Source organism: Scatophagus argus, chromosome 7 (genome assembly GCF_020382885.2).
Source record: "Scatophagus argus isolate fScaArg1 chromosome 7, fScaArg1.pri, whole genome shotgun sequence".
Classification (NCBI taxonomy): domain Eukaryota; kingdom Metazoa; phylum Chordata; class Actinopteri; family Scatophagidae; genus Scatophagus; species Scatophagus argus.
The window spans coordinates 21505889-21628265 of NC_058499.1; the positions used below are offsets into that span (position 1 = coordinate 21505889).

The following is a 122377-nucleotide window of genomic DNA, read 5'->3' on the forward strand; positions in this document are numbered from 1 at the left end:
GTTGCGTTAAAGTAAGCTACTAGTTAAGTAATTCACCTACTTGACACCTGTCACCTGGTTTTATTCACAGATAGGCCTACTTTATCGAGCACCGTACCTCAAGTTATTAATTAAAAAAAAAAAGGATCCAATAAGAATCTAATGACCGCCACTTGAGAGCGCGAGATGTAACGAGGGGAGGGGCTCGTGAAGGCATCGTGCCTATCACATGGCAGGTGATAGTTGAGGTTCGCGCTTCAGTGCAACGCAGACGATAGACGAGGGACAGCGCAACAGTTCAGAGCACTTTGCATGTGTGTGTGTGTGTGAGTGTGTGAGTGTGAGGGGCGTGTGCGTGTGTATGTGTGTGTGTTTGTGTGCTCACTTCAAGTGTGTCCCGAAAAGAAAATTAAAGGACTTAGTTGGATAAAGCCTCGGAGGAGTCACATTTCGTAAGTAATGTAACGTTAACTGCGTGATGGTGTTTACAGTAGTTAGTTGTCTGCTTCCGCTCTACACCGTGAGAATAGCCTAGTGTTCTCGGAAAGTGTCACACAGGATAATTCATTCATATGAATATCCTATTATAGTGATAATATGAGAGATATGTTTGCTATAAACTTTGCAACTTTGCGTACCAAACAACAGATAAGTTGTGTTAAGGGGCTGTCTTTAGTGTTGTTCGGTTGTCCACCTTGCAAATTGCCCGATTTTAACATGAGCAGTTTAAGCAGTTTTTAACTATTTCTTTTTTAAAACGCAGTGAAAGTGGTCCGATTTTTCAAGGACTATTTGTGAAAACAGTAATTCAGCGTTAATAATTATTATCTGGACTGCGTGTCCTAGTGAGTTTGAAGTGCACAATATCAGCACAGCTTTCACCCCCTGTAGTTAGATTAACTAGAACACACTATTGCTAAGACTAGAATGTTCCTGTGATAATACTGCAGAGATTCATCTGTATGCTCACGCTACAAGCATTTCAAATTAGTCATGTTGTCATCCCTGTAACACTCATTCACTGCAGTATATATGTGTACTGAGGATTAATTAATATGCACTTTCACTGAATAAGCTCCACTTTTTTCCTCACATAACAGCACGGCTATGAGCGACATGCTTCAGGGTGGGAAACCTGGTACTTTTGTGAGGCTGGTGCCTCTCCGCTTGCTCAGTCATGTGCTGTCAGCTTGGAGCTATTAAATGATGTTTAGTTGCACTGACACATGCTGTGTAATTGCAGATCATCAATTTCTGACAGCGTGAGTAAAGGAGGGAGGGAGGGTGAAAAAGAGGGGGTGCTGATATGCTAATGGAATAATATCAAGGCTGGTGCGTGTCTCCCCTCTGCTGAAGCATCTGCTGCATCTAACACTGGAGAAAGTGTACACACACACATACACACCGATGAGCACGCGCACATACACATACATCACAGGCAGGCGACTTGAGAGAGCTGAAGGCGCCTACTGTCACTGAATACAGCAGGCCGGTGCCTCTTTTCTATTGCAAATCTCATTTAAAAGGGAGACACTTGAAAGGCATCATTGCCGACAGTGAATTGATTAAAGCTGCTTTGGTTAGCACTTGGGTGGCATTAGCACTTAAAAACAACAGACGGAATCAAAACAGAAGCTAAAGTGAAGTGGTGACAGACAAACGCCCTAAATGTATAGCTTTATTATTGATAACACTTTTGACAGTGTTATTAGCCTACTTTGGAGTTGGTTTTAGAGCTCTGTGCACATATGCATGCATCGTGCACACACTGCATCAGTAGATGATGGCACTCATCCCTGTGATCAAAGCCTCTTGTGTAATACCCAGTGTGGTGGTTTTTCTCTGCAGCGGTATAGGTTCAGATGATTGTTCTGTCATCTTAACCACTGCTCCTAATCACAACACCACTGTTGTTCACTGGAGGTAATCTACTGTTCCCGGAAAGGCAAGGAGAGACAGAAAAAGAGCGATGAATAAAAGAAGAAGGAGAGATATAAGGAAGAGGAACAGTGACAGAAGAGAGAGGAAGAAGGGAAGAGCAAAAAGAGAGCAGGAAGACAAAGTCAGGCTGTTAATCTACAAGGAATAATCCTGTGCTTGCTGCGGGAGTGGAAGAAAAGATAGTGGCAGAGAGGGCAAGAAAAAATGAAATGACTGTAGTTTATTAGGAGTTATCTTTGGTTTGCTGTCAAGGGAAAGAAAAGTGGAGGGAAGGGACTGAGAAAGGGAGGGAGCAGAGGAGACGTTAGATTCTTCTCAGGCTATAGTCATGTTCCTGTCTGAGGGAAAAGGAAGTGAAAAGAGCTCATCTTGGCACTCGTTTGAATTTGGAAAAGAGAGAAGAAGAGAGAGGATGTAAAAGAATGGATTAGGATTTTTAATCTTATTTTTTCAGACATTTCTTTACCTGTTTGACAGTCCACACTACCAGCAACACAGCACACAAGCTTGTGAGAGATGAGCCAACCGTTTAACGTGTGAAAAAGGAAAGTGTTGGAGGAAAAGCTCGCTATTCCATATTGAAAATATGCAAATATACTGCATCACCGTGGAGTGTCATGGAGCTTGACACCAACTTTAATCCCCTCGCTGCGTGCTGTGTAGCCTGTGCTGTATATGTGTTTTGGCATGTTCACTTAAAAGCACAACCTCTTGTTCTTGGAAGGAAGAAGCAAGTACAGTAATAAAAGTTGACTCTACTTTAGGTGTTTGATTTTGATGTGGTGTTTAGAAAACCAAACAGGAAGTTTTTATTAGGGACATTATCATCATAGCAATAAGGGAACTTCTAATCTGTGGGCGCCCAAGTAATGTTATATTGTCTGCTGGAAGATCCAGAGATGTAAGTTTTCAGCTGTGGGGAGGCCATAGGCAAAAAAACAAACGAAAAAACAAACAAACTAAAAAAAACTCCAGCGCTCTTTATGGACAAGAATCCGGTGATACCACAACAGTGATAATAACAGTGAGGTCACCCATATTACAGGACCATTCTGAACTCCACGTCGCCCATTAGTCCTGACAATGGACACCTCAAAAGGCATTATCATCATTATCATGCTTGGTCACTTAACAAAGGAAAAAGGAAAAGAAAAACATTAAGCCCATTAATTTATATTTTCATGTGGTTTGATATCAAAATTGAAAGTTTTTCAAAAGCCAAGTAACTCTACTTTCCTGGTAACACCTGAAGGTGTAACTCATACCTGGAACAATCATTCCCATCCCATAAGGTTTCTATGCAATGAAAACGTTGTTACAGTTTAAATAAGACAAACCTTAGCTACAGCTTGACAACAGGAGATATTTCTAGTCAGCCTACCAGTTCAGCTTTATTAATTTAGACTAATGTTACATTGTTAAAACATAAGGTTATATTTTATAAACAGTAACATACATTACATAATTTTCTTTTGAGTAGAGAATTGTGAGTAAATCTAGTGCAGCACTTGCAGGCCTTCCTGTCAGGAGATTCAGTGAGGAGGACAATATTTTCCTCTGTTCCCTGTAACAATTACACCCTCGGTAAGATCAGTCATTAGACCTGAAGACCCCCATCAGGTCAGTTTGAATGTTAAACACGTGGGCTTGGCTACAGGCAGTTTTCAGCTGATGTCTGGGCCATAAACAACAGCTTTGTGAAACTCAAGATCGCAGTTTAAATTCATCAAATATGAATACACATGTCTTCATGGAGCAACGTGAAGTAAAGTTGTGTTAGCGTAGTTAAAGTCTTTGAGGAGTGCGAGTTGAGTGGAGGCAAAGAACAGAGGGATGGATGAAGGGCAGGTGGAAATGTAGAAAGGCCTTATCAACATTACCGAACCGACCTACAGCCACACCTTTTACTCACACCTCTTTTCTGCTCTGGTTTTCATAAACTTGAATATATTTTCAGAATTCACTTCATTAAGACGGCAGCTTTGATTGACTGAACTGGGAAACATTTGAAACAAAAAAAAGTGACACTCATCTTAGTCCAGCAGCGTTGAAAGGGATGGACGGCACAGGAAGCCCAAAGGGAGATAAAGATAAAGATGTTTAGAAAGGAAATTAGCTGTTAACAAACAAATGGAGGATAAAAGCTCGCATTATTTGATTTTATTTCCATTAGCTCTTACTCTTCTGTCTGAGATCAGAGGGTGTGAGACTGATGAGATGATGTAGTTCTTTAGGAGCAGAGCCAGTTTTATTAACACACACACAGAGTTGTTAAACATTTCCACTTTTCAATCATTTTTGTACTGAAGCTGACAATATCATTTTGCACCAGTGTTCAAGATGTGGTATGCATAGTAAATTTGTCCATGACCTTTCTCTAAAAAACCGCTTTAGTCAAATGTATCTTTGTTTGACTGGTCAGAAACGAAATCAAACAGAGCAGCTGACAGGCAGAGGAGAGAGGAGGTGAGGGAGAGAGGGCAGGAGAGCAGCAGCACAGGAAGGCATGCAGGGACACTTTGAGAAAAGAGCTGACAGGAATGAGGACAGAATGGGGACAGCTTCCCTCCAAGTTAGTGAAGAAAATGAACCTATTAAAAGAATTTTTAAAATTAGAGCGTCAACATTTTGAGTAAAATCTGCAAAGACAAAAATTTAAGAAAATTTGTGTGCTACTTTTTTATTCTATGCTGAAAATGCTAATGCAAATGTGTGTAACAGAGAGTTAAACTATTTGGGAAGTGGCTTCAGTTTAATGATTCTCCATGCAAAAGTCCTGCAGCAGCTTTGTGCAGACTTCCCACTGCCAAACCTGTTGTTCCTTCACACAGTGCCAAAGTCTTAAAAAGTCTGGAAGAACCTGCTGCAAACGGTGCTATAGAGAGCAACACTTTGCACACGTTTAAAAGTTTGCCAGGCTTCTTACGCTATTGCAACATGAAGTTTGTTAGCCGGAGCAGTGGAAGGTGTTGTAGGAGCGGATGAGAACTAAGATACCGAACATTTTCTACTTTCAGATTATAAAGTGGGAGGATTTTCTGTTTTTCCCTGTCTCATGTGACATGATGTCACCTTTGGTTTTAAAAGTCCTGAAGACCCATCAGACATTTCTCAGGACTGTGTGGTCTGCGTTTGAATGACATCTCCATCATCCATCCATAATTCTCATATTATTGCCCACCTTCCACCAATGTGAGCAGAGGACTGATTAGCCCCAAAACTGGAAACATCTGACTGCGTGTGGCCGCATCTGACAGGGCATTTAACATGTTGTGACAGACTTTTCTATTAAAAAGAGTACCGTATTTTCACGACGAAAAGGCGCACCGTACGAAAAGGCGCAGTCTCAGTTATGTGTGCAATTATTGTATTTAACACACAGATATGGCGCACCTGAAGATAGGGCGCGGGTTTTATATACACGTTTTATATACCGTACACGTCCGCCCCTGTGTGTATTCATATACTACGTACGCCCGCCTGACAACACACACGTGCATATTTAAAAATAGATCGGGAGCAAAACTGAGTTTGGTTGTGCTTTATTTAAGTATTAATTACAACAACACTAAAACAAGCACATTACCGGTAACAGTCACTCAAACCCATTGAAGTCCTCATCCTCTGTGTCGGAATTGAACAGCTGCGCTAAATCACACATGGCAGGTTCACGTTCCTCACTGTCAGAGTCAGAGTCCGTGCCGTGCGGCTCCCCAGAAATGATGCCGGCTTTAGCAAAAGCTCGAACAACAGTGCCAGCAGACACGTTAGCCCAAGCAGCTACAATCCAGTCACAAACTGTGGCGTAACTCGCCCGGCGCTGCCTTCCAGTCTTTGTGAAACTGTGGTCTCCTTCGGTCATCCACCGCTCCCACGCCGCTCGCAGCCTCACTTTGAACGGCCGGTTCACGCCGATGTCCAGCGGTTGGAGTTCCTTCGTCAGACCTCCCGGAATCACAGCAAGCGTAGCGTTCATCTGCTTCACTTGCTTTTTGACGTCGGCGGTGAGATGGGCACGCATGGAATCACAAACCAGCAGCGATTGTGATGTGTGGAAAAAACCACCCGGTCTCCGTACGTACACCTGCCTCAGCCAATCCTTCATCATTTCCTCGTCCATCCAGCCCTTTTCGTTTGCCTTAATAATGACGCCTGCTGGAAACGTCTCTTTAGGCAAAGTCTTTCTCTTAAAAATCACCATCGGCGGCAGTTTCTGTCCGTTGGCATGGCAGCCGAGCACAACGGTAAACGAAGCCTTTTCGTACCCCGTTGTGCGTATCGCTACCGTGCTGGTTCCCTTCCTTTCCACCGTGTGACTCACCGGGATGTCGAACGTCAGCGGCACCTCGTCCATGTTGGTGATGTGGCTCGGCTGGATGTTTTTGTCGGCGATGTGTCTGCTGCAGAAAGAGCGGAAGTTCGCCAGCTTCTCACAATAATCCGCCGGACGCTGCTGCGCTACCGTCGTCCTGCTCCGGATGGAGAAATGGCACCGCTTCATGAACCGGAAGCACCAAGACGGACCTCCGTGGAAATGTTGAATTTTCATTTCCTCCGCTAACTTTACTGCTCTAAGCCGAATGGTGACCGTCGAAACGCTCCTCCCACCCGCTCTTTGCTCGACGATCCATTGCTCCAGTCTTTCCTCCAGCTCTGGCCACCTTGCCTTGTGTCCGCGGAAACTCAGCTGCGTTTTTTTCACCTGTCGCAGCTCGTTCTCCAGCTTCCTCCACTTGCGAACCATTGATTCGTTAATTTTATATTCTCTGGCGGCGGCTCGATTCCCGTGTTCCTCGGCGTAGCTGATAGCCTTCAGCTTAAACTGAGCTTCGTAAGCGTGTCTCTTTGCCATTTTCAGGGTTGTTAAGACAGCAATGTTCTGCATAAAGCACATACCTGTTCTTTTATACACAAATCACGCACCCATGTTCTCTATCACGTCCGCAGCATCATGGTTCTCACCTACGTCCGCACACAGATAGGGCGCTCTGGACGATAGGGCGCGCTGCACATTTTGAAAAAAATCTAAGACGTTTATATGCGCCTTATAGTCGTGAAAATACGGTAACTGTCAGATTAGAGCTGGATGCAAAACAATGTAGCGATGTATTTATTTACATGGAACTGAAGTAGCAGTCTACATTCACTCCTCTCTTCTTTTGTTACATTCAAGAATCCACTTTGTTTCACCCAGCAAGTGGGAAATTTGCTCAGAATTTGGTTGGTTGTTGTAAAATACATGAAGCCCCTTTGTTATGAACATCAGTATTTGATGTGGATTTGATTTCAGTTTGTTATTTGTCTTAACTCTACCCTCTGTTGGAACCATTCAGTATACATACAGTGCTGACTGGTCTCAGTTTGGGTGTCTGAAAGTCCCACATCTTTATTTTATTGAATCAGGAGGGGATAGTTAAGAGAATTCAGCAGCACTAAATAAATGATGCAGACACACACATGCATACAGAGGGGGGTGAACAGAAACTCCTGAGCGAGTATATTACCAATCATTTTATACAAGGACTTGGATCTCATTTTTATATGAAATTGTTCAATTTCCCTAAGAAGATTTCTGTGAACAGATATAAATGTGTGAATTAGGAGGAGGAGAATGTGATGCAAATGGTATCAGAGCTTTAAATATTTATCTCAGTCACTCGCATTTCTGGTTTAGCTGAAGCCTGTAGCTCTGAGGAGACATGAATTCACATTATCCTCCCTCAAATCAAAATGGAATTTGAAAGCGAACTATAATTTGCATGAGTATTAGTCCTCCCTAAACAGATGGAGTATTAGATTGTTGTGTCTGTATCCTGCAGGAGCACAGCAGAAGTTCCTCTTTGCTACGGAGCAGCAGGACGACACTGATGAAGTGCTTGAGATTTGGATCGGTTCAGCTGAAATGAAGCGTGTTAGTGTGCACGTGCGTGTGTGCGCTCGCTTCTTGATGACGTTTAAGACGAGCAGACGCAGCCTGTGCTTATGTGACTGTAACATTATCCTGTAATGTGATCCGTCCCTGTCCTTGTCTCGTTAACAGGTCGTGACTCTGACTCTGTGTAACTCTAGTCCGCTGTAGCCAAGGTGCCGGCCTCTGAGGTGTAGCGCTCTTTTGACCTGCTTTACAGGCTGTCATCGTGAAGACAGAAAGTTTGATCTCCCTGCCAGCTTGTGCTTAGCATTTTTTCTCTTCATCTGGAAGCGGAAAGTCATTCTCTTTAGACAGATTTGGATGGAGGTTAAAGAGGATGCCGGTTCACTGCACTCACAAGGCTGGTGGCCAGAATCTTTGAGCTCCATGTGAATCATCTGGCAGAGCACAAACGGTTCGTGGCCTCAGTTGGTTTGCTCTGCTGGGGCTCCAGCAGGAGGTGGCTCTGGCATTTACCATTATTGTTACTTTTGCATGCAGTTTGTGATCTTATTTCTTTTGTTGAATGTTTGAAAGGGAATGTTTTTAGATTTTTTAGCCTGATGGTGACAAAGAAAACGCTACAGGCTGAAATGCTGTGTTTTGGCTTAAAGTAGCATTTCACCCAATTTTACACACAAAGGTTAGTTTAATTGTCATGAAGAGTACCTTTCAGGCTGCTAAAATAGTCAGCTAAAATGCTAGAGAAATAAATAACCCATGTGGTGCCATGAGCATGAACTCTGCTTGAAGCTGGAGAAAACTGATTTATAGTTAAATGCTGTGGGCATGCAGTTGGAAAGATGTGGGCATTTATGGTCAAGGACATGGGTGTATTATAAGATGGTGATCCCAGACCAGAGATGGCTCCTATTCAGCTGCTCACTTTTTGACTCACTGAGATGACGAAGCGAACCCATGCATATTTTTTTCCAGACAAAATGTATGCATATTGGGTATGACTTTAGAACAACCAGTGATATTTTACCTCTAAAGTTTAAGTTTTTGTTTCATACTATATATGCCAATATGTGAATGCTCACACGCCTCAGTAGCCTTGGCGCCTGCTGTTCCTCCCATGATGCTTTGTTTTGTCATCTCATCAGCTTTAACACATGGCAGAATGAGTCAACTATCCAGCAATCCAGTTCATTACTCTCAGTGGCTCCCATTGGCTTTGTCCATTCCCAGCTAACTGCTGATTGGTTAGTCCCAGCTGTCACATGAGCTTGTGGCTGTCTTTAATGTGTATGTATTAAGTGGTGTTGACATGTTGTTTTTACAGCACTGGCTCGCTGACACTGGTCTTTGAGCTCTCCGCTGGTTTCTACGCCCCAGGCTATGTCAGGGCTTCAGAATGCACTGGAAAATAAAATCTGCTGCGGAAAGACAAAACTGTCTGCCACAGCTGTACCTCCTATTCCAGGTGTTGCTAAGAATGTGATTTTAAGGTTTCTTTTTGTTGGAAAGCAAAAAGGAGAAAAAAATTGAAATGGCCCACATGAGAGAGAGAGAGAGAGATTTAAAAAGGCAATTTTAGTTTCAGTATGAGGCTAATAATATACTGTTTCTTCAGGCAAGGAATTTATGTGAGTCTGCTCTCCTGTGACTACTGTCCTGTAGTTGTAAAAAGAAAAAAAAACTTGGAACACTTTTGGTCTTTGAAAACTTCAGCTTTATATCCTTTTTATTTTTTATCTTGAGGCCTTAAGGCAGAGATAAGATGATGCGTCGCTTGTGTCAGTACACCTCTGCGCCACCTCCTCCCTAAAAAGAGGTCTTACACCTGTATGATGGTGATTGGTTTTATTGCTGCTTGTATTGTTTATGTGTTCCTGCACGGTGTGTTCCGGAGGCCCTTTCTGTTCTTTATTGCATTTACTGTAGATTCATTCGAAATGAGAACAGAAATAATGATGTCATGTGCCTGAGCCTCGTACTTGTGTTTGTTAGTGGTTTAAGAGCCTCCAAGGAAGGGAAGCTGTTTACAAGAGCTTTAGAGTATTGGGTGTGGATATGTATTGATGTTCAGTCAATAGTACAGTTTTGTCTCTTTTTCGGGCGTAACAATCCTGAAATGATCTTACAGAGCCTTGGCTTCTGCCTGTCGACTCATGGTATTCCAATTGTAGTTGAGCCACTTTCTGGTGTGACTGGACCATAAATGTTTTTAGAGTGTAACCTTAAACTGTCAACATACCTTTGTGTTCTGCAGGAAATCTACTCTTGAAAAGTCTTCACTCAGTATCACGAAAAGTGGCTGCATCCTACTGCACCCTTTAGCAAAAATACTTTCAAACCTTGACGCTGAAATAAAAACTGTCATATGTATAACATTACATCTTTTCAGTGTTGTGTGAAGCATCACACATCTGCCATGTTTTTGAAGATAAACACGATCTGTGTGTTTAGCTGCTGGTTTCACGTTACAGAAATTCTCCGTTGCTGACACAGCAGTTGTTGACCACACGGTTTAAAATATCAAAAGGAAGAGGAACAGTGCAAGAATTGAAAACCAGAGAACCTGAGAACCAGTACTGTATGTATGCGAGGCTGCTATGGTGCCCTACCTGACAAACTGGCTCTCACTGCTGCTGCACAGTACTCTGCATCTGTGTGTGAATGTGTGTGTGACAAAGCCTTGTAACCTCTCTTGTCAAAGTGATTTCACTCTGGTCATCACACACACACACACACACAGAGGCACACACTTCCATGTATGAGACCTAACCAATGATCATTTGTTAGTGAACTAGTGTGGTGAGGTGAAAAGCTACATATGACCCTGTAGATTTTGTTTGTGTGACAATCAACCATGTCTGGGTCTTTCTTTTCCCTTTTTATGTAGAAACCAACCTGTGCTGTACTGATTTTGCTCATTCAAGACAAGACAATGACAATGAACTTGTATGTTGTATGACGAGCTAGATTTCTAAGAAAGTAAAAACGGCTCCAAATAGACTACTGACACACTGTGCATATATTGTTCAGTTGCCACAATAAAGATAAACAAAACTACAGCATATTCATCATATTTGAAGTGAATAACAATGACTGGAACATAACTGCTTCTAAAGAAAAAGTCCTAAATGATCAAAAATACACAATATAAACAAAAGTATTGGAACACCTGATCATCACGCCAACAGGGACTTTAATGACATCACATTTTAAACGCACAGACAGCTTTGCAGCTTTAACAGCTTCCACTCTTCTGGGAAGACTTTCCATAAGATTCTAGAGTGTTTCTGTGGGATTTTTTGCCCATTCATGCAGTAGAACATTTGTGAGGTCAGACACTGATGTTGGACCAAAAGGCCTGAATCACAATCTCTGTTCCAGTTCGTCCCAAAGGTGTTGGATGGGGTTGAGGTCAGGACTCTGTGTGGGCCAGTCAAGTTCTTCCACACCAAACTCATCCAGCCATGTCTTTATGGACTTTGCTTTGTGCACTGGGACACAGTCATGCTGGAATAGAAAAGGGTCTTCACCAAACTGTTGCCACAAAGTTGGAAGCATAGCATTGTCCAAAATGTGTTGGTATGCTGAAGCATTAAGATTTCCCTTCACTGGAAGTAAAGAGCTGAGCCCAACTACTGAAAAGCAGCCCCATGCCACACCTGAGCTCAACAAAAAAGAGGTATGACTGCATACTTTTGTATATAGTGTAGGTGAATCTGTAGTAAACAAGCTGTCTTTACTTCTGTGTTCACCTCAGTTGTAAACTAGATTTCATTGTTCTTTTGCTAAGAAATAAGCCCAGGAGATCCTGTTACATGTGTTAATACAGAATTATATATATATAATCAAACAAACTGGTAGCTATGTCCTTTCTTTCATTCATCTCCCTTAAATCTCATGCTCTACAAGCAAGTCATTGCTCATTCTGTAGCACTTTCACCACACTGTAGAGGTTGGACAGATGCGGTGAATTTCTGCAAATCTGTATCATAAACCAAAGTCACGCACGTGAACAGACAGGCACTAGATACTGCTTTACCTCCGTATTACATAGACTGCCTTCATCTCTGCTTTAATTGCAAGCAGTAATGGCAATGGTGCCCCATAGTCCCATACAGCTGGTTGATTTGTTTGTATTACCAAAACCGATACAGTACTTGTCCGAAGTTTTAGGACACCCCAATTTTTCCAGTTTTTATTAGAAATTATACAGTTTAATGCCTCATTGTACTCTTAAATGAAAGCATAGAACAAATAAACAATTGAAGTTAAAAAAGAAATCATGGAATCAATTTATCAACCAAAAATGTATTGCAAACTTTTGACTCATCAAAATAGCCACCTGTGGCAGATATAACAGCTGAACACACTCGTGGCATTCTTTCTACAATGGAAATAAAATATTCTTCAGAAAGTAGCAGAAGTTCCCATAAATGTGTGGCACTTGTAGGTTGCTTTGCTTTCACTCTTCTGTCCAGTTCATCCCAAACCACCTCGATGGCATCTTTAGTCTTTAGACTTTGCTGGCCATTCCATGTTTTCAAGCTTACCATCTTCTTCTTTTTTCCTAAGGTAGTTCGGGCATAGCTTGGACTTATGTTTTGGGTCATTATCTTGCTGTAGGATGAACCCCTGGGTGCATACCAGAGGGTACTGCATGGCGCTGCAGAATGATGTGGTAGCCATTTTGGTTCAAGGTGCCTCTCACTCTGTACAAGTCACCGATCCTGGATCCAGCAAAACAGCCGCAGACCATCACACTTCCTCCTCCATGTTTGACAGTTGATGTCACACACACACACACACACATCCTTTCGCCTACTCGACAGCATACAAAAATCCTTAGTGATGAACTTTGAAGGCTTGATCAACCTCCCTGCAGTAGAGCTTTAAGTTGTTAACCCATTTCTTGTTCCCTGAAATAGGCCTTTTTGCATAATTCTGAAATGTACATTGTTTTTCAGTTTTAGGTAACCTTACCTTTATTGATCTAACTCTAATTTTATCATTAAAGCTAACACCAGTCATTTGACTACTATGATGTGGTGAAGAAAATGACAACACTACCAGGAAAGAGAGAGAGAGAAAGGAAGATTTTCAGGCTGAACTTAAGGACAGGACAAGGAACATCCTCATCTTAAATGTCAGTGGTCCCGTCACATTGATGTTAATTGGTGAAGAATCTGGTGTTTCTTGTTGGCTTGGCTCCCGTCGTACACACACACACACACACACACACACACAGTTGTATTTACCCTGTGTGACAGGAGGGCCTGGGGGGCTTAGGTCTGGCCTCTAGCTGGTGACACTAATCCAAACAGGCTAAGCCAAATGAGGAGGAACAGTAAACTCAAACACACACACACACTCTTGTGATGTGTTTCTCTGTGTTAATGTTTAACCCTTCTTCTCAGCCGTACAGGTTCACATGCATTCTGGCATTTCCTGTCCTATTGATCGAACCTGAAGGTTTCGGTCATGCTGGAGTTTCAGATATGCAGGTTTCCCACTTCACAAAACAATGGCATCTTTCTGTAGATGTTTGACAAGTATGTTAACTTAAAATTTCACACGCTGAAACACCTGTCTTTCTGCTCAGGTGTTAGTGATTAATTCTGAAGAAATGTTTGCATCCTGAGCTTTCCCCAGTGAGTTTTGGTCACTGCGGAGGTAGTATTATTTTAACGTGATACTCTTATGTAACCATGAATACTCTTTTGAGAAGATTTCATTATTTGCATATGTAATGTATGCACATCCAAATGTCTTGGCCAGACTGTGTATATATGTGAACACACTGGAATAATGTTCCCAACCTTCTGTTCCTGTCAGGAAAGTTAGAAAACAAACTGCAGATGGAACATTTTCTTCTCATAGATCTCAACTGTTACCGGTTCACTGCCTCACTTCCCAAATAATTTCCCTTTGTGTTACAATCAGGAATGCAATGAAGGGTGAATCCTCCTTTATATCCTCCTTTATATCTGCTAGAATGAAAAGTAAAAAATAAATCTTACACATGCAAATTCATACTGTGTCATATATTTTATTCAGCAGTATCAAACATCAGTCAGACAAGAATATATTTACATGGTTCTTTGGAAAAGCTATAGTATTTAGAGTTTACACTGCAGTGCATTTATATTATCATTTCATGTATAATATGCCACATTCTCAGTGAAACAATGAAAACACAGACTGATAATGGTGTAGTTAAGTGTCGGTGCCATCACTGTTGAGAATATTGTCTGAGAATTAATAGTAATACTTTCACTTTTGAATTCGGATTTCACTTAGAAAAACAGGTTGTAAGAGTAAAGTTGTCTATCAAATAGTAATGGGAAAAGAATTCCCGCTTACACATTTTGCTTTTTCACATAACAGTTAGTGTTGCAGGGATTCATCCATTAGCTGGTCAGCAGAAAATCAATTGGCCATAATTTTAATGGATTAGTTGTTCAAAATCATTAATCAAATGTGGGGATTTGCTGCTTTTCTCTGTTTCCTATCATTGTAAATTGAATGTCTTTGAGATTTGGCCTCTTTGTCAGACAAAGTGAGCTGTTAGACAGATTAACAGATTAAATGATTAGTGCTGTGATCAGAATCCTTCCTCATAATGTTATAAGCAGTTTTGCATCATTTTGTGTCCCATAAACTTCAAACTCTTGGGTTGAGTCTGTTACTCAGTCTTTACTTCCCGCATCATATTTCATAGTTGCACTATATCCCATATTGTTGTCTTTGAATCATTGTTTTATTTTTGCCCTCAGAGCAGCTCTGCCTCTGAGATCAAAAAGTGCACTGAATTATCTGTCACAATGTTATCATTATGAGAGCTTCTCTGGAGCTTTTCCGCTGACTGAATGACTGAATGAATGATGGACTGACTTTGGGGAAATTAACATGAAAATGGAAAATGAGTATGTTTCACCGACTTACAGCCCAGTTGTGGGTGCCTGTGTGTCTCCATCCTCTTCTGATTACACTAAGTCAGTTTGGTGATAAGTAATAAGCCCTGCTTGTGATGATAGTCCAGAGGCTAAGTGTCATACATCAGTCCGCTCAGCGTCAGCTCATATCAGCTCCGCTCTTTGCCTTTGTTGAAGGAGCTCTGCCTTGGGTAAAATCTCTTTACCGCTGTCGCTTTACAGTTTATCTTTGCCTTATTATCTTTTTGTTTCCGTCACCATGTATCTCTTTGTCTCTTATAGTGCATTTAGTTGCATCATGTCTTAATACTTGAATGCTGGTAGTCACTACATCCCAAACCCAAAGCTGGCAAAGAACATAAAGCTTATTTCACATATAGTTTCCAGTTCCAGTTCCCCAGTTTCCAGGGCCCAGACCAGGATTCGAACCTGGAACCCTCTTGCTATGAGGCAACAGTGCTAACCACTGAGCCACCGTGCCGCCCACATACAAGAAATGTTACTGAAAATTCCAGGGATAGACTTGCATTTGTGAAAGGAGCCTTGCAGGTTTGCTTGAAGTCATTTGTCACGCTGGCATTTGTTCATTCAAATTGTCAGGGAAACCTATAGACACAGTTCATTTACAGGTTTTATCTATTTATCTTAGCTGTTGGTGCCCTTAGGCAAGTGGTTACTCTGATGATTACTATAGTTAAAGCTGCTCCACAGCAGGAATGTGGCAGTACTGGACACCTTCCAAGTGGGAATTTGTGTAACAACTGTAGCCCTGCTAACTCTCCTTCAGGCTGTTGCTACAAGATAAAAGCTGTGCAGGGAAGTTGTGTGTTTACAGACCCCAATTTGTTTCGTAAGTCTGCAACTCCCTCACTGAAATTAATAACCGTGTGAAATGACTAATCGGCCTTGTGACAATCTTCTCATTAAATGAGAAATGAAAGCCCAGGCAATCATTACAGTTTAAGGTTTCGCACAGGCTGTTATCTCCTCATGCAAAGTATTGACACTTCCTCTTTCTTAGACAAAATCATAACAGAAAGTGGTGCTTTGCTGCAATATCTGCTTGAAGGTCAGAGCATTGTAAGTGTTTGAAAGCACGTGGTGAAGAGCACAGGGCCGTGTTGTGATGTGATTATAGCTGCTCTGACTTGTTTGTTGTTCCTCTACCCTTCGTGTGACTCTTGTCAACAGCACACTAGTTCAGACATGGAAAGACCGACTCACTGTGTGCTCAGTGTGCAACAGTCTGTACTGTAGTGTATTATTATGATCACACCAGCCTTAGATCAGTTTACCCAACTTTTAATTTCACAATTTTTCCAGTCCCACACTCCTTATGACTTAAATTTATTGCACACATTAAATAAAAATGAGCTCATCATGGTCTTTTAAAGGAGAAGGATTTGAAGTAATGTTTGAATGTTCGTGTTGCTGTTTGTTAGCCTCATGATGATCATTGACTGGAAGTCATGTGTTGTTTTGTGTTATGGTTCATTACCCTCACTCTGAGGGCAAAATAGATTACAGCAGAAATGAGAGCAGAAGTCAACCGGGCTGACCAGAGGATAGCACAGAGCACAATCAAGGGAAAACGAATCAGATAATGTATGGAGACAGCAGAAAACAGAGCCATGTTTCCTTGAGAGGACTGAGCAGAGTTGAATCAGATGCACTTTTGCAGGACTAAATAGGACAATAAAGAGCAGAGCAGTTCAACACAGAGCAGTACAGATGAGCGCAGCGCTGGGAGTCACATGAAAATATATATTCCTACTCCCCCAGCAGTCATGCATCAGCCACGGTTCACGGATCACAAACTACCCACAGCCATACACTAGAAAAGATAATCTAAGCAGTGTTCAAGCCCACAGACTTAGCTCTGAGATGATACTTCTTATGGCTTTCCTCTCTCGTCTTTGTCTGTGTTTTGGGCTAGTAGAAATCCTGAGGAGAAAGTAGCCCATTTATAGAAAAATAATCTTACAATATAAAAAAAAAAAAAAATGTTATGCTTCTTATTGTCACTTCACAACACAGATGGTGCAGTGCATGGTCATGCCAATAGAAGCCGGAGCATTCAAGAGCAATGAGCTGTGAGAAATGGTGATCTTAATTCCATATTTTGTCCAAAGCACTTTGTTTAACCAAGTTGTGTTAAAGTCAAGTGCAGCATGTTTGACCTCAGTGAAAATCAACACAAACTGTGGGAGTGTTGATCCATTGCTGTAACTCCTATATAGAGCTGTTTGCAAAATTACTATCACGTGGGCAACAGTTTAATTCTCAGTTTCCACACTACTATAATTGGCCACCTCATCTTCTCACACAACATGGCTTCCTGCTGTCACACTCATTAGGAACATGTCCCAAAAGCTGACAAAAGAAAGCTGTTTTGGATCCAGAGAATTACTACACTTCAGCAAATAGCTACCTGCATGACAAATGGTCAACGTGCACACAGTGCTGACACATCCGGTTCACTAGTTCATGAACACAGTGGAGCATTTAGCAATCCTTCTGAGGAGCTGGTGGACACCAAACCAGAGCACAAAGGAGAGAAATATCGGACGTGTAAATAGTGGAAACGTTTGCTAAGTCATTAGTTGTAACAACTCAGAGTCAGTGTTGAATGTCACTTTAAGTGTCTTTGTTGATGTGCAGCACACACACACGCACACACACACACACACTCGTTCTTTCCTGTCCGCTCACCTGTTTGTCTTCCTCTTCTTTCCCGCCTGTCTCTGTCTCTTCTCTCTTGTATAGGGATCTGTGTGTGGTTAAGTTTTACCGAGGAGAGGAGTGAGGCTGGAGTAAAGCAGAACACACACTGCTTTGTTTCCTGCTCTCTCACACAGGTGCAGTACATGGGAAAGATCTGCTGATATGATTGTTTGCATTCAGGGCCCTAGCAGCACATTCATGGATAAGAACTGGAAAAAGCCCACGTTGTGTTGAGACTTTGGCTGGCTGATTGAACATTACAACACCTGAGCTTAAGTTCATCATTGTTTTGGTGTTTGAAAGTTGACACAATATTAGTGTTTTTTTCAGTTTATCTTCAGAGTGGAACATATTGTTCTGAAACCAGCGGGTGGTGTGTGTATGGGGGGGTATATGACCTAAATTGTATGTCATGAACGTCTTTTTTCTTATTAGTATTAAAAAACAAAAACAACACTCTGCTCAAATATGAGCTTTCCCTTATATACTTTCACTCCATTGGCATTGTGAGGGAACATATCTTAAGGAATAAAAAAATGATGAAAAATTCTATGTTTATTGGTTTCAAATAGGAACACAAATGAGGCCTGCATATGTTTTGGAAAGAAGAGACTGCCCCACAATGTAGGAGGTTAATTAGTAAATGTGATTCATTCTCAGAGTTAGACAAGGATTAACATTGGATCAAAGTGCCCACACATGATCAGCAGTAAAATCTCTCCACACTGGCTGTTCCGTTGCTTTTCTGTTCCAGTGCTTAGCTGAATGACAGATTTGTAATTGCATGACACTTTTGATAAAGGTAGGTGCCACCTGCCATAAACATTCATCAAAGCAGTTCTTGCCACTATTCAGAGCAGAGTTTGGCACTAGTCCACAAATCCTGGAAGATTTCAGTGTCCCAGACAAAACGGGAGAAATTACAGTCAAATATTATCATTAGCACGAAGTGTCTGAGACTCAACATGCAGCTATCTTTCTCTTTTAATGCAATTTAAACTGTGCTTATATCCACACAGAAAGTAAAGCAAGTGTTTATGTTATTTGTCATTGCTGGGATTCTTAGTGTTTAATCATTCCAAACAGAACCAACACCAACTTTACTGACCACTAGCCATAAGCTAGAAAGCAACGGCAGGCACCAAGAGTGTGTGAGCTCCACACTACATGAGTAGCAGATATGCTTTGCATTGATTATAACTGGGCTTAACATTTGGTGTGAATACAAGGGAGTTATTTTCACCAGGCATTATGAGAGATTTGAATATGTCTGACTTTACCATATTTTTCATAAGTTTTCAGCTGTAGGAATGACAGAATTTAATATGTCCTATCAGCACCTGATAACGCTTTTTTCACTCTTCCTGAAGTTGTTCAGATTGTGGTTGTGCAGAGAGCCAGCTTGCCTTGTGACTCAGAAGAGAAAGCTGTCAACATTGAGGCGGGTGCAGTTGTGAGAAACAGGTTGTCCTGTTTGACAAACTAGTTTTTCTGGAGTGGATCTTTCTTCATAGGAAAAGGCATGTCTGTTCATCTACCAAGACATGAATGTGAAATCAAGGAGCTCAGACAAAGTGATTTTGTTTCACAAGGATTCCTGATGAATACCTGCTGGCACTGTCAGATTGTTGTTGCTCTATCGATCATTTGACTCTACAATAACTATTTACAAAACCCTCCTCTTCATGTATTTACCTTACTTATTCTTTTACACAATTCTGAAAAATGCAGAATACATTGGACGATAGGTTGCAGATCTATGGTGGCCCCGATTGCTCAGTCCTTACCAGTTTGACAACACGTGAACAGCATTTAGAAACAAAATCATTCCCTTCACAGCTAAAATATGTGGTTAAAATCGAGACTCAAGATATCAAATATTTATTTCTGAAACAGTTCCATTCTTTAGACATTTCTTCGCCGAGATTCAAAGATCACGAGGAGATCCAGAGAGCATCACACACACAGACACACCCTCATTATTCACTGTGTTCTGTCTCCCACTGTCTTTCCCTCAAGCACGCACGCACGCACGCACACACAAACCCATCAAACTCATTTCCACACACGTAGCTGCTGTACAGATTGTGCAATCTGGGAGACAGTGCACAGGGTTGTTTCAGTTTGCCTTGCCAGGACAGTAATCTCTATTTCAGCACCTTTACATTCACACAGTCACAAAGGAGCACACAGTTGTGAAAACCCCACCATTTCCTTGCTTACGCACACTTTCCCATCTCACACACACATAGGCAACACAAAGGCGTTATTGTCCTGTTGAGGTCAACCGTTGTCTCAGTGCTGTTGAACAGAGTCAGTCTGTCATAGTGTCTGAATGGTGCTGTCACCCCCTGCCTCAATTAAACTAATATAGATTCATTTTAAAAATAAATTAGCCAGCCTTTTTCTCCAAGTACACACATCTGCATGTATACACACACACACACACTTTTACTGCACACACACGGCGCCACAGTGTTACTGTAAGTCCATTGACTGTGTTTTATACAGCATGAGTTGTGGCTGTGAATGTTAGCGCTAATGTAGATGAGCATTAGGCTGCTCTGTGGGGGGGGGGGGGGGGGGGGTTGTACTCCCAGGGCATCAGTACATTACATCACTGTCCTTCCCCCTTCATTTCTGCATGTTGATGTCAGTTTGTCTATAAGTCATCATGACAGCGAGACAGAGGGATGAGGGCCTTGAAGGAGAGATGACAGAGAGGGGATGAGTGCCAGGCAAAGAAGGGATGACAGGAAGGAGGATGGGTGCGGTGAAAAGCAGGAAAAAGGGATGGCAGGAGATGGAAGGGAAGCCGGAGGCAACGATGACGGATGAGGAGTCTATCCTTCTTCGAGGAATTAAAAATGTGTTAGTGTGCATGTGTAATCATTCCTGGTGGTTTTCAAAGACAAGAGTACATATATGGCTTACATGGATATGTAGAAAATAAAAAATAAACACTGTGATATAACGTCAGTGTGGAAATCCACAAAGCTTAACCTAAGTTGTGCTAACCTAACCTAAATAATGTGAAAATCTTGGAACTTTTTGGACCTCTGTTGGTGAGCAGTAGAAATGCAGCAACATCAGTAGAATTTAACTGCAAGTAATGTTTTATTATCTATTAATCGGCTGATTATTTTATTGATTAATCTATTGAGCATTTAGTCAATAAAATGTCAAAAAAAGTGAAAAATTCTCATCACAGTTTTCTAGAGCCCAAAGTGACATCTTCAAATAGCTTATTTGATCCAATCAACAGACCAAAACCCCAAGACACTTCATTTACCATCATGAATGACAAATAAGCAGCAAATGTCAGACATTTTTGCTTGAGAAACTGAAACAATCAGTTGATTATCAAAATCTTTTGGTCAACAATTTCATTATTCAACTTCTTGCTGCAGCTCTAATTAAATTCTTACTCATCCTTTTAAATAATCAATCTCTCAATATTTTATGGCCACTTATTATCTGGAAAACTACTTATTGCTGCACATAAGTAAGTGTTAATGGGGGTTTCATAGCCATAGTATATCACTGTATACTGAAAATCTTGAAGTATGAAGTATGCATGCAAAGCAATGCAGAGGTCTCCTTGTTGAAATTCTTCTATTTGTGACACTTATTCATACATTTGTGTCTTTGCGTTGGAATATTGGATTCTTGAAATTCATAGAAAGTTCAGATCTATTATCCTTACTTGGTTAGAGCTGGTTTTGACCGTCCACATCTCCACTCCTGATTTCTTGTGTTTCCATGCATTACATCAGCTTAGTCTCAAATTGCATTAATACAAACTATGCTTATGTTTCACAGATTTCACAGATGTTTGCAGAACCTCTCTAGTAAACCCTATCATTTCTGTTTTTGAAGTGTCAGCATTCTTTACATAATACACTATATATAAAGCCAGTGCACAGTAAGTTGCTAATAAACCCAGTCTCTTCCTTGTCCACAGAGCATCACCTGAGATCTGATGCTTCCTGCCATCACCATGGAAACGGAGGCCAGTCAGATGTTGGAGGCGGCGCTGGAGCAGATGGATGACATCATCGCAGGTAAGAGCTATGAAGCAGCGGTGTTGTCTTTGGGAGAAGTGCACTGTCCGACTCATCCCTGCATCAGAGTGACCCTGCTACACATAGCCGATAACAGATCTGTCAGCGAGTCAAACTGTTCAACAGGCTGCTTTGGTCTGGTGTACTGTCAAGAGCAGGAAAGCCTCTAGGCACCATTCAGTTACAGTACATCCAATTACTTACTACATTCTAATTCTGTTTAGACAGAATTAGTTAATATCAATAACATCAGCAGCTTGTCTTGTACCAGTGTGTGCATCAATTAATGTGTTTTTTTGATAGAAATTACCATATCACAGTTTTGTCTTAGTAGGTTTTCTTTTACTTCATTGATATAGAGGTGCCATAGGTGTCGGGGCACATGTGTTGTGGTGTTGATGTTGGCGTTGTTAGAGACAACATGGACCAAAAACTTGCCAACCTTAACAAAGCTTAAGTGGGCAAGTGGTCTTCCATAGAACAGAAATGAAACAATAAAAATTCCCAGCTTACATTATGAGGCTTTGACGTTCACTCAAACTGCAGTTAGCACCTTCCTTGTGCACACTTTCATCTGATCAGCCAACTGTGGGTTCTCTTTTGCATGCAGACCCAATTTTACCAAGGAGTTATTACTTGCTAACATTATTGAGTTGCAGTAAGTTAGTTTACAGGAAGCTGTAACTGCCTCACAATAAAAGCATAGTGGAAAGGATTTCATATGCTATCTATCTGAATAATCTGGTATAGAGAGAGCTGTAATGAGATGTCATGTGTCGTTTGAATAGTGCATAATTAACAATATGCATGTGGCTGTTTATCTCACTATTGAGACCACTGAGAGTGAGATAATTTCACACCCTCAACTCTATGTGATGAAGGCCCTTTGTGGTCAAAATGTCAAGTCTATGCTTAATTAAAGAAAAACTGGAATCAAGACAGCAGCGTGCAGGTGCATTTTGTTTGTAACATTTTCTACCAAAATAAATAAATGAAAAGAGCTAATATATGGATGGATGCCACATAAATTGCGACTTCAGCAAATTTCAAAATTTAAAAACTTTGCACAAAAATCTAGTGTACTGTGACACTGCCTCATTTTCTGTGTTAATATGTGTTTTACATGTATGTGTGTTATTTGTGTGTGCTTTTCTGTCTATAACTGGGGTCATGTTTGCTGCAGTCAGTTCAACCTTGGCTAAGAACATTTAACAAGCCTGGTAAATGTTTAATGTGGTGCAGTGACAGTATGTGGGGAAACCAAGGTTGAGCAGAGCACAGGGTCTCTTCACAGAGGAAATGAGACAGAGACAAACGGACTTTGGCTTGTTTTAAGTTCCTCAAAATTAGAATGTTTTCTGTGACTAATAATTATCAGCTATGTGAAAAAACACATTTTTGATTAGGTTCCCTGCACTCCTGCATCAGGGTTTGCGCAATCTCACCCTCAGAATCAGCATGCTGGTTGACCACAGACTGTACAGCACAAGTGGACAAAAGTGAGTTTACAGGTACCACTGCTGCATCTGAAGCTCACAGAGTCACTGGCTGTTTTCCCAAAACATCCATCGAGTGCTCACTGAGTTTGCCATTTCAGCTCTCTGTGACCACAAATAGAAATACATTATAAATCCCATTAGCGATAACATCAGCCAGTCACAAACAAGGAAATTAGAGACACTTATCAACAAAACTTAGATATGTCGGTCATATTGCGTTCCATGATCAGCAGTTCTTTTCTCCCTGGTTAAGCATCGTGTCAGAAAGCGCCCCTCTGGTTAATGATTTTGATAATCGTATTGATGCTGATGTGACAGAGAGCAGGAAAAGTATGACACACACTGGCTCCACGAGCATCGCTCTTTTATTGTGAGGGTGTTTCAACCCTAACTTGTTCTGACCTTCTTTGAGAGAAATAATTACAGGCCACAGGCCAGACTACAATGTTGCTAATTTTACTTTTAAAAAGAAATGATTAAACTTTACAATTTCCTCTCAAAATAAAGTGCTCTGCAACTCGAGAGCTACAAACAACAGTTAACTGAAAATGAGCTGTACACCCAGCTTTATCTGACATATTTTACTTCACCAAACAAAAGCAGATAAAACCGATTTATATAATAAAACAAATGTCAGTTGCTTATATCATTTTACAGCATGCTTATAAATTCACCAGGACTGAGGTAATTTATCAGATCGCTGAAGCCACCATTCTCAGCTATGGAGAACAGCTGATCAATCAGGGTCATGGAGGCCATCATTTTCCTCATAGTTGCTTTGGTCTTTTCACTCCTCAGACCAATGAGAGAAACTGCTGGCTTGTGTCTGGCACTGAGCTCTGGATAGCTTTAGCTTTAGCTGCTTTTCCTTTGCTAGCTTCTTCAAGCATGCAAGTTCAGCTGGCTGATGGCGTTTTTAAGTGTCTGATTTGTTTTCATGGTAGTCACCCACGGTTTACTTTGGCCTTACATGTATTACAAATTCCGAGCTTTGTGTCCTCTTCACTCACAGTGAAGAACGTCCACGCTAAACACATGTTTGTGTGCGTTTGTGATATTATTGCCTGCACTGCTCAGCGTATGTACATGCTTAAAATGGACCGGCTTGGCAACAGAAATACGAGAGGCTGACTGGCTGGTCCAAGAATGCTGAAAACCGACTGATTCTGGTGCCTGGGCGGTCCATTGTTGCATCTCTATGTAAAAGTTACCTCCTTCTCCTACCATCTCAGTTCCAATAAATAAAATTAAAACATTCATCTTAATCAACCCTGAGAAATGGCAATTATCAAGTATTGCATGAACTGAAAAAAATCACCTCCCTGTTGAACAAGTAAGTATTATTTCATAAATAAGTGCCACTGAGCTCTAAAGCTGAGACACTAAGAAAAATGTGCTACAGTGTTTCTCATACCTGTGCTGGAGGTGGTGCTGTAGTTCATATCTGGACTGAGCAGTGCATAAATGATATTTTCCTCTGCGTGATGTCTGCGTGGATGGATGGATGAGGGAGGATGAGTAGGAGGATGGGTTGATGTTGTTTGTTTCTGTATTTGTATTGAAAATGCTCATGTTCACTTCTCCTCAACCAGCCTTGAGTTATCTGTTCATACAAGGTGCCTACAAGACTCACTTTGTACTCTCTGACACTAGAATTTTCTAAATATTCTATCATAAAGGTCATAAAAGGTCAAGGTCTTGCCTGGCTAGTGTGTAGTATTTCTTTGGACTACAGTGATATCCCCTTGGATTAAATACAATCTTTTCCCTTATTTTTTTTCTTTCGCCCAAAAATGTTTGTTATTCACATACTTTCAGGCTCTGTTGTACAGAGACTTTCAAACAAATTTTATTTTCATCATGTGCTGTTCATTAATTTTGGACTCCATATACTGTATGGAGACACTGTAATGCGTGGCTGTTTTCCGAGTCACAATTATGTGAGTGCATCCAGATGTGTGTGTGTGTGTGTACCAGGGAAATGATCCAGGTGACACATGGACATTTTGGAAACATAGCAGAGGATGTATGGCTCTGATTAAATTCTGTTTTCTTAGTGTTCAAAGCTCCATTCTTGATCTTCTTGCAAACATGCTGGTAGTACACCTGATAGATTAGCTTTGCATCACACTCACATCTCACTTTTAAATAATGGAATGAATAATTTTTCTGTGATAAGTGCAGTAATAGTCTCTCCTCTCCACTCCTCCTCCATGCACTCTCCAGGTTCGAAATCGGTGGCCGTGGAGTTTTCTAACAGCATATATGACCTGGGTTCTCCCGTCAGCACCGGTCCGCTGCAGGTCGTTCAGTTAGCTGAAGACCTCAAACTTGCTTTGGAGCTCCAGCCCACCCAGGAGGGAAGAGACAGCCTCAGAGCACAGCTACCAACAGAAACAGCACAAGCTCTCATAGACTGGCTACAGACTGGAGCTGTAAGTACACTGTGTGCTGTGCTTCAAATCAACTTCCATCTTAACATGGCATTTTGTCCTATCTGTAGTCTCAAGATGATATTTGCTGTCTGCTGTGCAGTGTTGTAGTGTGTAATGTAATTGCGTCGCTTAAATGATCTGTTTCTTATCAAGCTGCATCAGAATGCATCTGTGTAGTGATTCAGGAGTCTTTTAATGAGCAGTCAAAAAGACTTTGATTATGTAACATGATTTCAGCATGGTGCATTCTCTGTGCTTTTTGTTCCCTTTAACCTTCTCTTGTGTTAAAACAAAATAAAGTAGCTGAAGATGAGCATCAGTCCAGAGTGTACATTCTGCTTGGTTTATTTTGTTATGCTAGCCATTTTAAGCATTAGAAACTGTTTTCTTATTCCCATAAAGCTTGTGTTTTGCTGTTGGTTTAATCAGCCTCCAAAGTTTGAATGGAAGTCCTAACACACCTGATCTCATCTCATTATCAATTAAGATATTAGATGACAAATGAAAAATTATTCAGGCGAGGCAAAGATACTTCAGCTGTTTAAAGCATGCTTGAAAACCCAGTTATGAACTCAGGTGGCGGTTTAATCCCTGAGCCCTGCGGTTTACATGTCCTTGGGCAAGACACTGAACCCCAAATTGCTCCCAATGGCTGTTCCAACTGTGGTGTGAATGTTTATCTCAATGGTTATTGCTCCTGATGAGGTGGCACCTTGTACGTTATCCTCTGCCACCTGTGTATGAAAGACCCACCATCTTATCAGAAAGAATGCGATTACATTTTGAGTGCTCATTTGTAATATATATAAGTGTGGCTACAGCATGTCTTTCTGTACTGGCCAAGACAAAGAAGATAAATAGTCCTAAAAGTAAATATTTGGATGCTCGAGTTCCTAAGCGTCCACAGTGTTAACCTGGTAGGTAGTTATGAACCAGATGGGAGAAAATAGACTTGTAAAATAGACTTGTAAAATATGCTTTTGGTTACCTAAAATGTGTATAAAACACAGCCCGTGTAGACAGCTGGATTGATAAGAATCTGCTTTACCCAGCATGCATGAGATGGCCAACTGAAATATGTGGCTGAACGCCTCCTGTATAGACGTCCCATAAGAGTTTACAGCCGTGCTAGTGGCTCTGTGAAGTTGTGTGTAGGCACAGTGGTGCTTTGAGCTAAACGTCAGCCTGCGACGTGCTGCCACATCAATGCTACATAAATTAGTAAATGAAACCCTAATGTACCGCTGAGGCCAAAGGGGCCATTTTAGGTTTTGTCTTTAGAAACCAAATTATCAGACAGTTTTAAATTTTGACCTGATGATGGTGCTAGATTACAATTCTGAAAGTCCCCAAAGTTATTACAATCCTTACTGAGGGGAGCATAAACATCCGCTCCAAATTCAATGGCAGTGTGTCCAATAGATGTGAAGACATGTCACTCAACGCCACAAATCTGAACTGAATATTTGCACTGGAGAAAAAAAAATCAGGGGATTAGGAAAGTCAGTAGGATTCATCCTCTGGGAACCGTGAAGGTCTGCTCAACATTTCATTGGGAATCAGTGCAGTAGATGTTGACGTATTTCAGTCCGGAGCAAAGTTGGAGTTCAGACTGGCCTTCTGTCATTGCCATCCACAGGGGCTCCCCCATAGCAAGGCTAAAATTACAACTTTGTCTCTGTCAATAGTCAGAGAGTTTATAGAGCTGCTCATGTTAAATTTGTGGTGAAACTGTCTCACTGTCCTCAGAGATTACACAGCTGGGTTGGAAATTGCGCTGTGTGCTCAGTGTGCATGTCTCTGTGAATTTAAGTTGTGTTCACTCGCTCTCAGAGCAGGATGCACTGTCTGCTGATGCACAAGTTATTTAAGTATATTCACTGTGATGTTTGGAAGCTGACTGTTTTATGTTGGAATCTATGTTGAAGGCACTAATCTATCTTCCTATTTTTACATCTTTTTCTCTTCTTTTTGATAAGATAAGATGAACCTTATTGATCCTGCAGTGGGGCAGCTCACAAGAACAGAAAAAGAGTGCAAAAAAGTGTGCAAAAACAGTTACAAAATAATATGGAGGTAGGATAAATTAACAATTTACAAAGTACAGTAAGCACAGTACAATATACAACTATATACAAGTCCTCATAAGGGAAGAAAAGAGGACTAGACCGTTGAATTATATAGTCTAACAGTCTTGATACAACTGTAGGAGCACGAACATCTTATGATCTTATAATTTCATTACCAACAGCAGTTTGAGTGTAACTTTAGGTCGTGTCAGAATTATTCCTCACACTTTCACCAGTGATTAGAGGAGTTTTCAGAGAAGTGCTGGTCCAGGAATACAATCAAAAAACAGCTTTCTTTGCTGTTTTTTTCAGGATCTGAAGGTCACAGACATTCAGTTATAACGCTGTGATGTTCTAGATGATAGTACTCTATCATCTAGTGTTTTCACATTAGAGGGACAGTTACAGCGCGGTCTCGCAGGGTCAGCTGAAAGGTGGGAGGGAGGAGGAGAGGAATTTAGCTGCTGTGCTACAGAGCAGCTATTCTCTGCTGCAGTAGGTTGGCATGTCTGTGAAGATGAAGTCAGGGCTCATTTGGTCTCCTTCCCAGTCTTACACCAGCCTCTTCATCTGCTTGGCTGTTTCATCTCCTTCTTTCTTTCTTTCACAGTATGTAGTTTTCAGTTTCAGTCTGAAAACGGTCTGAGGCAGATTCTACTCTAGATTCTATTATAAACCAATACTGTAGCATCTGTAAATATTAACTGTAAATTTGTTGCTGACCCAAACTTCCCACATTTACAGTCTACATAATGTGTGTATTTAAAACAATTTTACAACATGCCTTAAAAAAGAAAAGCAAAATTAGATCCACACCAACATTAGATATACTTTATAATACCCAAAATGCAATTAAATAAGAAAGAAAAATAAAACAAACAAGCAAAGCAACAAAACATGTTAGACCTGCATTGCCTTGTTGGTAACCCAGGCGTAGCTGCAAGGTAAATGGGATAGTTCTTATTGTAAGCTTTTATGCGTTACTGTAAGCTCAGCTTTGATGACTTTTTATGTACATGATCTCATCAAGTGGGGACTGAGCTCAATATACATAATACTGTGCAGAGGCTGATTGACCTCAACCTCGTCATTAGTCTGACTGTAGTGCCGTTTGAAACTACTGTTTTCATAGTGAGGGAAGCTGAACAAGGGCAGAGGTTTGGGACGAGTTGTCTCCCGAGACACTATTACAACTTGGCCGGTATCAACTTCCTGCGCTGAGCTCCCTCCCTCACAACCTCTATCCTGCACGGCCTTTCAGTCATCCTAACTTCTCTGTTTACATCAACCCTCACTATTTTACATTTACTCTCTCCCTCTCTCTCGCCCCTTGTTTTCTTCAATCTTTTCCTTTTTCACTACTTCCTGTTCTCTCCCCTCTTCCACTCTCATTGCTGCTCTGTCGTCGTCACCCCCCCCCCCCCCCCCCCCCCCCCCCCCCCCCCCCCAACTTTCTGACATGAGTCTGTTTGGAAATGAGGTAGTAGTCAGTCACTAAAGGCTGTAACTGGAGGACTGGATTGCCCAGGGTTGTTAAGGTACGTTCAAACCGCCAAACATGAGGAAAGACATTTGAGGATTTTAGCAGTTTTGTACCATAAGAGCTGAATTTGATGTACTACTTTAAGACCGAAGGAGTTGTTTCTATTCTTGCAGGATGTTTTGAATTTCTAAATGGTCTCTGCTGAGTTCCCTGACACTGACACTGTAACATTTGCGAGAGTCAGTGCTGTGTTTGTTGCTGTTGCTGAGCGTCGTCCTGCAGAGGCTGCTGTTTTCTGCTCAGACACCAGTGTAGAGTTTTACACACAGATGGTACGGGCTGAAAAGGAAAAGTCCATCTTGGGTCCAGTTCAGCAGCTTTTTAAGCTCCTACATTGTTTCGACAGCAGATGTCTCACATGTTGCACACACTCGCTGGCCAAGTCTCCCTCCCTGCTTTTCATTTCCTTCTTTGTTTCCTACTTTAATTCCTCCAACTCCTCCTCCATATCTGCACCAGACTGACCCACTCTATTCCTCTTTTTTCAGTTGTTCTATACTGTGGTATACATGCAGTGTAACGTGATGGGGTCATCTTGATTAAGCTATTAATTTACTGTATTTGTGTTAAGCTCATATAGAGAAGAGAGGTTCAGTTGATGAAATTTTATAGAGGAAAACAGTTCCTGAACTTCAGCTTAAGTTAAATGTTTGATTTTTACAATTTTAACCTTAAAATATGAACCTGCATGTTTGGTAAACATTTACAGTAAATATTCAACCTAATTCTGTGTCCCTGCACATGCTTTGTTTATGTTTCCTGTTGACACTTGTTCACCACAGTTTATTGTAAACAAGTTGTTCTGGTTGTGAGCACACCTCATGCGCCTCCAGAAATATCCAGACAGTAAAGAGAAAACTGGAGGGTAGTTTACTACCGTGTTTGCAAATTGTGTGACAGTAGTGTGTTGACAGTAGTGAGATGAGATTGAGAAAGCAAGAAAGGTGTCCAGCCTGACTCAAACTGAGGATGCTGTGGGTCATGAGTTGTCCACCAGTCCACCCTGTCCTCTTTTAAACTTTCAGTTACAGAATCCAGACTCAACACTGTCACCAGACCAAAGTGTCCAGAGTTACATTATAATTCCAGTGTTTGTTTTGGCCGAATTGTTTTCTAAAATATCTGTGCGGGGCTACTACAGTATGATTAGGTTTTGGGAAAGGTTGTGTTTATGGTTTATAGTTAATAAACCTGTAAAATAATATTGGCAGCATTGAAAAACTTCGTCAGCAACATTTCTTTCCACGTCCCTGTTTCCAGGGACTGTTTCTTCAGTGGAAAGTAGTCCCCGTATAAACTGATCAAATGGCCTGTGAATTTCAATAGCAGACGAATGAACAAAAGCCTGGCAGATTATCAAGGCAGCCAACATGTAAGGTTGGCTGCTCCCTCCTGTCCTCGTCCTGTCCACCTTCTTCTCCCCCCTCCTCCTCCTCCTTCTCCCTGTCGACCAAGAGGAACAGGATCAAAGACACTCGTGCTCTGCAATTAGTCTGCACCCTGTGGGCATCTCTCCAGGGGTGACACACACAAACACACACACATACTCATGTAAACACAGGAAGCATCATAAGTGTATTATTGACAGGAAGTTGTGATACCCTGTGACTGCTGCTTGTTACTGCTGACCCACAGACGTTTGCATGTCTTCAGATGATTTTCCTTGCAAGAGTTCTCTTAAACAGTCAAAGAGAATGTGTTTGCCCATTTGTTCAGCATCTTTATAAACAAACTCGCTAGTTGACGTGTTTCTTTGTTTGTTTGTTTCATATTAGCACTGAGGGTCAGTAAAGTGGGACAAACTGAAATGTTACTCATGATGGCATCTATCAATATTTTTATATCTCATGCTACACACTTCGTTTTCTGGTTACTTAAAAGCTCTCAAAACTGCATTATCATCTTATAAAGCAGATATTGCAATCATGTTAGCATACAGTTGCTTGATTATACCTTGAGCAGATAAGAGTGCAACATTAGCATTCATCTGGAGTTAAGATTTAGCCACTTGTCAAATGAATGAGGGATGATGGCTAAGACAGTGGCCTAAGGCACAAGGAGGCGAGTTATACAGCTCTCATGCCATGCATATGCAGTTCAGCTCTTTGAATGATTGTGGGGAAAGTTTGAAGTTAATAATGTTTGTGATATTCCTGTTATACGTGGTTGAAAATTGTACGTGAGCACTGTCTGAAAAAATGAACAACATGATATTTTGTGCAAGGGCTACGGCAAATTCTTTTTGTGCCGTCTTGTAAATTGGGCATTAAATTTATTACAATAAGTTGTTTCTTCTCTTGTAAAAAGTGTCAGTTTGTCTGATTGTGCGACTGCAGCGTTTCAGCTCTGTGTCCACAGTGTGTCTTGCCTTTAAACACTGACCAGCTGTTTAAACGCACTGATTCAACTGATTTCACCATTTACACCGAAATTAAGAAAGAAGACAACATTTTATTGACAGTAAATTTGTCATATTTTACAAATTCAATAAAGTGTATCCAATGTAGGCTACTTTGCTGTCATTAAAATAATCTCTCAGTCTTGCAAGTTGTTGAATTTGCAAAAACAGCATGAACAATATGATCTTTTTTCAAAATAAATTCATTAATTTTAAATTAATAGATTAATTATTTGGGCCTTCTTGTAAATTGTTATACATTAGGTTATTTCTGTCTTTGTGTAAATGTTGTTCATCGCATTGCTGTATGTGTTACTGCATACACAGAGAGGAAGCGAGATCTGAGCAGTGTCACTCTGGAGATGCTTTCTAATGCCAGGTGTGAACTTATGAACTTAGAGCTGTCCACTTGTGATTGGATCAGCAGGAGTTCATGTTCACAGCAGGTCTGAACAGGCTCAGTGAGATGTAGCTATAGCAGAGTGAAAGTAGCCAATTTAAAAGGAATTCAACTTTAACTTTCTTTTCATGTTTGATCAGTAAAATGATCCAATCCCTGACACAAAACCGTCATACGATCCTAACTCTTTAGTTTTGTGATCTATTGCGTCATCATCAATCATTTTATATCACGTGACATCATTACCATGCTATTTGACACATCTAAAGTCCATGTGTGGGAAACCCATGACGTGTTTGTGAGAGTGATAGCGAGGGGAGATTTCTGGGACACAGCACTAGAAATAGAAAATTAATATGCAGTGAGCAACGATGATATTGTGGTGGGCCACAATTAAATTAATGTGTGGGAAACCCTGAGTCTACACAGTAGTTACAGTATTCATCAAGTGTGTGTGTGTGTGTGTGTGTGTGTGTGTGTGTGTGTGTGTGTGTGTGTGTGTGTGTGTGTGTGTGTGTAAGTGAACATGTCACTCAGACAAATGGCTGACATTGTTATTGTGAACAGTTTTATAAAATACACAGGAAATGGAAACCTGAGCTAATGGGTTTAAACATGAAGATGATAAGCCACAGAAAGAGACACATACAGAGGAGCAGAGACAGAGAAAGAGAGTCTCACCTGTGCAGACAGTGTTTTGAAGTCTCCCGGTGCTCTGACTGTAACTTAATTAAAAGAGAGCACAAATGGGTGAGGGGGTGGGGGTCTGGCATGGTTTGTGTTTGCGCTGACATTACAGCCTGTTGCTGCTTTGTTCGCGTGTCTGACATCAGCTGCTGGTTTATTGTGTGTATGTGTGTGTGTGTGTGTGCGAGACAGAGAGAGAGAGAGAGAGAGAGGAAGAGAGAGGGAGGGAGGGAGGGAGAACATCGGCCAAGAATCAGATACAAACAGATGACAGAGAAAGAAGAAAACGGCAAATCCTCCCACCACCCCCCCTTTCTGGGCTGAGCCATTTGGCTGTCGGACAGACCTCAGCAGGGAGAAGGAGAGAAGAAGAAGAAGAAGAAAGAGGGGGAAGCGACTGAGAAGGAAAGAAAGGAAGAGAAAAGAGAGGGAGAACTGGAGAAAGACAGGAGTGACTGGACACAGAAGTGAAGAAGAGAAGAAGAAAACATGCAACAACTCCCGCCAGAACAGGGAAAGAGAGGAGGCAACGAGGGTCTGTTGAAAAGAGAGATAAGTGGGAAAAGGAGGGAAGATACGGTGGGGAGAAAGTAGGGAAAAACTGGAAGGAGAGAAACACTGTAGGAGGAGGGAGTCCCAACAGGGGGGAGTTGTCCCACTGAGAAGACAGATCGTAAAACGCCCTCCTCCACAGCTGTGAACATTGCAGTCACACACGCACACACGCTCACACACACTTACATGAAAGTGCTCACATGCTGCAGCAGCCTGCAAACTCAAGAATCCACTCTTACTGTGTTCAGTGTCTGTGGGCCGTGCTTACACACACACACGCACGCACGCACAAGCACAGGCACACACGCATAGTCTGAAAGACCTGGACAAACACACAGTAGAAACAGGCAGGGCAGCGATGGGCTGGAAGCATGGAGACTCCCATTGACTTCTACAGGCACTTCTCCTGGCTCAAAAAGGTGAGCGCTGAGCTTTCACTTCACTCTTTCATGTCTCTTCTTTTCTTTTTCTCATCTTTCCATCCATCACATTTCTTCTGTTTAACTGAAGCCTCCAAGGAGTTTCCAGTATTTTCTTTGGAGCAGAGAGAAGAGCTGTGTTTATAGGAAAAGGGGGGAAGTTCATCCGTCCCTGTGAGACGATTATCGTCCCAGCTCAGATGCATTGTTATTGTCCTGTTCTTATTGTCTTATTTCCCGGTGACGGGCTGTTCTCTGATGTAATTTCCTTCAGCTCAAGAGCTGAGCTGCATCGCAACTTGTTGCAGTGTTGTAAGGGTGTGTGTGTGTGTGTGTGGAGGCACGCATCACAAGGACTGTGTTATCAAATTAGGAGCATTATCCATCAGCTGATTGTTGTTGACAAAGCAGCGTCTGATAGTGGTGGATTCAATCAGTGAGAGACTTTGCCACAGGAGAGCTGAGATTCAGAGATAGGAGTGTTTAGTTTGGGCTGTGTTTTTGCCTTGTCTTGTCCTGGAATCATATAAGCCTATTATTGTAGATAAAGATCCATGTCTTGTCTTGTCAAGGGCGTGTAATGCTTGCATTATTCCCTGACCTTTAAATTGACCTTCACAGGTCATTCAAATGGATACTATACTTCATACTAAACAACTATTCACTCTGTAAGCATAGTGATAAGTGTGCAAGACAATTTATCATGTGGTGACTTAGTGCAAGAACTTGGTCAGATATTGTGCAAATCTGTTACAGTTACTGCAAGTGTTACTTTTTGTCCCTTTAATTGATTTTTAAGCCAGCAACACAGAATAACAAAACAGACATTCACATGCAAAGCAAACGTCCTGCACATTCTGCTCTGACTCTGTTTCGGTATAGTAACACAGACAGACAGACCAAGAACAAGCTGAGGTTGACTGAGATGTGTTTGAGCCTTCAGAGGAATGGATCTGCTTTCAGTGAATGGAGACAACTTCTCTCGTTTCAAATATATCTATGAAAGAGGCGGCATGTTGCTTTGTGGTTGATTCCTTCAAACAGTGACGCTGACTGCCTCATGCTCGATACGTCTGTGTTTTCTGTTCATCCTCAATCTATAAGATATATTTTGCCATGTGACTTTACAGCTGTGTGTGTGTGTGTATAAGTGAAGCCAGTGTTGCTAAGGGCCTTCAACCTGCATTCTTTCTGACGGCCAGCAGGGGGCAACTCCACTGGTTTCAAAAAGAAGTGAAATTGTATTTAAGCTTATGAGAAAATGACCCTACTTCTTGTTTGATATATTACCTCAGTGAACAGTTTCCTAATAAGTCTGTGGTTTTTATTTTTTAATTTATTTTGTAAACTACAGTCCCATTTTCAGTAAAATAGCCCTACCATATAGCATCCTCAGATTCTCAATCTGATCCAAACAGCATAGAGTCATAGTAATGAGTATCCTCCCAGCTCCACTGTCAAACCTTTACTGATTTGAATACCAAATTCAATCTGCCCCACATATAAATCAAATCCAGACACACCAAATCTGTTCTTTATCTCTTCAAGGAAATGCTACAGTTACAGCTGGTTAGTTGTAAAAACAGTGTGTGAGTGGCTACACCTTAATGATAAAGAGAGGGCTCAATTATTGCAGTAACCGGCACACCAAGAACCAGTCACTGCGCCAGGCTACCGTGTTTTTACAATGCTTTAGTGCAACTCTGTAACAGCATTTTTATCTGTTCAGACCGTGCTTAATATTATCAAGAAAAAAATATTTATTAATCTAAACTGAGAGAGAAAGAAAATTCGTCCTGAATGCCACCAACTCACTTTCAAATTCACTTTCCACATTCACTGTTGATTGTCAAGCTGTGCAGACATAAAATTGAATTGGACCAGCTTTTAAATTAGATTTAGAGACACAGTGGTGTGACTAGAGGAACTGCCTAAGCTAATGTGTTACACACGCCCCAGGAGCAAATCAAATAAGCACTCAACACTGAATTTAAGAACAGCAAGGAATTTATGGAGTTGTTGTTTCCATCCACAGCATCAATTTGACCAGTGTTTATACTCAGAATAGGAAAATTAGTGAAGACGGCTTGCATGGCTGTAGAATAGAGCTGTCCTAACAAAACAACCACACTTTAAAATGAGTTTGTGGGTACAAACAGAAGTCAAGATAGGCTTGGAGGTCACTCAGGTTACTGTATATATTGCAAGTGCTGTACTTTTACGTACGAGACTGTAAAGTCATATCAAGTTTTTTCCGTGAATTATTTAAAAGTAGGTGCAGCATGTCGTCATGCATTCATAGACTGTGGGATCACATGCATGTATGTCATCAGGAGTCCCACCCACTTCACTGGAACAGTTTTCAAGAGACATACACATTTTAGAGTTAGACGCCCTCAGCTCCTGCCACATCTGCACTGCAATTTCCCAGCCTGGGATCAATAAAGTATATCTATCTATCTATCTGTTACATGCAACCTCTGCTGCAAGAAAGCGTATGTTTGGTTAAAGTTTGATTAAAAGTGATAATGTGAGGAACCTAACTCAGCCCACGGTCCACCAGGCGATGACAGACAGATAAAAGCAGACTGGCCTGGTTACCTTCATCACCCCCTTCAAGTGCTGTGCCACCACTTTGAAATGAGCCTGCTACTCTGCAGTCTGCTGGGAATATCTGTGATTATGGCATACTTCACATACTTCCTGACTTCTCCCACTGGACTGACAAACCAAAAGTCCCTGCTGTAACAGTATCAAGCTCTGCTCTTTTTGGTACATTTGGTGACAGTTAATCCAAACATGGTTTGAGTCAAGTCTTTTGATCTCAGACTTTTTTCTCTCTCTTTCCCCCCTCCGTTTCCTTGTCTCTGTTTAATTTACAATATGTTAATAGGTTTAATGTGTCCATATGGTCAGTGTCAGGTGGCCCAGTGTGAACCCACAGACCTCAGCTACAGACAGATCACCATGGATTACACACTGATTGTATGCTCTTTTGTTTGTACTCCTAGACAGAGATAGATGCAAACTAAGAGCTAAGGTTGTGTCTTCTCATGTGTGTCTTTTCTTTTCAATCTGTTACAGCAGTGGAAATGTTGCTGGGGTGGGAACCATTACACTTTTTATTTTTGGTTGGCACTGTTGGTGGTCTAGTACATCAAGCTTATTCTACAGCTTGATGTTCTGTACGTAGCATCAGATAAGAGTTTCAGCTAAAAGCCTAAAATGCAGACGTTTACATTCTTCTCCTTAAAACTGGGTCATCATCATGATAGCAAGAAGAGCCTCTTGTAATCTACACTGAGGACATATTTTAGGTTAAGCAGTACATTTTGGCCACAGCTGTGCTGTGGATGCGAAGTCATTTCACAGGAGCTTTATTGTTAATAGTATTTTTTTAATCCTTACACCAATGCTTTTGGCCACTTCACATGAGGAACAACCTGTAAACATAACAATGACATTATCACCTTATCAAGGTGTTATGGCTGACTTGTTAGCAAATAGTTGCTTAATTATACCCTGCAGACAAAGAGCAACATTAGCACTCATCGGGAGTTGTGTTTATGACCACCTGATCAACATAAGCTCAATACCCAGTCCTTTGTTTTTGTCTCCACCAACTCCCAAGAGAAATATTCAGCTTTTTAGCTTCAAAATGCTCTGCTGTGTTCACCACCAGCTAATCTCTAACTTTGCCTGCTGTTTGGTGCTGCACAGGTAGTGCATAGTGGCTTTATCAGAGGTGTCTCGCTGAAAACAGCTGCCTGCTGCTGGAAAACAAGGTTGATGGGAGTGAAAAAGGGAACCACAACGGTAAAGCTGTGGGCTGTAAAACCAATGAGCGAAAACGCTTTATAGAACTGAAAGAAAGTGCAGAGTTGGGTGTCGATTCTCAGTTTATTCTCCACAACTTACCACTTACACTATATACAAGTCTTTCAATGCATTATAAAGAGGGAAATACTGATTAAAATTTAAGCTTTAAATTTCAGTTTTCCATGACATTATTCATTAATAGTATGAGAATCTGCTTCTGCTTCTTCTTCTTCTGGAAATACAGTAAGTCAGAAATGTACCACCTGTGTTTTGCCCAAGTTGTGCACCCTTGTAAAGCCAATAGTAATAACTGATGATAACATTTGGTTTTGTTTTGTGCCATAAGACAAAATGGCAGTTTTCTCGGCCAATGAACTCGGCCAGTGAATTACTGAAAAAATAACTTATGTGTGGACGCAGTGAGTAAATAAATACATGGGGTAAATAACAGGTGTGATTTCCCTGAGTGGAAGGCTATAAGGTTCATCATACTATATGATGAACCTTATAGCCTACGCTTTAAACAGATGTAGATTGAATTAAAAGCCATCCTCTTACCATCACACAGACAAAATAGGCCGAAGTGGTCTATTTCAGCAGGCTCTGGTCATGCTTCTGGAATCCATGATGGCGATATCCGACATCCAGTGTCGGCAGCAGTGGCCTTTTATTCGATAACGTGGTAGCCAGTAGTCTAACTTATTAATTCTTTGTCTTGAAAACCAGTGAACGAAACCAAGGTGAGTGTATGGTTCTTCTGAAAGGATTAACGTTCGTGAGCTCTCAAAAGGATAGTTTGCGGAACATTGTCCTGTGCTGAATAGTAGCGTGGTGGTGAGGTGCAGCCAGGCTGTATTCAGGAGATTATGTACTTAGCAGTAATGTGCAGTTCTTTTGGAAAACATTTGGAAAACATAGCTATTTGTCTATCCGTAATATAAATATTATTCAGTGTATTGCATGGAAAAGAGCTTTATTTGTGATTACAATATCATGACGCTGCATTTTTAGTGACCCCCACAAATGTATGGTTTTACTGCTTTCATGGGAGCCAGTCCTCTCTCCATGGGAGCTCAGCTCCCACTGACTCATAGGTAATTTGAACCATGTGCATCCAGCATTTAACAGGGACTTATCAGTTCTCTATGATACTGTTTGATGTGACAGCTGTAGCATAGAACTTTCTTAAAGCAGATTCCACCAGCCTTAAATGTTAGTGTGTAGTTTAGTAGAGTTACAACATCATATTTGTTTGAAGTCTTTTAATGTCAACAGATATTTTTATGTCAGTCTTTATTAATGTATTTGTAATGAAAGTGAGGATTTATGAGCACAGTGTACATCAGGGACCTTTCTTCTGCACTGGAATTGAGAGGAGCAGAAACCATCATCTTATCATGTCCAGGCTGGTAATGTTGTCCTCATTCTCAGTTTCCCTGTTGACAGCAGCAGGCTGAGGAGTCAAGGAGTCAGCAGCCTCGGACACATACGCTCAAAGAACGGATAATCTTACTCTTTAGAGAGAAATGGATACATCGTTTAAGCCTAACATCATTCAAAATAGTTCTGTTTGATTTTCATTTTTACTTCCTGAGTGCTGGAACACATAATTCTGCCATAACCTTAATAGCAAGGGATCACAAAACTGGCATAAGAGCTTCCGACCAAAGGCACAGATCTAACGCAGGGATTGACTAAATACACATTACAAAGCATTTCTATTTCAAGGCCATGTCTGACACAGCCTTTTCTCTCACTGTTTATTTCAGACATGTTTGTTAGCTTGTGAGTGGTTAGTGATGGGAATGGTTTGGTCCTGTGAAAATCATGACACGAGCTTCAGAAAAAAATGTTATTCCTGTGCTAAATCTGGATGAATGGGAATCACATAAGTCAGATGATCTTCCATCATGTGCTTTCTGAAAAGTCTGCATTTGAACAGCAACTGCTCTGTCAGCTCTTTGTGCAGGAGTCAGTCAGCAGTTTAAATTGAGTGGTTCTGTACATGAAGCTGGCATCAGCAGATCAACATACCGTTAATGTAATACACACATATATAATACACTCACAGCTGTAGCCGCAGGCCAGGAAAGTTTATCAGAACAAGAAGATTAAGATTTCATTCAGTCGGAAGCTCCAGACAGCAAATGTCTGGATTCCCTATAGAAAATGATTTCCTCCCCTTTGGAAGTTTTCATCTTTTAAAGTTTTACAACCTAGAATCAATATTTAATTTTTAAGATGTCCTGTAATTAAATCAGATTTATTTATAGAGAAATGGCCTTTAATTATTTTATCAGAACAGATCTCTACAAAGTGAACTAAATGAATTCCAATAATATTAAAATACTTAAAATTTCATCACACTTCACATTCACATCACTTCGTTAGATGAGATGTGTGTGTCGACTGTCACTATGGCTTCCAGAAAGAGAGTCAGACAGTGAGGAAGGGAGCTGGCAAAAGTGGCGCAATGTAATGTGGATAAAACCTTGGAACGTTACCTCGTCTTTGTGCCTGAGTCACATCAGATCATTTGCAATGCTAGCTGTCAAACAGTGAGGACAGCAACTCCCATGATCCCACACTACTTTCCAACATCATCAGACTACGTCTTTCTGTTTTCATTGTTTTCATTCAGAGGCCTCTGGTGGCAGAAATTACATGTGTGTTTAAGCCTCATTTAGAGTAGTTTTTCTTGATTTTCATTTTTACTTCAAACTGTGAATAATAAGGTTTTGGCTAAATGATTTGTTGCTTTGACAAAAGTTAGTCTGGACTAGAAGTGTTTCAGATCAAACAAACTCAGCCATAATTGTATGGAGAACACAGCTAAATGGTGATGATCCTCATTTTTGTCTTCTGTGTCTTCGTGCAGGCGAACCTGTGCTCTCCAGCCAACAATGAAACCTATCAGGAACGACTGCTCCGCCTAGAGGGAGATAAAGAATCTCTGGTGCTACAGGTCAGTGTGTGTGTGTGTGTGTGTGTGTGTTCTGTTTATGTTCACAGTTAGTTTTACTGAGCTTTAAAGGTCATCAATTGCTATAAGCTGATTTTTTGTAAGAACAAAAAAGTTTTCATGAACAAATTATCCTTGTGGCCATGTAGTCTTAATAACACCCACTAATGTCTGACTTTTGTTGTACGTGGGTATAAGGGGTATAATCAACCATTCATTCCCATATCAAATGACTGTGCAGTAGTCACGGGATTCATCAGCTCAGGCTCCGTTCGGCATTGATGTAAACATGACTCCCGGGTGGACGCGCAAGTTTTTGTCCTTGTTCTAGCACCATTATATGGCATGCATTGAAGTTCAGGACTTGGGTTCGCAATAGCTTTTTATCCACCTCTATTCAAGCAGTACTGGAATATCATTCAGTCTGCGTTGAGCTTGAAAGAAAAACTGAAGTAAAAGATATAAATAAGACCAGTTTAACATTGTTACTGACCTCCGTGTCAGCCCCCATGTACAACTCTCAACAGAGATGGGAATAAAGCTGACTCACTCTTTAGTTACTTCTGTCATCACATCTGGAAAAACCAATGTGTTTAAGTCACAGTGTTACTGAAACATGTTTTAACCTCCTCTCAATACAGTCTGATGAGATGTATGATCTGCTGCTTTTAATGGTTCCCTGTTTTCCTGACATGTTCTTGATATTGAATGTGATACCAGGAAGAAAAAAAAGCAAACACATCAATCACTAGTTTTTAGCGTGTTTACCCTTACTTAACTGAAAACTGTACACGTGCAGATTTTGGTGTGAAAATGGTACAAAATGAACAAAATCCCAAAAAGTCTCTGTTATAATTCCAGCAAAGAACCCACATTTCCTGCCGATCTTTAGGCTGCTGTTATTTTTCAAAATAAAAACATAAAATCCCAAATCGTAACTTTCTGCATCTGCGGTAGATTCAGTTGGACTTTTGTGATTAGAACTGCAATTGTGTGTATTTTGACAGAATTATCTGAATCCCTAATACGAGTGAATGAGCCAGGGATTTATCTGGAAGGACTGGTGCCACACTGGATAAACAGCTTAATTTCTAGTCTGTAATGCCAGTGCTTTGGATAGTTCATGTAATTTCATAACAAAACATGCCCGGACACTTTCAAACCGTCTGTGTTTACTGACGAATTTTACAGCAACCTGCAACTATCTGCATCTGTGTTACAGTGGCAGAGCTGAAGATTACATATTTATGTGTCCTATGATGTCAACAGGCTCCCTCTGCTCTTAGGTGTCTTTAATAGCTGGTTCATACAGCTGTGATCTTCTCAGTCTTCACATTCCTCCCACTTACAGCACGGTTTTCAAACTGCTCCTCAGGCTCGCTTCACCTGTTATGTGTGTGTTTGTTTTCTACTAATGTTATCTGACTGGATCTTTTTTTTTTTTAAATGTTGAGTAAAAGTGCACCACCCACCTAGATGATTCTAGTTCATAAGGTTGCTGTATCTCATTTCTCTCCACCAGCACTGCAACACACACACACACACACACACACACACACCTACTTGTTACACATTCCTCATCTGAGGCCCACTGTGATTGGTTGATAGCACAAGGTGACTGAGGCTTGTTTTTCCTGACAGGAGTTTTAACTGGCTGTTGACAGGTCGCCCCTTTTTCAGGTTCTTTGCTTTACTTTCTCTTCACCTGCCGGTCTCTTAGGTGTTGTCTTGCTTCAGTGTGTCTGCGTTAGCGTATACACACTCTGTGCTCAGTAGCTAACTTCCAGGTGAGGAACTTTCACCTGCATTTGTGTGTATGTGTGAGTGTGTGTGTGTGTGTGTGTGTGTAGCTTAGCAGCAGAGTACAGAGGAGGTAAGTCATGTCAAAGTCTTGTTTTGCCTTTTTTAAGCACGTAGATACGTTACTTTTGTCAGGAATTAGTCACTAGTCAGTACATGTTTTAGGTGCTAAACACGCACAGGATTTTAAATAACCTATTCACGCACTTGTTCATTCATTTACTCAGCTGTTCGCGGTGGTCCTAGTCATGGTTTGGAAACACAGGCTATCAGATCATTTGCTTGTATCCTCACGTCTGGTTGCTTTTGCTGTAATCTGGATTTTAATACACATTGAACCAGAAACTTGGCAGGAGATTTCTATATTGCCAGAGATCTGTGAGACAGGACGTGGCTGCAGGGATATAAATCTGGGAATCTGAGGTGGCAGAGAATCAGCGGCTGTCAGAGAGATTTGCCATAGTTTAGGAGAGCAGTAGAATTTGTGTGTGTGTGATATTTGGCAGGAGGTGAGTATGTTGTCAGGGAGATTATTGTAAATGTGCAACACACTCCTGAGTGACAGACTGCTGAGTAAATGTGTGTTGTTTTGGGGTTGAAGTATGCCAGGAAGAGTGTTTGTGCTTTGCGGAGTGAAGGAAGAGAAAGAGATATGGTGATATGGGTATGAAGATAAATTTATGTTTGTGCCTGTGTGTACGTGAAAGTTGGTGCCAACAAAGAATTCATCACCACAGCATGATTGTGTGTGTGTTTTGTGTGTATGATATGAATGAATGTATTTATGCACCATTGTCTGTGTGTTTCCATGTAAATGCCCGAGTTCACATCTGCCACGACACCAGTGTGTGTCTTCTCTGTCTCAGGTCAGCTCAGCTCTGTGTCTCAGCCTGTGTACTCATAGACAACGAATGTGTCGCCCATTAGGTGAGCGTTCTGACTGATCAGGTGGAGGCGCAGGGAGAGAAGATCAGAGATCTGGAAAGTTCTCTGGAGGAGCATCGGCAGAAACTGGCATCCACAGAGGAGATGCTGCAACAGGTAGTGCGCGCACACACACACACACACACACACACACACATTCATGTACAAAAAAATGGAGCTAAGCTATTTCTGTGAGACAAGTAGACATGTAACGATTTGTCCGTTTATTGATTAGTGGATAGAAAGAAAATTACTTGCCAACTGTTTTGTGATCGATTAACTGTTTTTCAAGCAAAAATAGCAAACATTTGTTATTTCTTTTTGGACTGTTAGTTGGACAGAAGAAGCATTCACTTTCTGTATTAAATGAAATTATGGGCAGATGAATCGATGATGAAAATAATCATATCATATACATATATATATTATATACTGTATATTATATTGTGAGTTCAGTTAAGTTTTATATCACAGCACAGTCTCAGTCATAATTCCACTCATCAAATCCAACTTCAGTAATGTTAAGCTCACTACAGTTTAAAATGGATCTTTTGCCAGCAGTCATGCGGGAAATCAGACTGAGAGACAGCTGAAACTGAGAGACAGTCAATGAAAGTTTCTGTCTGATCATTGCTGAATGATCAGTGATCTAACAGTCAGATCATTGATCATTCAGGCAATTAAACAACCCTTCTCAGTCTGCACATCCAATGGAATCTGATTTGTCTAACATTAGTCAGGACCAACCAGTTCTGGATTAAAATCAGGCTTTATCTTTGCAGTGTGTGCCCAGTTTTAAAAGAAATCAGATTCCAGCAATGTGGCTGTTCTGCCAATCTTCACTTTAATTCAGTTTCACTGATTGAGTCAGTATTTCAACAACTAAACTACATTCATGCGCACATGTTTAAAACTTTACATCTGTTTTCAAATGTTCACAAGTCCTGTACTGTACTGTAATTGTCAACAAGATTTTAACAACAATATTGTCCGATTTGAATAAGCATCATGCCACTGGTCTCAAGTAATGGCATTAGGGTGGTCGTTTTAGCAAGCTGTCAAACAAGATGAACACAAGGACGGTCTCAATAATTGTGTGATTCACTTGTCATGCATATCTTCACCTACTGCCCTGTCGATTCATTTACATGATGCAACGAAATGGAGCAAAAAGTGGATTGTCAGTGTATTGCCTGTTAAGGAATGCATGACTGTAGCCTGCAGTTAAACACAGTAGTTGCTAACAGAGCCCAAGAGTCCATTTATATATTGTATTTATTTATATATTTGCTTGTGTGATTTTTTTTTATTTGTTAGAAGGTCATGTGAAAGGTTGTACTCACATTATGCTGTTACATTATCATTATATCAGTGATATAAAATCATCTTAAAATGACAATAATATTGTTTATTGCAGTTATTTGTGGGACAGTGTATTGTCCAACAAGACTGTTATTGCAACCTAATGTATACAGAGAGGAGCAGGGGAGTATTAGTAGAAGTAAAATGCTACTGTAAGTCAATAAATGAAGGAGTGGCGCAGTGTTTCATTCAGAGAATTCGAGCCTGACTTCCTCTGACTCACCACCTGCTCAGTTACAACAAGAACAAGTGGGTTTTATTGGTCAAAGTTCAGCATTACATTGTGTTTCTTTAGTCGTTACCGGATTAGACAAAGTTTACCCTTCAAACAAGCTGAGTCTGAAGGTGACCTTTTAGATAAAAGGCTGTGGGTCGTTCTGCTGCCACTTTTGTTTCATACATTGTCAGTCTGCTATGATGGGATTTAAATCACAGTACCACGAGGTGTAATATGTATTTTTAGATCTGCAATTCAGCAATTTGTGACTAGAAAAATGAGTCCACTTGAAATAATAAAGGACAAAGATTTACTAAAATCAAAGCAAAGAAATAAACCATTCCTTATTAGGATACAGCAGCTTGATATATGATACAAACTGGAATGTGTAAGAATAACATTTGGCCAGAGTTTCCCTGTAAAAACAACAAGGGGAACATTTCGCTGTTGGTCTGTAGCCTTCATGTTGAACATATGTGAGGATTTTCTGGAGAATGAGTCTGTTTGCTCACCTGCCTGAACTAATTACATCTGATGAAGCCGCAAGTTCTATCATAGCACATAACTTTGAACACTGGAAGAATTCTGAAGTCTTGAAAATACAACATACAGCTTGATGATCGAATTTCACAGAACTTTCTGAGCGTACAGAAGAATGTTGAATCATTAAATTCAAATGTTTAACGTAGATCATCATCACCACTTTGGTCCAGACTGAAATGAAAAGTGGGACGCACATTCCTGTCAGGCTCAGCTGCACTTTGTGGTAACAACCAATTAGAAAGTGCTAACCTGAGATGGGGAACATAGAAAACATTGTATGTTGACATATTCGCTGTGAGCATATTAGCTCAAACTTCTGTTGTACCTAAGTACAGCTTCACAGAGCCACTATCGTGTCTGTAGACTCTTGTTTTCCGGATCTTCAGTGACTGAGTGCCGCCGTCTTCGTCAGTGGTAGGTGAACACCATCCTCGAGCTGCAGAGCAACCCTGCTGTAGTCTACAGGTCACTTGTTTTTACTTAACTGCCCGTATAAAGTCGCGTTAACACTGAACATTCTCAAGTCATTCCAGTATTTTTTTTTTTTTTTTCTTTTTTTGCTTGACGTCACTGATGCTGTAAACTTGTGAGCTCTGCCAGGCTGGATACAATAAGACCAGGGCTCTGTGTATCACAGAATCAGCCCTCTGTCTGGGCTCCTCAGCAGGCTCTTTGTCCTCCTTGTTGTCAAGACTGAGGGAAGACAGGCAACGGCCCCAAAATCAAAACTCCACTAGGGCTGTGACGTCCAGCTTGCTTTTATAATCCACTAATTTATTCTGTCTGCACTGAATGAGAACAGTTGCAGAGAAACACTACAGGAATCAAAAGAAGCTCTTGCTTTCCACTAATTTTCTGTCAGTTGTAGTTAAGAACAGAATTTGTTCCACAAACACTTTCCGTCATAGCTAACAACAGTGTCGCAACCAGGGTTGTTTTCACATTTGGCAACATTTCAAACTGACCATAGATGTCCACCTGCCACTGCACCTGACCTTCTTTACAATCCTTTACAACTAGTGACTGTAGGTCTGGAGATTTTATTGGACTTAGCTGCACTGATCTGCACCTGCAGTCCCAGCTTGTCATTGTGTGTTAGTGTGCATGTGTGTGTGTGTGTGTGTGTAACATTGTCCCATTTCACAGTTAATGGCTGCTGGTCAAACAACTAATGTGATAGGACATGTTTGCTGAGAGAGATGAAGGTGGAGTGTGGAGAAAGATAACGGCTGTCTGGCTTCTGGGTCCGTGTGTCTGTTGTGTTGTATTGTGTTGCCTTCTTTCAGACTTTATCCTTGTCTTAAATCTCCTCGGTATATAATTAGAAAGTAAGTTGGAAGGAATTAAAAGGTGACAACATGTCTACAGCAGAATGTGGCTCATCTTTGTCCCTCTCTTTAATGTGTGTGTGTGTTTGAGTGAGAGAGAAGTGAGAGAAGAGGAGTAAGAGGACATTATGTGGCAGTGCTGCAGGGCTGCTGCTTGCTGTGGGAACCACAGCTAATCTAATAAGAAATAGTCCTTAGTCAGCTCTCACACACACACACACACACAGTACAGTGTTCTCATGCTAGAGGGGATCCACCCACACATGTAGTCATACTGTGACTACATGTCCTACTGTGCCTTTATTTAGACAGAAATGACTGTATTGAGACATTACTGTGTACTTGGTTTATGGCGTTATGGTTACACACACACACACACAAAAGCTTCAGTCAAGGGTCATTATCTATTTTGCTGTGCTCACAGATAAATTTAATTGACTTGACATAATTCTGCATAATTTCAACAATTCGACCATTTCACTTCTCCACTGTGTGTAAATATAACGTGCTTTTCAGCTTGAGTTCACTTTACTGTGGTTTGAGAATTCTTTTTTGAAATAGTTTTCACCATGCCTCCATCAGGATGACTCAAATAGTGACAATTTTAAAAATTCATTCAAAAATGCAAAATCTTTGTGGCAGCTGACTTAAATCTGAGATGCTGGATGCACCAGTCCCCTGAATGTAACAGTAGCAACACATCACTATACCGCTTTTCCATAAAAGGCTGCTCTAATCACTTTTAACAGTGTGTAAAATGATTTTGTGAAACATGAAAGTGATCATTCATTTCTAAATCATGTTTTATGAGGCAAGATTTGCTTAAGCTAGCCGGAAGAGGCGGAGTTACACTTGGTGTCAGTGTATAACACTTAACATGGAGATCACATTTTCTGGGACTGGTGTCTTTTATGTTGTGAACATTTCATTCTTCAGATATGAAAGCAACACGGTGGTGCAGTGGTTAGCACTGTTGGATTTGTGAATCTCAGTTATTTTTATGAGCTGAGTGAAGCCAACTGACTCAGGACTCGTACATGTCTACGGGGTTCGAGTCCCGGTCTTGATTAGGTTAACTTGCTACTCTACATTGCCCCTAGGTGTGAGTGTGTGAGTGTCTGTCTTTGTGTGTCAGCCCTGTGATTGACTAGCGACCAGTCCAGTAGTCAGCTGGGATGGGCTCCAGCCCCCTGCGACCCTGCATGGATCAGCACCATAGAAAATGGATGGATGGAGTCTCGGACGTGAGAGCAGGCTCTTTAAAGAGATCTATAAAAGCAGTAGAGAGGATGATAATTTGTCACATGCTGCTCCTCATAACTGAAGGAAAGTAAATGTCAGGCAGCTGAGCTGTGGGCCACGACTACAGAGTTCTGATTAATTACTTCTAAAGACTGCAGCTTATCCTGCTGTAAGTGACACTGGTGTTGGATTGCAAACTGACAGTCAGCTGCCATAACTAAGCAGATTGTGAGGGTGTGTGTGTGTGTGTGGCTGCTGAGCTGGAGTGATTTGGGTTTTAAATATCTGTCTGTGACTGGTGTTGACATATTTTGTTTACCATGTGATCTTTCCATTTGGACAGTATGATATCCCTCTGTGGCCAAGGAGAGTGGTCTCTAATGTGTTTAATGTGACATCCACATGTCCCTAAGAGAAAGAAAAGAAAAGTATATAAGTGTAAGTTCATGAAATACTTACCAGCACAAGTTACAAGTTAGTTGGGAGGGAATTGTGTGAGTTGGTTAGTTGGTTGCTTAAACACCCCAGTCTCGAAATACCAAGAAATCTAACTGTCTCGTTCCCAGAGGATGTAGTTTAATGACTCTCTAGCTCAAACATGAGGTTGCTTTTTTTATTTATTTATTTATTTATTTTTTCATTTTTGTATCAACTATGGGGCGGCACGGTGGTGCAGTGGTTAGCACTGTCGCCTCATAGCAAGAGGGTTCCAGGTTCGAATCCCGGTCTGGGCCCTTCTATGTGGAGTTTGCATGTTCTCCCTGTGCCTGTGTGGGTTTTCTCCGGGTTCTCCGGCTTCCTCCCACAATACCAAAAACATGCACATTAGGTTAATTGGCTACTCTAAATTGCCCCTAGGTGTGAGTGTGAGAGTGTGTGGTTGTTTGTCTTTGTGTGTTGGCCCTGCGATTGACTGGCGACCAGTCCAGGGTGTATCCCGCCTCTCGCCCGTAGTCAGCTGGGATAGGCTCCAGCTCCCCCGCGACCCTGACGGATAAGCGGTATAGAAAATGGATGGATGGATGTATCAACTATGAGATGAATTGAGCAACAAGTTACAGGTTTGTTTTGTTTCGAGAACTCACAAGGATGCAAAGTTTCTCCTGAAATCCAAAATAATTCCACACTTCCAAATTAAACATCCTTATTGTCCCCCTTTTTAATGGCTGCTTGCCATTATCTGCTTGGTGGTAGCATTGTTTGGAAGGAGACACTTGTACAGAAACAGTGACACAGATGTGCCATGGGAATTTCAGAATAAAGGCGTGCAATAAAAATGATGGCATCCTTAGAGTACAACAGCAAAAATGAATTATCTGTATTAAGGAAACTGTCATGTCCTTGAACTCTCATCACCTGGATTCAAAATAGAAATAAACTTCATCATTAAATTCGGGAAGCAAATGAAAATATCTTTAAAAAGCTTTCTGAAACATGCAAATGGAGTAAGAACTGCACATCAAAGAGGAGAACTGTCCAAACTTCAAGAGTGGGAGGGAAATGTGAAATGAAAAGTCACAGATTTTGGTTTTACTCTTGAGAAAATCATCTCAGAATCGCACAATTATACAAGTCGTGTAAACTATGTTAAATTACAGCCCCCCTTAATAAGTCAGTCAGTCTGTTAATGACTCAGAAATAATCCATTTTCCCATGTCTGAGTTTTTCAAGTTGGCTGTCATCTGTTTGCAGACCAATTTTCCTTTCCATTTTTTTTTCTCTTCCTTATCTCCACAAGAATGGTGTAAGAAGATGGAGGTCAGAAGCTTAAACAGCAATCCAAGGCAACTTATGTTTGACTTTAGAGAAGAGGAAGTGGTATTAGACATAGTTAAGATGAGGAAACGAAAGCAACAGACACAGTGTGAGTAAGCAAAGAGATGTGTGTTTTGTGACTCGAAGAAAAAACACACACTTCTTCATGTAGAGTGGCTCTCTCTCTCTCTCTCCCTCACTCTCTTTTTTGGACACACTTTCTTTTTCTCTGTCCTATACCAAAGAAGCACAGATATATTAATAGAGTCCCTAGCTCGCCTGTATGTGTGTGAGTGTATATATTTAGCTTCATGGGGTCTGGGCCCCCAGCCTCTCCTGCTCTGTTAGTGTGGAAAGAACATTTTACCGAGTGGAGTAGCACACTGACTTCTCGCTGCATTGGTCTCTGATATCTGTGCGTGTGTTTGACAAATGGGTGTGGTTTGTAAAAACTGTGCATTTTGTGGTGTTCCACAAACTTAAAGTGTATGTGTGTGTGTTTTCTGTCTTCAGGAGTTGATGAGCAGGACCTCTCTGGAGACTCAGAAACTGGATCTGATGGACGAGGTGTCGTACCTCAAACTGAAGCTGGTCAGCATGGAGGAAACCCACGGCAACACAAACAAACAAGATCCCGCAGATACAGAGCAGAGCAAAGCTGAGGTATGGAAAGTCATGCTAAGGATTTACAACTTGAATTTTGCTTGTGTGTAAGTTAGCAGAAATCCCTACTGAATTTGTCTGAATGAAAAGTTCCCAGCCATATATACATATGTTCTGTACTGTCATAATACTGACAAAATTGCAGCCCTCAGAACAACATTTGAAAAACATTTAAAAACATATTTGTGGTTTTCTTAATATACCTGAGTAGTACGTAGCACAGCTTGGTTTGATGCTGTGTATGGCTGGGCAGTATGACCATCTAACATGAGATGATAGGATAGATAGGATAGATTTTTGTATACTGTTTATAATGCTGTCATGATGTCCTGTGACATTTGTTGTGACAGAGCTGCTCTTAGACACAGAGCCTCTTACAGTAGCCTTGTTTTCATCTTGCTCACCCCTAAGTCTGTGTTATGTACATGAATCAGGCTCCCACGAAAAGCACCAGGCTTGGAAACTGATATGATACACATGTAATTATGATGTCACATGATGAGCCCAAAAGACTTCCTCCCATAAACTAATATTGTGAAAGAGGTGGTTTTTAAATGGCGTTTAAAGTTTTTGAGCTTCACAGCCTCTTTGGAATGACTTATTTCAGCACCAGAATTTGATCCTTTAACATTTGGAAAGTCTTGAAGAGCTGCACAATAAGCAGCTTTCATAGGAATAAGCAGAGCCCTGCCTTCAATGCTGTATTCTGATTTTCCCTGAATACATGAGAAGAACATGATCATTATTATTAATATTATTATTATTATTTGTCTGTGAGTTTTTGTGTCATTTGTAAAAGAGTCAAACATTCAAACAGTCTTTGTTCCTGTCTTGCTAAATGGGTTCAACAAAGACACTAACACTGGTAGGTCTCGTGGTTTGGTTCCCACTAAGACCTCATATGGCGCCTTGTGTGGCATTACCCCACAGAACAGCTCAACTTTAAAAGATGACACAGATGTTTGTTTCCATTTGAAACAAGGCACAATGAGACAAGCATTATTCTATTCTAGACCTCAAATGACAATTATTCTGAAAAGAGACGACAGGCATATTTCTTTTCACTTCCACTTTTCACTGAGCTGAAGGAAAACAGTCACATTCCATCAGGGATTATTTAGGGACATAATGGGTTGCTCTTGTTACTCTTAGACATGCTTTATAAGGATGTATGCCAGTTGTTTGTCTATTTTCAATGTTTTTACTGTCTTTGAGCCAAAGAGAGCACTAACAACATTCACCACTGGCTGCTGTGGTCACAGTAATCCACCGCAGCTCCAACCAAAATAAATGGTTTCCCAGACATAGAACGGATCCCATTAGGGTTTTTGGGAAGAGGACACAGATAACATCGACTCTTTGGTACACAAGATGTAAGTCTGGCTTACTTGTCAATTGCTATCTGACAGTTCTGCTTTTTCACTTGGACTCCCACTTCTGTACTACACAAGGTCATTGCTCACACTAACATCGTCTTTTACTCCAATCAATGAAGCATTTTTTCCGCTAGAGCAAAAGACATCCATTCCTGTGGGGTTGAGCTTTTTCCCAGGGATTGATCATTGTTAACTGAAATATTACCTCTTTAGCCAAAATGATAAAGAAATATGTACATGTTGAAGAGTCACATGGACAAATTCTTCTTAAAAATCCAGCTAAAGAGCAGTGTGATTGGTGGAATGTTTGATGTGAACCGCGTCTGTTCTCAGATCTGTTATCAGCCTCGGGGTTATCAGCTGGTCATTGTAGAGGTGACAGCTAATTCATACAGGGCATGGACTGTGTCAAAGCTCATTCTGTACAATACCTGTAAGGACTAATTCTATAAAAATCATCAGTACATTCTGGCTAATGAACTAGAAAAAGTAGAAGTTTTTGTTTTTTGTTTGTCCCAATGTGTGTCCTACTTGGTAGGCTGAACCATTGCAGAGCAGGCATACATCCCCTTTTGGGTAAAAGCAAGCAATGCACATGTCCCCGTGGCACACTGAAAACACTACTGCCATCATGCCAAATGGCTGCTGCGTCTCATTTGCTTTACCAAGGAGCAAGAGCTCCTAAAAGAAGAGATCCGTGGCTTCAGGCCGTCCACAGAGAGGATGAAAATGGCAAACTGTGGGATCTGACCAGTCAGTGTGTCTATAGCAGACACTTCACATATTAGTTAATGATGTTGCTGAGTAAATTACATGTGTATGTAGATGGAAGTGAATCAGAAAAGAGTCTTACTGTTGCCGCAGCTGAACTTTTACTGTGAAAAAATATGGCCCTACCATAAAATACCCATTTTTAGAATGGAGTTTGGCTAAACCTTCTGAAAGATCGTAGGAAGCAGAGGGTATTTTAACATTAAAAATTCACATGGTTGAATCAACACTTCTCCCAGGTCATAGTAAAAGGTTGCATAATAAGCACAAACAGCTATCAGAATAGATACAGCGGTTCTGGTTTGCCTCAGCAGTGTAGTTTACAGTACCCCCCTAAGTTGTAATGCAATCTGTTCCTTTGATTTTAAGATCATTTATTTGTTTTATTTATATCTCATTGTGATACTTGTTGTTTCCAGCTACAACTGGTGCTGACCCAAATGACATGAATTGAGGCTGTCTTTCAGGCTTGGTTTTCCCATTAAAACAGACAAGTTCTACGTGTCGGACTTTTCCACAACTCTTTACCATCGTCAAGTGAACATCATCCAGTAACATCCAAAGTCAAATCAATTGACAAAGGGTTGTCCCTTTTGTCCCCAACTCCATATCACAGCCACATCTGTCATCCAGTTAATAAAGGAACAAATAGTGAAAACATCTCCACATCCAACTTCAGTGTCTGAGGTAATAATGAAATGTGTTTGAGCTTTAAACCTTAGTGTTGATTTTCTGAGACAAGCCAGAACACATCAACTGTCTTTCCAGACAGTTTCAACAGAACACAGCAGACAGTCTGCCAGACAGACAGCTGACACCGAACTATAAAGTCAGCACTGCCAAAAAAATATCCACCCCTAATAAATACATTTAAGGATGCTTTTTAAAAGTCTTTAACAGCGACCGTCGCCTATTCAGTCATTAATATTTAATGTTAGTGAGAATGTGTAAGATTTCAAATGAAATCAAGTTATGAGGGGTTTTAAGAAGATTCACGAGGAAAACTGTCACAACACGGTGAAATTAATCAACGCAGCCATAAACACTGAATCTCAGTATTACATGGCCTGTTAACATGAACATGTTGCATTGTACACAAACGCTAGGGCCCCTCAACACTCTGTCCACTAATGAAAACATGTATTTTGCTCAGCAGATTTTTCAACTGCATCATATCCACTAGAAGCACAATAATGTACAAGTCTGACTACCTGTTATGATTATGTCATTTGGAAATGATTATCAGAAGTTACTTTCTACATTGAAAGGCTTTGGGCAGTGTGTTCTGCTTCAGTGAGGTTGGAAATAGCTACAAGTTTGCACAAATAATGTCAGGCACACACACGCACATGTATATATACATATATATACACACACAGACAACCAGACAAGTTGGTTGGTTTGTACACATGTATACATGAGCAGTCTTTGCTTGTCTTCACTATTTTCTTGGTGTGAATTTTATTCATTGTGGCATCCAGCTGCTGCTCCCCACTGGCATCACAAGATCTGTGTGTGTGTGTGTGTGTGTGTGTGTGTGTGTGTGTGTGTGTGTGTGCACGCGCACATGAAGCATGAAGCCATCACAAGGCCTCCAGCACCAGGGGGGCCGTACTGTGATTGAATAAACAGGATGCAGCATTTTTGACACGCAGGGGCCCATGTTCTGCACATACACACACACACGCACACATACATGGATAGAGGGTGATAAGCATCAGCGGAAGTAGACAGAGAGGGCTTGACAACAGAGAGAGAGAGAGAGAGAGGTCTGAGGGCGGAGAGAGGAGGAAGAGAGGGAACAAGAGGGACAAGATGAGAGACAGTGACAGACACATGGAAAGATAAGAGATGACAAGATGTACTCTGGAAATATTGTTTTCTGTCCTGCAAGGCTCACACACAAAGTGAGCATGCAGGACATTGACACTACAAATCCTGCAGGACGTAGTGTGATCTGACTCTTCTGGTAACATTTTCTGCCTCAGCAAATCTCACATGAAACAATATTCTGAACAACGGAAAGTTCTCTTAGCAGTTGACTTCAAACCCCCTTTCTGGTCAGAAAGCCTCTTTTGCTAATCAGCTGGCACATTTATGACATAATCACACACTTTGCTGCGGTGTTTTGGTACTATGGTTCCAAGATTACACCAGTGAAATAAGCTTATTGCCATAGTTTAGGTTAGTATTTCTGTAGGTTATGATAACACCGCACCTGAAACAAGCAGTTTCAGACTTTATAATAATGGTTATGTAACGGTTTATTCATGTCAAATGCCTAAACAAAAGGCACAGTGTTTCTGTTTTATTTACTGCTGTTATCTTTTTCAAATGAAAAGGCTGCAGACCATTTATTTCAATTGATAGCTGTGTCTAAAGTTTTTAAATGGACTAAGGGTTTACAGTAATTGACTCACTTTTGGAGCCAGCCTCAAGTGGCCATTTGAGGAACTGCTGTTCTTGGCACTTTCTGTGCTGGCCTCAGTTTTCAGCCCAGGAGGCTTGGGAATAGCTGAACCAATCTGTAAAACCGTGGCAGTTTGGGTAACTTTACATGTTGTCTTCAGCCACTTTACCAAATAAGATTTTAAATCTTTAGTTTTGATCATCTAACTGTAACTACATGTTTCTTTCAAACAATTGTGCCAATTTCCCACATCATGCCTTGGTCACCATAATGTCATTACTGATGGGGATTATTGCCAAATAAATTGCCAAAAGCCCAAGCTGTAATATACTGGAATGATACCACAACCAAAGGCATTCTAGCTTCTTTCTGAGATTGTTGCTGCTGCCTTAAGTCTTCCACTACTATAATCACTCTGTTAGTTTGTTAGCATGCTGACATTTGTTAATCCACTTGAACAGGGAGAAAATCATCATCAAGTTTTGCAGATCTCTCATTAAAAATTTGCCTGATTTTAGTCTGGCGATGGCACAGTAAGTTAAAGAATCGCCAAAGTCACATTTACAGTTCATTCTGAGGGGGACATGAATGTTTGGGTTTTGGTTATTTTGGGTTTGTTTTTTTGTGTTGTTTTGTTTGTTTGTTTGTTTTTCTAATTCCATGACAGTAAAAACAATAGTTCTTCAGATATGTCTCACAACCACAAATGTTGACCTCACAGTGACGCTGGACGAAAAGTCGGGAACACCGAAGACAGTATGCCTCATTCTGTGAAGACCCCATGTCAAAATGTCATAGTAATCCATTCAGTAGTTGTTGAGATATACAACCAACACCTGATGCTAGCATGGCTAAAAAGCATGCAAGTTTTCACTGTTGTCTGTTGTGACTACAGCATTCTTGATACACAGGGATCACATACAGTATATTACCATGTAGCACCTCAGATCAGGTGCAAAATCAAAATTGAGATCTGTTATTTGGTGACACTTGAACATTTGAAGTTAAGAACCACATATTGATTCTGCCAGGTGTTTTTTCTTACAAAATTCTTGCCTGTGTTTACTTTTTTCACCCTGGCAGGCATTAAATAGTCACATGTGAGGCATAAAGGCACTTCAGTAGTGGTTTGTTCTGCAAAGACACTCATCCGTTCATCCATTTCCCTCCGTCTGGTTCTCCAGCTGCTTCAGCGATCACAAGACTGATTCTCTGAGCTTGAGGCTCCAGCATCTAAGTCTCAACATCAGTCCTGCCTGTGTGCTGTCTAACTGTGAATGTTTTAACACTGGCATGTTGATGCATATTTGGTGAAGTAATGAGATGCTGTGTCTGGTGGTATACAGTACTCCTGCACACACACCTAAATCCAACATATCTGATGTACAGTGGTAGGGATTTGCTTTGGTCATGTTACGACAACTAGGACCAGTCTACATTTTGCCGGCAAACTCTGAGTGTGTGTGTGTGTGTGTGTGTGTGTGTGTGTGTGGTTAGTAACAGCTGCCAGGCTCCGGTCGGCTGGCAGGAGGAATGGCAGGCATTCATTCTGAGCATTCCTGAGGGCCAGACACTTTCACCTCAGGAAACCACTCCAACAGCACGCACAAAGTCACACTTTGACTTACTAAGACAACAGCTTCTCAAGAACAAGGTTTTGAAATTGATGATCATCCTTTTTTTTCTCTTCTTTTTTGCCTCTGGCTGTGGAAACTCTTCACACACTAAAGAGCTGTGATGTTCTCTGGCTTTGGTTTATATAAATGCAATAAAAAGCAGTCAGCCTGTTGATCTAAATTATTGGTCACAGTCCTGTTTCAGGGTGGGGCTATTATGTGGAGACTTAAGAGCCTGTAATGGTCCAGTGAAAGACAAGTTTAAATGCAAATACAACACTATATCCATGTGTCATTTTGAGTAGTCCGCAGCTGTCGGGTGGCTTTTGTCCTGTGAAAAATGTCATACAAAGGAGGAGCCGTGAGATTTGTGTAAATCAGCAGCCACAGAGTTACAAAGATAACAAAAAAAAAGAACACCACTAAGCAAAGAGCACACCTAAAGCCAAACTTCACCTATAGACAGTGTAGTAAAAAAGAATCAAACACATGTATTTGTGTTGAGCTCAACAAGCTTTTACGAAGGATGCGGGTTTAAAACAGCCTGATCTTCATCCTGTGTTGCCTCTGAGTCTTAGTGAGGTGTCGGTGGTGAACGAGTCAGCTGCTCTAAGTGGACGATGGGAGCAGACTGCCGTATGAGGACCGATTTCTTTTCAGATTTTATTAATCGAGAGAGAATAACAGGCTGATCCTGTAATATCTATATTAAACTCACTCACATTAGTAATAGCATTAAGGCACAGACATTTTATGCTGTGCTGGTCACCAGCATACAAAACACGAAAAGTTCAATACACGAGTGTAAGTGTTTGATGTTATTATTTAAGTTTTTTTCCCATACACCTGTAAGATACAACTAAACCTGTTCACGAAAAAGGTAATCAGAACATAAAGTAATTTTAGCAGCAGATGAAAGAACATTTAATCTTAATCTTCTTCCTCCATCCCAGATGTAAACTTCATGGTCAAATCTTGATACTTATCCCTTAAATTTGTTCCTTCGCCCGGAGTATACCTGATACACATGAGATTACACTGCCATGGTGTTACGCTGGGGTCAGTCAACAAAGAGATGTGGGACAGGCTGATCACAACTGGAATAGTAGGATTGATTTTGGGCTTGATGAATCAAAATCGACTTGATGGGCTTAGTGAACCAGCCACTCCTACTCAGCTCAGCCTTCCCAGCTGTACTATAGTTTGTTTTAGGCAGTGACCCCAGAAAAACCTGAAACTAAACTCATTGCTCTTTTCCTGTCAGTGGGGCGGAAAGCCTCGTGCTCTATATGTGTGTGTGTGTGTGTGTGTGTGTTCAGTTGTATACTTGAACATGTATATGTTTCTAACACCATTTCAACAATATGAGGTGACGAGGCATGATGCCTCTCCTGCATCTGCCCCGAGGCTGCATCTGTCTCACACACTCCCAAACACTGACTCACTTTGTATTCACTTTGTACAGGATAGTTGTCTCACCACTATGTAGCGTTTGTTTCTATTCAGGGAAGTTACTTTAGGCTTCCTCGCTGGCGTACGGTTTGTGTGTCATTTGTGCAGCTGATGTATAATGCTTTCTCCTCTTAATCTTCAACCCTCTTTTCATCCTCCATTTCAGAAAGTTCTTTATTACACAGTTGTAATTCCTTTCTCTGCATTCATTTTTGCAGTTGATGTTCATGCCATATGTTGTTCAGATGTTTTTTGGGGTTTTGACCTTTTTCTGTGAAGTGTTGAGTTTCCTCAGTAAAAGCCATCAGTCATGGAGATAAGGACACAGGCCCAAATCCTGACTAGATTAACAGATAAGTTCATGTGTGATTCTCCTCTCCTCAACTCACTTTCATGCCTTCCTCTTTTTCTTCTCTTCACCTCACCAATTCATCTCCTGCGCTGCCCTTCCTTTGTCCTCCATCGCTCCTCACCTCCCCCAGTGTGTGGTAAATCTCATCAATGAGCTCCAGGAGCAGATGTGCAGGTTTCAGGAACAGATCAGCACTCGTATCCAGGAGAAACGGGCTCTGGAAGACAAGGAGGCCCAACAGGGGGAGCCCAGAGGCAGCCAAGCCCAGGGCCGCAGCCCTCAGGTCGGGTCAGCCAGCTCAGAACTGAGCCTGTCTGGTTCTGACGCCAGGATGCACAATGGAGGACAGACTGTACACGTAGGGAGACTTGATGGATGAACTCATCTTCCCCTCCTTCCCCATCATTTCTTCTCTTTCTCCCTTTTTAACCAGTCCACACACCACCCGGTATTTGGAAATTTCCACAGAATCAAACTAACAGTCTCTCTGGTAGTGTGTGTTTGTGTGTGTACTGCAGGATGTTGGGGTCACGCTCTACTCTGGCTCTTGCAGATATGGATACTTTTTCAAATACTTCCATACGTTTGAGGGGTTATTGAGGTTGTTGAAGCTGATTTAGTAACAACATGGTTAAAAAAAGGAACCCAACAACATTGACAAGTAGTACAACCCACTGTAATTGTTTGCAGGTTCATGCTGAAGAGCATATTAACTCAGAAACATGCCCCTCTCGTAGCCTAACTCCTCAAGTATTTGAAGCATTTGGAAAAACATATTTCAGCCCAATCAGGATGATCTCTACAAATTCTTTCAAATTGGGTATTGGACCAGGCGTTGTGTTTTTATTTGATTTGATGTGGTTTGCTTGCATGACACTGACTCCTCCCCCTACTAACAAAGTTTACATCTGTCTGTTTCCTCCTACACTGACCAGGTGGATGGGTCGTGTAACTGTTCCTATATTAATATGTAATGCTATACAAGGTTTCCCTCGCACAGTGGCAATGTGCAGCTGGCAGATGTGCAGCCTGGGCGGCTCTCAGTCTTGCTGTGGGTCCTCAGGCTCATCCTTTTCCTGGTTGTTGATAACTGCACGCTGTGGTATCTGTTTCAGGAGGATCGTGTTTCTTATATTAACCACTGTACTGTCCAGCCCTGGATACCTGTATAACTGCACTCAATGTGAACCTGATGTTTGAATGCACTCGTGTTTCCATGTTGGCATGTGTACAGTTCAGTAATGTTGTTGATTCTCACATTTAGCTGTGATATTAGGTCATTTTCAGAATTTCAAAATAATTGTGAACTCACCTACATGACTGTTTACTGCTGAATATGACTTTGAGAAAAAGGTATTTGAAGGTTAAGATTCTGTGTTTTGTTTTTTTTCCGTAGGATTTGCTGCAAGAAATAAAGCAGCTGAAGAGAAAAGTGGAGGAGCTGGAGGGAGAGAAGGGCCAGTATGAGAGGAAGCTAAGAGGCACCAAGGTATTTAGACCAATATGTAGCACAACCTTACATCTCAGTGATCACCAAAACCTCTACTGATTACACCTGTAGAGCATGTGTGATGCGTTTTACATCGTAGATAATGAAATAAATTGATGCTGTATCAGATTCCAGAGGTCTGGATGGAAGAGTGAGTTGGTAATGTGAAACATGCTGTACAAAGCTATAGAAGAAAGCCATAAATAAATACAGCTGCAGGGTTAATGAGGTCTTATTATATCAGATGTTTATCAGAGCTTACAAAGTAATGGACTGTGACTACAATCAACATTGCTACAATCATTACATCTGCAGCCAAAATGACATTCTTGAACGCAGTTCTTATTGTGCGCCTAGAAAACTGTGACGCTGGATGAGCTGGCATGAACGCATCACTCAAAACCAAGGAATTATAACACCAGTACGTTTTCATGCACTTCAAAGAATAATTTGACATTTTCCTAATTTTTTTAAAAAATAAGAATATAACATAAAAGAATAATCCTGGCACAAACCCATTAGACTTTGTTTGATTGTGCCTCAAATGCATACTAAGTGGAGCACTTGAAATGGAGTTTATAACATTAAACACAGTTTATAATATTAAACAGAGTCAGGCTAGCTATTTTCCTGTTTTCCAGGTTTATACTTTAAGCTAAGCTAGCTGGCTGCTGGCTGCACCTTCATATTTACTTTACAGACTTGAGAGCGGTATAGATCTTCTAATCAAACTGTCGACAAGACAGCACAAAAGCCCATTTCCCAACATGTGGTTTGTTTACGTATCCAGGTAACAGTCAGCTTTGTGCGACTTCCGTATTCAGGATAAGGGATTAGATAAACATTTGCAAGCTCGATTTCTCCTGGTAAAAGCCAATATCTTGATTATACGACACTGAGATTCTAATGTTCAGTTTACATTTATACACGTCAATGTATTGTTGTGAATGCAGAGCAGCTGCATTAAAGGACAAGTCATTACTAACATCTTAACAATCAAGCCATTTCTGGCTAACAAGCAGCCTGTACTGGCCTGCATCTGGCACACAAGTGTACATGCCACATTACAGAGTGGCTAATTAGAGAAGCACCTCGGAGGAAATGAGGTACTAATATGTCATGATACAAATAAGCTAGCAAAGTATAATTAGACTGTGTGGTGAACTTCCATCACCCAATCTATTCACAATGCATGCTTAGATACTTCTGGAATCTTTTATTGATTTAACCTCTTAAACTTCTGATTTGCTTTTACATTTATTCTGTTAAAGCTTTGTGCTTTACATTGAACTATTGACATAGTCAATATTTTTGTAAACTCTAAAGTCTGTAGGAAATTACAATAAATGAGTTGGAAATTAAAATAATGGTTTCTGAGATTGGGCATACTGTTATGACAATGGGCCAACAGGATTTAAGAGGTTAATATCTTTTAATAAAAAACAGGATCTCTCTCCTCGCACATTGTTTGTTATTGGTTCATTTGAAGGTGGTCAAAGTGCCATTGCTTTCTCTGTGCTTACAGTGCTTCCTTCCTCCTCTCCCTCCTTCACTCTTTATCCTCTCTTCTTCTCTGTTAACCCCTCTCTGCGGCTTGCCCTCTTCACTTATTTCCCGCTCCTCTTCTTTCTCCTCATCTCTAAAACACCTCCCCATCGTTATCCTCTTCCTGTGTCTCTGCTCTCTCTAGCTCTCTATCTCTTACTCTCTCCATGTGTGTTACCAGTCGCTCATGACCCAGCTGTCCAGCCTCAAGCTGACTGTGGAGCACACACAGCTGGAGAAGCAGCACTGGGAGGAGCGCTGGCGCAGCGCACAGGTGCCTCCTCTTCCTCCTCCTCTTCCTCCTCTTCTGCCCTTTGCTCTTGTCGTTCGTTTCTTAACTGTGTTTGTTCCTTTCCTCTGATTAGTACTGAATCATTTTGCCGACGCTCTATCTGTCCTTCTCCTTTTCTGTCTCTTTGCACCTGTTTTCCTTTTGCACTGCTTCTCCACTTCTTGCTTATTCAGTGCCATCAGCGCTTCTTTTCTTCCTTCTCCTGATGCTCTCTGTTTTCCGTTTGTTAGTGTTGTGGTGGCTGAAGTTTTGTTTCAGATCAAATATTCAAGTAGGTAAAGGAACGGGTGGGGGGTAAAAAAAATGAGATGCTAAAATATTCAAAATTTGACAAGAAAAAATTATACTGGATGTGCTCATGTGTCAGTGAGCAGAAGCAGAAAAACCAGAAAATCCATCCTTCTGCTTCTGACTATGTCTCCCTTTCTGTCTTTTTGTTGGCATGGATGAATTAAACCAATATGATTTGTGTATGCATTAGTTGTGTTTGATCATGATGACTTATGTTTTGTACTACCAAGATTAGAGTCAAGTCAGCACAATGGACACATATACAGATGGACTATGCATCTCACTTTCTCCCACTGTACAAAACTGAAGCCAGAATATCCCGGATCCAAGTGCTGCCATCTTGTACTGCCAAAGTCATTTGGAGTCTGGGCAGCAGTGATCGGGCAATGGAGCTGTGGTATTAAGTTCCCGCCAGACTCAATTACAAACAGGTCAAATAATTAATTAGAACCAAACTCAGAGAATGAACACATCAACATACATCAGCATAACGAAAACTACCTGAAATGACAGAAATGATGACTGGGAAAATTTATTTGATGTCTTTTTTTAGTGGAGTAATGACCTGTACTTCTGCAAGCCACCAGGGGGTAATGGCGATATTTTGGCTTTTTTGTTCACTCTCATGTGGTCCATCTTTATATACTGTCAGCAGTCAGGACCTAAAGCTGCACAGCAGGCAATGACGTGTTATTATTGACAGATACGTTTTGAAATGTGAACAATTTAACCATCATTTTTTTGTAGTAATGTACCAAACTGAATGGCATTAATAAATATACATCTTAAACTAATAGCTATACCATAACTTTACATTGCCTTTAAACTTTACTACTTTGCATTATTATTGGAGACTTTAAGGTTTCTTTGGCCTCTAGACTTTAATTGTGAAGCAGCTGCTGGAGGTGTTAAGTTTGCATTTATGGCATGCCCCACTTGTAAACGGCTGTGCACACACCTGTCTTCTGACACCTGTTGTCTGCAGCTGTTGTTCTTCAACAGCTTTGTCCTTGTTGTGTGTTATTCTTTTATCTTTTACTCAGATTAAGCTGTCAAACAACACAGCCAGCCCCCTATTTACCCTTAAAATAAGTTCAAGGAACATCACCGGCTCAAAAATTAGTGATTATGGCCAACTACGTTATGCAGTTGTGTTAAATGAGGTGCAAGAGCTACATTTTTTTTTAATTTTTGGAGGGTTTACACTTTTATTTGATAGCTAAACCACAGGTTGGGTGCATATTGGATTTAATTCCAATGGTGAAAGTATGACCAAGCCCTTAGCTGTTAGTCATGAGGGAGTCAGGTGAGTCACTTCAATCATCAATGACATGTTCACAGAGATGTGCACTGATGTTGGACAGCATGGTTTCCAGGGATACACTCTCAATAAGTTGTCCCTGTTTTTGTCCAGAATTATGTATGTAAGTTGTGCAGATTTGGTCTCGTAGAGTAGGCTGCATGTAGATACAGAGAGAGCTGGGAAGATTCTTGGCTGAACTGTGGGGGGAACCAGTAAAATGGTTAACAAACGTTGAATATCATGCAGCTCATGAGGGCAGTGCTTAAAGCAGAGAATGTGATTCGAACAAACAAACAAAACAGCAGGATGCATGAGCCAGCTCCTATTTGATTGGTGACGCACTTGGGTTGTCTTCCCAATTCTTTCCACTTATTAACAGCTCATATGAGATGTTCAGCCAATAGACCTGATAAAATACTCTTGTTTTTAAGAGAACTCTTCAAGTCTGGTGGCTTAGACTTCTGCCATCTCCTAGATATGTAGTGACCTGAAAGAATGGCACAGTTCACAGACATGCGCTCTATCTTCCTCCACAGGCAGAAATCTCAGAGCTGCAGCAGCTTCTGGCCTCCAAAGATGCTGAGATCGAGTGCCTGCAGACCCAGCTGCTGGCCAGAGGCGGCACAGCCAATGACAACGCAGAGAGAGGTACCCACTTCTGACAGTCTGACCAATCACCTCATATCTACATGTCTGTCAGTGGGGATGCGTGCGTGTCTGTCAACTCTGATGACCATAACATCTAATCAACATGTCCCTCTCTCCTCTCCTCTGCTGAATATTTGACTTGTTCTTTTTTTCCCCTACTCTCTGCTGCCCTCTGCTGTAGAGGAGGTGTATGTCAAGCAGCTGATTAACAAATGTAAGGCATGGTGTGCTTTTGTTGTTTGACTGTCAGCCAAACTCCCCTGCCCATACAGCCGTTTGACAATGTGATCTTTTTTTTTTTGTGCTTTTTGTCTTGAAGTGTAACTATTCATTAAGTATAGCGTTGTGATAGCAGTGATTTTGGCTCAAACAAGTCACAAACATAAAAACAGCGGTCACTTGTGATGTTTAACCTCCATGGTCTTGCATGTGTGCGGAAGCAGAGTGTTTGGGGGATTGAGATTTGGACGACAGATGAGCTGCAGTTTATGTTAGTTGTAGAAAACATTCCAGCCTCACCAAACCAAAATGCAGCAAGTCTCTATATCCTTTCAAACCTTCTGACTAGATAATATAATATTATGGCCACTTATGGCCACTTAAAATATTGTATTTTAGAATTTCTGCCTAAATTTAACATCCAGTCAAAGCTGAACGAGAAGTTTTAAAATCTTTTTGGACTCAATGTCCAGAATAGAGAATTGCTCTGCATCCTGCTACATGATATCACTGAAAGTGTCTTTCCAGCTAAGACAACATTACATAGCTCTCACTCACAAGGACGCAGGCTGCCTTCCTCTGTCACAGACGTGAGACATGAGCTCAGCCTGTCCCTGTCTCTTTGTCTCTCACTCTAACCTGTGACTTGTCCTCTCCTCATATCTTGATTTTCTGTTTTGGTCACATGTGCCCTTTGGTCCTCTGTTCTTTCCTCTGTAACAGTCCCTCTGAAAATTCAGGCTACTAGCTTCACTTTAGCTACCCTTTTTTCCAAAGTCTCTTTCTTCTCTTCTGTTAATAAGACAAACATAAATATCAGCATTAGAAATAAAAAAAGGTGTTGTTCTCTCTCAGCTTAGAGCTCAGTTTAGACATGTTGCTGTCTTTACCTAAAATGTAATACTGGTGCATCAACAAACTGCAAACACCTGTGCCATGGGTACCCTGTTACACTGACTGATTGGCCACACCCTCCAGCCAATCAGAGCTGAGAATTTTCAGTAGCTTGGTATCAGCATGTATAAACCTCAGAGTACATCACTGTTGTCTAACATGTCTTTGCCTGCAATAAGCCAGATATTTTAAAGGGCCAATCTAGCAATTTATTATTGCACTTCCTTAAGAAGTTGGGACACTCGGACAGCAGAAAAGAATAGTCGAAGTGGATGCAGTAGAAGCCAAAATATGATACCCATACTAATGACTAAAAGTGATTAGTATGGGTGAAGGTCCAGGAACACTAATTCATACGTTCCCCACAGTGCAACAACTAGCGTCTTCTGAATTAGACCCCTCCTGCCTGATAAATGGCCACTTTTCTTTCTGTTCTGTGTGGTCTCCAGCGCCTCCTGAGGTAACTTGACAAAGTTCCTCCAAGCACACAGAAGATGTCATACAGCTTTATTCACAAGTAGTGCCAGTGAACTGAACTTCAAGAGTGAACTGGTGGAGTTCCCCTTTAAAATACACAGCTGTGTTTGAAAGGATATCAAATGACATTTGGCTCAGGTCTTTGTGTGTTTGCATCGTGTTGCTTGTAAAAGTCTCCATAAAAATCTCCATAAAAATGAAGAGAACTCTTGTTTTGTTGGTGTTGGCAGCATCACGACACACAGCAGCAGTTATATCATTATGAAAAGCTGCAGGGTTTGTCCCAGGTGACGGTGCCTGGCCAGTCGCGCTGTCAGTGTCTATTTGTTTTGCTTGTTTATTCATATTTAGCATGGCTGTCATGTTTGTCGCCAACATTGCATCAGGCGTCCATCATGACTTAAACTTACCAGACATGAGGTTACTGTGAGCCCAAAATAACATTTTAATGTTTTTCTTTGTTAGACCAGGAATACCAGAGGCTGAAGCTGGGGATGGAGTCTTTGTTAGCTTCAAATGATGAGAAGGTAAATGAAACCTGTACTGCTGTATTGTCCACTCTGTTTTGATGAACAAAAAAAGGTCAGTTTACTTGATTTACACAAGGCAACATATTTTCATCTCGCTGAGAACAGGATCGACGTATAGAAGAGCTGACCGTTCTGCTGGGTCAGTACAGAAAGATGAGGGACGTCATGGCGCTCACGCAGGGTAAGAATTACATCCTTTCCTGAAATCTGAAATGAGTTTTTGATGAAATACAACATAGGAAACGTCGCGTTTGGTGCCTTCTCTTCTCTCAGTTTTGTGTTTATAACCAACCAGGGAGCAGTGAGGAGGAGCTCAGTGGCAGCTTACGACTCAGAGCCATCACACACAAAGCACACTCTGATTTCCTCAGGTCAGAGGTAAGACAGTGAAGTTTTTGACGTTTTTTACTACCTTCAACAGCTGTTGGTAATCTGTGTTTCACATCAGAGTATTCATCCCTTAAAAAATGTTCATTAGAAATTAAAACTGAAGAAACAAACTCAGATTTTATCTCTGCCTAGATGTCTTCAAGAGGATCTTCTCCTCTTATGTTATCCTCATCTCCTTACCAAAGAGAATTGGACTCCAGGTAGAAACACTCAAAACACACTCAATGCACACGCACATCAGAAAGTTTCCTTCCCATCTTACCTGCTTCTGTTTTGTTTGTCCCAGTATTCAGAACTCTATGGACACATCTCTGGTGTCCACTGGGGATACAAGTCTTTTTAATGGATCGTGGTGAGTACAAGTTTTTGTGACTTCTGTTCCAAAGATGAAATTTCACTCAACTTGCAGTGTATGTTATGTGCATTTAGTCAGGTGGGAAGAAGTTTTCTAAAATGTGAAGGTGATTTTTTTTGCCAGGCATCAGCGCAGGTTGCTGTCCAGCAGTCTTGAAGAGTTGCAGAGTGGATCCTTACAAAAGGTTTGTTTATGCATATCAGATCAGCTGTTTACTACTATTGGTTGACTATCATAACACTATCACCTACTCAAACTAATCTTTATGTCTAATCCAACCTGCTACATCTGCTTCTGAAATATCTGATCAACTCAAAATATTCTTTTAATATTCTTTTAATCTGATTGTGTGATTGCTAACCTGTTAACTCTGGGTTTGCGTGTATCTCTGTGTGTGTGTGTGTGTGTGTGTGTATCTGTGTGTGCTCTTTGCTCTCTCCTGTGTCTGTGTTGACTGTAGACTGTAGAGATCCAGCCAGTTGAAACTGAATCAGACGTAGGGGCGGAGGTACTGATTTGCTACATGATTTCACACAACCTTCACCTAAACCTCAGCAACACACTATACATTTATACATTACTGTACCCCCCCACGCCCGCCTCGCAAGGTAATAAAATCAACTGAGACAACAGAAAGTTAAGCATACATTACTAGTGTAAACCACACAGGCCTATGAAACAATACATCGCCTTAAATCGCAACTCCTGTGTTGTGATATGTGGCGTATTATATCCGAATATCCGATTCTTGCCAACACACAGCCCTGAGGGTTAGGTGTGGGAGAATATAGCACAGCAGATATGCCTCATTCCCTCTGGTGTAAAGTGCTGTTATTGTTTGTGTGATCTGCTGAACTGCTGATGGAAGTTTGCAACAGAGCCAAGTCATCACTCCTGCACTTTCAAGCCTCTTAAAAGTCCTTCTCCCTACTCCTAACAGTTTTTCACCTTAGGAGCTCTCTTAAAGGCTAAGATGCTTTGTGAATTACTTTTACCTTTACCAGGATCTAGTCTCAGTGACGGAGAAATTCTTAGATAATAGTTGTAAGAATTTTCTTAGAATTTCATCACTAAGAGCAACACTTGGGTCAGAGCACTTCAAGCCAATTGTTATGTGTTAGATTTACAAGATTATTGTCAGCAAAATGGCCATTGTGTAATGTCTTCTTATAATAAACTGAGATTAAATAGGTAATACTGAGTATGTTTTGTAGCCTTGTGTTGTGCGGCACAGGGTGTGATGTGATGTGATGCTCCAGGTGCCCTTTGACCTCATGTTCCCAGTGTGACAAGCAAAGTTCACAGCTGAGCTTTCCCTCTAAGAAGAATAAGAAAAATGTTTCCCATGTGATCACAGCCTCACCCACCCACACACACTCACATCCTTTGCTGCACAGATATTCATGCTGCACACACAGGCATGGCACAATCACACTGTGCTCATACGCACACACACATAAAGGGTCAAGGCCCACCTGAAGTGGCTGTCAGAAGTGCTCGGCATCATGGCTGCCTCCCAGCTGTTTCTTTCTGCTGGCCTTTCTCCTCTTATTCCTTCGGTGACTTCGATGCCTAGTCAGATGCTGGCATCATCAGACATTCACCCTCCAAAGGACACTGTTGTTATGCAACAGAGCAAAGGAGCAAAGTCAAATCATGACTCGGCTGTTGCTTTACCGAAGATATTTAGGTCAGCCTGTATGTAGAGGAAATGTGATGTATAGTGTAATACACACAACTCTATCGAAAACTCAGCTTCAGTGTGTTTAAGCTCTGAGTTTCCATGGAGGATCACAAGCAGCATATCACAGCATATGTGTCCACTTCATTAGGATCAAAAGGTGTCTTAATGTCTTAAGGACATTTTGTAGTTGAGGAAATTAAGTAATGTTGGATTTTTGTTTTTTTACATCCTGCAGAATCCACCACTGGAGGTGAGCAAGTACCAGACTCTGCCTGGAAAACGGAGTAAAAAGAACGAATTGAGCAGAGCCGAGCTGAACGGAGAGGGAGAAGGAGAGTACTTATCTCCTGTCCAGCTCTCTCCTGTCCACATCCACAACCAGGACTACAGTCTCAGTGAGTTTCTACATCACTAATCAACAGGAGTTTGATAAAAGTCAGTTTTGCTTCTTCCTGCTGTCGCCTGTCAGACTTTGAAAAAATCATTTTCTGCCTAAAAGCAAACTGTTTGAATGAGAGGTGTTGACAGAATACATGGGACACTGGGCCTCATGCAACAACCATCAGTGTTATCACATGCATTTACCAATTCCTCCTGATGTAGAATTATCTCCTCCTACTTAAATAGTTCAGCAATTTTTACAAGTGAAAATGTCATAGTCCACAGGGGAAGCACACTAATGTCATGTCATGGATATGAGATTACACAGACTGCACAACTGATCTCAGACCAGGTGTAATGAATACAAGATGATTTTATTTGGAGAATGGATTAAATTATCATTGTAACCACAAAATCATAGGAGGGATCTCTGTTGGGCAGATCACAGTGTGATGTTCTGACAGCAGGACTCTTAAGTGACTTGGCCACAAACAGAGCAGAACAGCCAGAGTTATATTGTTGATTATGCTAATGATCACGTGTTCCATCGCAGTCCAATCCTCGCGTACAGTTTGTGTCCCTCCAGATCAAACAAGCAAATTTATGGCACCCTAATTACGAGAGTTTCATGTTTCTGTCTTGGAACACTCGTATGAGCAAACTTCACAGAGAACTAGTCATTTAAGTTTGTGATAACACAAAAATATTCTTGCATGAGGGCCAGTTGTATTGTATTTCCTAGCAGATAAATCCAAATCAGCATTACTATACACCCCAGAGGTTATGTGGGAAAATGTGTCCTTGAACAGACCCTTCAATGTATCACAAAAAAAGAACTAATAATTCAATAATCTGTGACTGCTGAATAACTCATTGTCAACTAACTTGGCTCCTACTGCTTCCTCCTCCTGTCCGCTTTGCTGTCTGATGGCTCTTTTCTCCGTTTGTGTTCTGGCTGCAGTTCGCTGCAGGAGCGCCAGCGCTCCGGCTTTAGGTACTGTATGCTCACACAATACTCAGATGTCATCACTGGAAATAACACTTTGAGTAGAAATGAGTCAGTTTTCTCATGTTGTTGCTCTCACTCCGAAGTCATCTCCCTAACAAAATCCCGTTATCTCATGAACAAAACATGCCAATCTTCAGAGGTGAGCGGAGTCAGGTTGAGTAACTGTTTTCGCGGAGGATCAAGCTGCTCTAAAGCCGGCATCATTAGGGCTCCCTCATGACTCAGAGAGCTGTCAAAGGTGGCTCGCATCAGCATTCACTCGAAGCTAACAGGCATATAAGCACACAGCCACCCATGTATCAGCCTGCACAGAGCCAGGGATTAGAGCAGGAGGGTAATCAGAGAGCCGTAAGGATGTGTGTGTTTCAGCCAGCTTAGACATCCGAAGCAAACAAACAAAGATGTAACCTGACATCCCCCTGTTGCTCTCACTGCCTCACACACTCTCCGACACTTGGAATCAGGATGTCGCTGAGAAAGAGCAAGTCGAATAAGCAAAGCAAACAGGTGTAGATTAAAAAGGAGCCGCTTACTTGTATACGTGTAATGTTGTGGCAACGGAGTAGCACGAGTTTGTTCTAGCACCACCTTGGTTAAACTTCTCAGACTGCTTTCAGCCTCTGGTTAGGGTGTTGATGAGGATGCTTCGAGTTAAAGGAAGAAAACGGGTGTGTGGTGACCTCATCCCGCTTCAGGTCGTCCTGTCAGCCCAGGTGACCTCTTGCATCGACAAGCATGGAGGCTAACAAAGAGTCACCCACACTCTTATTATCTTTAAGAACAAACAGGACTTTCACGTAAACAAGCAGACTCGATCTTATCTGAGTTTCTGGCCCAGTTCAGCACTTGCCTGAGGCTTGTACATTTGCTGCTTAATACACTTAACATGTATATAACATTTGTTTTGGAGATAAAGAGGGTGTGACTAATGCTCGCTTCTGCTCTCTGTCTGCTTGATTTCTTCTCACTTGACTAACCTCCTGTGCCTCAGGATCTCCTGGAAAACATGACCTCTATGATGTTGGTGGGTACTGCATCTCAGCCCCATTGTGTAATTGTGTTATGATCCTGTTGAGACCAGTGAGCCTGACATGCGATGTGTGAATATATCCAAGGTGTACCTGTACTTCTTTGCAGTGCTGTTCACCATACAGCCCTGATTCCAAAAAAGTTGGGATGCTGTGTAAAACATAAATAAAGCAGAATATGATCATTTGCTAATCCTTGTTGTCATATACTCAATTGAAAACAGTACAGCAGACATGATATCTAATGTTTGTAACCAGCTTCAGCTTATCAGCTTCATTGATCTTTGTAGGCTTCACGCAGCATCCAAACTGTTTTGAATTCAGGTTGTAGAAGAGAAACCATCAAGGCTACATGGAAACAAAACATTAACTGAATTCTTGGATGAATACCTACAGTTTCTCTATGATTTGGTGACCACGAAATGCTAACCTGATGCACGATTTAAAGCACTGGCTTACAGCTACGGACCTGATGCCCCATAAGGAAGCTACTGAAGCTGCATTAGCTTCCTCAAGCTGAGGGCGGCAGAATTGATTGACAAATTTCTTTGGGTTTGTCATTATGACACAAAGTCATACAATCCATTTTTACTAAGAGCTTTAAATTCAAGAGGATTTTCAGGAAACGGTATCTTATGAAATAGCCGTGTACGACATGTAAAATAGGCTAACAGTGGAGGAGACAGCACAAAAGTGTGCTTTAACTTTGAGCAATTATACAGTTGGTATAAACTGTGTGTTTTTCCTCATTACTTTTCTGAAGCAGAGTGTCAGTGCTTATATTCTTGTATTTTTGTCTGGCAGGACGTCCAGAGAAGCTAGAGGAGTGTGTTCTGTCAGACCAGTCCCCTCTGTCCTCTGGAGTGGACTCTGGACAGCAGTCCCCTGTCTCTCCAGAAAACAGGAAGAGTCACAGAGGCATTAAGAAGCTCTGGGGGAAGTAAGTTTTACAGTACAGCTTTTGGCTTTTTTTGTCTTTCTCAGCCACATTCTCTCAGCCTCTATACATCATGCTATTTTTCCTTCACATGCGCTCATCTGTGCTTTGGTTTGTACCCAGGATCCGTCGCAGCCAGTCAGGTAGTCCTGCCCAGGTTCACGACCCTGAGCTGGGCGAGTTTAAGAGGGGAGGCTTCAGAGCTACAGCTGGCCCAAGACTGGCCCGAACAGGGAACACACGGTATAAATAAAACACTCATACTCATACATACTGTACATTGTCACATGTGTAAAGTATCTCAAGGGCCAGATGGAAAGCTACCAATCAATGTACCCTTGCAGCTGCATTACTTTCAACAACAATAGAACCAAACACAATCCTAAATCTGATGGATTCTTTGTTTTGCTGAAGTTTCAGCTCTCACATTTATGTTTTTACTCACATACATCATAAGCTGTAGCTCCCTGAATGTTACGGTAAAGTATGCAGTTTCATGTCCGTTGTCTCATTTAAAATATATTTCTCTATTTGATGTTAATCTTGTGACTTTTCTTCACATCATATCAGAGACCTGAAGATGCCTTTTTCCAAGTGGAGCGCAGAGCAAGTGTGTGATTGGCTTGAGGAAATTGGACTCAGTCAGTACGGCATCCTCGCCCGCCACTGGGTCACCGGCGGTCAGACTCTATTGACGGCCACCCCGCAAGACCTCGAGAGGGTACACACACATACACACATGAACACACCGTCTACAGAGCATATTCTGTAAAATGATCCATCTGAGACATCTGTCTGCCTCACTTGGTTTACCTGACAAAATAATCTTCCATTCAGCCTGTCAGATATTTTTTAGTTCCACCTGTCTGATCACTTTTGCTGTCTGTCTATCTATTTGGCGTTTAGCAACACCTGTCTCTGCTTTTCAACCTGCTTATTAGTTTCGCCCTCAGCACTGACACGTTGTCCACCTGGTGTATTCTTTCTCTCTCAGGTGTACCTGTGATGTCATCTGTAAGATTTAAGTAAGTGTGACGACATTAAATAAGTTATTTGTCCCCCACTACATCTCCAGGAGCTGGCGATGAAGAATCCGCTCCACAGGAAGAAGCTCCAGTTAGCTATCAAGACGTTCAGCAGCAAGCAGCCTGAGAAGTCTGCAGAGCTCGATTACGTCTGGGTCACTCGTACGTGCTGAAATGAGACATTGAAATGAAACACTTGCTGATTTTATTCAGAGCTTCCCTTACACAAAACTGTGACATTTGATTTTCCAAAGGTTGGCTTGATGACATCGGCCTTCCTCAGTACAAAGACCAGTTTAACGAGGGAAGAGTGGATGGACAGATGCTGCAGTACCTCACTGTTGTGAGTTTATTGAAATCAAAGTGAAATAACAGCCTAAAGTTAATCCAGGCTTCATGGATTTCCAGATAAGTAATATCAGGGAGTGGGCTTTTATTTTTCAGAAAATACATGAATCTGAAGCTTGTTTTCACCTCCTCAGGATTTTAAACTCAACATCCCAAAAGCATACATGCACTTGCTGTATCTGCACTCATTTCTGTCGTCTCTCCATTTCAGAATGATTTGTTATTCCTCAAAGTGACCAGCCAGCTGCACCACCTTAGCATCAAATGCGCCATTCATGTTCTCCACGTCAACAAGTTCCACCCGAACTGCCTCAAACGCAGGCCCGGCAACGAGGTAAGCATGTGTTTGTGTGTCTATCATTCAGGTAGCTATTGCTTTCCGTTCACCATACAAAATGGAATTCTGTTACTAGTCTTTTGAAACTGACTTGTGGTGTCTAATCCATAATATTGCATCTCAGCTCTCCAATCAAATTTTATAATTTTTTGAGATTTTCTAAAACACACTTGCATGGAAATATTTAAAATGCGTCTTTTAGAGCCAATTCACTCCCAGTGAGGTGGTCCAGTGGTCCAACCACAGAGTCATGGAGTGGCTGAGATCTGTGGATCTGGCAGAGTACGCGCCGAACCTGAGGGGCAGCGGTGTGCACGGAGGGCTAGTCGTGAGTACACAGATTCCCACAGCTCATGGGACAAAAATCAAAAGCACCACACAAAGCATCTTGCATTCATCTCTTCTCTCATAGATGCTGGAGCCTCGATTTAACTCGGACACGCTGGCCATGCTGCTGAACATCCCTCCTCAGAAAACACTGCTGAGACGCCACCTAACCACCAATTTCAACAACCTGGTGGGAGCACAAGCTCAGCAGGAGAAGAGGGAATACACAGAGGCTGCAGGGTACACCCCACTCAGCATCACAGCCAAAGTCAAGGTAAGATAACACAAGCACAGGTAGTGCAGTAGAAGAGGAAGTATTCAGAGGCAACAATTCTGCATTAAGAGAACATCTTCCTGCATGTGTGAGGGAAAGCACCTTAATCCGAGGTGAAACCTTGGTGTGTCAGCTCAGTTTAAGCCTGTGAGAGCGGAGTTAACCCGGCACTGCTCTGCTCCTCCTCACAGCTTAAAGACCCAGCCATCAGCCGCAGCTTCAGCTCTAAGTCTCTCTGTGCTCTGCTCAAGAAAAACGGAGGAATAATCCACACTAAAAACACAATACACACTAGCTGTTGACCCATTTATGACCTTCAATGCTCTGTGAGCACTAAATATTTATGCAGATGGTTTTGTGGACAAATAAAACTTGAAGGCTAAATAGACTGTGGCTGTAAAAATGAACAACAAATGGATTTGTGTGTGTGTCTTTCCTCCCTGAGGGCCAGCCAGCTACTGTGTGATATTATACAACACACAGTGGCATTAGTCAACAAGAGCGAGCTTAGAGGACACATTTCTATAAGCTGCTGCCTGTTGTTTCCTGGTATCACTTTTTACTCACATGGATTGGATACAACACTAAAGCATGGACACAAGAAACCACTGCAGACAGTGATGTTTAGAAGACACACAACAAAAGAGCTCCTCTCAGTTTTGTTGATCAGATATATTCAGTCCACTTCCATGTTCATTCAGATGAGTCAAATGCCTTTGCTATTTCTTCTAGCCAAAGAAGTTGGGCTTCTCTAACTTGACTCATCTCCGGAGGAGAAGGCCAGATGAATCCACAGACTACGTTTGTCCAGTTGATTCATCCTCGCCTCAGTCAGGACAGTCTGCAGCGAACGGGGTGCAGGTGCGGCCCTACGCCGCCTTCAGAGGCCTGAGCCCCATCCTGGATCGAGAGGCCGACCGCTCCCGGGACCAGGTGGGGCCTGACGACAGCAGAGCTGACCCGTCTCCGTGACAGCTGTGACAACAACATGATGATACTGTGTTGTCACGCTTTTTAATCAACCCATCAGCTGTCACTATTACTACTACTCTGCTTCCTTTGCTTGCAGCCCATAATACCTCAGCCCATCCTCTCCCTGCTCCTCTAAACCCCCGCCCATCAGCTCGACCCTGTGCCTTACGAGTGAGGAGATTCAGAGACGCCCAGATAAACCTGCCTGGCTGTTTGACAGTCACAGCTGCTTGTCATGAAGGGTGTACTGACATGATGAATCTGCACACTTGAAGTGTTTTAATTTCATTTCCAGTGAGATGCCTAACTAACCCAACCTCAGCCTCAAACCTGTGCCATGATCTAACTCATCATGAGAGAGCGCAGCATCTCTCTGGACTCCACTTCCTGTGACATCACCTCCTGTAATCACACAGCATATATGGACATCTCTTGTTGTACAGTATTAAGCCATCGTTCTAACACTTGTGCACCACCATTAGATGATTTTATGTGTGTGAGAGTCAGTCATTGCATTGCATATTTTAAAACTTTGATTTTCCAATTCCAGTTTTGTCATATGGTTGAGATGAACTTGTGCAATATTTGCATAATATTATGGAGGGATCTTATTTAATATTTATGTCATTGTAGAGGAAAAGATCAAATAGCATGTTTAGTTTAAACCTGAGGTGGTGATTTTGTACTGTTATTTTCATATTTTCTGTAATAGTATTTTTATAGTAAAGAAAATCCTGCTCTGCAAAGGAAGCCAACATGTGGTTATATAAATGTAAAAAGATTGATCAAATCATTTAATAAATAAAATCATACGTGTGTAAAGTTGATTCCTTCTTTCTGCACAAAAAGCAAAAAGGTCAGAGTAGAAGTTTAAGTTTAAGCTGATGTGGGAAAAAATAAAATAATGGACTCATGTCTGAGTGACCTGCATCAACCCCTAACCTGCTTTCATGATCATCATCATCATCATCATCATCATCATTCCCCTCAACATTACAGTGGCTGTCATGGCTGTTTATGACACCGCCCCCACCCCCCGCCTTGGCAGACCAGTCTGAGCCAAGATGGCTGCTGACTATTTCCAAGGTGACCTTGTTAAAAGATGACATGGGAAGTGCATGTCTGAGTGGGGCTCAGTAGCAATGTATTGTTAACTTCAGCACACTTCCATGAATTCAAGCTGTATTAACTGTGAGACTAAAGCTTAGGAAACTCGCTGAAAGTTTATCTGTAATCGTGACTTGTAATGGGTTCATGAGACCCTGTGTGTCGTGCATGTGTGCGTGTGTGTGTGTGTGTGTGTGTGTGTGTGTTACAGATGGTGATCACAGAGGGTACCATGTTGCAAATAGAAGCTCTTTCTGAAAGCATCAACAACCTCACAGTAAGCACCAACACACAAGCTGCTGGTAATGACTTGACTGCAGCTGATTCACTCAGCAACTAACTGCTCCTCATCGGTTCTAACAGACGTTTGAGTCGCTCAGATGGAAAGCTCTGAAGTTTACGTGAGGGAGAAACAAAAACAAACACCACAGGTCTGTAACTTAATGATTAAAGAAAATGATGACATCTAGAGTGAAACCTGCTCTCTGGTACTTCATCACTCGTAATCTGACAGCTGCCACTCCTGTTTGCTGAAGTCATCTCAGTAAGCGAACGCTCAGGCTTTGGATGACAAAGAACCACATCGTGAGAGCCGCCTAAGGCAACATCTCCCGTGAAATATTCAGTATGAAGATTAAAATTTTGCATTTGGGTATTTTATTTCATTTGTTATTTCAGAAACAAAAATTTGTATGTCTCCCATGGTACTAAAAGTCTCACAGCAGAGAGTTACACAGTTACCTGTGAAAACTTACATCATTATAACATCTGCATGGTAAATATGTGCCTGAATAAGCAGTCATTAGCTCAGCTTAGCATAAAGACTGCAAACAGTTCTAGACAACCAGCCTGATTCCATGAGCTGACAGTCATGAAAAAAAAATACCTAGGAGTACCTCTAAAGCTCACTAATGAACATGTTATTGTTATACAGCTATTTTGTGTAATCAGTACACAATTTGGATGAGCGGTAACTCTCTGGAGTCTCCACTGGTCGCACCAGCTGGCAGATATTTTTCTTTACCTTTGGACAGAGCCATGCCCGGTGTTTTCCAGTCTTTATGCTAAGCTAGACTAAAACTAAATGTGTTAACTGATCCCAGTTCAGTGGCAAACAACTACTCCCAAGCTTTCTAACACATTACCACTCCCATGATGCTTTGCTTCCAGTACCTGCTCGGCCGAGACGAGCTGAGGAAGGAGCTGAGGCGGTCTCAGACGGCACTAGTTTGAAGGACAATGACCCGACGCTGTTGGCTCACTAATGCTGTCAATCAACCAGAGACAATCTGACACCTGTACTGTACCTCAAGCCCCAGCCTAACACTGCAGCGTGGAGCTGTTTCATCTACTTCTACCAGCCATTGATACCTCATGTAACACCTACAGACACACCGCAGATGCAGAGGACACAGGGACACCAGTGAACTTAACGCAATGTGGACAAAAGGGTTGCTTACAGAAATCTTTTCCAGTTTCTACAATAATAAACTGAACTGTTGCTCATTAGACATTTAGGATGTTTTTTTTACTGCTTTCCTTGTTTCCCTATGCAATATATCCATTAATGATTATACTGACCACTGTGTACTGCACATACTCTGATGGTATAGTGAAAGGGAGAACAAGTCACATTAGACATAGACACACACACACACAGCAGCAGCAGCAGCAGACAATAAAATAAAACACAGACATTAAAATGTTTCAAAAACGCGATGGACTCAGTTACGTTCTGAGTTGGAGTGTGACCTGTAATGATGAGTATGAATGTCAGTTTTCAGTCTTGATTTTAAGATTTCAACTGAATCTGCTTGTTTAACATGTAATAGAAGGTCATTCCAGAGGTAAGGGTCATAGTAGGTGAATGCCCTGAAGCCAGCAGACTTTTTGTTAACTGTAGGAATGACCTGGGCCCAGGAAAAACCCAGTCAAAACCTTCACTCTTGACCACAATTGTGCAGACATCTCAAAACTGGGTGTTTCAAAACCAGAAGATGTGATCCCTATCCTTCAAACTGAGCTACAGATTTAGTAGTCCAGTCCCACAAATTCAGACCAAAATAATTCTGGGGTATTTTAAAACCCTAAGGTGGAGACGATCATTTTGTTTCCAACAATCAGGATTATCCAGATCCCACAGGAAGGGTAGTTCCAGCCTCGACTTAAGGTGGGTTAGAAATCTATTGGATAAATGGCACATATTTAATAATTCTATTCAAATCTGGTATATTAAAGTAACACAGACCATGTAAAAAACTATATCCACAATCAATCAGTGTAACCAGTAGTACAAATATCCTTCCTGAGCCACTATGAAGTTTATAAAGTATAAAGTCCGTTTTAAAGGCGTTTTCCACTTGCACTCTCATTTTGTTTGATACAATATACTGCATAAGCATAAAGAGGCACGTGCATCACTCTGCCTTTCCTTTCCTGCCATGTCCCTTGGGTACTGCAGTTCTGGCCATGATAAATAAATATGAATAACATGCATACTAATGTACACTTCCTAACATGTGCACATGTCTGTGTTCATGAAATGTGGTATGATTTTGACCACCAGAATCTCAGTCAATCTCAAAGTTTAATTCAGGAAAATGTGACATTTGTATGTCTACGTATTGTTGTAGTACTGGTTCCCAAAACATCAGGTGATTGGGAAGAAACCTGAGAACCAGTTCCCAACCACTTAAAAATACAAAAGATATTTACTAGGAGAACCAATCTCACAAGTTTCTCAATTAGAAAATGCCTCCTCAACTGAAATATTTTTCCTTCTCTAAAATCTCCCCAAATGAAATGACATGAAGCTGTGGGATTAGGTTTAAACGGGTTTCAAAGGAGACAAACAATATAAGAAACCTGCAGGTTTTTGTAAGACGAGCACAAACAGCACTGAGACAGCTAAGACAACTAAAGTGGGTATCATTCTCAAGAACGTTCAGAATTTTCTTCAATCAGACAACAAAAGGCAGACTCAACAGAGCATTATGAGACCAGAGTTTTTGTCTGAAAATGAATTGTAGGTTGTAGTCTGACATATGATGAGGAAGGGTCAGAATGACCCAGGCAAGCCATTCAGCACCACCACCACCACCTTTTATGCCTTCAAGTAAGGGCATAACCAAACCCTGACTGATCAACAGGAGAATGCACCCAGCTGTTCTCAGTCATTAGTGACGAGCCAACCTCCACACCCTGAGCAACAGGTGGTCTGAGTAACACCCTAATCATCCTAGAAGGATTTTGACACTCAGCTAAATTGAATAGAGGAATCGGAAATGATAGCAAGCACAAATTAATGGAACTGCTATTGTATGATATGGCAAAGTGGATCACAAAACAATAACGATAACAAACACGACTAAGGAGAGAAGCGGGGAGACATGGTCATGAATAGAAACAAAACAAAACAAAAAAAAATGATTTGCCAATAACAACACCACCTCAGGCACCAATGAAAAGGGTGCAGACCTTTTCCGTTTAACAGAATGAAGCCTAATGTGTTGAGAATGTGATCACATTGTGCATATTAGATGAACACTCTGCACAAACACCATACAAGGCAGAACAGGTGTGGTCAATATTAAGGTATATTCTTGCAAATTTAGTTTCAGAAAGGTGGGAGCAATAGGTTATTTTAAATTAAATGAGAACATGCGTCCATTATGCTTGTTTTAACACTGCCTAATATTTTAACTATTTTACTAATATTTTCATCTTATTCATTAACATCCTTTCTGGTCAGGGTTTGAGGACTGAAGTTCATCTACACTGGCAGATGGTTGTTGAGGCTGGATTCTTTAATGAAAGGTTACACAATGGCAGTCTTCAAATATTCTGGGAAGGAGGCAGAGGGTAAAGAACCACTGATTACTGAGAACAACCAAGAGGCATTCACATCCATAACTTCACAAAATATGCAGATATGAAGAAATATGCAGGGCTTGAGGAGCATCTCAGGCACACGACAGTCATCATGAGTTCATTTAACGAGACTACCACAAAACAGCTGGTCCAAGGAGCATCAATAAGAGATAGGAGCCACAATTTTTGATTGCATCTCACTAATTCTATCATTTAAACAGGTTAAAATTGTAAGACCTCACTAGATGATTGTACTGTACAGGGTTTTTAAGACAATCCACAGTGTTTAAAAAAAAGCCCTATGGCCGTGCTTAGTAATGTGACTTAAAGCAGAGAAATAATTCCATTCCTCATATGTTTATAAAACTAATTATCAACTCTTTCATTTGTTGATAATTTACCTGAAGCTTCTTCTTCATCCACCTCTGTTCCACCCCTCGACGTTCTCTTTTATGAGTGTGAACGTCACTATTAAACTCTTTCATTTGTTGATAATTTACCTGAAGCTTCTTCTTCATCCACCTCTGTTCCACCCCTCGACGTTCTCTTTTATGAGTGTGAATGTCACTATTAATGTAGGGTGCTGATCCTAAGCTAGGCTTAATTCTTGGAAAGGAAGTTGAAGTAATACACCACCTTGTCTCTGTCCGTGAACTTAGGTATGTTATTGCAGGAAGAAAAAGTAGATAAAAGGTTTCAAACAGTTTCCTCACTAAAAGCGTGTGAGCATATTGTTTGAGCTTTGTTCGCCATGTCACAAATATTATCAAATTAAATACATAGGTGATCAGGCAGGCAGAGCACATTTTTCAGAGGGAAGCCAAAAAAGAACCAGGTTTAAAACTGAAACACACATAGGCAGTAGCAATTCCCCAACATTATCGTTTTAAATTTAAAAGACATTACCACGATCAAACAAATGAGCTACTTTTGTTTGTTTGTAGAACTGATCTTCTCAGAAGAGACAGTATTAAGAGGGATAAATGACACAAATACTCAGCTAACCCGATTAACTTTGTTGAAATAAGTCATGATTTCATTAGGGAAAGATAAAATGGAAATAGATACGAGTGTTGATTGTGAATCAAGATACAGTCAAAGTACAAGAAAATTCTGCCCATTTGACTGCACTAAAGTGCTTTAAAATGCAGACCCATGGAATCTCAGAGACTGGACAGAATTCACCTGGAGCACTGATACCGATGGTGTTGCAATAACAGCAAATGTATGATGAAAGCTCCTCAGCAAAATGTCCAGGGTCAGTCTACAGATAAGTCTGAAAGACTTAGAATCAGTGAATCGCAGTTAAAAAGTAGCATCTGAAAACTAATTGGTGTGTAACGTGCAAGAAGATGGTTAGATATGGTGAGGGTAAAAGGGGTAGAGTAGGAGTAGAGCTTCAACTTTTTCAGTTGACCCCAAGTGGCCAAAAATTTCTCTTTAATGAGTGAAAATACATTTTTCTATTATGCGTTTATGTAACATATGAATATGAGCTGATGTATCATTATCATATACTGCTGGCACCAGCACAAATTATGGTAAATTTGACCCTGTTCTCCCTTCATTCATTCATTTAGTGAAGAAGTAAAACTAAGTAAAACCTAATTCTACAAAGTTTATGTATGACTGCACAAATGACAACAGAATGATAGGGTATGTCAGAATGCTATGTTTGGCTGACAAAATAAAGCCCTCTGACAAACTGGTTCCTCAGTATTAAATGAAATAAATGAACACATACAATATAGATCCCTACACCTACAGCACACCTACAGTCAGGGTTATAGTACTTGAGTCCAGGACTCGGACTCGAGTTCGACTTGAGCCCTAATTTTAAGGAACTTGTGACTTGATTTGCACATGAGTACTGTTGACAGACTTGTGCATTAACTGCATTCAGACTTGTAAATTGGAGATGAATCCTGAGACTTTTATTTTATTTTGTACCATCATAATTTGACATAAGATAATATCTACATTAATTTCAATATTATAAAACAATTCTACAATAATATATCTGGATTGAACTTGACTAGGATCAGTAGTGGACATGACTCTGATTTTTTTTTTTAATGACTTGGTCTTTACTTGAACTTGACCCTGGACTTGGACTTTGATGACTCGACTACAACACTGCCTACAGTATACTGATCAGCCATGACATTATCACCACTGACAGATGAGGTGAACAACACTGATTATCTCATTTCAATGGCACCTGTCAGTGGGTGGGACATATTAACGCAGTAAGTGGACATTTTGTCTGTGAAGTTGAAGGAAAGCTGGCAGAGGCAGTGTGATGCTTTGGGCAATGTCCCAAGGGAAACCTTGGGACATGCCATTCATGTGGATGTTACTTTGATACGTGCCTACCTAACCATTGTTGCTGACCAAGTACATCCCTTCATGAAAACGGCATTCCCTGATGGCAGTGGCCTCTCCTCTTTCAGCAGCATATGGAAGGAGCAAAAATGGTTCAAGAATGATTTGAGGAACACAAGAAAGAGTTCAAGATGTTTACTTAGTTCTCCAGATCTAAAGCCAACCGAACATCTGTGGGATGTGCTGGAAAAACAAGTCTGATCCATGGAGGAGGCCCCACCTCATGACTTAAAGGACTTAAAGGATCTGCTACCAATAGCTTTGTGCCAGATACCACAGCATACCTTCAGAGGTCTAGTGGAGTCCATGCCTCAACAGGTCAGGGCTGTTTTGGTAGCAAGAAGTGGACCTACTCACCACTAGGCAGGTGGTAATAATGTTGTGGCTGATCGGTGTATGAATGTGACAACACTCCAAAAATATAAGGCAGCATATCACCAGAGTACCTCTAACTACTGCTACAACTATATAGGTAGCGTTTTAGCAGAAAACAGCTAGCCCAGAAGATTTGGACCGTTGGGAAAAGGATGTTCAGGCATAATGTCAAAAATGTCTTTATGTCTGTTTAGTCTGTTGACAATTTTAGTTTTTGACTGTTTACACAAAAGTTCAGACACATTCCACCTTTAAACTCCTCCTAACAATCCAGCCACTCCCCACCCTTTATAAATCTGAAGTTAAACTCCACTCTCATCTTCTCATGTGACATTATACCTAAGCTTCTGACCCAACCTACATGTCCTCATTTGCAATGACAGTTAAGCATTTTGTTTACCCATCAAACCCTTCAGGCATCCCAAAGTTGTCAAGCTGCTGCTGTGGCCATTCAACTGGTAAGATGAGTCTTCTGTTGACTTACCCAAAATGTAATAATTTACGAACACCACACCCATGTAAATACTGTCTGCAGTAACTCCCCTCCAAACCTGGGACAGAAAATCCTCTTTATTCTACTGAAAGTTTTGTACAAGTCAGGAGAACGAAGACTGGGCTTGTGATACAGCACCACACACACACACATACACACATTGTGTATCTCAGCAGAACACCGGACCGGAGCAGAGGGCAGGTAGAGGATTTGGAACAACAGAAACTTCCAGACCCACCCTGGTATGTATCTGCAATCATCTGTTTTTTTCATATAGACATCAGACCATGTTGTTAATTCAGTATTAGTGTCATGAGTTAACAGAAAAGTACAATTTTGACATGGAACATGGAGAAATAATCATTAACACACTCTTAAATGAAAGACAGACAGTAACAATTGTTCCATACATTTTGGGTTTTTTTTTTGTACCTCGAGAAGACAACTATCAGAATACTTGACTAAATTTTTGCCAAACAGATGTCCATTTCAGATCATCAATTATAATCTAATGCTTCTATCTTTCCAGTGTATCAGGGAGACCACCCTCTGATTTCCCATCCTCTGCCATCAGTCCACCATGGGCCAGACCATCAGCAAACCCAATTCTAACCCCTTCCAGAAGTCCAACTTCTTCTCCTCTTTCAAGCGTGACACCTCCAGTCGTCCATCTTATGATCAGAACATGTCCTTTCGACCGAGCATTTTCTCTACACTGAGGAGGCCCCCTGTCGCCAAACCCAATGATTTTATACCACTATTCACCGATTGTATCTCTGCTGCTTCATCCAGAACTCAAGAGTACCTCCTCTTCAAAGACCCAGAGGACAAGTTCCACCCAAGCCCTGAGGTGCTCACTCAGGTAAGCAACTTTATTTTTCAAAAAAACACAAAAAAACAAAACAAAACAAAACAAAATCCAAAGACAGCACACCTTTAGAACTTCGAAAATTGCTTTTAAGTGGTCTTTAAAACATCCTGTCTTCTAACAGGTCTTCCTAATGACCTACATCTCTCAAAGTGTCAGCCTCAACATGACAGACACTTTCAACTGCACAGCCATGACGCCTGAGCAGCGCATCCTCCTGGGGGCTGACTGGGTTTGGGCTGTGCTAGAGAAGCCCACCAAGAACCCTCGGATTCAGATTGCAGTGCAAGTCCTACATCTCCCTGACAAGGAGAGCGCAGAGGAGAATGATGGCCCTCCAGAGTCCTGCAGTGAGTCCGTCCAGATTGCCCAGATGGAATCCAGCAACAAGAACATGCATGAGAAGATGGTGGACTTTTGTACCTCTATTGGCAAGGACTGCTATGCCCTCTTCTTATTCATGGGAAAGAAAAATGACAAGGGGAATATCTATGGTGTCCTCAGCAACAACTTTGAGGCGGCCATTGGGAAGTGCAACAAGATTGACAGAGCTTTTATCGAGAACTTCTTCAAAGGCTCGAGGTACCTCCATACACCTTCAGGAATGATGCAAGCCATTGTTACCAAGAAAGAGGGAGAGCCTCTCACTCTCATGATTAAATTCAGCTGAACCAAAGGGACTCATGATATTTAATAGCCAATAACATAATACAGTGATACAGTAATAAACTTTATGTGATAGAAAGGTGGGATTATTCTCTTGAGAAACAAAGTCCAGACCCATTAAGATGAAAACTGAAGGTCTTGGAGAGAAACCTCTGGTTATTTTCAACTTATTCCAGTAGTGGATGGGGCAACTCACAAGTATGTGAGTTCACTTGTAGAGTTTTCTGTTGTTTAGTTAAAGTCCTGTTTTCTACCAGCTTAATCTTAAAAGTCAGTATTTGACAGTGTGCTTTTACTTAGAACTATAGTGCATGATGGCAAAACAATGAAAAATTATACCCGGAACTAAAAATTAATGAAATTTTCTGAAGTATGTTGAGCAAGGATCCCCTCTAAAGCCAATTTATCTAAATCGCTGTCCAACACAAGTGTAATTAATGACATCAATAATGGATGCATTGCTTTTATTATTATTATTATTATTATTATTATTTATTATTTTGACATCAAAATACATCACTATCCCAGTACAATTTGTTAGTCTCAACTACACAAAAAAAGCTGATCACACCTGTGAGTTTGATGGTGCAAGTGCTGTACTTAAATCTAACAACAAAAGACAGCAGAAGGGTTCAACCAGTCTTTGTGCTGGATTTATTCGTTTGTCTCCATCCGAATATGAAGAGGAGATGATCATGATGTGCAATATCATGACAAAAGACTGCAATATCAAATGATTCCCCTCCTCAGTCTGCCTGGCCGGTTCCTGTAGTGAGCATGGTTCTTTTAATGTCTTTGCAAAGGAAAATGGATTTGGGCGGATATGGAAAGTTCAGATTGTAATTTGTAAACTGACTAAATGCAGACCTGCAAACCTTGGAGAAAATGTTTATAAGGTTGACCTAATGTTACTGAATTTGCAAGCTAGCTTGGTTGTTCACCAAGCACTTAAGTTGGCAAAATAACATAAAGTTATATTGTCGTTACCACAGAATGTTACTGTATTCTTAATTGTTATTGAAGCCAAACCCACAACCATTGTGAGAGGAACAGATCCTAACACAAGGGGAAAAAAAGCAAGTGTACGTTATCAGGAAGTTCCTTATGAGCTGAACTATCAATGGCCATGACCCTGCCTTTCAAAACTGCTGCACCATGCATTTTTCAGCCACCAAGGAGCTTTAGGTAACAATGTAGCTAAACCTCTATTAAAAAAAAGGTTTACATTCCTAAATCATTTGTTAATTGAATAGGAAACATTTTTTCATGAGGCAAATGTGATGTGTGACTGTATAAGCTGATTCAGTGATTTAATTTTTCAATAAACTGGAAACCCTGAACAGAAACTTGGGTTTTATTCATAACTGACAATGTTTTACATCACTTATGTTTGGTTGTTTTAATTTAAATTTCCGTAAATACTTGAAAAAGAACACATGCTAACAATAGAAAAAATATTCCAATTTGTAGTAAACAACTCAATACAGTTAACTTATGGTTTACAGTTTGTATATGCTCACATATCATGCAAGGAAATATCATGACAAAGGGTATTGAGCAGGTATATTCTTTTTTTTAATTATATAATTAATAATAAAAAACTTTCACTGTATACTATAATACAGCTCAGTGTAGTGCAAGCAATATTTTAGAATCAGATCTGATCACTTCAACAGTCAAAACTAGGATTATGAAGAAAGGAGTGGGGAAGTGACCATGTGTTAAGTTAAGTTAAGCGGTGTGAAAGCATAGGAGATAAGCACTACACTAATGTGGGAATCCGAATATTTTTCCAAGGTTGGCAGGTCTGGAGAAAGGAACACACTGGACTGAATCTCCCAGCCAGCGTGAGCAAGCAGGTCAAAGCAATGTGGCTTTTTACTTCTACTTTTAGCTCATCCTAAAAGTGACTTTCAGTGTGTTTAGTCACAGTAGCTATCGACTGCATAACAGAGCAAACTAGTGTTAGCTCTTTGAATCCCTCTATATGCATCTCAAATTACACACTGCAGATCAAATATTATTTTTTACCGCACACATGATTTCTCACCTCAAATGTTTTCAGAAATATACTTTAGTGTGCTGTTAAGCTGTAAACATGAGAATGTATCTTACCAGGCCTCCATGTTGAACACAGTCACAGGAAGGACAGGGATGGACTCCCATAGACAAGCACGCACCACAAGCACGCATGGCCAGCACAGCTACCAAGATAAAGAACAGAGAAGCTTAGATTCCAACACATATCGAGCATGTTTTACTTGCAGGCCTCTGCTGCTGTGAGTGGTGTTTCATTTGTATGACTCACCGCTAAAACTAAGGTAATGAAGCTATTGTTAATTGATACACCTCATTAGTTCCTACTCTGACATGCCCAAATAGTAAAAAGGCCTATTAAAAGTGACTTACGAATAAGGAAAAATAAAGAATCATGCAAACCATTGAACTGTGTTAACTGACTGGATGGTAAGATTGAATGTGCAGAACGAAAATTTAATTGGTTTTATCAGTCGGATATAATCCATTATGACAGTCAAAACACATATGAATGTTGTGTGTGTTCACACAGCATACAAATTACTTCACCTTTTTTTTTGTAATTAACTACCTACCTGTTTGCAGTATATATAAATTTGAGTTGAATTTAGACTTTATTTACATTAATGTTTTGTTTATTAACACTGAGAGCCTGAGCTCGATAATTTTGCATATGTCGCATTTGGATTAAGAGTCAGTCCAGAAATTGGTTCATGAATACTTTTAGTGGAAACTACTCTTCATGATGGGAATTTACTAAAATTTACTTAAAAAATAACAAAGGATAAACTTCTTCCAAGTTTCTGTAGATAGTGAATGTGTAGCATATTTGGTTTGGATGCAGCAGCTAAAAGACATGTTAATGAAAGGAACTGATGAGTCTTTTTAGCTACAGAGACACAAACATATTAGAAGGGAAAATATTCCCATATGATAAAAGTTGACATGGAAAGGGTTACAAGACATCTTTTGTGTCTTTAATGTTTTCTTGAATGGTGTCATCAAAGAACATCAGTATAGAGTGGATAACAGGACTTTTTAGGTTTTAGAGCAAATGACTGTTTTATTGTAAATCACTCTTACTGTTGTCACATGATATATTTCATTCAAAAATTAACAAATATCTTCTCCACACATCTGACTCAGTTGTTTCGGTCTCATTACTGTTGCTGTGTTTACTGTTTTTACTTTTCATAAAGGATTTGCAAGAGAACACCTTCTCCACTGAACTCCAAAGAGCTTTCTATGAGAATTAAGGTTGAAATGTTTTCCTCAGCGTTGATCAGCTGATGAGACCTTACTGCAGCCAGACTCAAAGCTTATAAGAGAACCATTTGTCTTCTGTGTCGGTCTGTTACTCGGCACACCACTTTAGACTGCAGAGTGAAATATGTCGTCACCATGAAATTTAGCAGATTCATGATCCCCAGAAGATGAATCCAACTCATGTCATTATCAGGTCAAAGATTAAAAACATCTAAATTTGTAATAACAGTCCCATTAGCCTCAGCAGCACTTTATGCTTTGTGCTAGCTAGCAAATGTTAGCATGCTACCATACCAAATTAAGATGGTTAACATGGGAAACATTATCTGCTAAACACCAGCACATTATAGTAGTGAGAACATGTTAGCATTAATAGTTATCTCAAAGAACAGTCTCACAGAGTCAACAGCATGGCTTCAGTCTCATTAAGTCAGGTAAAAATACCTGTCTGTCTTTCTTTTCTGTTCGTTTTGAGTGTGGTCACACTTGTCATTCCCATTCACGCGGCAATCAGCTGCTCAACGGTATTGTTGTTCAAGCAGTCTACAACTTGCTCCTATTTTTTGCTTGGTGCCTCCTGATATCATGATGCCAGGCAAGATGAACATAGTAAACATGGTGTCAGCACTGGGGGTAAACAAATCTGCTGGGTGGTTTGACACCCAGAGTTGTTGCTCCCAGGCCACGAACTGGAAATCGAGCGCCATCCTGCTGCAATGCCCCATCCTGTCGCCACAGCACACGGGGAAATATAGGGACTGAAGGGTAAGTTACAAGCGTTTTTCTTTCCCACCAACAGATGGACACGGCTACTCATGCTAATGACAGTTACGATTCAGTATGCCAGACTCAAGCATTACAATATAAGAGTTACATTTGGATTAAACTGTCAAAAATAATATTTATTTAAGATATGTTTAAGACAATACTGTAAAAATATCCAATGTAAAGGCACATTTACAAAACAGTAATAGTCCGTTTCTTGGCTTACTAACAAGTGCTTTACAAAGGTACCAAAAAACAACACAAAACACAGTATTAAAAACTAAGAGTGGCATTAGTACATAGACAACATCCTGCAGTCTCGTCTTGAAGTGGCGGAGAACAAAGTTTTTACTTGTTTTAGTTCATGCCTCAAACTTCCTTTACTAACAATTATAAATGTAATGCTAAATTCACATTTTCTTGTGAGCATCAGGAACATTCACATTGTTCATATCTTGTCTATATATGTCAGGAATGTTTGAGAGAAAAATGACAATAACTACGGATGGACTCCATCATAGTTCATCCTTCATATTAGTTTCTTCCTTCTGGTTTTTACGCTCACATGTGCACACAGCAGTGTGGTCATCTGGCTGAGGCACCAGCTCCATGTCTACATGTCGTGTTGGCTGTCCTGTCTGCCGCTCCGAGTACATGTGCAGCACTCTGTAGTAGTAACAGTACAGTCTGCTCGGCTGCAGTAGCTCTCTGGCCGCTATCTGACCCGCTCTGGCGATTTCTTGTGCCTCTGCATCGTTCTCTTTGGCCCATTTGATTTTGTCCAAAAGGTCCGAGAGGTTTCTCTTCACAGACACATAGTGAGTGCCTGCTTTAAAATGACTGTAGAAATGTTCATAATACTGGGAGTCCTGCTTCAGAACCAGACTGTTCCCGAGCATCAGGTAAGGAAAGCGGTATGCTGCTACTGTCCCATCCACGTTCACCTGGTACTTGTACTAAGAGAAGGGAAATTTGTATATTCATTTGAGTCTGCTTGACTATAAAGCAGAAATCACATCAAAAATGCAGCAAAGTAGCCAAAAAAATATGTACGATATAAAATGAAATGAGACCCACCTCACAAAAAAGTTGCAAACTGGTGCTTTAAGTTAAAGGATAAAAGTAAAATCATTTGTTTTGTTTTTTTTAATTATTCATCTTTGCTCACCTTGAAGAAATCAAAGAATCCAACAAGAGGTGCTCTGCCTACATGTTTCTCTCTGTCTCTGAAGAAGAACCATCCTGTGATGCCTGCATCCAGCAGCTCAGGGTTCTCCTTGGACAGGGAGACCAGGTGAAGACGCTCCTCTCGACTGTCCCGGCCACGGAAAAATGCCCGGTCTGTTTTGTTAATCCAAGGAGGCCCTGGAAAAAAATTGATTTAAATGTTACACAAAAAGGCTGAAAATGTGAGGTCACCGAGTGAATCATTTAAAAGAATGAATGTAAATGATGAGACATACATGGTGCTGTATTACAGGTAAAAAAAAAAAAAAAGACAAGTTAGATACATACTTTATTTATCCTGAAGGAAATTTAAGGCATCCAAATTTAAGGCCTAAAACAGGGAATAACATTTCATGCTAGATCAATAAAATAACTTGTGCATGGTGCACCGTCTCCTTTGTTTATATGTTTTGGGACTATCCTATCCATACAACTAAATCCTTTGACTGCAATATTTGGGATGTCATGCAAAAGCTTAACAGAAGTCAAATATGCAGTTGAATGTTTGCACCACTACTTGCATGTATATTAATGTCATTGAGCTGGAAAAGACAACAACCTGCTTGTCACACTCGGTGGTTAAAGGAAATGACGCAGCGTTTAAAATAAGGGAAGATGAACTATGTGCAATAAGCTTCCCCTGACAAATTCAAGAAAACATAGCAGACATTTCAGTTTTTACTAACTGAAAGAGCAGAATTCAGGTCCTAGGCACACAAAATTTGCACACAAAATAATCTTTTTCATTTACAACCTACACACACTACACACAAACCAACAATTTGTAAATAATTATTAAAGATCTGTGTTTTATGGCATCTGTGTTTTCAAAATGATCAAATCCAGTTACCACATAGTTTTAAACTCACATTATTAAAAATGTTTTCATACTTTGATGATGCTGATTTTTAAAGCCACTCTGTGTGTCCTGCTATCAACCTTTTATCATCCCATATGTGTACTACAGCAGGTCTCACAGTGGCTCAGGAGTGTGTGTGTGCGTGTGTGTGTGACTTACCTGTATTTCCCTGGACAGACAGCAGGTCATTGGTGACACCTCTCATGGTCTCCAGGGTGGAGTGTGTGACCTCATAAGTGGGAAGGACGATGTCCCGTGTGTCTGTAGAGCCACACCACGACAGGACTGGAACGGCATCCGTTCTCCTCGTTTCTAATGGCCAGTCACCAACATTGATGTAAAACTCCACATCTGGCACCCTCACCTTCAACAGCAAATTAACGATTTAAATCAGCAAACATATGAGGCCATGTGCAGTCTCCTAACATGAAAATACAATATGTAGCAAACATGTCAAAACACCTATATGATCCTCTGACATCCCCAGAACACCTAGAGTACCTTCCTTGTTAGAGAGAGCAGCATTTCATCAGAGAACATCTTGAAGTCTGTGTATTTTCCCAGAGTACGGCGGTACAGCTGGTTGTTGATGATGGCGTAGTGAATGAGACCTCCTCTGTTAGTGAATCTGTGAGGCACTTCCTGTCTGAGACGCTGCAGGTCCACCGTTGGAAAAGACTTAAAGTCCGCCAGAATCTGAGGCTCCTTAGCAGGACACTGCATGATATTCTGCCAGACGGTCGCATTGAGTTCTGGACAGTCACAGTACTCATGATAGACTGGACCTGAGTGTCACAACAATAGTCAGGGTTAGGAGAGGCAGTCAGTGCAGGTCAAAGCAAGGTGTTCCATCTAACCTGCATCACATTGTGCTGTTGACTTGCATACAACACTGGCATCCTCTCAATCAAAGATGCATTTCCTTCTTGTCATGAAGGAGCTGGTGTTCAAGTCTTGCTATGTGTGCAAATTAAATGTTTAAGACAATTAACATTTAGTCATATAGGAAACAGTGGTGATGCGTAACAGTTCTGAGAGAGGATGTAGCCATCATGCACAGCTTCTCCATATTACAACACAACAGTTGTGCCCTGTTGAGTACATAATGTTGAGTGATTATGATGCAAAGTGAAGCACAGTAGTGGTGATAACATTGATGAAATGATGAGATATTCATTGAATCTGCAAAAGAATGACTGTGACAGGCTTGATGAGACTTAGTTTTCACACAAGTTGGGTTTTTTTCTTTCTGTCTTTTTTTGCATCTGTATTGAAGGTCAAAAGGCAGAGAAGGTGCTACGTGGTGTACTCATTAAAAAGCCTCTTCAGGAAAAAGACTTGGGGCCATATAAATAAAAAGAACCTGCGCATGTGTTTATTGTTAATACATGGCACAACACGAACCTTGGATGGTGTAGGGTGACTTGGCCACAGCAGCATCTTGGTGGTAGACTTCAAGCTTCAGGCCCTTCAGCACAGTCCCGTAAAGCCGGTACCTCACCAGGAAGGACCCGTCTTGTCTGTCCAGAGGTGGAGGGACGTGAATACGAATGTGCTCCTTCTTGTCCAGCGGACTTATCTTCACTTTAAACGTGTCTCTACCTGAACCACACATGTAAAGAACATTTCAGTGACCTGTGTTTGTGAAAAGGACCAAAGACTCGTTTTTCAAGGTTAGAGGGCACCGGTGATGGTTAAAATGAGCAATAAAACTGACGTGTAGGCCAAGTGAGACAGTCCTGATATTAAACTACTGTACTTGCCAAGGCCTCATCCATAACAACACAAACAAGCCGCTGTTGGATGCGGTTAAGTTAGCTAGCTAACGTTACCCCTGTTGGTTAAATTAAAATGTTCTCAAATCAGTCTGGTGCCATGAAATTAGCTATCGCTAGCAGGAACCGATCTAGCGTTTCTGGGTTGTTTAACCTAATGGCACTTTTAGCACATAATGTGATTGTGTTCAGTTTACCTGGAGACAAAGTGAGGTTTTCTCCGTTTGAATTGACCGCCTGAATAATGAAGTAGCGGACTGGTAAAACTATGTCGGGGTTCAGCCCTGGACCCCAGATGAGACATCTCTCTGGACTGATTTGTTCACAGTCACAAACCTTGAAGTTTACGCTCATAAATACAACTAATACAAAAAACTTACTAAATAAAACATTCTGTAAATGCTTAGCTAAGTCTACGCCACGCTCCCACACCATATTCTCCAAACTATACACTGCTAAACGTCTAAACATACTACCGCTAATCACTGACTGTAAAGTTTGGATAGAAACTCCTATGCCGACATGTTGGTGCCCAGAAACACGCCCATTATCCGATGATGCATTCAATGCAGTGTCGGAAATTTTGGGTTCAGATTGTGACGCCACCCACCAAAGACCTAAATATTTTTGTCATGACTGAAAAATTATAACAGTCCTCCTTTTATATATAAAAGATATCTATCTATCTATATATATACATATATTTAATATTGGGCTGTTCTTGCACTCTATTTGTGTAGTTTATGTGGATGAAATGGTCTCAGATAAAGATTTTAGATGAAATAACCATAGATGACCAGATGAAATATCCATACATAAATTAGTAGAGGACTTGTATAGACTATTACGTTCATGTTAAGTACAGTGGTTCTATTAGGGTATACAATAGCTGGAAGTCAAAACATTTGGAACTGCATCAGTGCTTTGATCTGTGTTTGCATCCTGTAGATCTATTAAAATCAACAATGTGCTTTTTATGCCTTTATTTCACAAGAAAATTATTTTTGGCCTAAAAAGGAGATTCACTGTTAAAGGTGACTGTTGTTTTATACAAAATGCAATCACAGGTAGAAAGTTTGATGACATATTGTATACAAAAGCCCACCTGAGTCCCAAGACATTTTCATAGTGATGTTACTGGGTAATTTTGATGGCAATTACCTACAGGTTTGAAATGTAGTTGTTCAAAAATTACATGTGCTTAAATGAAAAGCATTCTTTGAACTACATTATATGAACTATCAACAGTGTTCATATAATGACTGTTTTAGAGATTGAATAACAGGAAACAAACCAGTCTGGTAGTTAGTCAGAACACTAGTATGCAAAAACATTTTCTGTTTTGTGTCCCAGCTTGTCCAGATTTGGCAGACAGGCATACTGAATCATTGGTGGAGGACCGCACAGGACAATAAGGACGTCAGTGGATGGAGCAGGGAGGTGGTCCTTGATCATGTCATGTGTCACAAATCCTGAACCATAGCTCCAATCTTGTGGAAAAGATAAGAGAGAGAAGGAAAAATCAACTTTCATATTAAGAGAAAGAGTTTTTGAATTCACTTCTCAATATCGCGTCCTTTTCATTTCTAGAGGAGAAGCTCCTACTTTTCCTTAAAAAACAAACAAACAAAAAACAAAACAAACAAAAGGTAAAACTGCTACATCTTGAGCTCAATCACCAGACTCTTGTCTTTGTTTACCCCTTTCCCTTTCCTTTCTGTCTTTTAATCTGTCGTTCTTCTGCCTCAGGAAAGGGATGGTCAGTGGTGAAGCGGAACCAAAAATGAGATTTTGCTCTCAGAGAAGAAGAGTTGGGGCATTCCAAGTGTGCATGAAATTAAACAAACAAAATAAGAAACATCAAGAGGCTTGTTCAACTTGTGCTTTCATCCACAAAAAGTCATCTCTTCCTCCAAGGCAACCAAATAATGACACTGCTAACGAAGAGCTAGCTCTCCTAATGAATAATGATCAAGGGTTGATGCATTTCTATGCTGTGTGGAACTAATGACAGACAAGACAGAATACGAGCCGCGTTTGAGGGCTTCACAACAGAGATTACGCAACAATATTATGCTCATTAATTTCTGCTCGCTTTAAAGATTATGCAAAGCAGGACATGAGCGTTTTGCTAAGCTACTGTAACACCTTGTTGGAAATATCTTCCTCCTCAGCCTGCAGGGATTTTCTTTCAGCTGAACAGTCTTTGTTTGGTTTCCCACGTTGAATATTCAGCAGCGAAACCAAAGGACGAGACTTTCAGACTTTAGAAACATGTGAAATTTATTCATACAGCCTGGCACCATGCTGCACATCCCTTATAGTAACATGATAAAATTAGTCATGGAAAATGTGTCCACCAGGTCCCACATGATTACACTGTGTAATGTTTTGCTCTCTTTACATTTGAAATGATTTCAGTGAATTCACGTGTCACAAGTTTATTATTTAAAATAAATTCTTCATCCTCCCTAAAGACATTTTCTTTAACTGTGATCACATGGATTTTTTTGTTTGTTTGTTTCTCAGTGAAGGTGCAGAAGTTTGGAATACTTCAAAATCTAAATCAGTAAATTATAGAAACTTTTAGATATTTTCTGTGTGATTACTTACTTTGTTTTGAAATTCTGACATTGATAAGAAAATTTAACAACAAGGTGAAATAAATACATGGACTCATTCAACTGTTTTATGAGATTTTCACCTCCACCAGGGAGGTTATGTTTTCGGTTCGCTGTGTTTGTCTGTTTTTCAGCAGGATTACAGAAAAACTACTGGCCCAAGGTGCAGCATGTACCGAGGAAGAACTCACGAAACTTGTAGCTGATCCAAATCGCGGGGTAGATAAACAAATTATTTTCCATATTCATTAACATATTCATACATATTCATGAATATTCACATTCTTTTCACTAACAATAGGGCATTTGGCTCTGTATATGTTAGCAAAGTTCAACAGAGGCTAAACATAGACAGTTATATGATTCCATATTGCCATTCAGATTAACAAGATACTCAAACTGTTGCTGCTGGAAATGAGATTGAAGGAAGCAGTGAAACTGAACCAGAACAGTTCAGCTGTGGGTCATAAGACCAAAACAATTGACAAATTAGACATTGACATGTGATCAATTAGGTTAAAATGATTCGCAGCTTTAAAACTGAGACTGTACTAAAAACATGGTAAGACCACATTACTCATACAACACATTGCTTCTTTGATCAGAGGTCCCACTAATATTACATCATGATATTTTTCACTTTCTTGCCGGCACAACCTGCCACAAAACTCTTAAGCTGCTTCTACTGAAAGAACAGCACCTGTTCTGGATGTTCAAATGCAACGGGGTGCGCTTTAACACACTCATCAGTACGTCTACTTCTTACTAACTGTTTCCCTACCAGTTCATAAACTGTTTATCCATCACGGTTTATATATTTATATGTATACCTGTTTACAACGTGGTAGAACCATGTAGATACACTTATACACACTTACTATATACATTACTGCACAACCTAATATTATACATGTTACTATTACTCCCCCGGCTATCACAGAATTGTGTTTTATTTGATATTACCAGTGTATTCTTATACTTTAACTGAAGTCACTGATTCTTGTCTTAGATCCTGATTACATTTTGTTTATAAGAATTTTTATTTATTTATTATTTATTTATTTTTTTTACTTCCTTCCTTTCTGTTATCATCTTTTTTTCCTATGGACTCTGACTATGCATTCTGTTGATATTCAGTTATTCAGTGCAAGTCTGACTGTCATTGTTATATTTTGCTGTGTGGGATGTTTGGAAGGTCACAAAAATAATAACTAAAAAATAAAGTACTGTAACTTGATATTTGAGGAAACTTGGTCTTACCCTGCGGAGGTTTGTCCAGTGTGAACCAGAGTTTAAATCTGTCAGGATAGTTCTTCTTCACCTCCTCCAGCTCCTCCCTCAGTAGAATATCTTTCTCAGTCTGATAGGGAGCAAGTGAAAGAGATTTAATTTCTCCAGAGTGTTTCCATTTATGTGCAGTGCAGTAATAATCTTTAGACACAAGGAAAGTAATCTCAAAACAATATACCACACAGAGCTGACCTGGTTGGCAAATATGAGAGAGCACTTGGTGTTGTCAGAGGGGTCTGCTGTGATTCTGCGGATTAACTGCAGCATAGGAGTGATACCTGAAATTATATAAGACATAATGGTCAGTCTCAGAGGATGGTTCATGTATAACTAAAGGTGTTATTGGGAGAAACAATTAGAAAAATGGTATCTTTAACAGTGAGACTGCAAAGAATATACAACCCAGTCTCCAGAATGAAATGCTGGCATTGTAGGATCCTGCAAAACATACACACATTGAGTCTGGACGTTTCATACATATCATATCATCGTTTCTACAATATCTGTGTTCGTATTACGTGTATATGAGCTAACTGTCTCATGAGGAGGACAAGTGGACGGCAGGTGTCAAACAGCAGCGAGGTAGTGGCAAACAAGAAACCACGGTTTGAGACCACTTCAAGATGTTTTCCAATTGAAAACCAGATATTTTTATCAAAGCATACGTTTTCCAGCCAGAAACCAAGCATCCTTAACGGCCAACAGGGCATTTTCCAACTTTGTTTTTGGCAACTAAAGCAGATAGGCTGCAACATGATCTTTGTATACTCTAATCAACTTGTTTGTGCACCAAAACCTAACTGGACTTTAAGCACAACGTTATCACAACATAAACATGACCATACTGACATGTAAAATTGCGTAACAAAAACATAAAGGAGCAAAATTTCAACATATGTGTGGTTTTGCAGAAATATACACTGCCAACATTTTTCTGGCAATTAGGTTGACAAAATATCATAAAATGATCTTGAAAGTTAAAGGGCATCACAGCTTTAGCTGTCATTTATGTGTTATTAGAAAGAAAAGAACTATTCTTTTCTCACTTTTCATGTATAAAACATTTGTTTAACACACATGTACAATACAGTTATACTGCAGGCAGGTGTGTTGCAAAGTATTACTATCCATGAGTACACTTTGGTAATTCAGCAGAGATTTCAGCTGAACCTCTGTGATATTCTGAATAAAAGACATACACAGCACATTAGAGTGATGGAGAGTTTAAAGAAATGTAAATGAACCTGTTCCACCAGCAATCATTCCAACATGCTTAAACTTCCGAACTTTGGGCTCTGACTTCTTGTCTGGTCGGATGGAAAACTGACCTGATTGGGAGAGAGTCAAGTGTCAGTATTAGGATGTGTTTAGCTCTTCTGTTGTACCACAGTGACACCTGCTGGTAACAGCAGCTTGCTTCCTTTTCTTTACACACACATTCACCACGCACCCACATACACACACACACACACACACACACCATACCATTTCCCTTGTATACCAGCAGTCCGTTGGGTCCTCTGAAGTCGATGGTATCTCCGATAGCCATGCTGTCCAGGTACTGAGACATCTTCCCTCCCTCTGGGAAGGAGGGGTGGCAGTTCTTGTAGTACACCTGGAGAAAACACAGAAAGAAAACAAACATTTCAATCTTTTATTTTATCTGTTGTTGGCTGGTTGTTGTCTCTACAGGGCATTAAAATCAATTCTTAGCATCGTTAGCACAGACAATAGTTTGTCCTGCTAACAAGACAATTACAGGTGTAAAAAGCTTTGGTTTTGTAACAAGCAGCATCCACATAAACCTATATTGATGTATTTTTTGTAAATGTTACAATGACTTATTACCACCTTATAAAGTTGATATGTTTCATGGTCAATTTCAGTTCTCTAGTCACTCTCCCTTTGGCTCTAAAAACTCCTTGAAACTTTTTTTTATCTTATATCTTAATTTATCAGGAATTCCTTTGGAGCTGCAGAACCTCTGATCCAATATCTGTTTTTTCAAGAATCAGCCCTACATCAGTAACATTAATTACCTTGACCACGAGGTCGACATATCCCTGGTCCTCATCACTTGAGACTGGAGTGTAGGCTCTCACCACCAGACTGCCGTTCACCCTGGCCGACAGGTACACATGCTGACCTGGAGATGTGGAGGACAATCAGCTGGGTGGGTGAGGTGGTGGATTGGATGGGATAAGAACACTGGAAAATGTTGGAGCAAGCTCTGTTCTTATGCCCCTATCTGTCTGCAATCTGAGATTCCAATGCAATTCTTTTACACATTCAGCACATCTAGTCAAAACTATGTTTTGTCTTCTTGTTGCTGTCAATGTTTTAGCTTCACTGTGTAGAATAATGTATGTGCAGAGTCTCTGCGCCCAGGTGTCATTTCAATATGCAAATTATTTTTTTTCAACAAAAAAACAGACACACATTCAAGAAGTTTTATGTGTGCCTTAATACATGTGTCAAGGGATCTTAAAGGCCTGAAGTCGTGGAGATTCACAAGGAGATGTACAAAGAAATACTGCTGGATGCAACTGCCGCTCAGATACGAGTGTGTAAATGACACTCACAAAGATACTTGGTGAAATGGCCTAAACACTTGCAGAAGATCGTTCTTCTGAGGAATTTTAGAGAAGAGAAGAGAAGAGAAGAGAAGAGAAGAGAAGAGAAGAGAAGAGAAGAGAAGAGAAGAGAGCTGTTTCAGTACCTACTGGCAGTCCAAGGATCTGAGTTGCAGATGGAAGGCCAAACCGAAATTTCTTTGTGTCATGGCTGATTTCCTGTAGGAAAGGACACACACAGGTTAGAAAAAAACAATCCAAACACTTCAGCATATCTTATCATAGCTGCTAGCTTTCAAAATCATGTTTGTGAGGCTTCAATTTGAGACTGGGTGGTCTTTATATGATGCATATTTATCTAATGTACCGTTCAATGAGCGAGTGTCGAGGTAGAGATAGATAAGAAAAGAACCTTGATGACCCCTAGAGGTCTCTGTGTTCTGTCTATTTTCCAGATTTACTGTTTCTGCAAAGATTTTCATCTCACTGGGTGGCACCAAATCAAACCAACCCCACCCCACCACATGACAAAAATAAACTGAAAATTCATAACTTTGAACACTCATGCCCTTCAGCTCAGGGTTTCGTTAGTTTGATATGAAACTCAAACTGAAAAATGATTGTCTGTGCAGATGTTCCTTCACAGTACAATTCATACACAGCAGTTGAATATGACGTTGCTGTATCATTTGGTTTGATTCTTTGTTAAAAGTGGGTGTCAGTATGCAGTCTACCTGTTTGTTTATAAGGGGAAGGGCATATTTGACCATAGGATCCTGCAGAGTGACAGGCAGTTTCTTCTTCTTCTCTCCTGGAGAGCCTCGCAGAACGAAGTACAGCACAGTCACTACCACCACAGAAAGAGCTGCCACCCATGGGACCGTCTGCAAAACAAAGACCATTTACAGAGTGAAGACTTACACAAAACGGCACAGCAAAAGATGAGTGAAATAATTAAAAAGGAAAATGAAGTGAAAGTTGATTCTCACCAAGATCTGATCCATAGTTTTAAGTTCCTTCTTTTCACACAGCCTGACGGACCAGAGTCCACACACAGTCCAGCCAAAGACAGCCTTCACAATCTCTCTCTCTCTCTCTCTCTGTCACACACACACACACACACACACACTAAGTGAAGGGGGCGAGGCTTCCTGCTGGAGGAAAGGTGACACAAGGTCCAAAGCACCAATAGGAAGACAGATCTCATCATGACACTACACAGTACAGAGGTGGTGTTCAGGCACTGAGGAGCAGAGCCATGAAATCACACCACTGAGAGAGGGGAGGAGAAAGACGCACACATAGAGATTACATAACTAACGCTACGAGAAAATATTTTTTTCTTTGTGAAGCACTGACAAGTACTTGCATTTTCAAAGTTGATATGCAAAGCCCCAGAATCAGTTATAGTTGCTGACAAATGAAACTCCCATATAGTATATATAGATATAAAATATATATAAAATAAAGTGCTTCCCAAATAAAATATATAGTTTAATAGCAATATAATTCATATAATGGCTGATATAATAGTGTGTGAAGTATTTTGAGATACCAGCTTTGTTTGTTTGTTTGTAGACGTAAAATAGATCCACAACTCCCACCCAACAGTACATGTGGCCTACTTTTACACCCTGGGCGAACACTCAATCGGCGCCCCCCCCCCCCCCGCTGCACCCCATCAAGGCACAAACACAAGTGCCTACATACTTTCTTTATCACTAAAACATTTCACAAATGGTTAACAAGAAACGGAACAATCAAAAAATAAAAATTAACAGATGAATGAAATTGAAAATGTAAACACAAATGTAGATTGCACAAATCCTTAAACGCACAAAATGATAAAATGCTCCTCCTCAGACTCAAGAACCATCTCCGAGGCCTCTGTAGCTGTGGAGGTAGATGGCTGCTCCTCCTCAGACTCAAGGACCATCTCCGAGGCCTCTGTAGCTGTGGAGGTAGATGGCTGCTCCTCCTCAGACTCAAGGACCATCTCCGAGGCCTCTGTAGCTGTGGAGGTAGATGGCTGCTCCTCCTCAGACTCAAGGACCATCTCCGAGGCCTGTGCAGCGGTGGAAGTAGATGGCTCCACATTTTGCCCAGTGGGAGCTGCTCCAAAATATTTCAGAAGTGCCCCTGAATTTACAATTAACATATAAAGTAAGTTAGATCCCACTTAACATGCATCAGCAGTTACCCAATTAAAATAAACCACACTGATGCGCAATTTATTATCATTTATTAACATTCTATTAACTACACATAAGACTCTACAAATTATTCAAAAAGTTATATCACATAGCTTACAAAATGTCAAGTCAATGTATATTAGAAGTTAGTAGCATAGACCCACATATGGCAGTAAAAACTCCACAGTTACCAAATCCCTATGAATTTGCACTTGTTGTGTTGCAAACACAAACTATCCTATGGCTGAAATTAATGGCATGACATGAAACCTCAAATCCTAATAGTTGTTACTAGTTCAGCAAAACTAAAAACCAAATACAGTCCTTTTCTCTGGCTAAGTAACATCAACATGGTAGCAAGAGGCTAACCGATAAATAGCGTATAGGCTACTGTTAAATTAGCCTGCATGCACAATTAACGTCACTCATAGAGACCTGCATACCTTCATCTTTTGCTCGTTTGTCCTCCTCTTCTTTCCTTCTCTTTCTGAACTGAGCACCTGAGGGTTTCTTTGGTCGTAGTTTTTCCATCACGCCCTTGACTCTAATAACTTGACCGTCCGTCAAACACCCAGTCAAGATTGACGTGATGTAAACAAATTGACGTAGATGCATGCACAGATTCCTGTGTTTTTTTTTTAATTCAAATTATTTTTTATTTAATTATATTTGATTTTATTTTTCTTCACATAACCCAATGAATTTCATGTATCTACCAGGGGTCTATATTAATTTTATGAGCACACCACCTTCATTATAAGTGATTCTGCCTGCGGGTGACGTCACGCCACGCTCCGTCCGCATGCAGATAGATTGATCACACACACACACACACACACACACACACACACACACAGGGGCGGAGCAGAAACACCATTTTGACGCTGCTCCCCGTTCTTGATCGTCTGACTTCTGACGTTGGTCTTCTTTTCGGATCCGCTTTTTTTTTTTTTTTTTTTTTTTTTTGAGGGGTTTTTCAAAAACCGCCTCTGACCTTGTCAATGTGACGTCAGGGCTTCAGGGCTTTGATCTGTTGCGCTGCCACTTTTTTTTAAATCACTTGTCCTTTCTGCTTTGAAGATAAAAGCTCTTTGAGATCAAAGCGCTAGATGCGGTAAAAATATTATAAATAGAATAGCTCTTTGCCCGTTCGAATCTGTCCAAGACATACTTGAAGAAAAAAATACCGTTTGTGTTGGATAGAACTGGAAGCATTTAACTTGAAGAAATGGCTTTATATTATGATTTGAAACCAAACGACATTCTGTACGGTGCGTCAACCAAATACCAGATAAAGAGGTTCCTGGGAGAGGGGGTTTTCGGAAAAGTGGCCAAATGCAAAAACTTAAGCACTCGGGAAGTGATGGCCGTGAAGATTATAGATAGACGGATCGACTACTCTGGCAAAGAAGAGGTGGCCATCCTCAAAAAACTGAGAAAGCTTGAACCAGATAAAAATAATTTGCTGAAGATGTTTGATAGTTTTAGTTATTGGGGACGTGTTTGTATTGTATTTGAAATGTTGGACATAAGTCTTGAGGATCTGGCGATTATGATGTACCCACTGCAATTGTCTGAGATCAGAGTAATTGCACAACAGATGTTAGTGGCTCTGAATGCCCTAAAGAGCATAGATATGGTACATGCAGACATCAAGCCAGACAACATAATGCTGGTTAACCATAAGATGCAGCCCTTCAAGCTGAAAATGATCGATTTTGGCGTGGCTCTAAATGTTGCTGAATTGAAGCAAGGCAACAAAATTCAAGCGATTGGTTACAGGGCCCCTGAGGTCATTTTGGGCCTCCCACTGGGTGAGGCCATCGATATGTGGGGACTTGGCTGTGTTTTAGCGTTCGTGTACCTGGGCAAGCACCTGTATCCATCATACTCTGAATATGAGGTCATGAGAGTCATCATGCAGATGCACGGTCAGCCTGAAGATCACCTGCTAAATGCTGGAACTTATTCCAAGAATTATTTCATTAAGGACAACGACTCCCCTGATTCTCCATGGAGATTCAAAACAGTAGCTGAATACAAGCGTACAAAAGGTTGGGCGGAAACACCGCGTAGCAGTGATTCTGCCACGTTTAACAGCTTTGAGGACTTGGCCAGACCAGAAGAGAAGACTACTAGTGAGTATGAAGACACACGGGCCTTTTTAAGCCTCCTCAGACGCATGCTACACGTGGATCCTGAAAAGAGAATCACCCCCAGTGAAGCCTTAGGTCACCGTTTCATCACAATGAAACACCTTACTCGTGACACTAACGACGACATGTATGTCGAATCAGTCTGTCAGACCATTAAAAACTGCCAGTTGGAGACGTCATCTGTTGAATTCGAGCCCTTTGTAACATCAAGCGAAGTAATTAGTTGGCATGGACCTTCCCCTAATACTTCAGTCAGCTCAATTTCAACTAACAAAGAAACTGCTGAGGACACCGATAATGGACCACAATGCACGGCTGCTGAAAAAATTGACAGGACCACAGCTACAGATGACATGGACAAAACATCAAATCCTGAGGCTGATAAGAAACCACCTGGCACAAATGAGGCAGCTCCACCTGCCTCTCTCTTAAGTGAAGAAGAAACAGGCTTTGTTGAAGTCAGGTCCCGAAGGAAGTGGTTCAAGAGGATCCGCAAATTCTTCACCAGAATGTTCAAATCTTTTGATTGCTGCACAGAGACCACTGTTAAACTGTAAGTAACAGGTCATAAATCCCTCGCTCTCCATGTTAGCATAGAGGCCTATGGTGGCTCCATCATCCATTGCACTGTTGCCTCATAGCCAGAGGGTTCCAGGTTTGAATCCCAGTCTGGACCCTTCTGTCCTTCCTCTTCTTCAGTTTGCATGTTCTCCATGTAGGGTTTTCTCCGGGTGCTCCGGTTTCCTCCCATTTCCTCCCACAATCCAAAAAAACAATAGTCAATTACTATGTGATGTTGTATTTCATTGTCTGGGTTTTCTCCGGGTGCTCCGGTTTCCTCCCACAATCCAAAAAAACAATAGTCAATTACTATGTGATGTTGTATTTCTTTGCTAATTTTCCTTGGTGAGGGGTAAAAGGACATACTGGCCGGGTGTTCTCAGTCAGCTTAATGGTCTCAGCTCCAACTTTCTTAACTTTCCTAACTTTCTTAATCCCGTTAATTAGAGAGATGGAGTCCTAAGAATAACAGTAAAGTGAGATAAAAACCAAAGTGAAACATTTTTAGAATGACCCTCAACCAAAATAAATCATTTTAAGGCAACAATAAAAGAAGCAACAAGGAAAAAAAACAAAAAACAAAACCAGGCATGAATGACTCACCACCTCCCATTGTCCCTTCTGTTGTGTGCTTTGTGATAAAGAATATCCAGCCAGAATGAAAAAAAAAAAATACTTTGAGTGTGTGGCAGAGTTCAGGAGGGAAGTAAAAGATAAATGACAGTTGCTGACAACGCCACCTGGAGGAGAGGTACCTCAACCCCAGGAAATGCACACAGGTCCAGGTCACACACAGGGCAAGGGACGGGTAGAAGAAACAATTTTTATTAAATTACAAAAAAAAGAAAAAAAACAAGCACGCAATAAAATTCAATCATAAATACGAACAGTTGTTGCCTATCACAAACAAAATACGTTGGGGCCCTGCAAAGCCAAAACAGAGAGCCGACAGGGCTGTGGTGTACTGAGGGTGGGAAGGAAAAAGAGAAAAGGGAGCAACCTACACACTGTGACACTGCAATCTAATAAAACAAGGATGTGAAGACAAAACCCAGCACCAGGAAATGGAGACCACCAGGCCACAGCTCCTGTACAGCAAAAACAAACAAAAGAAATTAATCACAGAGACCCAACAACATGGCAACCTAAAATACACAGACACACACACTCCAATAAACAAAACAAGGGGAAAAAAATAAAAAGGAAAAGAAGAAAACTCAGTAAATATACCTACTTAACTAAATTTAACCCAGAAACAATACAAAGAAATATGAATACACAAATACAAAAGTTGAACCTAAATTTACACAGTAAATCAAAATAATAATCCAGAGGAACAAAACCAAGAATAAAACACAGACCGCCACCAACGCATTCTGACTAAACGTGGCGGCTGCTACGTTCAATTCAGTCTTTTACCAGTCCCTCGGACGAACACGCTCCGCGTCCCGAGCGACTTCGCGTCCAGAACGGCGGCGCAAACGGAACGGCAGCGCAGAACAGCAGCGCAACCAGAACAGCGCACCTACCCGGTGCACCGATAAGAAGGGGAGGGAAGGGAGGCCACGCTAATGTTGGGTGAACCACTCCCGTCACAACCACCGCTGCAGATCAAAAGAGAACAGTGTCAGCACAGGGAAATCCAGCTAGCACAATATTGCAACAACCTACCGTGCCAACACCGCAGGCGGACCCAGGCAAGAGGACACAACAGCCCCACCGCTTACACGCCGCAAAACAAATTACAGCCGCTGTGACTGCAACATACCTTGGCGCACAGACAGAACGGACAAAACACATACCTGGATACCAGAGCACCACGGCACCCACGTCCACCACAGCTACTGCTGCAGGCTACCGCCGCACAAGGAGGAAGAAGAGAGAGAGAGAGCGTAGCCACCTGCCGGCTTATAGCTGCGGGGCCGCCCCACAATCAGCACACTGAAACTGTGGGACAGTGCCATATAGCGGCGGGGAGGAAATAACTCACCTGGCCACAAGTGACAAGAATAAATCAAAATATCTCTATGATTTAGTGTAGTGCAACACAAATAACGAATAACAATAATAACGAATAACGAATAACAATAACAATAATAATAACAATAACAAACAACAATAAGTCGTCGATCAGCGGTTAGGGTGTCGGACCCGTAACCGGTGGATCGCTGGTTCGAATCCCCGTCCCGGTGTCCATGGCTGAGGTACCCTTGAGCAAGGTACCTAACCCCCACTGCTCCCCGGGCGCTGCACGCGGTCGCCCACTGCCCCGGGTTTGCTGTGTGTGTGTGTGTGCACGTCACTTGGGTGGGTTAAATGCAGAGAACAAATTTCATTGGAGTGAGTTCCCTCCAGTGACGAAATATGTCACTTTCATCTTCATCTTTCTTTCATTTCTTAAAATCTTCCTTTTTGGAGTCCAGTTGTGATTTTGTTTCAACATGGTTCATTTCTGTGCTTTTATTTGAACTTTTATTGAACTACATTATCATGAAAGGAGGATATTTTGTCCACCTCATTTAAGCAGATTTAGTTTAAACGTAAATATCAGGACCACCCAATTGAACTGAACATCCCCGAGGGATCTGTAGAGGTCATGACAGCTTTGGCTATATTCAATGAGACAAAGCAAAGCAAAGTGTGGCAATGTACTGTATCTCTAAGGCAGCCTCACAGTGCAGCCCATCTAACTGTTTCTTACTCATGATGTGCGTGAACTCTGTGCAGATGCACAATGAACAAAAGCTTGTGCAAGATAATATGCTTTCTATACCTTTGCGGTCTGACTTATGCAGGGCATTCTATTTTGCACCACGTATGACAAGAAGGAAGAAAATCAGTTAGTTGTTAGAGTTATAGAGCTCAAAACAAGTACAGTTGGAGAAACCTTTGCTCCTGTATTTCTTTGCAGCAAAATACAAGCTCACAGGTCAACTCTACACGTCCTTAAGGGAGTTCATTCTTTTTATAAGACCGAACTCTGACTGGGTCTCACTGGTGATATTTTTGCAGAGGGTAGCAGTTTTCATGCAATTTACTTTCTTATGCTGGAGAGCTGTTGTATAAATTCTAATCTCATGGTTAACAAGGGCCTTGTCACCTCTCCCTGCCATAGCATATTGGGAACTGACACCACAGATTCCCTTAAAACCAGATAGAACCAGATCTGCTGCTTACAAAAAAAAGTGAGACAAATGATTGAATGAAATTGTCAGAGCCCAAGACAATAAAAGCTAGGAAAGCTGTAAATAAAATGCTTGGTGGTGCTTTCAGTTGACTCAAATAATAACAAAGATATAATGCCTATGATATGCGTGTATATTTATTTTTATAGTGATGTACTTCATGTAAATTACCAAAATATATATATTTTTTTAATGGTGAGTCATGTAGTTCCCCATGTCATCTATCCTGACAGATAATGGTTATGGGTCTCTATAAGAAATGGCATCATTTAAATCCAGAGCCTAAAATAGCAATAACAAATAAATAATACGCTGTACAAATAATACACTACTTGGCATCAATTCGATTTTTTTTCAGCTCAGTCTCGAAGACTCAAGAGAGTGTGACATCTATATTTAAGTGCATTTGAATTCTTTGACAAACTGAGGTAAGGTCTGATTTGAAACATTTAAAACATTTTGGAAAATAGCAGGATGGATATTAGGTAGAACCAATACATAAAAACATATGCTTATTTATTATATTTCCTAAACACTTGACAGTCATAGTTACTTGAAATTATGTCAGTGATATGATTTTTCTGAATTTAAAGTATCTTGTTAAGGAGTTAGTAGCACCCCTAACAATTAACAACAGTTAATATACAGTATATAATATTCTAACTCATGAAAGAGACCATTTATAAATATGTAATATTTGTTCAGTCTTTGGAGTATTTTTTGTAAATTACGAAGCTTGTCTTTTTAATATTATTAGTAAGTTTGCTCAGCTAACCATTTCAAAGTTTACATCATCTCTGTATTAGCATTTTGTATTAGTGTACAAAAGTCTTGTATCATCAGTGAACAGAGAAAATACAAATACAAATCATAGGCAGGTAGTTTAGATAAATTTACCAGTAACAGACCCTTGTGGCACACACTGGGGCCTTTCTGTGATCTTCATTTGCTACAAATTGTTCATACATCCATAGCAGCACTCTGAAGCATCTCATATGGCACTCCACTTAGTGGTTCCCGTATACTGCATGTAAGAGTTACCCTTTAAGTGCCAGGATATAACTGCTTATCCAGCAGATTTGACATTTCCATCCAGGATAAATCCCACTGCACTTCCGTTGCATCCTGCTTGGTTGCAGGAAGCTCCATGGCCGGCAGGGCTTCTTTGGAAACTGGCCAGCAACTACGAGTGCAAAACATCTGGTACCTTCACACAAATATGATCATAAGTTAGGCATTTGTGCAGCAGTGTGTACACAGGTCATTAGACAGATACAACACAAGATGTAGCGACTAACCTGTAGTGACGAACTAACCAAACAGTGAGAGGAATGAAGAACAGAAGTACCAGACCGCATGAAAGGATGATCCATTTCCAAGAGCCTGATGAAGAGAACAAATAATATTTATATGAATGTGTCAGCAACAAAGATGTACCAAACAGTGCACCTCCACTACACTACATGATGTCGTCTAATTTCTCATTAATAGTTGCAGTCACACCAGGAAACCCTTTGGATACGGCATACGGTGATCTGATTCACCAGATGCTACAAAACACACTAGAGTTGAAAACACAACTGATATTTTGCTTTTATTCTTGTAAGAAAATGTAAATACATAATCAAAATTACCCCTTTAAATTTAATTTCTGTTCTGCATAATAAACCTCAAATATTCATCTTCCCATACAAGTGAAAACATTTTCAGCTTAAACAACATGAGGCATATTACAAATGCAGGACAAAAATTAATAAATGGTTTCAGTACATAAATATGTTAATAATAATGACATATGACAATAATGACTTATTAGAAGGTAGAACTCTTTGCTTCATGCAGTCATTATTATTGTGCGTACTGTCACTATCATTCTTATTGTTATTTATTAACTCCCCAAACTAGTCAGTAGATGTGTTAAGAATCTGAAATAATTTTACCATGAGTGGGATCTGCTGTTCCATCTGTTGATGTGAAGGTGCCATGTTGTTCTCAATTTAACTGCCCACCAAGCAAGAGCTGTGAAGCAAAGAAAACAAAAAAACATATTACATTATACATTATACCCTTAAAACATGTGACATTAAAATAAAATACAGGGACTCCTGACCACAGCATTTGGCACCAAAGAACTTCAACTTATTAAGTGCACAGTACAGTACACCTTAGTGTGGATTAAAACATTTACCATAAAACGGTTTATGTACTTGAACTTCTGACATGCAGCCTTAACAATTAAACATTCATCTCACTCATTCATTAAGCTCTGAAAAACACAACAAAAGGGCCATTTATGAGTGTGAGGTCAGCCTTTGACCAACTAGCTCAGAAGTTTGTTTTTGAGTGTCATGAATCTGGAAGAAGGCTTTGGGCGCAACATGTCAATTCCCACAGACAGTCCCACAAACACCTCAAATGTTTTGCAGAGCTGGGGTGGATAGTGCAGGTTCAGAGTATATTTCATCCCCAGAAGCAGACAACATGCCCTGGCCAGATCGCCAAGATCAGTAAGAACTGGGATTCCCTCAATGACGATTCCCACTGCATCTGGCTCATGGCAGACATATGTCTGCATGTTGTGCGTTTTCAAATGCTCGTGAACACTGTTCTCCGTTTTTCCCTGTATGACATATAAAAACAGAACAATAAGTGGCAACAGAGAACAATCGGCAAAAGTGTCAGGATAGGTCGGCGTCGCTGACGCAGAAATGAGCTGAACCCCGATGCAGAGTCAAATAGGCGCAGCCAGGCGAGGTGGAGGTCCAAAAACTATAGTCTTTATTTAGGATAACAAAACTTAACTCAAAAAACACACACTTACTGTGTCTTAGGATCTGTGAATATCTGTGGCTTAAGTCCTGACAAAAACAGGGCAGGGCAGGGCAGGGCAGGGCAGGGCAGGGCAGGGCAGGGCAGGGCAGGGCAGGGCAGGGCAGGGCAAAACTAACAATAGAGCCTGGCTTGACCTGGGTGGAAAAACGCAGACGCACAGACAAAGGTGACTGGGAAGACAGGGACTAAATAGACATGACAACGAGACACAGGTGACACACATCAGGAGGGAGAAAGCAATCAGGAAAACTAAAAGCAAAGCTACATGAAAACAGGGCACACAGGGGAAGAGACACTTTCAAAATAAAACAGGACATGACAAAAACCTTGAACATAATACATGGAAACACAAGACACACATGGAACAACAGGGCACACAGGGGAAGAGACACTTTCAAAATAAAACAGGACATGACAAAAACCTTGAACATAATACATGGAAACACAAGACACACATGGAACATGACACATGGACTCAAAAATCAAAAACAAAGCATAACCAAAAACAACAGGCATGACAAAAAGCCTTCAATAAAATCACACATTAAAAGTTCACTATATTTTAATCGGTATGACATTAACCTACATATGCAATGCAGTATAATTAATTTAAACCATTATGTTACCACTTTTGACGTTATGAAAATGATGACATACATTATGTTTTTAGTCCAATTTACACTGCTAGTATTACAGTTAATAGAAAACTGATCAGAAATCCTTCAGTATTTTATTACCAGAGATAACATCCGATCAATATCAATGAATATGCCCCTGCAATGTTGTTACCACTTTTGCCTCACCTTAAAAGCTTACCTACTCCATGAACTGCTCCTCCCAGTAGATCTGATGGTCTTCTGAAGAAGCAACACAAATGAAAGAAGAGTTTATTTATGAAAATATCAGAATAATTAATGTTATTGCAAAGCAAAAGAAAACCTATAATCTTTTTACTTGAACAAATGGTTTCAAAGTATTTCAATAAATTTCAGACAAATATATCAACAGATTAAATTAAGCCATATGCAATTCATTTACAACCAACAATTACTGAGAATATTTAATTTAATCATGTACTATATACTTAGTATGCAATGGTCATACTTTTTGTGTAGCAGTTACATTTAAACCAAGTCTCTGAAAAAGTATTTTTGATTAGCCCTTGTTTTTTGATGACACCGAGTAGACTTCACCTTGTAAAAATATTTCAGACCTCACTGCACATGTAAAAATATTAATAATTGCATGATAAAACAATGTTAAAGCAGACTAGATCCATGGACAACTACTTTGCTGAACTGTTGGTGCAAGCCTGTCCAGTCCTATCTTTCTACTTCTACCTTTTTACCCTCATTCAAAGAAAAAGCAGGAAGAGAACAAGACATACACACACATTTACACATTTTCATAACCACGTTGCAGAGAGAGAGAGACACCAGAAATATTTTATGTCCTCATCTTTTGCAATCATGCAGGGACGACAACAGTTACAAACCTAGCAGTTAACCTAACTTTTAACTGACACGTGGACAAGGATGCGAGGCCATGCTACTAGGGTTTTGCTAGCTAATTTGGACAGAGGCAGAAAATTTAAGACAAGTGATCTGAGACAGAATAATTCACATTCACCGAGGCTAACGTTATCTTGAAGTCAACTTCGAATAGCCCAAACATCTCTACTTTCACCGTCAGTGTAGTTGTTCCAGATTAATGTTAATGTTATACCTTCGGTGTGGCCCCATGGCTCCCACAAAGTTGACAAACTTAACGTAAATTCAAAAAGAAAAGGGAATTAATTTACTGGATGAAATATACTTTTTAAAATAAATTCCTATAGACTGCACCATTGAAGGACTTTTTACAGTGTACTTATATATAGTAAGTAAGTCATATTTTATTGTATGATCAAAGTGTTGCCCGATCCATGTAATACATATATGATGGTGAGTGTGGAAAACACAAAACAAAAGATATAAGTTAGCAACTTTTTACTGAGTGGTGCTTTCATGTAAATGCCAAAACAGTTGGGACACTGCAGGGAATCGAACCCCATCCCGCTAAAGCAGGAGTACCATTACCAGCGCCTTTTGTTTTTGTGGCTGAAATTTCAGCTAATCTGTTCTACAACGGAGGCATGGCGTGTAAACAGGGAGGAGTCAAACTTATTGTCCCATTAGCAACTGAGCTCACGGGCTCACTGAGCTTTCTTAGGTTTTTTTTTTTTTTTACTCACTATTTTGTATTTGTCACATCTCTTGCTTTTGGTGTAACTGGACTGTTGAATGTTGCTGTGCAACTTTATGGTGTGACTGGGCCCTCATTCAGCCTCAGTAGCTGCTGGCTGCGTGTTGGGACCAACCACAGCATTTCTTTCATTGCAACTGAAGTATCGCAGGGAGACTTTTTGAAATCAGAATTTTGTGTTTTACACTCAGCTGACAGTTACAACGGCACGTGAGTAAAGTTTGAAAACCACAGGTAACCAACTAATGCCAAAGTTTTCTATATTTGTTTGATTCAGAGTCAGCAAGCTTAATGAAATAGTAGGCTATTACAAAATACTTGAAATTAGCAAATTAATTCCTTATTGCTTTTCATTTTTAGCTGTTTTTAATAGTAGTTCAGTATAGACATTTATGTATGTTTACATTTATCATGAATTCCCATCACTCATCATTAACAGATGATCAAGTCTATATGACTTTAGGTGTTGAAAGTTCAGTTGATGTATGAAGTAAGTATGAGTTCCTTAACTGATGATCTATTAAGTGGGAACTAATCATGTGGTGACTTTTGACTATAACAGTGAACAACAGGAATTCATGATACATGTTGCACTGAATCATCATCAGTCATGCATTATTCAGTACTACTGAGGTATATAATTTGTAGTCTAACCTTATTACAGCGATAGCCCAGAAGCAATAAACAGTTAAAATGCTGTTACCGTCGCAGATCCAAAGTAAACAAAATCGCACCTGGGAAGCACGTGTCTCTGCACCTTATCGGAGATCAGAGCTACAGCTTGACGCTCGTCTATGGCCTGGCACCCAGACTCTACATGGTGTGTGTTGCGTTAGCGAAAACATCCTCTGCACAGCAATAATAACAGTGCTCAAAGAATATCAGAGAAAAAGGAAATCGCTTTTTCACGCGCCGGGCAGTGATATAAGAATGGGCCGAATTATAATATCGCCAATCGCCAATTATTTTTTTTCAACAAAAAAACAGACACACATTCAAGAAGTTTTATGTGTGCCTTAATACATGTGTCAAGGGATCTTAAAGGCCTGAAGTCGTGGAGATTCACAAGGAGATGTACAAAGAAATACTGCTGGATGCAACTGCCGCTCAGATACGAGTGTGTAAATGACACTCACAAAGATACTTGGTGAAATGGCTTAAACATTTGCAGAAGATCGTTCTTCTGAGGAATTTTAGAGAAGAGAAGAGAAGAGAAGAGAAGAGAAGAGAAGAGAAGAGAAGAGAAGAGAGCTGTTTCAGTACCTACTGGCAGTCCAAGGATCTGAGTTGCAGATGGAAGGCCAAACCGAAATTTCTTTGTGTCATGGCTGATTTCCTGTAGTCAAGTCAAGTCAAGTCAACTTTATTTGTATAGCCCATTTTTACAAGCAGTTTGTCTCAAAGGGCTTAACATAACATCAGCAACATCCTCTGTCCTTCGACCCTCACATCGACTAAGGAAAAACTCCCAGAAAAACCTTTAACAGGAAAAAATGGAAGAAACCTCAGGGTGAGCAACAGAGGAGGGATCCCTCACCCAGGACGGGCAGACGTGCAATGGATGTTGTACAGGCAGGAAAGCAATTTGCAACATGAGAAATGACATTACTAAAAAGATAAGCAAAACAAAATCTCAACTGTTTAGTTTCACTTTTTGCTACCACCTCAATATGATTTTAACATTTCACAAGTTATAGGAAATTTATAGTATTGAAAATTATAATGAACTGCTGTAACATTCATGTATTCTTTTTTTATGTGATGTTGAGAATCACTATCCTATCAGTTCGATTTCGGCCCGTAGGGAGAACCACCCCGCCCATAGTCGGTACATAGAGGAATGACAGGCAGATGTCAACAATACACACTGGGTTGGTCATAGAGCCGGCTACAGTTCAACTTGAAGATCTGGATGGAGAGATACCTGCAGAAAGATACAGAGAGAGAGAGAGAGAGAGAGAGAGAGAGAGAGAGAGAGAGGGAGGGAGAGACACAAGACTACAAGGAGCACTGGGCACACAGTTAGTGACATAAAATAATGAACTGCATGTTAATCTGACGAGGGGAGAGGATAGAAGAGGAAAAGGAGGAGGGGAAACTGCTTGGTGGATCATGTTTGTGTCCCCCAGCAGCATAGGCCTATAGCAGCTTAGCTAAGATAGAGATTTAAAGATTAACAGTTAGTTAGACCTATTCTACCTGTGGCTATATAGCATGAGGTGAGTGTAACTATGCCTACCAGCCCTACACACTTTATTTGGTGCTAACTATATGCTTTACTAAACAGAAAGGTTTTAAGTTTAGTCTTAAAAGTGGAGGTGGTGTCTGCCTGTCGAACCCAGATTGGCAACTGGTTCCACAGCAGGGGTGCCTGATAGCTAAAGGCTCGTCCTCCCGTTCTACTTTTATAAATTCTGGGAACTGTAAGTAAACCTGCACTCTGTGATCTGAGTGTTCTATTGGAAATATATGGGACTATTAGATCCTGCAGGTATGATGGGGCGAGTCCATTTAGGGCCTTATATGTAAGTAGGAGAATTTTAAAGTCTATTCTGAATTTTACCGGAAGCCAGTGAAGAGAAGCTAAGATGGGGGAGATATGATCCCTTTTACTGATTCCTGTTAAAACTCTAGCTGCTGCATTCTGGATCAGCTGCAGGTTATTAATAGAATAATTTGGACATCCTGACAATAGTGAGTTGCAGTAGTCCAGCCTAGAAGTAACAAAAGCATGAACAAGTTTTTCAGCATCACTCTGAGAGAGGACACTCCTAATCTTAGCGATATTACGGAGGTGAAAGAAGGCGGTCTTAGAGGTCTGTTTAATGTGATGAATAAATGACACGTCTTGATCAAAGATAACGCCGAGGTTCCTTGCAGTCGTACTGGAGGCCAAAGTAATGCCGTCCAGAGAGAGAATATTATCAGCTATTCTATTTCTAAGGTGTTTGGGGCCTAGAACAATGATCTCAGTTTTGTCTGAGTTTAATAATAAAAAATTGGAGGTCATCCAGTCCTTTATGTCCTTAAGACATGCCTGGAGTCTGGCTAATGGCTCTGTTTCTTCAGGCTTTAAGGATAAGTACAGCTGAGTGTCATCAGCATAACAATGAAAGTTTATGCCATGTTTCTGAATAATATTTCCTAGAGGGAGCATGTATAAGGTGAACAGGATCGGCCCAAGCACTGAACCTTGTGGAACACCGAGGCTAACCCTTATATATGAAGAGGAAACATTATTAACTTGAGCAAAGTGAAATCTATCTGTTAAATATGATTTGAACCAGCGTAGCGCAGTCCCTGTGATCCTAGTCTCATGTTCTAATCTGTGTAATAAAATGCTGTGATCTACAGTGTCGAAAGCAGCACTGTAAAAAAAATTCCGTTGTTTTTACAAAAAAAAACTGGCAGCTGTGGTTACCAGAAAATTTTTGTAAAAAATACAGCACAAATGTAAACAACTTTACAGAACAACTTGTAAATTTTACTGGTATTTAATGTACAATAAACAATACATGAATGTTTATTTTACTGGTATTGAATGTACAACAAACAGTAACTGCATGTACATTTTACTGGGATCCAATGTACAATAAACAGTACATGCTTGTAAATTTTACTAAAATTCAATGTACACTAAGCAAAATCAGCATGTAAATTTCACAGAAAAAACTAGTATAAAAGCAACATGTTCCTGTTAAATTAGCAGTAAAGGACTGTATAATCTACAAGTTTATAATGTTTTTTTTTGTGAATTACTACAGTTTTGGGATGTAAAATTTACAAGTTGTTCTGTAAAGTTGTTTACATTTGTGCTGTATTTTTTACAAAAATTTTCTGGTAACCACAGCTACCAGTTAATTTCTGTAAAAACAACAAGACAAGTATGTATATTTTACAGTCTTGCAGGTTTAATTACAAGTTTTTACAGTCAAATCTAAATACTAACTAATCTGAATTTTCTGTAAAATATTCCATACAATTCCTGTTCCACGATTCAAATCACATCCATAATGTGAAGCTGTCTAAAAGTATGTCTCATCGCCTATATAGTGGCCCTTTGTCACTATCCGCGCACGCTGGTTGTTTGACTGGCTTGTACGCGTGCCTGTGTAGGTGTATGCAGGTGTAAATGCATAACACAGCCAATGTCCAAAACACTGCTGATTGTACTTCAGGTTTATTAGGCTTCACAGTCGACGCAAAAAGTACTCACTTTAACCATAACATATTATTCTGACCTGAGAAGTAACACCATGGCACGGTCAAAAACTGTGTGGATTCCCCAGCGTGCACCACTACCCTGATTAACCCACCTCCCTATATAGATACAAACCATGGCCTAATCAAGATACTGCCACCTACTGGCAGAAATGCATACAACACTTGTGAAGAAAGAAAATAACCAATTTGGCTCCTACACACCGGCCCCTAATTGTTAATGGTGTGTAAGCATAACAATTCAACAAACAAAAAACAAAAGGAGCCAAATGTTCTTGAGTGATACATGTACACACACCATATCCTATTAGTGCATAAACCAATTAATCATCACAGGCTGCCATCAACAGGCAAAGTTTAGTTACAGGCCTTTCCATAATACTAGCTTTTGTCTTGAGACGGGCAGATCTCACAAACCCATTCTTATCAGGAAAGGTTTCCAGTACTTTACCAAGCAGCCAAGAGCCTCGAGGAGCCGTCGAGTCCACCACTAGGACGATGTCCCCAGCAACAAAACTTCTTTTTCCCTGGTTCCATTTCTGCCTTTCCTGAAGCAACAGTAGATACTCTTGCGCCCATCGCTTCCAGAACAAATCTGAGAGGTACTGGACCTGTCTCCACCGTCGCTTGACATACAGATCTTGCTTCACAAACAGTCCAGGTGGTACAGCAGGTTTGCCTTTTAGGAGGAGAATATGATTGGGTGTAAGAGGTTCAAGGTCGTTGTCATCATCATCTTCAGACTCCTCTTTGGCAGCCTTGGCCTTTGTAGGTGGTTTAGCTGGAGCAGCCTTCTTGGGAGGTGGGGCTTCTTCCTCTAAGTCCTCCTCATCATCAGATGACTCCTTTGCAGGCTGAGCTTTCACTGCGGCCTTGTCAGCAGGTTTAGCGGCAGGCTTAGCTGCTTTCTTTGGGGGGAGCCTCCTCTTCAGACTCCTCCTCGGAATCATCATCATCTTCGTCTTCTTCATTGAAGTCATGCATGTACTGACTGGTGAGCATTTCCTCCAACTTCCTCACAGAGATCCTGTTCACTGTGGCAGAGGGAAACTCTGTCTCCAAGGCACCACTGCTTCCATTCAGTGGACCATTAACTACCCATCCCAACAAAGTTTTAATAGCGTACGGGCCATTCCCGTGGCTGTTGATGACCTCCCATGGTTCCAGCAATTTGGGAGCGTTGATTCCTATCAACAAATCAACATTTGCCTTTATGTGTGGGATGTGAACGTCCGACAGGTAAGACCATTTATCCAGTTCCTCAGTTGTTACTATATTATTAGTGGTGACTGGCATTTTCCTTTGGCTCAAGACCTCTGGGAGACTATAAAAGTCATTGCCCTCTAATCCAGCCACCTCCAAACCAGTGATGGAATAAGATGGAACAACAGTCTCCTGGCCCATTGTGTTCAACAAAACACTGGTTCTTCTGCCTGTAATATTCAGCCTCTGCATTAGATCTTCGGAGCAGAACGTGGCAGAGCTACCAGGGTCCAGAAATGCATATGTTTGTATGATGTCACATCCTTTTACAGACTTCACTCTTACAGGAAGAATTGGGAGAACACAGTCATCCTTACCGGCCCCTGTATGCCCACATGTTTGGAAACAAGCTGGTTGTTTACTCAGTGGGCCCTTTAGCTGTTGTGAAGCTGGTTGTTTCTTTTGTTCTGGAGCAGGTGGTTGTCTACTAATGTGCAGCACAGTGGGATGAGTTTGACCACAGACTTTGCATGTCAAGCGCCTCTCGCATTCCTGACTCATGTGACCATCACATAAGCATGCAAAGCAAACTCCCTTTTCCTTCAGAAGTTGAATTTTCTCCTTGTGTCTTTTCTCATTAAACTGTTTACACTCCTCCAATGTGTGACTGTATGAACAGCAAAGGCATCCTGCTTTAACTGACTTTCCAAGCTCTGCTGGTGGCTCCTCCCCCCTTTCTGACAGGGTTGTAGATGTTACAGTGGTGGCAACAATATTTCCCTTTACCCTGTTTCCAGGATAAGATTTAAACTGGGTGACAGTCTTTGTGCCAGCCGCACCAGATACAGGATCTTGGATGTCACCGAACAGAGGATCAGAAAGGATTTTAACATGACGCTCCACAAATACAACCAAGTCTGCAAAGTGAGCTCTCTGCTGTGTCTGTTCCATGATTCCATAAGCGATGGATCTCCATTGCTCCCTCAATTTGTATGGCAGCTTTGCAAGAATGGCTCTCATATTTGCAGGCATATCCAACTCTTGCATATACTCCAATTCCTCCATTACATTACAGCAGCCACGCAAAAACAAAGAATATGCTTGGAGTGCTTTAACATCTTCACCCTTTATGGACTGCCAGGCTAGAAAATTTTTCATATAAGCATTAGCAATTTTATATTGATTTCCAAAATGCTCCTGCAGCAGGTCCTTAGCCACTGCATAGCCGCGATCAGGAGCCAAGTGCTGGCAGCTACGTACCAGTTGTTGTGGCTGTCCTCTGGTAAATTGCTCCAGATAGAAAAGACAATCTGCTGCTTCTGCTTTACTCTCCACTCCTTGCTCGAATGCTTTTATGAATGCTCTGTATTGCAAAGGGTTCCCTTCGAATATAGGAATGTCTCTCGGCGGCAGAGATCTTGCAGTTTGCTGTTGCACCAAAGCAGCTGTTATTTCATTTTGTCTGTGCATGATGGTAAGTATGTCCTCAGATGCAATTTGATTTATGCAAGGATGAGTGAATTGATGAGTGATTTGGGGTTGACGGATTTCCTTGTTTAATTGAGAAGTTGTCATTTGACCTTTAAGTTGGTGTGAATTTCCCATGCTTTTCTGGTGGTCATGCATATTGCAGTGATGTTCAGAATCCGTTTTAAAACTTGAGCCACGTTCCTTTGGTCGCACATCCAGTGGTTTATTTGGATTTACTGAACACTGTTGTTGCATCGACTTCCACAATCCAGGCTGATATTCATTTGCCAAAGACTTTAACACAACCACAGACCCATTTTTCCCTTTTTTATTTTCCAGGTAAGAGCCCATTGAATTTTTGAATCCTGAACCAGCACTTCCCACACCAGAGGATTGCAACACTGCCAACTTAGCATTCGTTGCAGCTATTTCCACTTCCAAGTCAAGCTGTTCTCGTTTCCTCCTCAATTGTTGCTCCTGCTCCTCCAGTGCGTGTCTTTCCTTAAGAGCTGAAGCACGGGCAATAAGAGCAGCTCTATCTGCTTCAGCCTTTATGCGTGCTGAAGCAGTGCTTGATCCTCCACTGGCTCTACTTCCTTTACTTGAAGGTTTGCTTTCCACATTAGAAATGCTATCATCTGGGCCAATGTCATCCACCACCAGCCCAGTTGCATGTTCATTGTTTTCACTGCTTGTGACATTTTGATTGATACCAACCTCATTGTTTGTAACACCAACATTTTCTTGTATATTACCTTCCAAGTTTGAAACCCACATTTCTGCATCATGAAAACATTCATTTAAAGACAGAAATTTTGCTTTAAACCATATTTCATGTTTTTCTTGTTCATCACTTGGCATTAAACCCAACAGCTGTTTATGGATACATTTTGCATCATCAAACACCACCCTTAATTCATTCAAAGCATCACAAACCATTGTTTTATCACCCTTTACGATGAGATCTTTCATTAAGTTTCGTATATTGGCGGCTTTGTTCAGCTTTGCCTTTCGTTCCGCTTGCAACCTTAAAAGCTTATCAGCAAGCGCCTTTTCAGTCATTATAACTTTTCGTCCGCTTCCGGTTTCCATGTTTTCAGTCTCTCCACAGTTCGCAACAACCATCAAAGTTAACACAAAGTCAATCACGTATTCAATTAGGCCACCAATGCATTGGATTTATGCCCCCTAATTGTGTGCACACAGGTCCAATGGCCATTATTGTAGCGCTACTCATACCTCGGCATCAGTGAGCTAGGCGCTATGCGGTGATCAGCTGATCCGATGCTCCGCTGCCTCGCCTGGCTCCGGTGTCCGCCGATCCGCTGCGGCCGTTCCTCCAACTACCGCCGAATTCCGTCGGAATCGCTGCGGCCCTCCGTAGCCGAACTCCACCTCAAGCCAGGACCCAGCAGCAACAGCAGCTCCTTTCGATCGTCCTCCCACGATCACCTCCTCCAGGCGCCATGCGGTACGGGCCGCTTTCCAGACACAGCGAAGGCTTACAGGAACCACAAGGCCGATTGTTGCTTTCCCAACGAGTCCGATGGGAACCAAGTTTTTGACTAATATAGTGGCCCTTTGTCACTATCCGCGCACGCTGGTTGTTTGACTGGCTTGTACGCGTGCCTGTGTAGGTGTATGCAGGTGTAAATGCATAACACAGCCAATGTCCAAAACACTGCTGATTGTACTTCAGGTTTATTAGGCTTCACAGTCGACGCAAAAAGTACTCACTTTAACCATAACATATTATTCTGACCTGAGAAGTAACACCATGGCACGGTCAAAAACTGTGTGGATTCCCCAGCGTGCACCACTACCCTGATTAACCCACCTCCCTATATAGATACAAACCATGGCCTAATCAAGATACTGCCACCTACTGGCAGAAATGCATACAACACTTGTGAAGAAAGAAAATAACCAATTTGGCTCCTACAGCCTATGAAGATTATTGTTAAGTGAAAAATGGAAACTGTTTTATACATCACAGTTAGCTTGACCACCTTAGATGATTTCATTTGACATTTACTAGAAACAGGAAAACCTATCCCTGTGTACACAGGTTAAGCATTTATATATCAAAAAGCAATGTATACCTCAGGAACTGTACTGAGAGCTACAACAAAAAACAAACAAATAACTTGCCTCTCCATCGATTTATTAATCTCAAAGATTGAGTAAACAAAAACAAAGCTGAATTTCTCAGAATACTCTTCACAACAGTGAAAGAAATCGTGTTTTTTTAACAGGCATATTCATAACATGTACTTTACAAACAGTAGAATAGAAAACGCCTTTTAGTGACACCAACTTTGCTCTGATGGGAAGTTGAAAGATTGAGGCACTCAGGCAATGCTACAGCTACTGGGGAGGAAAAAAAATGAACGTATCTTACCCCAGTCCTTACCGCTTGTCAACATCACAGAAACATCAATAAAGTTTTTTGACCTAATGGTCACCACACCACTCGTGATCTGCAAGGTCTTGAATCAATGTGATGACTCGGGGGTTCACATTAAGACGGGCTGTTTTTGTCTTCTCCACTTTAGTCCCCTTCTCTGGGTTGATGGAGAAAAAACACCTGTGGATATAAGACAGATGACTGTATTAAATACAAAATATTTTCACATTAACAAAAGTCTTCACAATGATAACGCTTTCGTTGAAGCTATCACTTTAATGGCACTTATAATAAGTAAAATCACAAATCCTACAAGCCCAAAGTCACTATAGCAGCTACTTCCAAGTTCAATAAAGTGAAAATGTTAGATAAACCTAATCAAAGCCAAAAAGACACACCTCTGCAGAAACTCCAGGGTTGAAGCCAGGCATGATGGATAATGGATGTTAAAGCAATAGTAGCTCCCAAACATCAGACATAAGGCAGAAAAAAAAGAGGGGATGTTGTCCTGTACGATGTGTTGATCCACACTCAGCATGAACCGTCTGGCAGAATAGCAGGATCGTCCTAAAAAGTGTGTGTGTGTGGGGGACAAGATTTCAAATTTTCAGTTGAATTGCTTCATCAATACAGTGTGTTTGCAGGTTTGTGGGACAGACATATTAGGTCTTTCAAAATCCACTTTGACTAGCCTGAAGAGGTTAAATCTATGTGAAAATAGAAATTTGAAAGGGAAGGAATAAAGAAATACAGAATGAGAGAATTGAAGAAAACCCAATATTTTTTTAACTTACCACACACAACAATGGTGGGAGTCAAGGGAGCTTGGTCCATCTCTGCTTCCCCTGCCAGGCATGTGTCCTCC

General features: G+C 40.9%; 4 protein-coding genes across 12 annotated transcripts; 2 read left to right on the forward strand and 2 right to left on the reverse strand.

Moving 5' to 3' along the window:
• Positions 1-218: 218 nt before the first annotated feature.
• On the forward strand, positions 219-77441 carry ppfibp2b (PPFIA binding protein 2b). 8 transcript variants are annotated; one of them, XM_046395017.1, is made up of 30 exons: positions 219-431; positions 21413-21512; positions 25238-25446; positions 40215-40301; positions 43026-43139; positions 49983-50132; positions 58240-58467; positions 59506-59598; positions 63566-63677; positions 65733-65794; positions 65903-65978; positions 66093-66175; positions 66320-66387; positions 66474-66539; positions 66666-66726; positions 67003-67050; positions 68462-68621; positions 69569-69601; positions 70608-70640; positions 71449-71584; positions 71705-71824; positions 72152-72302; positions 72657-72768; positions 72861-72949; positions 73166-73288; positions 73494-73619; positions 73704-73892; positions 74625-74825; positions 76183-76248; positions 77142-77441. In XM_046395017.1, the coding sequence occupies exons 2-30, from the start codon at positions 21431-21433 to the stop codon at positions 77202-77204; spliced, it is 3141 nt and encodes a 1046-aa protein (XP_046250973.1). In that variant the 5' UTR covers positions 219-431; positions 21413-21430; the 3' UTR covers positions 77205-77441. The 8 variants fall into 8 exon arrangements, with proteins under 8 accessions (XP_046250973.1, XP_046250976.1, XP_046250975.1 ...); XM_046395020.1 differs by lacking the exons at positions 76183-76248; positions 77142-77441 and adding an exon at positions 74962-75686 and having other exon boundaries at positions 220-431; XM_046395019.1 differs by lacking the exons at positions 69569-69601; positions 70608-70640 and having other exon boundaries at positions 220-431; positions 77142-77436.
• A 5369-nt stretch (positions 77442-82810) lies between these two features.
• rep15 (RAB15 effector protein) lies at positions 82811-84632 on the forward strand. 2 transcript variants are annotated; one of them, XM_046395027.1, is made up of 3 exons: positions 82811-83336; positions 83624-83956; positions 84087-84632. In XM_046395027.1, the coding sequence occupies exons 2-3, from the start codon at positions 83675-83677 to the stop codon at positions 84630-84632; spliced, it is 828 nt and encodes a 275-aa protein (XP_046250983.1). In that variant the 5' UTR covers positions 82811-83336; positions 83624-83674. The 2 variants fall into 2 exon arrangements, with proteins under 2 accessions (XP_046250983.1, XP_046250984.1); XM_046395028.1 differs by lacking the exon at positions 82811-83336 and having other exon boundaries at positions 83587-83956.
• A 4180-nt stretch (positions 84633-88812) lies between these two features.
• poglut3 (protein O-glucosyltransferase 3) lies at positions 88813-93116 on the reverse strand. The gene is made up of 6 exons (XM_046395026.1): positions 92755-93116; positions 92187-92384; positions 91284-91567; positions 90942-91146; positions 89865-90061; positions 88813-89652 (listed from the first exon to the last, which is right to left on the reverse strand). Exons 1-6 carry the CDS (start codon positions 93026-93028, stop codon positions 89212-89214), a joined length of 1599 nt encoding a protein of 532 aa, XP_046250982.1. The 5' UTR covers positions 93029-93116; the 3' UTR covers positions 88813-89211.
• Positions 93117-93525: 409 nt separating this feature from the next.
• LOC124062277 (NADH-cytochrome b5 reductase 2-like) lies at positions 93526-100135 on the reverse strand. Its single transcript, XM_046394935.1, has 9 exons — positions 100031-100135; positions 99776-99925; positions 99188-99260; positions 98508-98614; positions 97954-98083; positions 97713-97796; positions 96661-96746; positions 96439-96538; positions 93526-94047 (listed from the first exon to the last, which is right to left on the reverse strand). The coding sequence occupies exons 1-9, from the start codon at positions 100043-100045 to the stop codon at positions 93875-93877; spliced, it is 918 nt and encodes a 305-aa protein (XP_046250891.1). The 5' UTR covers positions 100046-100135; the 3' UTR covers positions 93526-93874.
• Between the last annotated feature and the right edge of the window lie 22242 nt (positions 100136-122377).

What these genes read in the sequence shown, in the direction of transcription:
- ppfibp2b (XM_046395017.1), top strand. Translation starts at nt 21,431, where the DNA reads ATGCTTCCTGCCATCACCATGGAAACGGAGGCCAGTCAGATGTTGGAG. An exon ending in ACTGGCTACAGACTGGAGCT is followed by an intron (nt 25,447 to 40,214) that starts GTAAGTACACTG and finishes GTCTTCGTGCAG; the next exon opens with GCGAACCTGTGCTCTCCAGC. An exon ending in CCGACCGCTCCCGGGACCAG is followed by an intron (nt 74,826 to 76,182) that starts GTGGGGCCTGAC and finishes TGTGTGTTACAG; the next exon opens with ATGGTGATCACAGAGGGTAC.
- LOC124062277 (XM_046394935.1), bottom strand. An exon ending in TTCCCCTTATAAACAAACAG is followed by an intron (nt 99,261 to 99,775) that starts GTAGACTGCATA and finishes CCTTTCCTACAG; the next exon opens with GAAATCAGCCATGACACAAA. An exon ending in CTCTCATATTTGCCAACCAG is followed by an intron (nt 96,539 to 96,660) that starts GTCAGCTCTGTG and finishes GCTCCCTATCAG; the next exon opens with ACTGAGAAAGATATTCTACT.
- rep15 (XM_046395027.1), top strand. Translation starts at nt 83,675, where the DNA reads ATGGGCCAGACCATCAGCAAACCCAATTCTAACCCCTTCCAGAAGTCC. An exon ending in GCCCTGAGGTGCTCACTCAG is followed by an intron (nt 83,957 to 84,086) that starts GTAAGCAACTTT and finishes GTCTTCTAACAG; the next exon opens with GTCTTCCTAATGACCTACAT.
- poglut3 (XM_046395026.1), bottom strand. Translation starts at nt 93,028, where the DNA reads ATGTTTAGACGTTTAGCAGTGTATAGTTTGGAGAATATGGTGTGGGAG. An exon ending in TGCTCTCTCTAACAAGGAAG is followed by an intron (nt 91,147 to 91,283) that starts GTACTCTAGGTG and finishes TTGCTGTTGAAG; the next exon opens with GTGAGGGTGCCAGATGTGGA. An exon ending in GTCTGTCCAGGGAAATACAG is followed by an intron (nt 90,062 to 90,941) that starts GTAAGTCACACA and finishes ATTTTTTTCCAG; the next exon opens with GGCCTCCTTGGATTAACAAA.